This window comes from Dreissena polymorpha, chromosome 5 (genome assembly GCF_020536995.1).
Source record: "Dreissena polymorpha isolate Duluth1 chromosome 5, UMN_Dpol_1.0, whole genome shotgun sequence".
In the NCBI taxonomy this organism is placed as follows: Eukaryota; Metazoa; Mollusca; class Bivalvia; order Myida; family Dreissenidae; genus Dreissena; species Dreissena polymorpha.
Window position 1 is genome coordinate 41,823,853 of NC_068359.1, and position 144,179 is coordinate 41,968,031.

At 36.5% G+C, this 144,179-nt stretch overlaps 3 protein-coding genes and 1 long non-coding RNA gene across 6 annotated transcripts in view; 2 read left to right on the plus strand and 2 right to left on the minus strand.

The window, feature by feature from the left end:
- The window catches only part of LOC127832578 (uncharacterized), a 30,773-nt gene extending 24,837 nt beyond the window's left edge, over window positions 1–5,936 (plus strand). For both annotated transcript variants that reach the window (XR_008026968.1, XR_008026967.1), the window contains exon 3: window positions 5,736–5,936. This is a non-coding gene — a long non-coding RNA (uncharacterized LOC127832578). The remainder of the gene's footprint in view (window positions 1–5,735) is intronic.
- LOC127832562 (inositol-pentakisphosphate 2-kinase-like) overlaps window positions 1–10,675 on the minus strand; it is a 50,565-nt gene extending 39,890 nt beyond the window's left edge. Inside the window, exons 1-6 of the mRNA XM_052358086.1 lie at window positions 10,548–10,675; window positions 9,252–9,320; window positions 8,828–8,929; window positions 7,848–7,911; window positions 5,266–5,399; window positions 53–142 (exon numbers count right to left, since the gene is read on the minus strand). Coding sequence (XP_052214046.1) covers window positions 53–142; window positions 5,266–5,399; window positions 7,848–7,911; window positions 8,828–8,929; window positions 9,252–9,320; window positions 10,548–10,613 — 525 coding nt within the window. The 5' untranslated portion in view covers window positions 10,614–10,675. The remainder of the gene's footprint in view (window positions 1–52; window positions 143–5,265; window positions 5,400–7,847; window positions 7,912–8,827; window positions 8,930–9,251; window positions 9,321–10,547) is intronic.
- A 6,842-nt stretch (window positions 10,676–17,517) lies between these two features.
- On the minus strand, window positions 17,518–44,581 carry LOC127832559 (uncharacterized). The gene is made up of 14 exons (XM_052358081.1): window positions 44,403–44,581; window positions 43,553–43,715; window positions 42,912–43,133; window positions 42,389–42,506; window positions 40,757–40,897; window positions 39,928–40,140; window positions 39,165–39,364; window positions 37,534–37,720; window positions 36,365–36,470; window positions 35,770–35,907; window positions 34,733–34,831; window positions 19,080–19,171; window positions 18,038–18,151; window positions 17,518–17,806 (listed from the first exon to the last, which is right to left on the minus strand). Exons 1-14 carry the CDS (start codon window positions 44,569–44,571, stop codon window positions 17,798–17,800), a joined length of 1,971 nt encoding a protein of 656 aa, XP_052214041.1. The 5' UTR covers window positions 44,572–44,581; the 3' UTR covers window positions 17,518–17,797.
- Window positions 44,582–52,314: 7,733 nt separating this feature from the next.
- On the plus strand, window positions 52,315–73,176 carry LOC127832560 (zinc finger and BTB domain-containing protein 16-A-like). 2 transcript variants are annotated; one of them, XM_052358082.1, is made up of 7 exons: window positions 52,315–52,384; window positions 59,964–60,073; window positions 62,320–62,441; window positions 62,855–63,083; window positions 64,608–64,725; window positions 65,546–65,707; window positions 71,426–73,176. In XM_052358082.1, exons 2-7 carry the CDS (start codon window positions 59,969–59,971, stop codon window positions 72,472–72,474), a joined length of 1,785 nt encoding a protein of 594 aa, XP_052214042.1. In that variant the 5' UTR covers window positions 52,315–52,384; window positions 59,964–59,968; the 3' UTR covers window positions 72,475–73,176. The 2 variants fall into 2 exon arrangements, with proteins under 2 accessions (XP_052214042.1, XP_052214043.1); XM_052358083.1 differs by having other exon boundaries at window positions 65,546–65,695.
- The last annotated feature ends 71,003 nt before the right edge of the window (window positions 73,177–144,179 follow it).

Here is a 144,179-nt window from a genome sequence, read left to right on the forward strand (position 1 = left end):
GGGTAAAGGGTTATTTTATTTTTCACAAAACTTTAGCCTACCACTGTCTAACCTTCAATCGCTGGTGCATACAGAACTTGCAGACCAGGGACTTCTCTTCTGGCGTGTCCGTACTGTGTACGTGCATGAACGCCTTTTTGGGCTGAAAACATAAGGCATTCTTGAGAACATTGTGTGATGAAATAAGAACAATGTAGAAATCAACTGATGTTTTCTTTGCAAATACAACATACAGCATTTTTGACAACATTGTTTGTTGAAATAAAGAATGATGTAAAAAGTGAACCGATGTTTTCTTTGCAAATACAAGTCTTTAACATTAAGTCCACTGCATATTTTGTGTAAATCGTGCGGAATTAAAGTCATCTTTTTTACCGATGTCTTTGTACTTGCACCACAGTTAACCTCATTGGTTCATGGACAAAATTAGAAAGTTTTCATTTCAATTGTAAATTATCCCATACAAAAACTAAAACTTATGTAATACAAGAGCCACAAATTGAAGAAGAACTTTGTCAAGAATGTTTGTTTGGAGTCAGTACAATTAAATAAAGAAGTGATTTACTATTTCTTAAAAGAAGTTTATTAAGCTAATAAAAAAATACTTTCCATTAAATCTACAAATAAGCATATAGTAACAAGGGCTGTTTGTAAAACATGCATGCCCCCTATATGAGCTGTCCGTTGTAGTGGCAGCCATTGTGTGAATACGTTTTTTGTCACTGTGACCTTGACCTTTGACCTAGTGACCTGAAAATCAATAGGGTCATCTGCGAGTCATGATCAATGTACCTATGAAGTGTCATGATCCTAGGCAAAAGCGTTCTTGAGTTATCATCCGGAAACCATTTTACAGTTTCGGGTCACCGTGACCTTGACCTTTGACCTAGTGACCTGAAAATCAATATGGGTCATCTGCGAGTCATGATCAATGTACCTATGAAGTTTCATGATCCTAGGCGTAAGCGTTCTTGAGTTATCATCCGGAAACCATTTAACTAATTCGGGTCACCGTGACCTTGACCTTTGACCTAGTGACCTCAAAATCAATAGGAGTCATCTGCGAGTCATGATCAATCTACCCATGAAGTTTCATGATCCTAGGCATATGTGTTCTTGAGTTATCATCCGGAAACCATTTTACTATTTCGGGTCACCGTGACCTTGACCTTTGATCTACTGACCTCAAAATCAATAGGGGTCATCTGCGAGTCAGGATCTATCTACCTATGAAGTTTCATGATCCTAGGCGTATGCGTTCTTGAGTTATCATCCGGAAGCCATTTAACTACTTCGGGTCACCGTGACCTTGACCTTTGACCTAGTGACCTCAAAATAAATAGGGGTCATCTGCAAGTCATGATCAATCTACCTATGAAGTTTCATGATCCTAGGCATATGCGTTCTTGAGTTATCATCCGGAAACCATTTTACTATTTTGGGTCACCATGACCTTGACCTTTGACCTAGTGACCTCAAAATCTATAAGGGTCATCTGCGAGTCATGATCTATCTTCCTATGAAGTTTCATGATCCTAGGCCTAAGCGTTCTTGAGTTATCATCCGGAAACCACCTGGTGGACGGACCGACAGACCGACCTACCGACCGACATGTGCAAAGCAATATACCCCCTCTTCTTCGAAAGGGGGCATAATTATACATATATCAGGCCATTCAGTATCTCATGAATTAATCAACAGATGGACAGCTTAAGGTCATTTTAAGCAGAAAAGATCATAAGATCCCAAGTTGCTTCATTGTTTTGGGAAATTTAATGTCATTTTTCCAAAGGATCTCAGGCTATTAAGCACTAGTAGAGCAAACCAATGATGTTTCAACTAAGAGTCAATACTTGAGTGGTTTTAATATTAATTCTCATGAACTTCAAGCTTAATTATTTGGTAGATAAATATGTTAACTTGGCCATTCTAAACAAATTGATTGTTTGCAATGACATGACCCTAAATAGGGCATAAGTGTGGTAGGTTAATGTACTTTTTAGGTATTCATTTAAATGTAGATCTATTGATCAGTATCTGTGATGATGACAGTAAAAGGACAGTGTACAATGGAATCAATTATTATAGTAAAAACCTTCATCATTTTTTAAAGAATTAAAATGAGAGGAAAAAAAACTTGCTTTCATACCTGGATGAAGAGAAAATATGAAATGGTGAGTTGTCGAAAAGACTGATAATTAGTGTTTACATGATAACTTTTCTCTTGTGAAGTTGGAATTATTTTTTAAATCCAAGCCTCGATTACAAATTTGGGTTGGGGCAATATATTTGATAGGGTTAGTTGGGTTATCCCAAACAAATTTGATCGCCCTGTAACATGCTCTCTGATGAATGACAATTTCCTTAATTAACATGCACTGGTTATGCACATCAAGCTTATAATCTAGTAGCCTAGATATGAGCTGAAAATACACAACCATTATGCAGGCCTTGCATATAAATACTTTAATGTATTAATTAGTTTCTTGATTAATGGCTAACAAGCTGCCTTGAGCTGACAGGCCCAGACAAGATGGCTCCAGTGCCCAGGCTTACAGCATGTAGGCATAGACATGTGTCAGAGGACAGGCTAGGTAACGGGGGGGGGGGGGGGGGGGGGGGGGGGGGGAACATATGAGCACATCAAGGAAACTGTCAAGTGTTTATCTGTCAACCGCAGTCATGAAGTTATCAACGCAAATAAGCCACCAATAACAATAAATGTTGAAGGATAGGCATGAAGCAAATGTTAATTGCCTTCAATTAGGCCACATTTATGATAGAGTATGATATGCATTTCCAATATTTATTATACATCTATAGTAAATCATCAGAGATGGATAGTCCGAAATACACATTACACTAATTTATACAAAACTGTACACAAGGAAAAAGTATTTAAATAAGTTCCTAGACAACTTTATTTGCATGAAAACGGAAAAGTCTGGAATGTAAATGGTTATTAGATGCATATAACAAGAGCTATCCAAAGCTAATGCGCTCAAGTTGTCTTGCTTTTTTTTAAACAAAATTAAAGGTTAAAGTCATTTTAGCATAATTAAGTTTGTTTTTTCTAATTTGAAAAATATTTAATTATAAACATAAACCTGAATTTTAAGTTGAGACCATAATTATATATTTACTAACAGTGACCTTGACTATCGACCTTAACCCAATATTTTCAGTTATTGAACCCACACAATTTTTATTTATTTATTTAACATGACTTGAACCTTGCTTCATCCCACCATCATATACGAAATCCAAACAAAGGTCCTTCAAGCCATTTATGAGAAACTAGCTTAATGAAAAAACTTTAACCTGTCTAAATAGTGTACATCTTAATGAGTGTAAAATTGCCCATAATTTTAACAAAAGTTCAAACGAGAGTTACCAAACTTTGCAGAAGAAGTCAAAGAAATATGGGGAATAAATGTTTTAAATTTAAATGAAATCCCTCCAGCCATTCCTGAGAAACTAATATACCAGAAAACTTTAACCTAGCTTGATTGCCAATGCCAACACTGAAGTACCTAGAAAAGCTTGCCTTTTTTCCAAAAGTCAACCTAAAAACACATGTTGTCAGAATATGATTAAATATTGTAATTATATCAATCAATATTTGCACCTTACTGAAATGACACAAAATAACAAAAGTACACACTTGTAAGAAACTACCACAGTATAAATGTTTTGGTTACATTGACTGGTGAAGGATGTATTAATTTGTGGTAAAAATGTTAAAATGACAATTGCAATGACACTGCATTTGTATGTGAAAGCAAGTCCAAACTTGAAGGGCCCCTTCAGACAGAGAATTATATAACAAAAGGGGATTTATTTTTTATCAGATTAGCATGATGATTATACTTGTTTATAGTCTACTTTGTTATAGACATCAATCAAATGCTTTGCTACTAATGCTAAGTAAGATTATGCTCAAAAATGGTTTTATGATGCGATTATTTACACACACAAAATGCTTTTAGCTTTGTCAATTTCTGCTCAAATTTATCTCTTTTTTAAATAAAGCCTACATTGAGAGGGAAATTTTTAAGTAATTATAGAGGAAAAATATATTTCCTTTGAGAAGGTGAATGAGGTAAAATTTTGGCTTTAATGATCTCTATAAAATGATTGTTCTGAGTGTTTTGGGGTACAATTTGGAGCAAAAATTCAGCCCCATTCCAAATCTCAAGTGCACATTTTTCCCAAATGACTGCCACTAAGTGAGTCGCGTTCTGAGAAAACTGGGCATAATGCATGTGCGTAAAGTGTTGTCCCAGATTAGCCTGTGCAGTGTGCACAGGCTAATCCGGGACGACACTTTCTGCTTAAATTGGATTTTTGCTAAAAAGAGACTTCATTTAAATGAAAAATGTCATAAAAGCGGAAAGTGTTGTCCCTGATTAGCCTGTGCAGACTGCACAGGCTAATCTGGGATGACACTTTACGCACATGCATTATGCACAGTTTTCCAAAAGGACTGCCTTAACGTTAAAACAAGATGTTGTATTCAATAAATGCATATGACCACAGTGGTAGCCATGTCATTAATAATTAATTGAATCATCTGAATAAGTCAAGTCCAAAAGAAGGTGAATTTCAAAGTAAACATGAAAGTGTTCAAAGACACCATCCATGCAAGTATTCAAGTTAATGTTTGACGAAATGTGTCATATATAGATAAGCATAGTGTGGACAGAAGGATGGTTAGACATATGGGCAGAAAAACTGACAGGCCATTCGCTTTAAACCTCATGTCATCTGTAAATGTTAGGGGCAGTTGTTTTTTTCCATAAACTACAACATTCAGTTCATCTCCTAATCCATCTCTATGAGTTGAATCTTTGAAAATATCATCTTAAAAATATTCCTATTTCCATTTCTATATCATCTGCAAGTTCTGTCAAAACAACGCCCCAGCCTCATTTCAGGGCTTACTCTGCCATTCGCCAAATTAGCCAATGGCTACAAAAAAGCAAATTTGGCTACAAAAAAATCGATTTGGCTACAAGGTTTTCTACATTATCACCCATAAAATATCCAAAATAATATGAATGAAGACATAAAAAGATAAATTTGGCTGCAAAAAATTTTGAGCCAGAGGGAGCCCTGCATGATTTCCAAAATGGTTATGAACAAAATTGCTGTGACTTTAAATAAAGTGCATTTATTGCATTGTCATGTTCATATGTTCATATACTCATAGATTCATTGCTGATTGGGTGATCATTATTTTACATCAACACTAACCAAGCTTACTTTAATCTCCACACTGATTGTGGGTGATGTGAAGGCAGGGCCTCCCCTCACAAAGCACAGGTCTGGCATGACTAGAGCTGACAGCGTGGCTGGGTGAATGGTGCATGGCTTCACATGCTGGCCCTTCCTCTGGGCTGCAACAATGTTACATAATAGCAATTGAGTTGTAATTTTAGCTTTATTGCATCGAAAGCCAAAACCTTATTATAACGATCTAAAATCTGTTCTAAAGAAAATGTCAAGCGGGCACCATATTGGCTTCCATTATTGACCGATAGATTCCCAAAAAGATTCATAAAATTATCAATCCTTGGCTGCTTTTAAATGGTTATTAAGGGTGCTGTAGAGTAGTTGATATTGTGTCGGCTAACAGACCCATCATTCCTATCGTATGAACTAAACTAGACTCACAAAGGTTGGGACAAATTGTGACCACACAATTTTCACTTATTTTAACTTTTTACTTTCAGGCACTCAATTTTGATGTAGTCTTGTTCTGTTGGAAAAAAGGAGTACCAGGAGAAAACCGCACCTGTTGTGTATCGTTACCACCAATCACACAAGCGCGAAGAACAGGGATTGATCCTGGGTTGCATAATGGTAATAAACTGAAATAATGGTAGTTTACTCAACAAATTTAAAATCTCTATTTTCAAATATTTTATATAACAGTTAACTCGACAATTTTGAAATCTTCACTTCAGGTGTACAAATATAAAGAGAACTTTTGTGAAAATTGTGAAAAATTATTATAAATTTTTACATTCTGAATAAAAATACAATTGGTTAGGAAAAATATGGAAAATGTTTGGCTCATTCCCAGGAATAGAACACTCCAATGACAGTTTCCCATTAACAGTTCCACCTTTCTGTCAATAACAGTTAGCACTACCAGTTTCTGGCAGGAAATGACGATACACATGACATGTGCACACAGCAAAAATCTTTGGTAAAAGGGGCATTTTCACTACTGGTATCCCAATAGTTGACAATAATATTAATGCACTAAATGCAGCATATTTGTAAAACTGCTACAGTAATTGTAAAATATTTACCTGGGGTATATAATGAGTAAACAATAATACATTTAATACAATATTTGCACCTGTATTTTTTATTACAGTTCAGCTGACACATTCTTTGACTAAAATAACAATGTTCTGGTGATAAATCATGTAACATAATAGCATTGTCAATGATGTAACAATTTAACAGTTTTATGTATGTGCTCCATTATGCAATTAAAATGGCCCAAGTTTTACCACATAATTACCGTAAAACGTTGTGTATAAGGCGTACATTTTTACCCCCAAATTTAATTTTAAAAACTTGATGCGCGTTATGCACAACTACAGCTATGCCAAGACATATTTTCCCTGTCAGTTACCCAGTTACGGTAACTGGAATCATTCTGTTCCCCGTTGTTTTAACTGTAACTATGTTAATAATTGTGTTATATTTACGATTTGAATATAGATGGACAAACGTTATAAAGTTAACATTAATATTTTCTATCTTTTTTAGGTACAAACAGAGCATTGAAATCAAATAAATTTGAAGAAGAAATGAAAAACAAGGAAGCCATGTTTATTTAAACTTTATTGTTTTTTCCCACAATATTATACCCTACTGTACTAGGGTTACACAATTTATTTGGGGGCACTTGTCGATTTACAATAGTATGTCGGCAAGGTCTTTCCCGATATATTTATTATTATTTTTCTTGCTTTTCAAATGTGTTAATAAAATTGATGTTGTGTTTGTTTACACGTTTTCATACGTCTTGTCAAGATTGGGGTTGTGATTATTGAGCAATTTGCGTCACCTGTCAAGTTTTGTGTAGCTGGGCAATTATCAAAACATGCAAACCGGCAAACGACTTCACACCTCCATTGTTTGTTTAACGCCGGTTATGTCAGTAATGGTGTTGAGAAGTTTGAGTCGTTAAAGTCTCCTGTCAATTATAGACGCTCGAAAAGAACGCGTGAGATGGGAAATGTAAATAAAATGCGCGGTTGTGAATTAGTCATGTGTGAATAACCTCGTGCCAATACCAATAAACAATTTCAGTGTCTCAATTATACCAAGCACACTAATCGGTCTGCAATGTGTACTCCTCCACGATAAAATCGTGGACAGTTACTTCGGAGACTTATGATGAAAACCTCGATGGTATCCTCGTGGAAATTGTGCATTTCATGCATAATTAATTTAAATTGAAACATTTACGCGTAATATTATAATAAAAAAAAAAACACACAAACAAGTTGTATCTTTATCGTTATCGTCTTTAAGATAATTAATTATTGAAAAATAAAATAACACGTGAGATCGGCAATATAAATAAAACGATTTTCAGTGAGCATACGGTACGGAAATTTTGCCTTAATTTTTTTTTTCCTTCAAAAACTTTTTTTCCGATTTTTTTGCTTCAAAAAGTAGATGCGCGTTATACATAAATGCGCGTTATACACAGCGTTTTACGGTATAGATTTTATACATGTTCAAACCAGGTACTTTCAATATACAATCTACGTCATTTGCTTTACAGGAATGTAGTATAAACCTTTCAAATAACTGACCTGGTCTAAAGCCTTTTATCTCTGATTCACTGAATGGAAGCCCTCCTGCTATATCCTTCAATACCTGTGAGATACAACAAACGTAAATATAATGTACAATTGTCTTGCACAAAGTTAAAGGAAGTTGCAATAATTTTAACAACAGAACTGTAGAGCTCCATTATGATGTCAAGACTAGATGAGAATGTCAGAAATTGTGTTGTCCCTAGCTTGACTATACTCAGTGTCATGTTAATAAAAAGACCATTGCGAAAGCCACTTAGCCATCAGTACTGTTGTATATTTACAGTAATTTTATACTTTACATACATGATCCCGGTGTTTCAACAAAATTGTACAAAACAAAAGATTAACTCCAAATTATTCAATCATAATTTGTGTTCTTAACGCTTAATAATTTCATCAATTTCAAAATTATGATTATTATTTATATATGAAGCTGTGTTTTCAGTATAAGTCTACTTAAGAGTTATCATAATATCTTGCTCTTAAATTAAAATATACTTTTATTTTTCAATATGTGACAAAAAGTTGGATAGTGTCCTTTTGACAATCTCTGAAAAAGGCCATTTAATATTTAACAAATTGACACATGAAGAACAGAATAATGTTTGATACTGTGAATTAGTTTAGATTCATTGTTGAAAACTTAATAGAACAAGCAATGTGTTTGTGAAACACTATGTCCCGAAATATATGACCTTTGACCTTGAAGGATGACCTTGACCTTTCACCACTCAAAATGTGCAGCTCCATGAGATACACATGCATGCCAATTTTATATGAAGTTGCTACCTTCAATATTGCAAAAGTTATGGCAGATGTTAAAGTTTGCACAAACAAATAAACAAACAAACCAATAGACAGGGCAAAAACAATATGCCCCCCACTACAGTGGTGGGAGACATAAAAAGGCAATAAATGAATGATGACACAGTATTTGATAATAGCTGAACATCAATTCCAAACTTTGTACTTACTGGTAATTCAACAAATGCACACCCAAGCAGTGGTCGCATGACATTTTTCATGTAGTCAACTACTAATTTCATTTCTTCATGGATAACTTCATTTTTTTCATTCTGCAAAGCAATCCAAATCAACATTAACAGACTTCACAGACCTATATTATTGCTACAACAGAAAACAGACATTTTTTTGTTTTTTAAAACTAATGACGAAAAATATTATTTCCCAAATGATTAAAATTCCATTGAAAGTCAACCCCCCCCCCTAAAAAAAAAATTAATTACAAGTAGAAACAATAGTAAATTTAATACTGAAAGCACATTTTTATTCATCTAAGTGTTTATATGCAAAAAATAATATAAACATTTAGTCAAAACAATCCAAAGGGCCCTGTCCCATGCAGTCGTAAAATAATGACTATCAAACAAACAATACCTTGTTGCATTTTGAAAGAAGACCCTTTCTCCAGTGTTTTGTTTTGGCAAACCTGTACACCATTCCATCCTAAAATAAAATATGTAAATGCAAGATGTATTGTTTCTTCCTCATCACCTATAAAAGGTATTGCACTCTCAAAGAAGAAGATATATCACTTCTCAGTCAATTTTCCTTTCTTGGTCTTTAGGCCTTTTTTCACCTTTGTTTGGGGATGGTACCTTTGCCTCATTATGGGGAATGGGGAAGCATAATTCTTAACTTTTTTTTTGTAAATTCATTATCATAGCTTGAAATATAAAATCCTGCCTAGAACAATTACTTGAAATAATTTTTATAAGAGGACCTAGTCAATATAATTAGAAATAAATTAACAAAACTTTTCAAAACATCAAAACTATTATTTCACATTGTCGATAATAAGATATTAAACAAATATTATAATTGAAATACTTTTTAAATGTAACAAATGATTGTTGATTTTTCATATATAATGTGTATCTGTTTAAAATTATGGTAGCCAGAACCACAGGCAGCAGTATCATAATATTGCCCCCCCCCCCCCCCCCCCGGGACCCCCCCCCCCCCCTAATGTGTTTTGCTGTCATATTTTGTCGATCGAATGCTCGGATGCTCGGTTCTAAAACACCATATCATTGGCCAACACAATGAGAACAACCAACCAGAGGACGCGTTATAAAATTAAAATGGTGTACATGTGTAGATGAAACACCGAGTGACATATAGCGAGAAAGTCAAATTTAATTTAATATTAAAGTTATAAGCCGAGCAGGAGATCGGTTAGTTGTGTAATCATGTTGCTTTAACTGTCTTTTAACGAATCCAGTTGCATTTTGTCGGCAACTGCATGGGATCATGTGTGTTTTCGATGAAAAAGGTCACGTCCAGTGTTCCACAATCTTTCAGCAATAGGCATAAAGTGCGTTTCATACCTTGTGTATATATAATACCTATACGAGGGTTATTTTTTCAAACTATGAATTTTTGTCAATATTCGTTGTTGAAAAGTTAAATCATACTCATTAGGTGTACATTTAACAATTTGGAACCCCTGGGGTAAGCTCGGGGGGGGGGGGGGTAGGGTTCCGGGGGGGGGGGCAAATTTATGATACTGCTGCCTGTGCCGTGGCCAGAACTACATGTGCAGCTGTCACTAGGAAGTTCATTACATTTTATTGAGACTTTACATTATTTAACAAACAAGAAAATAATTAAGCCTGCATTAAAATCTTAAACGACGTGATATGTATAAGTTTGCAGGCACCAACAACTTACCCTTGTGTTTGTTAGCACCAGAAATGCATTTCCTTCTCCTCGAAATTTCCATTCATCAGCCTCCATGTTTATTCCAAATTACCTCCTTTAGGTGAGTATTTTAATAAAAACAGAGTTGCGGTTCCTACCATACTACATGGATAGATATACTTTTGGCTTTGTCAGTATAGTTCATTGATTTTCTTAAAAATAAACACACCATCTTGCATTTTAAATGCGTTGAACTTCGTTAAGTATTTTGAAACTGATGAGCACTGCTTTGAACACAGAAGAAAGTTCATACATATCCATGGTTACAGTAGATCTACTACATCTATTAACCCGGAGATGGGCAAATTCGTTTGTTTTCCATCATTTTTTTCGGATGATGCAGACCATAGAATTATATTCTGATTAACGAAATAACTGAATACCGAAATAACCTTCAAAACCATGCTTGTTTTCAAACTAAAATATGTATGTGTATTGACGATCTTCTCTGTTATTTTTCACATGTTCTCGACACTTACCCGAATGTGTCGGGACGGGTTCCATCTTTCGACATTTTCTCATCAACAGTTATAAGTGAATGAGTTCATGCTTAATAAAAAGTCATTACTAGATGACTCGTAAATAAGCTTTATTTAGAGCAGAAATGAGGTCGATAAGCATTCGTTCATACGCTTATAAGGTGCTCCTGGATTCGTGGACTTGTCACCATAAGGAAACTAAAGTTGAATAAGAAATACTGCCTTCCCCTTGAGACGAACCCGTGACCACTGGAAGCAAAACTATGCCATTTCGCTGCCTTTTCGCAACAGAGGCTTTATTAATTATTAACGAATTATAAAAGCTATGTAAATACTACCCGTAATTTCCGAATTATCGAGGAATGGCGTCACAAACGCTTTGTAATTTCATCGATTTCGAATGGTTTTTATCCATTAATGAGCCAATATATTTAAATATATGTTCTTTCTCACGAGTGTTATTTCGTTTGTTCAAACATAATCTTTTTTTAACTCTATAGTATGTCAATTATTTTGAAAATCATCTTTTTTCCAAACATGAACAAGACCGTTGAATATGTTTCGATTTTTTTTTTATAAATTTGCAAACGATTTCTGTGAAGAACTTGGAAAATAATAAACGAGCTGCGCTCAGGCAAAACGGTCCTTACTGATTGTGTGATAAGTGTCGTCCCAGATAAGTCTGTGCAGTCCGCACAGGCTAATCATGGACGACACTTTCCGTATTAAATGTTTTTTTAATCTCTTCTCAGCGAAAATCCAATTAAGACGGAAAGTGTCGTTCCTGATCAGCCTGTGCAGACTTCACCGATTAATCTGAGACGACACTTTAAGCACGTGATTTTAGCCCCATTTTCCCAAAGCGAGACTTAAATGAATATATGAGCCGTTATCTCATATCGTTATAGTTTATATAATAATTTATACAATTATGCTATAAAAACAACATTTTTTATGACTTCCGAATTTCTCCAAGTGCTTGGTGCAATATTGTACTAACCATAGAACATTCAAAAGTTAAAGAACTATATCTTAAGCGAAATGAAACTAAATAAAGCCGCCAGTAACTATACAGACTATTTCAGGAGATAATCTTCCGAGTGCAAACATGACACGACAGACTTAATCACCACACTGGCACCTCGTGTCTTCCTTTATTAAATGCCCATTTTGAGAAGCAGACAAAACGACCAAACACGTCCTCAAGGAATGTAAAGACAATTAATAGAGGAAAATGTATTGCCCGAATCTCTGAGCCTGCAGGAGAAGCTGTATGGACAGGAGGTGGCTCTAAAGAAGAACACCCGTTCCATCCTTCCCTCTAGACTAAAATGTGTTTGCAGTTTTAACAATATATACAATGGACCATAATTTTAACATAAAATCCGCATTATGCTTATAAACGTGGTGATTGCTGAAAACTAATGGTTTTTCCATTCAACCCTTGATCTTTTGAATTTCCTTTTTATGGCTGTATATCAATTAGTTATATTACTCCTGCAGTTGTATCACGAACCCCCGATTACGGAATTGCATAAGTTCGGTCCATTGCTTTTCACGTACCAATCAATCTTAATTTCGAGTATCTATGTGACAAAACTCGGTTAATTACCATAGCTTTTATTGCAAGTCACTTTCCTCAACAAATCACGTCGAAATTCGGTCTAAACGTGTTGCATTATTTTATTATACGCGCTGTTTTGACATGGCTATGTCGAAATGATGCCATTGAAAAACATTCCAACCACTAGTTGAAGTCTTCCTAGACCCCTTCCTCACCACCATACGTGAGCATTTAGAACAACGGACATCGGCTCCGAATAATTGGCACCATTCTGCGGTCATAATATTTCCGTCTATATATAAGTCGCGTTCTGAGAAAACTGGGTATAATGCATGTGCGTAAAGCGTCGTCCCAGATTAGCCTGTGCAGTCCGCACAGGATAATCAGGGACGACACTTTACGCCTAAATTGGATTTTTGCTAAGAAGATACTTCATTTCAACGAAAAATGTCATAAAAGCGGAAATTGTCGTCCCTGATTAGCCTGTGCGGATCGCACAGGCTAATCTGGGACGACACTTTACGCACATGCAGTATGCCCAGTTTTCTCAGAACAAGGCTCATATAATAAAAACACATATTGAGTTCAATCACATCTAGGTTGGCAGATATTAAGTAGGGATGTTACGGTTTTAATATTAATACCGTCGCACAATTATTAGAAATACCTTGTGTTACCACCTTCTTTTTAGACTAGTTCATTTGGTCAGGAAATAAATGCCCAATATGAATAACAACCACGTGAGAAAAAAACTTCCAAACTGAATCATTCTTGGTTTTCCAGTGGTGTCTTTTATCTTCATTCTTGGTTTTCCAGTGGTGTGTTTTATCTTCACAATGTGTTCCTATTGATAGTACAGGGTGCAGGATCACATGACTTTGTGAGGTGCACAATTGAACATTATTCGATGTAAACACACCGTTATCAGGTGCTTTTCTTCAAATAACTTGTTAAAACAATTTTCTTAAGAATTTCAACTAGTGCATAAAAAGACAGTGTTTTTTTGTGTGCTGCATATCAATATGGCAATGTGAAATACACCGGTTGTCAATGATGTATTCTTAAATGTCTTATATCTTACGATATCGGCACAAAATGCAATAAAACTGTCTTTTATGCACTTAAGATTTTTGCTAATGTATTTCAATAACTTCTAAATGGTATGTTTACATTCTGTTCAACCCGTGTGTACACCCTTGTGAACCTGCACCATGAGTACGTGCAGAACAACACGCTCCATAGCCATAGGCGAATTGCGCAACACGTCGTTATACTAACTTCTTGTACTAATTTATTATCAAGTGCACTAGCATCACAAATGATCTCCAAAATTAAACGCAGTCATATATTATATGCTTCCCATGTCATGCTTTCTACCACCAGTCGCATATTATCAAGTGCACTAGCATCTCAAAACAACCTCAAAGATTATACAACGCGCATTTAGAATATCTGACAACGGTTCCGAATGTTTTGCACCCTACTCATGCTACTGCGGTCGTAAAATAATGCCGTCTATGTAAATACGGATATTTAGTTCAATCACATCTCGGTTGGCAGATTTTAGGTAGTGATATAACGGTATATTTATAATTAATAACCATATACAAATTATTATAATTACCTTGCGTAACCATTTACTTATTAAGCGAATTCATTTGGCCAGGTAAATGCCCAATACAAATAATAAACACATGCGAAAAAAACTGCCAAGCTGCCTAGCCACTCTTGGTTTTCCAGTGGTTTGTTTTATCTTCCCATTGATAGTACGTGCAGAACAAAACGCTCCATAGGCGAATTGCGCAACACGCCGTTATAACTACTTGTACTCATTTATTATCAAGTGCACTAGCAATCTCAAATGATCTCCAAAGTAAAACGCAGTATATAGTTTATGCTTAAGGTGTCATGCCATCTAGCCGAACTCCCATATTATCAAGTGCACATGTCAAAAGATCGCTAAAATAACACAGTCACTATAAAATATATGCATCTAAAGGCAATGTCATGATATCTACTACCGGTAGTATTCAGCTATTCGCATATTATCTAGTGCACTAGTGTCTTAAACGACAGTCACAATTTAAGGCAGTATATATATATTAAATATTGTCAAGTAACATTAAATACATGTAGGTCATCAGCAGTGAAACTATAAACTTTAACATACTATTTGTATTGTACTATAGTAATGTTACTGCTGATTACATTACTGCTCGCGCATGCTTGTACCATTGAAATAAACAATCGTAGTATATTGTTATAACGCGTCCTGAAATAAATTTGGCCACTGCGTGCGCACAAATATTTTGCAGAATGGTGAATAAAATTCAGCTTATTTTGGAGTTCTTTCATCTGGCAAGTTCAGCTTGTCAACCTTAAATCATGACAAAGTCATAAAGCACATGTGTCAATCATAAACGGTTTACCCATTCGTTTAGTGAACTAAATGTCTCCTAATATAATATTACATATGCATCTATTCAAGGCAAACCAAGTAGGACACAGTGTGATATGAACCGACCAATGTTTAAGTATGTACGATAACTGCTGGGGTGAAACCACACACAAACCAGTGTTAAACATTCATTTTTTAATATTTTTAATCTTTATATTTTTGCACATATTTTATATTAAAATAAGTCATATTTGCACCTTGACAGGGATTTTGCACAGTATCCCGAAACTTTGGTCAAATACACATTGCAATCCAATATTATATACTATTAAATACTAATTCCTAGTCGAGATCAGGATGCGTAAATTGTACATGAAAGACATATAAATGCACTTTGTGCAATGAAATATTACACAGTAAAATACATGATACATCTAGCCCATCCTGAGTATCAACTGGTAATGTTTTAAAATGTAAGAATTGTGCCAGATCATGTCTATACATGGTAGGGAATCACAATGGTATCTATAAAGACTAAAAACATCTCACAGCACAATGACATAAAACCACAATAATCATGTATTATTTAAACTGTCATTCCTGGAATTATCGATATCACACGTTATTACAATAGCACTACACAAATCCATCTGGAGATTGCTAAAATCACAATAATACATGATTAAGTCTATAAAATTTAATATACAAATGACAATATCATAGTCCATATACATGAGCGATTTGTAAATCCAATAAGTGAAATGCCCTGAATAACAAATTGTTCATTAAAAGAAGCTAGCTCGCAATGAAGCCAGCGAATTGCTGATAATGAACTGATTCTCGCAAGTTACTTGGCAAAACATTCATGAACTGTTCCTTGCAGGACATGAAAGTACTGCTGAAGGATCTGTGGTTTGACTGGCTTGCCAAGAGATCACACTTTTCCTGTTGTTTCGCCTGAGTTTGTTGGACATACTGCTCGGACGGATCATTTTCCGACTGGTAAAGGATGCCCACACTTCCGTTTTCACCTATACGAAACGAAACGTCTCTGGGATCCACCCATATCGTAAGCTCCGGTGGAAATGTTGACTCGAGAATTGAATGATTCAGTCCACATATTTTGCCAGCTTGTAAGATCAAAGGGTCCACATTATGATTTAGTCGAATGCACCTGAAGCCGCTCCCTTTGAACGGTTTCTCTGGAAACCAATGGTCCTGGTAACGAGCACTTAAGATATTCTGTAATACAGCATTGAACTGAGAACTCTTGTCGTGGTTAATCTCATTTTTTGAGCGCAGAATGTTCGTGAGAAAGTCCACAGCACTTTTAATTTCTTCCTTCATAATTTCGTTGGTTTTCTTATTTTCCTTTTTCGATTTTTTACACACAGAATTTCTCGTTCTAAAAGCGAGTCTTAACAGCTAGTAGCTAACGTGTAATGTTCTCACAAGAAGGAAGAGTTCAACATTACCGGTAATTAAATTTTCTTTTTCTTGTCAAGCTGTGGCGACGGCCGCCTATTTTGTGTCTAAAATATGTTGACTTTCTTTGTTCGTCGCTTCTTGTAAAATGGCGTCGTTTGTTTAGGAACATTGATATTTGTGTACGTCACTAAGTCACGCTCTCTGATTCGACCAATGAAAACACCGCTTTTATCGAACGTCACAATAAATTATTCCTTTTATGGTGTTACTAAATATAGATGATGACTTGTAAACAAAAATACGTGCAGTTTAATAGGTCAAGTCTTGTGCGTCATTACCGTACAAACATAGCTAAGAGCGCTAATCAAATTCAACACGACTATTGTTTCGTGTATTCAAGCCTCACAACCCATTAACTTAAACTAAAATGTTACGAAGAAGATAAATAATTGTTCATTACATTTGATTAAGACAACTATATAAACTGATGATCCTTACGAATATTTTGGTTGTAACCATCGCGTTATTAGAAGAAATATGGTACACAAGAGGGGTTCTCAAAGGGTATAAATGAGTTTTCGTTCGTTGTAACTTGTTTTGAACTTTTAAAATAATTTATTGTCTTGCACGGATTGAAATAAATCGTTATAATAAAACAATAAATGCAAGAAAACTCAAACAGAGATTAATATTTGATAAGGAAGAATTTCAATTGTGGTACATCATAAATGTTGTACCGTTAGAGTTGCACGAGTGCTCTCCCTTGTACTACAAGTCATAAGCCTAAAGGGAACTAAATACAATTAAAAATGATCAAAATTATTACGTCGTTGCATCCCTTGTTGAAGGTGTGCTTCAACAGGATTTCAATTGTTCAATGAAAACTGTTCCAACGGACTGTAACAATTGTCCAGTATTTTACTTTATAAGGAGAGTTGTGCAAGTAAATATGTGTCAACTTCATAAAACCACTTGCATAATGAGTATTATTTGAAAGACGAAACACAAGTGATTTCATCACAATATTTATTCTTCCAAACGCAAAGAACAACATAACTAAAACGCGTATAATTATATTCACAAAATGTTTGTTTGAAATATAAGAAAACGAAATTATCTGGGTTAAGCCTCGAACAAGTTCATGAGCATTAAATAATAATAATATTTAAATTAATTAGGTATACCGCTTTAATATTATAACAACAGAAACGCAATCATCCATAACTATAGAATTACAAAATGTAACTCAATGAAGCAATGAAGACCCGATCAGGCTCATAACAATCGTTGACACACGTTATTCATCTGGACTAGCGCCCTTTTCATGAGGATCCACTTCACACGCTTCTGTTTAGGGACTCTGAAACACAATACAAAGTAATAACAGTAACGACACGTATGTTCCAATAATTAATTAATATTGTTCTGTTTCAAATTAAACACTAAAAATAGGGTATTTTTGTTCCGGATAAAGACAACTTCTGTAAATATTTTATCAAACAAGAAAAAAAAACATCAGAGTGTTGAAACGAAAAAGAAATATTTTTAAATAAATATATCTCTATGTATACATTTATAACATGCGTCTCACCTTGTCCCCATTTTCGTTGGAGTACTCGGGGTCGACAGGGGCGAATCCCTCCTTACTGACCAGCCAGAACGTGCGCACTTTCCCCTTGAACGCCAACATCAGGTCGTGGTCAGTCTGCGTATAAAGTACATAACCCCTTTTTGCCTAGCGTTAAGAAAAAAAGGCATTGGCAAACAGCGTAGACCCAGATGAGACGCCGCATGATGCATGATGCGGCGTCTCATCAGGATCTGCGCTGTTTGCTTAAAGGAATCTCTGTAAGAAATATTCTAAATATAGAAATAAATATACTAGACATCCCTAATTTTGGAAATAAATTGATCCAATTTAGAAGGATGGGAAAGTCCACTAGGCATAAATGGGTTAAGTTGATGCATGAGTTTCAGGACGCGCGACCCCCGTATATAATGTTAATGTTCACCTCGCTGTGTGTTTCTCGTCGGGTATCAAGTTGGTGACTTGGACCAAATATTTACACCTTAGTGAGTTAAACAACTGGAACAACTTACATGTATATACATGTAGAAAATCAATATGATAGTTACATTTATTCGTTTCTGAGTGCACGATGGAGGCGTGTAACCAGTAGCGTCTTCGGCAAAATTGCAACCAAATACTAGAAGTACACTGACTGTCACATGAAATGTGTTCATTTCAGATCTTTCTATTCACAGGGTTTATGTGTGTATTTCGAAGTTAAAAATGCCCTGTCGTGCCTCATGCATTCTTGACGACCCGGAGTGTGTCCCCACACTCCTACCTTATAAGCTTTTTGACTTCCGAAAGTTTAGACGAATTTTGAATTATAGCTGCGATTTACATTCTTTGGTTGTTTTTTTTACTGAAAGATAATTGTTTGTGGTCTTGTGTTGTGTGGAAAGCCGGAATACTCGGGGGAAACCCCACATGTCCGGTATGGGGCCCACCAACCTAACTCATATGCTTCCGGGAGCGGGGATTGAGCCCGGGTCGCATAGATGTGAAGCGCGTGTACCAACCACTTCGCCTACCGGACTGCCAGTTTTCCCTTCATAGCTCCTACCTTTTCCACAAAGTTCTCCCGCTCTCTGAGTATGAAGCCCCCAAGCTCGGTGAGAATGTTGGCCGTCGTCTCGCTCAGGTGAATCTTGCACGCTGGAGCAGAATTAGTGCACTTGAGCACTTGAGTATATGAATGTCTCTATTATTAAAACAACAAAACATGTATTAGCAAACAAGCAAGATATTAAAAACGTATTTCCACAAGATGTACGTGTATAATATGAACACAGTGTAATCCTCATTAATTGTATTTGAGTCCTGGAGATTTATTTGTAGTTTTTGTGCATTTACGTCCGGTTAAAAAATTGTCATAATTGAATATGATTAGGATTTCAACGTTGTTTTATTTACGGAAACCATCTTTATTTTTTGGCAGAAACAGAAAGAATGATTTTTTTTCTCCGTACAGGTAACATTTATTACGTTTTACACTTTACACAATACCATGCTCCATATAACTCTTAGATTAATACAAGTTTTATTTTGCTTTTTCATTTACCGGATACATTTACGTTTACATACATGTATACAATAGCAAACATGTAAATTAAATTAAAATCTTCACAAAGGTATAGCTGTTGAGTTTTTCGGAAACAAAGCTACCGGGTAGTGTCAAGGTGACAATTGTTCCTAAATATAAAGCTATGCTGGTGATGGAAAAAGTTTATTTATTGGTTCGAAATGTTGTTGTTTTTTATCTTTCCAGTAACTTGTATAGACCAATTCATTGTTATTGTTTTGATTCCGAATTTTCGCGCATGCGCGCTGCGCTGGTAGGCAAAAGCACTGGGTACAGTTACGATAAACACTATGTCATATAAATAACGGCACGTGTTTAGTCAATATATCGAAAACATTAACAACAACACCATAACACCTAAATACTATTAAAGATATTGCATTTTTAATGTCAATATTGTTTAATTAATACATGTATTCTTATCTATAAAAAAATATATACTCGTTAGTCATTAGCATCAAGGTAAAGGTGGTCTGAAGACTAAACACCGACAATTTCACAAAACAAAGCTATGCATTAGCCGTTGTATTTCTTGCAGAAGGACTTCAAAAATTACAAAAAATAATAAAGCATCCCATTATATAATTATAATTATCAATTGTATGAGTATGAAAGTGTGGTAAAAAAAAATGAGTGAAAGAAAAGGGATGCATTAAAATCTGACATACCGGTACAACAAAGCCCTATTAAAAGCGAAGTGCATGACAGTATTTAAATGTTATGATCATTTTCTTTTAAATTGGATGATTTGTTTTTAAGGTGAATAACACTATAGATGAATCGAAACATACAACTGAAAAACACAACTTCACATGATGCAAATTAACCTGTGAATTCATGTATATTGAAATTCCTTTACAAGTGTATATGAGTGACAAATATCTCACATGTTATAATATATATCTACATTGTTTTTTATTTTTCGTAAATATTATTTACCCCGGTAGTCATACGTAATTTCTTGTTTTCATGATGTCGTTTGTGCATGGCCGTAACATTCAATCTTCAAACGGAATGACGTAGTTTTCATTAACCGGTACCCGCTAAATACGTTTAATGATTATATGTACATTTACCATTTATTAAATACGTTTTGTTATAAATTACCGGCAAACAGGCTAGTATCTTCAAAGCGTACATTTTCTGTTAATATATACTGGACAAATTATTTTATTATTTTTTTACGATATGTAGCATATCTAATTGAACAGTTGAACTTTGGCGGTATATTACTCAACCCCAAATAACTGCTCAATACTACTAGAAAGAGAAGACATGGTGGTATCATCAATTGTGTTTAATGACCAGACTTTCATATACCACCTGTGGTCAGGGACCTATTGTTTGTATAGGTCCCTGCTGTAGTTTATGACACTTTGCTGTTAGTTAAGTAGGGACAATATCTGATCAAAACGAGATAATCGGCTTGTGCCGAACAAAGGGGGCAATTAAACACCGGAATACAAAGGCTAACACGATTTTAAGATTGATGCAAACAATCAAATCAAACCAATTAAATTAAATTAATTTAATGTGTCAAAGTGTTAGTTTTCCTAGACAGACAGACAATACTTTTTTTAGTAATTTCCTTTTTACTCCCATCGTCAACATAATATATTTTGTATATAACAATAAAATACATATATGTTGCTTTAAGGTAGGTGAAACTATGTCACAAAGTATATTTACTTTTTTTTTAGGGTAGGTGTACCCATTGAGCACAAAAAGCGCACAACGAATATACAATATAAAATTATGTAATTTATTTTGTAAAGTCGCGATTAATTCTTTTTGTTAAATTATATTATTTAAAGGACACAAGAAAATCTATTTATGGTGTTGTTTTTTTCCGGTTTGCCTGTTTGCATTTAAAAATAAAATATTTTGCCAATAATACTACCGAGTTTATAATGTGTGCATTGATGTAATCAGCTATAGTCAGATTACAGAATGATATAATTGTAAAATTTAGTTCAATGTTTTGGAAGACTTTTTTTAGTTGACTTGCACAATGTACCTCGTCAACATCACAGTCATGTGGTTGATATTGATACGCGCCAGAAAACATATTTCAACAAACACGAGTATGAATAAATCAAATGTATATTGGGGTACATAAGATGAACAAAGGGTAAATTACGTTATACGATTTAACAAATTTGATCTGATACTCAAAGATTCCTTAACACATAAACAAATTGTTATTAGTTCAGACCCTGTTCTTTAGTTGCAGCAATTGTACATACTTAATAACAGATGGATTATGGATTATCATAGTGGTAGGTTAATATATGCTGTGTGCATGGAATCGATCTATTTATTGTTTGTTTTATTCTTATTTGTTTGAGTACAGTACAACAACTTTTGGGATGTTTAAATCTAAAATCTAAAAATGATCGTATACATGTCAAAATATATTAAATAATGTATTTAATATAGATGAAGAGCGTGACAATAAATATCGTGCTCGATATCTCCCATTTGATCGTGTCTTTCTTTTGCCTACCAGAGTAGCACGGATAAAGATACGCAGGTGCGCGTGACGTCACGCGTGAATTGGTCTATTAAAGAAATTCGCGAGATACCAACGTATCATAGCATCAAAACAACGCTTCAATTAACTCTTTCAGTGCTGTTACCGAATTTGTAAGGCCTTTGCAAACAGTTTGGATCCAGATGAGACGCCACAGACCGTGGCGTCTCAACAGGATCCAAACTGTTTGCTATTCTGATAGTATTCTTTGGAAAAAAATCGAAGAAAATGCTAATTTTAGAAATTCAGCAGACGACATTTTAGCAGACGACAAATTTTCCCAGCATGCAAAGGGTTAACGCCGCGGGGTACACAGATGCGATCTCACCAAAGGACCTGTCTAGCTCAAGGACTGCATTCTGCGTTTTTGACATCCTTTGTTGGACACCGCATTAATTGAGGTGCTAAATGGCGTACACAATCGTCAATACATAGGCAAATTTTGCTAATATTGAACGCTGATTGGTCCAAGCAGATCAAAGGTGATAACACGGCATTAGCAAATACTTAGTCGTCGCGTCGGTAGTAGAATAATCGAGAATGTGAGATTTCTTTAAAAGAAAATGTAAGAATAGACAAATACAGTTTTACAATCTGATGATAATCGCTGTATTACAAAGGGTGGACATGAAAACTGCTAATTCGCGATTACAAAAAATACCCATATTTCAATGTGTTTTGTTTTCTGATGTCTTTTTATCTCACTTTGTGTTTGCGCTTGTCAATTTACAAGATTGTGATTACAGAAAACCCACCAGACTTAACACTTATAACAGCTGGTATTTTCTGTAATCCCAATCTTGTAAATTTCATATATTATCATACCGTCTTTGGTGACATATGTAACTATTTCAACAAATAAAGCCATTTTGTCCATGTAATCCTTGTGATGCGATTTTTTTTATCACGACCATTTTTAAACTACCTTTTTTCTTTATTTTCACACAAATAGGCATTTATTTCACAAGAGGATTGTACAAGTATAAGCGCGTAGCTCAAGAACATTATTGCAAAGTATGACTTTTCGGATATGTTATAAGTGGATTATGTATTGATCGCGTGAAAATTTATATGAACTCAACATACAATAGCAATAAAAAGAAACTGACAGTAATGATTTATATCCTAACTGAAAATAAATTGCTAACCCTTATAATTATACCCTTTTAATATATTATAATCATCATATATATATGATATGGGGCACTATTTACAAAATACAAACCCATTGTGGTCTTTAAAACAAAAAGCTTTCTTAAACTGAAGGAAAATCTACGTTTGCTTATAAACTGGGTTCCAATTATGGGCGTCCCAGGCGAGGTATAAAACCCGGAAATATCCGGAAAACCCGGAAATCTTTTAGGTAAAACCCGGAACCGATATAAATGGTTATAACTTCATTATTATTCGTCCGATATTAATTATAATGGTACCGTTGTAAAGAAGATCCTCTACAGATTCTAACCATATCAAAATATTTTATGGCAGGGTCGTAGTCGGCCTGTAAATCGCGGACAAAGTCGGCCTGTTTTAACAAATTTTTTTACACACGCAAATGCCGTAAAGAAAACCCGGAACCGATATAAATGGTTATAACTTCATTATTATTCGTCCGATATTAATTATAATGGTACCGTTGTAAAGAAGATCCTCTACAGATTCTAACCATATCAAAATATTTTATGGCAGGGTCGTAGTCGGCCTGTAAATTGCGGACAAAGTCGGCCTGTTTTAACGTTTTTTTTACACACGCAAATGCTGTAAAGAAAACCCGGAACCGATATAAATGGTTATAACTTCATTATTATTCGTCCGATATTAATTATAATGGTACCGTTGTAAAGAAGATCCTCTACAGATTCTAACCATATCAAAATATTTTATGGCAGGGTCGTAGTCGGCCTGTAAATTGCGGACAAAGTCCGCCTGTTTTAACGTTTTTTTTACACACGCAAATGCCGTAAAGAAAACCCGGAACCGATATAAATGGTTATAAATGCATTATTATTCGTCCGATATTAATTATAATGGTACCGTTGTAAAGAAGATCCTCTACAGTTTCTAACCATATCAAAATATTTTATGGCAGGGTCGTAGTCGGCTTGTAAATCGCGGACAAAGTCGGCCTGTTTTAACGAGTTTTTTTACACACGCAAATGCCGTAAAGAAAACCCGGAGCCGATATAAATGGTTATAAATGCATTATTAATAGTCCGATATTAATTGTAATGGTACCGTTGTAAAGAAGATCCTCTACAGTTTCTAATAATATATAAAATAGTTTATGGCAGGGTCAGAGTCGGCCTGTAAATCGCGGACAAAGTCGGCCTGTTTTAACGGGTTTTTTTACACACGCAAATGCCGTAAAGAAAACCCGGAACCGATATAAATGGTTATAAATGCATTATTTTTCGTCCGATATTAATTATAATGGTACCGTTGCAAAGAAGGACCTCCACAGTTTCTAATGATGTTAAAATATTTTATGGCAGGGACAGTGTCAACCTGTAAATCGCTGTGCGGTAAAAGTTGACCGAAAAATACCGTGTTTTTTTACACAGAACAATGTCTTGATGAAAACATGGAAAAGCTAAAAGCTAAAAGCATCCTTTTCCCAACCGACCATACATTTTTGGTACCGTTGTTACGGTATTCTTCCACTGTTTCTAAATATGTAAAAAAATATTGTGAGAAAGCATAATATGAATTAAGGCGAAGCATCAAAGCGAAAATGGTTATAAATGCATTATTATTCGTCCGATATTAATTATAATGGTACCGTTGTAAAGAAGATACTCCACAGTTATTAACCATGTCAAAATAATTTATGGCAGGGTCAGAGTCCGCCTGTAAATCCCGGTCAAAGTCAGCCTGTTTTAACGTTTTTTTTTGCTTTAGATTCACATGTTTGTTTTTTTAAGATATGAAAGATGCAAATGTGTCTAACTTATATTGTTTTCTGGCCTTTAAGCTATCTTATATATGTGACTACGTGCTATTTTGTTGGAGAAATGAAAGATTCAAATGTGTCTTATTTATATTTTATCCATGTATCGTGTGTATTCAGTGTCATGCGAAAATATATCTTATTTCCACCTTCACACTTTATTAGCGCCGTCTTTAATTAGTTCATTAAATTAATTAATTTAATATAATGTGCAACGGTGAGGTGGATCAATGCTCGTTGTTAATTTAAATTACACACCACTTCAGCAATAAATGAAATCAGTTATTTTGGCTGTAAATCCATTTTTTTCCGTACAGTAGCCATGTTCCTGTGTATTGAGCTGATAAGATCACCACAGCAAGTTGCTAATACACAGTGTAGACTTAAACGAAATTGGTTATTTTGACTGTAAATCCAATTTTTCCAGTACAGTAGCCATTATGGCCATGTTCCTGTGTATTGAGCTGATACGATAACCACAGCAGGTTGCTAATACACAGTGTAGACTTCCCCTGTTTTATTATAGTATTTGTTATTTACCTGCTTGGAATAAATGACGTGTATTCATTCGGGTCTGATGGCGTTTTGTTAAAGGTCATTTAATGCAGAAAAGCTGGTTTTCTGACATAATTTTTCAATCATTTAAATTTAAAAAAAAAATGAAACAATGAATGTGTAATTTAATTCTCAACTCTCGCTTAACTCAACGTTCAATGGGACGCGCATAGTTCTTTTTATAAATTATGTACAAATATAATATGCTATACATTGTTGTTTATTTACTCAAGAAGTACCAGAAAGAAGCATTGTTATGTATAAAGCGCTTTACTTTTTCAAAATTCTACATTAAGTAAAGAAATATCGTATTTTTTGTTAAGTGTACGTGCTTGATATATATTCATAAAATAGCAGTTTTATTAAACAATCGGTCTTTAACCTTTAATTTGATGCAAATGAAAAGAAGAACTGCCTTTTTCATGTTTAAACTTAAATCAATATTTTACGAAGTCATTATTGACTAAATAAATATGTACATTTTTTCACTCCATTAAAATCGGCCCATATAATTACTTTCATGTATATATAGAATAATTGAGTGCTTTTCGGTGATTCTATGCTGGCGCGATAGTGCTTATCGGTTGCAAATAAAAATACTATTGTGCGTAATCTTTAAACTTAAATCAATATTTAACGAAGTCATTAATGACTTAATTAATACGTACATGTTTTCAATCCATTATAAACGGCACTTATGGCTTACTTTCATGTAAATATGAAGAAATTGAGTGCTTTTCGGTGATTCTGTGCTGTCGCGGGAGTGCTTTACGGTCTTCACATGAAGTGCTTTTCGGTCGGTATATTGCCGATATTTATCCAATTTTGGGCATTAATACATCATAATAAACACAAGGTAGTATAAATATGCATGAAATAGAACCATTTGTAACTAATTTAGTCCGTTTACACACAATAAAAACGCAAGTTTTCATATCTATAGCGAGAAATTGAGTGCTTTTCGGTCGTCACATGAAGTGCTTTTCGGGCGGTATATTGCCGATATTTATCCAATTTTGGGCATTAATACATCATAATAAACAAAAGGTAGTATAAGTATGCATAAAATATAACCATTTATAACTCATTCAATCCGTTACACACAATAGAAACGCAATTTTTCATTTATATAGCGAGAAATTGATTGCTTTTCGGTCTTCACATGAATTGCTATTCGGTCGGTATATTGCCGATATTTATCCAATTTTGGGCAAAATGTAGTATAGACATACATTCATATAACCATTAATAACTAATTAAACCCGTTAACACACGCTAGAAACGATATATTGCAAATAGAGAGAGAGAAATTGAGTGCTTTTCGGTGCTTTTCGGTGATTGTATGGACCGACTTAAATACCAATAGAGCGTGACACAAACACAGCACAATTGTTTATTTCGGCAAACATTTTGATATTATTTGCTTTTAAACATAGCTTTTAATGACCATTGATAGTTGAATAATGTTATACTATTATTTGTAATTTCAAAACATGTTACTTGGTGATGTTATTCACGTTCAATAATACATCAGTTATTCTTATTAACCTGACGCCTGTTGTCTGCTACTGTTACAATACGACGCTTAAAAATGTGGATTGCATAAATTTAAAGGTCAAATTCCGTTTGCACTATAATACTTGTAATAATGCATTATAAATATGTCAAGCATGTTCACTTTAACAAATACGATACTTCTTTATGTAATGTAGAATTTTGCAAAGGTAAAGCGCTATATATATGACAATGTTTTATTTTTTCTTGTTGATTAAAAACAAAAACAAAATATACCAATACATATAATATGTGTACATACTTTTTTAAACAAATATAATGAATCACGTGATGTTTTTATAATTTTGTTAAGCGTGCGTGACATTGAACGTTGATTTAGGCGAGTTATGCGATTTTAAAACTGATACCACTCAGCTTGATTTATAATTCATGTTCCAACGCGCCAATGTATTTAATTAAATGGTTTCATGAAATTGTGTTTAAAAGCATTGAAAGTATGTAAGAAACACAGTTTTGCACATAAAATGATCGCCAACAGACCCGAATTAATACACTTCATAAATGCCAATCAGATAAAAAACAATTCCAATAATAAAACAGGGGAAGTCTACACTGTGTATTAGCCACCCGCTGTGGTTATCCCTATTTATCAGCTCTATCTCAGGCACCTGGCTACTGTTATGAACAAATTGGATTTACTGAAAATAACTGATGTCATTTATTGCCAAATTGTTATGTACATTTAAAATAAACAACGAGAGTGGACCCACATCATTGTTGCACATTAGTATAAACTTCACTGTAATCTAGGCGCCCCGTAATCTGTTCTTTAAATAGACATAGCCTTAATAAAGACGGCGCTAATTAAGTTGGATATTTAGAAATAAGATCCATTTTCGCATGACCCTGGCAGTATAGCATGTAGTATTATATCAATAAGACACATTTGAATCTTTCATTTCTTCGAAAAAATAAGCACGTAGTCACAGGTAAAGAAGCTACATTAAGCGCACTGACAAAGATGAATTGGACACATTTGCATCTTTCATTTATTACAAAGCATGTGAATATGTACAATACTTTTATTACTGACACATTATTCTTAAAGTCGACGGACAACATAAGAGGGAACCACAATTAAATAAGATCCATTTTCGCAGGATAGTGGTTTTTTAGAAAGCATTCACATATTAATTTTAGCTTGCATTAGTTACAATAATAAGTGCGCGTGCCATTGAACGTTGAGTTAAGCGAAAGGTGCGAATTAAAATCTGAAACTATTATGTCATCTGTACTAACAGCATTAACTCAATGGTGTCAAATCCTCTATAGTCAATTAAAGGGACATTTTCATTTTTTGAAGTAGTTAAAAACCAACTTGTAGTGAGTGATATTTTGATGCAACCAATTGAAACTTTTGACTTTAAATGACGAAAAATCGGATATGGGTGCATTGTGTGTGCTATGTATAAAACATGACAGTCACTACAAAATCGTATATATAATATACTCTGTAAGAGACGTTACATATTATGACATTTCAAATTTAAACCACAAAATTGACAACTATCCAAAGATATATCATTCATTTTAGTGAAGGAATGATATATAATAATAACCATGAAAAGTTTTTCCGTTTGACTATGCCTTTTACGGAATAATTTTTCATAATAATATATATAAAATAAACGAGATTAATGATACCTTCATGTATAGTGTACATGTAAGACAAACAGATTCTTTCAATTCATCGCTGTCATTACATCAGTCTATTAGCATCTCATTCGCAATGAAATAATTTGCATTTCACGTGTGCAGAAAATGATTCATATTTTGGTATTGATGGAATCTGTGATAAACGCACGGTTAAAAATCTCACGCTTCTTCGAAAAAATAGCAAACCGCGTGTTGCCAAAAAAAACGGGACAAAAGAAACCGAAAAAAGCCGACTTCGAAATTAACCCAGCACCCGATTCAATACTCATGACACCAACTGGAAAATCTTGCGACACATCGCTGAAACAAAAGCTCGCCAATTTAATAGCATCAACCCCCAAAACACCAACGTCTAAAAAAAGAAGCCGGAACACCAACAATTCATTCACTTCTTGTAAACAAATAAAGTTTGACAACAATTTAAGTTCAATTGCAGAAGACGTTCTCGAAGAAGAAAACCATTTAAATATAAGCAGCGATTATTCATTTACCAGTGAACAGACGTGTTTTAATCAAATGACCATTGATGACGCGGAAGACGATAATGTAGAAATTGCAAATATATCTACAATAGATTTAGAGCTAGTTAAAAATCCATCTGGGTGGCTGAACGACCCAATAATAAACAAATGTCAGCAAATGCTAAAAGAACAATTCGCGCTTGACAGTGGGATGCAAAACACACTTCTTGCTCCGTACTTTAATCATGATTTAGGTACCTGGGATATAAATAAAAGTTTAACGAAACAAAATCCCCCGTCCGTCCAAATACATTACAACGCCAGTAATCACTGGGTATTATCATACCAATCACAGAAAGATCGACATGTTATTGTGGTGGACAGTTTGAATCTCCAAGAACTCTAAACAGTAGTATTTCAATTCAAATCGCTCAAATCTATGAAAATGGAGAGCGCAGTGTACAAGTACAAATACCCGACGTACAACGTCAACCTAATTACACAGATTGTGGTGTTTTTGCTATTGCAAATCTTACTGAGGTGTTACACAAATGTAGATTTTTCAATTATCAGATATGATATACCAAGAATGAGAGCACATTTATTAGAATGTATTACTAAACAACATTTTACAACATTTCCAAAAATAGAAAAAATGCCAAAAATGCCGTGTAAAGTAGCAAAAAGTTGTTCTATTAAGATTTTTTGCGCTTGTAAGTTGCCTGATATAGTTGGCGATATGGTGGAATGTGACAATAAAAGATGCAAATTGAATAGATGGTGTCACAAAAGATGTGTTGGGTACACAATGACAAACCAAGATGAAAAATGGTTGTGTCCATACTGCACATGGTAATTTGAGATGAACAAGCACTGAGATAAAGGTATGTGATTATGGTACAACAATTATATCTTAATGTTTAGATATATGATATCTATTTAGATATAATGTAATGATATCCGCCAGTACAGTTACTTTTGAAGTGTCATTTCCATTATAACAAATTAATCTATCTCGTCCAATAAAATGCAATTTATGCCTTCGACATCCAGCCCCGGAAAAAGGGGGGGGGGATAACTTCCTATATACGGGTATATAGGGATGTGCCGAAAATACGGGGTGAGTTTTTCGACTAAAATTACTGATATGGGTATGGTTTTGAGAATCTAAGTATAGATATGTGTATTGAAATCCGAACTTTGCTTGTATTTAAATGCATATATATTTGAAAGTATTTTAAGTATCAAAATGGGTTTGATAAATTTCATACTGGATTTACAAATAGACAGATAATTCAATAAGTATACTGGACAAATCGTCATTGATTGCATTGGACTCCGAATATACAACGAAAAAAAGTCTAAAGGTATATTTACAATGATATGCACAACCATTTTTGTACTTCCGTCACTTTTTCGCAATTTAATTTAAACCACACCATTATTGATAACGTTTGTTTCGAACGCTAACCATTCTGACCATTTTTTTACAAACCCGCGATCACGTAGAAGCGAGTTATTTTATGCCTATGGAAGTTTTTTAGTATGCATGACAAACACAAGATCCAAAATGCGTTTTGGGCTCGTTCGATGTTTTAACAAATATTTTACTGTTAACTAAAATGCCACGTCCGACTTGTCATTAAAATCCAGAGAGTCAAACGAAATGCACATCCACATTATGCTCTCTTTCAATTTATCTTAATTTTTTTTTACCACATACACATGTATGCTCTTTTTTAATCTTATCGAAGTTTACAATAATGCATGACAAACAAAAAAATCCTAAATACGTTTTGCATTTGATGATGCTTTGAATAAATAATTAACTGTTAAAAACAAACCACGTTCATATGTCGTCGCTAATTCTATCGAAAATGCGTTTAAACTATGTGTCGTATTCTGAGAAAACTGGGCATAATGCGTGTGCGTACAGTGTCGTCCGAGATTAGCCTGTGCAGTTCGCACAGGCTTATGAGGGACGACACTTTCCGCCTTAATTGTATTTTTGCTAAGAAGAGACTTCATTTAAACGAAAAATGTCATAACAGCGAAGAGTGTCGACCCTGTTTAGCCTGTGTGGGCTGTATGTTAAATATTTTGAGGTTAAACTAGTTTTTTTTTCGTCACTGAAATGACCACACACGATATACGTCACAAATCTCATAATTTAAATTTAAAGCCACAAGGCAATGCAAAATTAATAAAACATTATCTTATGAAAATGAATGAAGATGTTTCGATTTAAGATTTATAAATTTACGGAAAAAGATTTTATGTTAGTCAATTGTGTTTTGCTATGAGCAGGGATGTGCGAATAACTGTAAACTTTTGCTGAGCAAGTCATTCATGCTATTATACAGAATTGCAGTTTACCTACATATTTTTCAAAAGGTCAGATAGCTTAATTGGTAGAGCAACCCAGGCCGGTATCATTAGATGGCTCATGGGTGGGTTCGGGTTCGAATCCCGATCTGAACTTCGTAGGTAAACTTGTGGTTGCAAGGCTGGAAACGGATAGTGTGACAATTTGTTTTCGGCGGGGTTTTGGGCTAACCGTTCAGTTCATCAGTTCGTCCGGTCACATGAAACCGTTTAATATGGCCTGTTTGTTGTTTAATTGCTGATTAACATATTATAACAAACAGCAGCTTTTGTGCGATTTTAAAACAAAAAAGTTACTTAGTTACAAGGACTGTTATGTTGCTCTTATCTGCAGTTGGTTTTCGATCCATATATGTTTCTTCCAGATTTGTGCAAAATAAGGGTTTATATGAACTACACAGTCGGCAAATTATCACCATTTTACAAACGGAAGCTTTTGTTAGCTTTTCAAACATTGCCTCGTGTGGCCTTTTGAACTGACAATATATCGTTCTAAATCATAAAACAATTTCAATGAAATGTACATGTAATTCTTTGGAAACGTTTTTCTAAGCAAGTTAATCATGCTATTCAACAGAATTGCAGTTTACCCATATATTTTCAAACGGTCAGAATAGCTTAATTGGTAGAGCAACCCAGGCCGGAATCATATCTTATTTAGATGGCTAATGGGTGGTTTCGGGTTCGAATCCCGATCTGACCTTCGTAGGTAAATTGTGGTTGCAAGGCTGGCAACGGATAGTATGACAATCTGTTTTGGGCGGGGTTTTGGGCTAACAGTTCAGTTCATTAGGTCACATGAAACCCTTTAATATGGCCCGTTTGTTGTTGAATTGCTGATTAAAGTAATAATTGAAAGTTCATTTCCTTACTTTTTAATAACAGTCTTTACGAACTCCAGGTTCTTCTGCTAGGAAGTGCCTTTAATGATTTAATTCAAATATTATCTGTATATAAGTTGTGTGTTAGTTTCTTCACGGTGCGTATATTGTATATTGTCATCTAGAGTCCGTGGTTTCTTCTATTACAGATTAATTGAGTCGCTTTGATGCATCGCCTTATTTCATATTATGCTTTCTCACAATTTTTTTTACATATTTAGAAACAGTGGAAGAAAACCATAACAACGGTACCAAAAATGTATGGTCGGTTAGAAAAAGGATGCTTTTATAGCCCCTTTTAGCTTTTACGTGTTTTCCTCAAGACATTGTTTTGTGTACAAAAACAAAACGGTATTTTTCGGTCAATTTTGACCGCGATTTACAGGTTGGCACTGACCCTGCCATAAAATATTTTAACATGGTTAGAAACTGTGGAGGTTCTTCTTTGCAACGGTACCATTATAATTAATATCGAATCAATAATAATGTTTTTATAACCCCTTTTTCCTTTTCAGGGTTTTCTTTACGGCATTTGCGTGTGTAAAAAAAACCCGTTAAAACAGGCCGACTTTGTCCGCGATTTACAGGCCGACTCTGACCCTGCCATAAACTATTTTATATATTATTAGAAACTGTAAAGGATCTTCTTTACAGCGGTACCATTACAATTAATATCGGACGAATAATAATGCATTTATAACCATTTATATCGGTTCCGGGTTTTTTTTTTACGGCATTTGCATGTGTAAAAAAACAGTTAAAACAGGCCGACTTTGTCCGCAATTTACAGGCCGACTACGATCCTGCCATAAAATATTTTCATATGGTTAGAAAATGTAGAGGATCTTCTTTACAACGGTACCATTATAATTAATATCGGACGAATAATAATGCATTTATAACCATTTATATCGGTTCCGGGTTTTCTTTACGGCATTTGCGTGTGTAAACAAACCCGTTAAAACAGGCCGACTTTGTCCGCGATTTACAGGCCGACTACGACCCTGCCATAAAATATTTTGATATGGTTAGAATCTGTAGAGGATCTTCTTTACAGCGGTACCATTATAATTAATATCGGACGAATAATAATGAAGTTATAACCATTTATATCGGTTCCGGGTTTTCTTTACGGCATTTGCGTGTGTACAAAAACCCGTTAAAACAGGCCGACTTTGTCCGCGATTTACAGGCCGACTACGACCCTGCCATAAAATATTTTGATATGGTTAGAATCTGTAGAGGATTTTCTTTACAACGGTACCATTATAATTAATATCGGACGAATAATAATGAAGTTATAACCATTTATATCGGTTCCGGGTTTTCTTTTCGGCATTTGCGTGTGTAAAAAAAACCGTTAAAACAGGCCGACTTTGTCCGCGATTTACAGGCCGACTACGATCTTGCCATAAAATATTTTGATATGGTTAGAATCTGTAGAGGATCTTCTTTACAACGGTACCATTATAATTAATATCGGACGAATAATAATGAAGTTATAACCATTTATATCGGTTCCGGGTTTTCTTTACGGCATTTGCGTGTGTAAAAAAAAACGTTAAAACAGGCCGACTTTGTCCGCGATTTACAGGCCGACTACGACCCAGCCATAAAATATTTTGATATGGTTAGAATCTGTAGAGGATCTTCTTTACAACGGTACCATTATAATTAATATCGGACTAATAATAATGAAGTTATAACCATTTATATCGGTTCCGGGTTTTACCTTAAAGATTTCCGGGTTTTCCGGATATTTCCGGGTTTTATACCTGCCCCCAATTATGTTGCTGATGTCATCCACAAAACATTCTTGAAAGTTTTATTCTCCACGCTGAAAAGATATACAATCGACCCAATATTCAAGCACCGTTAGAACAATACAGTCTCTAAAATATTCAGAGTACTAGTCTTACGTCTTTAAATTTTGTCTCGTTTTGGGAAAACTGTGCTTAATGCATTTGCGTAAAGTTCCCTCCCAGATTATCATGTGCAATCCGCACACGCTAATCGGAGAAGACGCTTACCATTTTTATGGATTTTCTTTTTAACGAAAACCCGGTTTAGACAGAAAGTGTCATCCCTGATGAGCGTGTGCGGCCCAGTTTTCCCAGACCGACGCCTAATAGAAACCGTACGTTTTCCGAGTGACTCCATCTTGGACGCCACGTTGACTGCCTCCCCGAACACACAGTAGTGCGGCATCTTGGTACCCACCACGCCGGCAACCACCGAACCTGAAACACGCACACGCGTATTACTTCCGGTACATTCATCGGTATTCGTAGGCCGGGAACCATCTGACAACATCATACGCATATCTGGCTCAATCTTGTGGATATCCGTGTGTCACATTATTGCTATGTTTGAGACTCACCGTGACTATTCGTGAGATGCATCGTTCTTATTCTCGAGACACATCATGACCGTTTGCGGAACACATCATGTCTATTCACGTGACACACCGTGGCTAGTTGGGGAAGGGGGTTACACCATGGCTTTTCACGGGGGGGGGGGGGGGGGGGCACGCCGGCTATTCACGCTGGCTTATATAACTACCGTTGCAATTCATCAGTATTCGTATGATAGGAACCATCTGACAATATCAAACCCATATATGGTTAACGTTCGCAAATATTGCTGTGTCACATCATGTTTTTTTTTTGGAGAGACACATCGTTGCTATTCGCGTGACACATACCATGGCTGTTTTCGAGGAAGGGGATTACACAACGCTATTCGGGGGGGGGGGCAGCAATTCGTGGGTGGGACGACTATCACGACTATTCAAATGGTACGCCATATATCACACTATGGCTATATCTAGGAGTGGGGTTAGACCATGGCTAATCAGGTGATGGGTGGGTAACATCATGGCTGTTCCGGTTTGGGGGCGGGGGGAGTAATATCATTGTTATTCTGAAGGGGATATCACCATGGCTATTCGCATGACATCACATATTAATGGATATTGGTAAGATAGGACTCTTACAGTTGACTTCGTTTTGCGCGCTCCTGGCTTAGGTTCCGTACATATGGCCACACTATATATTCACAACTAGAGACGGATGAACGGTCAGACAGATGCGGCAAAATAGAAACCCATGTTAATCATAGTTCGAAACCAAAAGGGCATATAATGTACCATACGACGCGCGTCAACCTGGGAACGTACCACTGTGACAGCCGATCCGGAGCTGTACGTAGGTTCCGGGAATGTGCGGGATCTCCATCCGGTTCACGTGCTCCATGATGTCCAGCGACAGGGAGGCGATCTCCGAGGCGTGGCGCTTGCCGTTTGGGTTGGGGACCCCTGCATCACATAAGTAATCTCATTAACTCTTTCAGTGCTGGAACCGAATTTTGAAGGCCTTTGCAAACAGTTTGGATCCAGATGAGACGCCACAGAACGTGGCGTCTCATCAGGATCCAAACTGTTTGCTATACTAATAGTATTCTTTGAAAAAAACGAAGAAAATGCTAATTTTAGAAATTCAGCAGACGACATTTTAGCAGACGACAAATTTCCCAGCATGCAAAGGGTTAATTAAAGGGTTAAAACAGTATAACAACATACCGGGGGATCGTTACACTCTGTATTGTTATATAATACAGCTGAACCACATTCTCTCGAACAAGCTCAAGTCAAAGTTCTGGACTTTAAATAATTACAACCAGTTCGTTCTCATATGTTTTTATATTAATGTTACCCCGGAGAGCTTTTTAAAACCAAAATCGAGTCAACGTCAATATGGAAATTATGACTTCACCTGACACGACGAGGTAGGCGTCGCCTATCGTCTCCACCTTGTATACGTCATACATCTCTATCCGGTCGTCCAGGCACGAGTAGATCGTGTTCAGCATCTCAACGATCTGAAAGCCGTTTAGTTAAATGTGTAAGAAGCGCGCACTGGCCAAACCGGGCTTCGTGCTTGAGGGTAAAGTAAAGACTAGCCCCTTTGACGTCCGCAGAGGCTATTCCGGGAAGATAAGCTTTTAAAGGAAGTCTTTTTTAAACAAAGATCCAGTCTAGGTGGACAGTTTCGCCCAAGATTTTTTTTTTTTAGTCCGGTTTTTCCTGAGAGCGGCTAAGCTATAATAACTACTGAAACGAATATGGTAAATTTTACTTTTAGTACTAATACATTAGACGTGGAATGAATATCATGCTACTCTTGATATGGAGAAAAGTTTGTTGTTAACAATTATCCCCTCAAAATAGCAGCACAATGGTTGCGACCATATAAAAGCATGTCAAAAGTATATTCTTACAATTTTTAAAAGTTGTTTGACTCTGAATTTACCAAATCTAATCAATAGCCTTCGTTGGTTAGAACAATTTATTAAAGACATAAACACCATGGTTTTAGTAGCCTGTATACTTTGAAAACCAGAACATTTTGATTTTTATAATTCTTTTCTTTAGTCTTATTCAAATTATAGAATGTGTTTTCCGAGTATGGCGGCGGGTCAGCAATGTTTACAAATACTTCAATCATAAATATCATCATTAACATGAACAACATGTTATGTGCCATACATAGCATTGGAAGACTGTATAATTTGAAAACCTGAGCGTTATTTGCTTCTTATTCTATCCTTTGCTTCCTACTGAAAGCTTACAATGTGTTTATGTTTAAGTATGGACCAAGATCCCAACAATACCGCTCGATTGGTAATCGTCGGCTCAGATATTACTTAAAAGTACTCTCAAGTATACTACAAAGTACCCCGGGTACTCTCAAGTATACGACAAAGTACCCGGAGTAAAGAGCCTATGCCAGAAAGTTCCATGGATAATGTCCGGGGGCCTTTAAGCGTATTTTCCGTACCCGGCGTACATTGTTGTAGTCTTATAAGTATCCGGGGTACTTTTAAATAGCAACTAAGCCGACAACGACCAATTGAGACATAGTACCATAACATATAGACGGACCTGCAGCGGCGAGCTCCGCGAGGAGATCTGCGTGAAGCCGACGATATCGGAGAACATGATGGTGGCGTTCATGAACTCTTCGGTGTTCACCTCCTTGTTCTGCTTAAGCTGATCCGCCACTTGCTTCGGCAGCATCTGGTACAGCAGCGTGTCCGTGCGCTTCTTCTCCTTACTCAGCGCCTTCGTCCTTGTTGGAAAAAAACGGGGCTTAATGCATGTGCGTCTAGTGTCCTCCCAGATTAGCCTTTGCAGTCCGCACAGGCTAAACAGGGACGACACTTTCCGCTATTACGCTAATTTTCGCTGAATTGAAGTATCTTCTAGCGGAAGCATATCCAGTCTATGTAGAAAGTTTCGTGTGAAAGATTGATGACAATCTGTGGTGACACTTTACGCACATTCATAAAGCCCCGTTATCACAGGGGAGAATCTGGTTTAGCAGAGTGTCCGTGCGCTTCTTCACCTTACTCAGAGTCTTCGTCCTGTAGACATGATCCACGCTTTGGGAAAACCGGGCTTAATGCATGTGCTAAAGTGTCGTTCGAACAGGCTAATCAGGTAGCATGTGCACTCCACACAGGTTAATCAGGGACGACATTTTCCACGCAAACTGGATTTTCAATTGGACTAGACTTCCTTAAAACGAAAAATTCCATAAAAGCGGAAAGTATCGTCCCTGATTAGCTTGTGCGAAGGCTAATCTGGGATGAAATTTAACGCGCATACACAAAGCCCGTTTTTCACAGAACGCTGCTCATACAGAACACGTTCCTGTAGCGACATATAGAGCACGTTTAAGAAGCAACATAAAGAACACCTGCTTGGCTTTCCGCTTGTATGGAAATTGTTGTTCAAAGAAAGTATCTTCGTAGCTAAAATCCAGTGTACGCGGAAAGTGTCGTCCCTGATAAGCCTGTGTTAACTGTAAAGGCTAATCTAATTCGATACTTTACGCACATGCATTAAGGCCTGTTTTCCCAGATATATATATAATGTAATAAGGACTTAAACCTCGAAAAAACAAACAACAAATCGACTAAAGGCCGCGTGGTTGTGACCTGTCGGCGATATGGTAACCAAGAAACACGGAGCAAAAAAAGAGACCAGCCCGGTTGTGACCTATCGGCAATTTGGATGGATCATATCACGGTATAAGGACTTTAAAGCATGGAACACCTAACAACAAAGAGAGGAGCGCGGTGTTGACCTGTCGGCGATATGGATAGACAAATACACACATCATTTAATATATAAAGGACTGAAAACCACGAAACATTGAACAACACAGAGAGCAGCACGGATGTGACCTGTCGGCGATGTGGATGGAACAATACACATGGATATCTTTATAATGTAAAATTACTTTAAACTACGAAACACCAAAGAGATCAGCATATGTGACCGACCTGTCGGCGATGTTAATATTGCATGTCGGCGAATGCGGATGGAGCTATATACACCTCACATAATATATAACGGACTTAAAACCACGAAACAATTAACACCAAAGAGATAGGAGCGCGTTGGTGACCTGTCGGCGATTTGGATGGAGCAATACCCACCTCATATAATGTGGACAGCGCTCAAAACTGAGAAACACAAAATAACAAAACCAGCAGCGCGGTTGGTACCTGTCGGCGATATGGATGGAGCATCTCTGGATCTCCACGGTGAGGCTGTAGACGGCGTACACGATGACGGGACACAGGATCAGCACGGCGCTGAAGATGACGCAGATCACGATGATGTTCGTGAGGTCCGTCGTCTGCTGCTCTTTCAATAGGGAGTCTATCCGCAGCGCCAGCGACGTCTGAGCGTCATTTACTATGTCCTGTGATGAACGCAGACTACCATGGTGCATCTTATTTTGAGCCTCGCTCTGGGTGTACGCAGTTTTAAGCATGTGCTTTAAGTGTCGTCCTCGATTAGCCTGTGCAGTCAGCATAGGATAATCAGTGACAAAATTTCGCGTAGAGGAGACTGTCTTTACACGAACAGTACCATAAAAGCTGAAAGTGTCGTCACCGATAAGCCTGTGCGGACTGCACAGGCTGATCTAGGATGACACTTTACGCATATGAATTTAACTTCGATTTACCCGAGCGAGGCTCATATCAAACTAATAAGTTGTAAATTCTAGATAGTGGATAAGGATTGTGTTATTCACGGTGATTTGATTGTCAAAAAGAACATGATGATAATGAAGAATCTGATTATTATAACTATGAACGTAATCATGATGATCATGGTCGTTATGATGAGGATAATTTAGAAGAAATGGATGATGATCAAGATTATAAGGACTGAAAACTGAAATACAAAGAGGTAATTAATATGATGGCTTTGATGGTTGTTCTTATCTTTATGTTCTTACTTTGTGACTCTTCAATTTACCTGGAAGAAAGTCATGTTTTCGAACCAGAAGGTCGCCTCCGGGAGAGAGCCGGTCGTGTTATTGTCCTCCCCGGTATATCGGGCCCGTATTTCCAGCCGCTTGCCGTGGATGACCGACATAATACCCGGATTGTCGCTGATGGTGTCGTCATAAACATCCCGCGCGATTTCCGAATATTGGCGCGCAGTGGCAAACGACGTGTTCGCCGTGTCCTTGCAATGTTCATAAATAACAGATATGAGTCTCGCTTTGGGATAACGGGGCTTAATGCACGTGCGTTAAGGGTCTTCCCAGATTAGCATATGCAGTTCTTACCGACTAATCGGGAAAGACACTTTTCACCTTAACTAGATTTTTGCTAGAGGCTGCCTTCAAACAAAAAAACCCACACACACCATAAAAGCTTAAAGTGTCGTCCCTGATTAGTATGTGTTGACTGCATATACTTATTTGGGACGACTTACCGGACCTGCATTAAACCCCGTATTCCAAGAGCAAGGTTCGTATGCATTTTAATAATCTAGGAGGCGGTAATTGGAAAGCAAGGAATAATATAGACTTATAATAGAAAAAATAAAATGTGTATTGTTAAGGAGTTAAATAGCATGTACTTCATTCAATGCGAGCTGTTATTTAATTACCTAGTAATTTCCTGTCGTCCAGCCTGATACAAAGTTTTTTGCGCGAGTAACGCACAGCATTTCTTATTGTTATACAAGCAAACCAAAAAAAAGTTGTATAAGAATTGCCATTAAAATAATTACGGTTTATGTTCTAGAAAAGACTGTAACATTATATTCCAGACCGCGCTACATCGCAGCATGTTACCTGGCTCTCGACAAAGTAGAGGTACTCCTCCCTGGTGGGAAACTTCCCGAGGGCAAAGAAGATGAGCCCCATGGCGCGCTCCCGGCCCAGGTACTCCCTGGCCACCAACAGCTCCTGATAAGCCACAAACGCCTTCCACACCTGGGGGAGCGACAGTGGAGACATTGTGTGATACACAATTACTTTTAATGAGTCTTAAATGTCTTATGTGTAAATGGTACAGCGGCAGTGGAGACAGTTTGTGATACACCTTTACATTTAATGAGTATTATAGTTCTAATATGTGAATCGGACAGCGACAGTGGATACATTATGGGATAAACCTTTACTTTTAATGATTCTTAGACGTCTATGTATATGTGAATGAGAGAGCGACAGTGGAGACATGGTGGGATAGACATTTTCTTTTAATTAGTCTAATACGTCTAATATGGGAAACGCACAGTTTAAATAGATATGGGATATCCTTTGTCGATATTTTACATCTAACCGAATGTTTGTATTGCTTTTTTCATATTACCAGTGTATAACGAATCTTAGCGAACACGGGCCAATTATGAACATGTGCATAAGAACGCATATAAACTGACCATACAAAATCACCACAGTTGTTTCTCCTACCACACTGTATACATAGCGAGGGATTTCACTGCGACGATTTTGGCTATCGTTTAATTTGTTTATTCGATAAGGCGAGTTTGGTTAGAAGTTATTGGCATAAATTAATCAATACATATTAACAATATATCATATTGAAAACATGAAAACAAATAAACACCGATATTTTAAATCAATCAAAATAATATTTATCAAAGAATTCCCGCCCCCTCACCCAACCACGTAAACCCCCGGTAATCTTACTGATAGACCCCGACCCCAACGCGACCCACGCTCTGCCCGGGCCTCTGATATTGTCTGATAGAACCCCAACCGATCCTTACCTACTCGCTGTGCATTTACCTCTGATATAGTCGGAACGACTCCAACCCTCAAGTGCCCGCTGTACCCAGACCTCTGAAATGGTCATAGACCCCTCGACCCTCACTTACCCGCTCTGCCCGGGCCTCCGATACCGTCATAGACCCATCGACCCCTCACTTACCAACTCTGCACGGGCCTCCGATACGACCATAGACCCCTCGACCCCTCACTTACCCACTCTGCCCGGGCCTCCGATACGGTCATAGACCCCTCGACCCATCACTTACCCGCTCTGCCCGGGCCTCCGATACGGTCACAGACCCCTCGACCCCTCACTTACCCGCTCCGCCCGGGCCTCCGAAACAGTCATATACCCCTCGACCCCTCACTTACCCGCTCTGCCCGGGCCTCCGATACAGTCATATACCCCTCGACCCCTCACTTACCCGATCTGACCGGGCCTCCGATACGGTCATAGACCCCACGACCCCTCACTTACCCGCTCTGCCCGGGCCTCCGATACGGTCACAGACCCCTCGACCCCTCACTTACCCGCTCTGCCCGGGCCTTCGATACAGTCATATACCCCTCGACCCCTCACTTACCCGCTCTGACCGGGCCTCCAATACGGTCATATACCCCTCGACCCCTCACTTACCCGCTCTGACCGGGCCTCCGATACGGTCATATACCCCTCGACCCCTCACTTACCCGCTCTGCCCGGGCCTCCGATATGGCGCGATAGAACCACTTGATGAAGACCTCAATCCAGGCCGTGTATGTGTTCAGCTCGTCGCGGAACGTCACCTGCAGCGTGTCCAATTCATACCTGCCGGAAGTAGACATTCAATAATCGTCACAATGGTAACATAACTCATTAAGTGCTTATATGTTACGCTACATGTATTGAAGAGTCGCGCTCTGGTAAAACGGAGCTTAATGCATGTGCAGTCCGCACTGGCTAATCAGGTAAGACACTTACCGCCTGCACTGAAATTTCGCTAACTTTACAAGAAAAATCCCATACAAGCGAAGAGTGTCGTCACTGATTAGCCTTTGCGGACTGGACATGCATTAAGCCCCGTTTCCCCGGGCGCCGCTCAAATGCATTTAACAACAATCTACGAAATGGCATTGCATACTGTAGTAATCTTTTGTGAAATATATGTACGCGGCAGTTCCGGAAATTGAAGTCACCCAAATGAAAAAAGCCACATAAATCTCCTATTCTTACCTGTGCCTGTTGAGTAGTTTGATGAAGGACTCGCTGGAGTCGAAGTCAGAGAGCGCGCCGCCCAGGGTGTTCGGCCAGTAAGGAAGCGTCTGTGTCGCCTCATCCGTTTCCTGGTAGCGCTGCAACAGGAAGTTTTTCGTTTCCGGTCGGATTGCGCTCAAGTAGAGGGCGCTCGCATCGCGTTCCCGCTGCAGCGCACGGATCAGAATTCCCATGTCGAGACTAAGAAAAACACACCAACACATGAAAGTTATGATTGTATATCGTCTTACAACGAATATTTCGTCTTTAAAAACTTCAGAACTCTATACGGGTCAGTGAGGGGTGCAAAATACAAATGTTTCTGATATATTTTTTTGGATTTCAACTGATGACTTTTGAAACACACATTCACGGAAAAAAACGATAACGTGTTAGTTTGCCGTTGGTCAAACAAAAATAATGTTAATTTGTAACATAAAATACCCGGTATATGTGTTAATGAAAGGAGTCAATATGTTCTAGATTGCACGTTTTCTATTTCGTTACTTACGGGAAATTTTCTTACGATTTAATTCGAAAATTACAAAGGTCGTGAAAAGTCGAAATCCTGGGTAAGGCAGCTATGTCGAAAAAAACACGAAACGTAGTGGAATGTTAACCTGAATAAGAGGGTTGATCGGATGTGGCGAGAGGACACGTAGCTGCTGAGGGAGCTCCCGAACGAGTTTCCGGTGAGACCCATCAGGATGAGCACCGGAACGAGGATGATCGCCAGCATCTTGATCATCTGGTTCCGCTGGCCCGCCGTCGTGATCGGGTCGCCTGCCATAATAATCGGAAGGTGTGGTTATATACGGATTTTTTCATTACGGTTTAATTAAGGGAAAGTGTGGTTATGTACGAAAATCTTTGATCGACGCGGTAACGGGTAAAGGGGGGGGGGGGAGGTTATACCGGAATCTTTATGTAGGATGGTTCCTTTGCCGGGTAAGTGGCGATCAGATACGGAAATCTGTGTGTAGGACGGTGAATTGCCGGGAAAGTGGTGATCTTATACAAAGATAAGCTTCCCAACATCAAATTATAAAGTATACATATGTGTCTCGTAGTTTAAACAACTATAGCTATTTTGACATAGAATACCAAAGACGATCTTTAAACTTTTAAATTGTTAATAAAATTACGACTAGCTCTAGTTCTCAGTATCATATTATTATTTTTTCCCAGTTTTTAAAACGCTTGTTTAACTCTGGTAAATTAATATTTTTTGTGTTGTTTGAGCTCAAAGTGGTCCCGCGTTCGAGTGCAGATAAGTTTTTCTATTGATTTTTTTCTCTTGCCATTCTAATCATTATAAACTATCTATAATAGTTAAGCAGTTTTGTTAGTATACTCAGTATTTTTTTTTTAAATTGTAAAAAATACGAAAATCTGTGAACACGTTTCCTTTTAGACTTACAATAAAACAAAATGATTACACTATGATTATATATATATATATGTGCACACCTCTACAGGCAGTCTGGCACCTGTTTCCGGTGTTGTTCGTATGCAGCATGTCCATGATGGCAGCGTTCAGTTGTGATGGAGACAGTGACGTCATCGAACCGGAAATGGGGTCATGCATCCCGGCCTTTGCAGGGTGGATGGTGCCCTTCTCTTTTTGCCACCACGGCATCTTAAGCAGTCTCTGAGAGTTTAAATTATTATATTTAAGTGATCGAGAAATCTATATATGCAGTTAAACTGTGTTGCATATTTAACGGTAATTGTAGAATATATAGAGGATATTTATTGGGTTCGATGAAATATCGATTTTATTTCACGAGTGATCATATAAAATAATATTTTCACGCGTGGCGCAGCCACGCGTGAAAAGATGTATTTTTTATGATCACGAGTGAATTAAAATCGATATTCCATCGAATCCAACATTTTTTTTCACCGTTTATTTACATTGTAAAAGAGTTTAACTGGATAATTTCGCTGGATTTATGACGTCATTTCGTCGAAAAATGAAGTCATTTCACAGTAAAACAGTGAAAAAGGTCGTTATTTTTCACTGTTATTTTTCGCTGTTTAAAACAGTGAAATACCAGTTTTATTTCACTGATATTTCTGTATAAACCACTGGAAAGCATATAATAAAATAAAATATAATGTTGTACTATAGAATTGTAATTATATTTTTATTCAATGTTGCGATCTTCCGGCACTTTTTGTATATGCTACAGTATCTTTACTCATGTTTTTAAACGTGTTTATAGTTTTAGATTAGTATTTTTAGACTATATAGTATTTATTGCTTATAAATGATCTTATGTTCATGCTGGTGACAAACAATAAACATGCGTACCGTGTCTTATTTTAATAAAAATTCCTTCTAGAGCAAATCCTTAAACCGTGTCAAAATGTATATCTCAGCATGAGGACGGCGTTCCTGAAAATGTGACTATCGCAGAAGGACAATGCCCAGTCGTGTGTTTTTCTTAGACGGTGGTGACAATATCGCTATGGCATCGGCATTGTCTCCTTATTTCCGCATCATTATCAACTTTGGAAACTAAGCGAAACGGCGTTCGCAACTACCACATGTGCTAATCGAAAACGGGTGCGATATGCCAGCACTGATACAAACTTTAGCGTTTGATGATAGCTAAAACGGACTGCAAAAAACTAAGATACATGTATAACACCGTGCTTATAAAATATGATTTGTTAAATGTTATGTCGAAGATATACCTGACTTTAAGATTACTATTGTGATTGTTTATATAGACAGCGATATTTTTTGTATAAACATGCAACAACAAAGAAGCTATGCTACCTTGACCATGTACTTATATAATTAATTCAAATACATTCAAGATGTCCGATGTTTTTAAAACGCGCGACATCAATATTTTTATATGACTTAATACGCCGAAACGTACGTTTTATAGTTAATGATTGTTTGAATTACGTGCATATTTTAACAAGTTTTTTAACGCGAATATATGGAATAATTTAGAAGGTGTCTGTTATTTTTGTTGTTTTCGTTAAAAGTATAGCCTTCTAATCCCGTCTACACTGGTTCCAGGAAGATTTATTTTCTGTATTTTTGCACGTACTATACTTTAACAATTCAGTTCCTAAGCCTGTATATGGTGGCATTTCGATATGTATAGTCCCTAGGTAAAAAATTTCACTGACACCAGGATTTCAGTTATTAAGTTATCCGAAATAAGGCCGAATTTTAATGGAGGTGGGGTGGGGTGGATTGGGATGGGTGGGGGATACAAAAACGTCCTAAAGTGATTTAAGTGTGTTTTTGCGTATATTCAGAACGACTAAATTCAGTCAAAATATGTGATAAACTATGAAAAACTGTGAATGGCAGTGTATATATGTGCAGCACGTCATAACAATTACATGTAATGTATAGCCATTCCCCATCATCGGGTTCACATTTTATTATTTCGATGAAATATGATTGATAATAATACACGTTTAATGTTTAATATTATCAACTAAGAGAATGTTGCTAGTTGTTTTATAATTAAGGTACAAATACAGTACGGCTATATATACATATATATGTGTGTATATATATATATGTGTGTAGAAAATGTCTTTCGCAAATTTAAACATTAAACGCAATCTTTATTTACGGGGCATTTTATTACAAACAAAGTCATGCTGCCATTGATCGGCCGCAGAAGTTCTTGGGAGAAAGAGAAGGAAGAACAAGAAATGGGTGACAGACGCGATCATGGACCTAAGCGACAAAAAAAGGAAGTAGAGGCATACGAAGTCCACCACCCTGTACTCTAGGACAGTATACCAGAAAGCACACACATGGTTAGGCAGAAGATGCAAGGGGCAAGGGAGGAGTTGATTGAGGAGCAATATATACAGTATCAACATTGACAAATAGATGACCACAGGCAGCAGTAAGAAGTTCTTCAACGCTCTCAAGATTCCCAACAAACACCAGTTAGCCAAGGCCAGTGTTATAGCATACGCTGACAGAAACCTCCTGACCGAGAGTGCTTCTGTCTGAATAGATAAACCAAATACTGCAGCGACCTATATAATTATCCGCTTCAACAAGATCCCAATATCCTTCAGAACGATACAAGACCATACGCGGACGACGAAAGTAAGACCATACTAAAGGCCGTGGTGAATGAGGCCATGGGCAGTCGGAAGGCAAGAAAATCTATGGGAAAGGCAACGATTGCAGCAATGACGGCACTAGGCAAGAAGATCGGGAAGGAAAAGAAATTTATAAAGGAGAAGACCCAGTCTATTGTCGTTTCCATACCGAAAAATGCAATCTCGAGCTATGAGAGAATTACCGCACCATCAGCCTCATCAGCAATCCAAACAAATCCATGCTACAAATCATCAACCGACTGAAAAGTAAAGCCGAGTAAATGTCTTCATGAACTTTAAGAAAGCTTTCGACCGCGTGTGGTATGATGGCCTTTGGCATTTTCTGAGAGGATTCCAATTAACAGAAAAGAACAGACTAAAGTTTACGACTAAAGCATATACAGCTCATCATCAAATTAACAATAAACGGAGGTTTGGTGAAAATCATCAAAAACATTATAGAAACGCCAGAAGCGCAGTACTTCTCAATGGACCGATGGCTGACTTCTTCAAGACATAAGTGAGCTTTCGTCAGGGATTTCTGTTCTTTCCAGTCCTGTTTGACCTTTCCCTTGAGAAGATCATGCAGTGAACCTCCAAGAACACCACACCTTCATCTCCATCGGTGGCAGACCCATCTTCTCTCAAGTTCGCTGAAAACATTTGCCGTGTGGGTGGTACCAGCAATAAACTCCAGGATCTCAACAACAAACTCTATAAAAGAGCAAGGGTATATGGGATGGAGGTCAGCACGATCTCAGATCATGGTGAACAGCACGAACAACACAAGTGCAGACATCACCTTGAACAGCAATTGATCAGCTTCAAGTACTTGAAGGATGATACCAGCACTGTCGAGGTCCGAATAAGAAATACTATGGCGACCGCATTGATGGCCAGACTGAGTATGTTGTGGACAAAAAGCTCCAACAGCTTCCCCAGAAGCACAGGCTCTACAAATCCCTCGCAATCTCCATCCTAATGTTTGGCTGCGAGACCTGGAAGCTTCCCATGGACACACAACTCAGGATACACAAGTGTCTCCGAAGACTGCTCCACATCTACTACACATAGCACAGGACCTACGAGTACGTCCGGAATATGGAAGAAGCACCTGTTTTGCAAATAGAGCCCCTCCTGGCGACTGTCAAACGACGAAAGCTGGCTTGGTTTTAACACGCCACCAGGCACGACTCTCTGTGCAATACTTTGTTTCAGGGCACGCTTAGATGGAGGTCGTCGTCGGTCGAGGTCGTCAGGAGAAAAGCTGGATGAACAATGTGAGAGAGTTTACGTTCCTCACCATGGGTTAGCTACTCTCAGCAGCCCAAAACACACCTGATTGGCGGAGGATGTCTGTGTCGTCGTCCCACATTGCCCCCTAATGGACAGACCGTCCAAGTGAATGATGATGATGATGATGATTATGATGATGATGATTATGAAACCCCCGACTCGTGGAAAAGTCGTCCTGTGACCTTGACCTCAGATCTCCTGTGTCAAGATTACCCAGCATGCTAATTTGTATGCTCCTTAGAATTATGGAGATATTGTATGGAAACCACTTTTATAATACGGGCACCCTTGACCATGACCTTTGCCCCGATCAACACACTTTTAATTGGCGTCCATCTTTACACCCATGCAACCACTACACAAAGTTGCATGACGTAGTTAACTTGCTGTTACATTGGCTTCAAAATCAAAAGGTTTCAATCTTTCCTCCAAGTAACCAGCATATTTTAATTAAGATGATGGTTTGTCAGTGCATCCTTTAGATACCTTGAATAAACCAATTCTTGATACAAGCTCATGCGACCCGATGAACTCAAAATATCAAAATGAATCTTATTTTCTTCCCACGTAACCACTATGCACAATTACCATGATCGTATGTTCAAGCGTCTTAAAAATAGTTCCGAAACAAATGCCCTGTACTAAAACCATGTTACTTAGATCTTTGGCCTGTTGTGCTCAAAATCAATTGGCATATTTTCTTTCTATGAAGTAATCATTATGCCAATGTCTATGATCCTAGGTCAAGCATTATCTAAATATTTTGCAGAAAATACTCTGTCAAACATCTGCGACCTTGATCTTTGACACGTCGATAGGCATTTTCTTATTTCCCAACGTAACCATCATACCAATTTACACGGTTGTTAGTAAAAGTGTTATGTATTTATCGCACGGAAACAAAAGGTATATACCGGTTACCCGAAATACCTACCGGCCGGCCAACAGACCTACCGAGCGACGGACAAATGCAAAGCAAGACACCCCAGCTTTTTTGAAGGGAAATACACGGATAATGTTAAATGTTTAAAGCTAAATATTTCAAAATTTTACAGATAGTTCGCCAACACTGAAAACAACCACAAAAACGCAGTGTGTAAGAACATTCATCTCAACGTTCTGCTGGTGGGGTTGAGGGTATAAAGCGCACGGAGAATAGGACATGCATATCAAATTCCTGCTGATGGGTTAAGAGAATTCGGCTCAGCGTCTTAACCACTTTCCGTTGGTGTTATTAGCAGTGTATCAGACGCAGTGTGGGAAGACATTCTTCCTCATGTTGAATCGGTTTAGGGTATTAAGCGCAATGTGAGAGTACATGCATTTCAACCTTCGGCTGATAGGCTAAAGGGTATTAGACGCAGTGGCAGAGGAAATGCAGCTCAACCTCCTGCTGATGGTGGTGATATAAGTCGCATTATCGGAGGACATTCACCTCAACCTGCTGATTAGTGGTATAAGGCGCAGAGCGGGAGGACATGCATCTAAACCTCCTGCTGATATATGGGCAAATGGTACCAGTTGCATTGTGGTAGGACATGCATCTTAACCTGCTGCTGATGTGGTTATGGTGGTAGGCGTTGCATGCTATGACATGCATCTGAACATCCTGCTGATACGGTTAATTAAATGGTATTAGGTGCAGTGTGAGATGACATGCATCTAAACCTCCTGCCGAAATGTGGGCAAAGTGTATTAGACGCAGTGTAGGAAGACATGCATGTCAACCTCCTGCTGATGGGGTTAATGGTATAAGGCATAGTTCGAGATGACATGCATCTTAACCTCTTAACCTCATGCTGACATGTGGGCAAAGGGTATTAAAAGCGGTGTAGGAGGACATGAGTATCAAACTCCTGCTGATGGGGTTAATGGCTTTAGGCGCACGCAGTGTAGGAGGACATGCATATCAAACTCCTGCTATTAGTGGGATTAGAAGTTTTAAAGGCAGAACAGGAGGACATTCATCTCAACCACATGCTTATGGAGTTAAGAGTACTCGGTGAAATATGGAAGAATATTCATCTGAACCGCCTGCCGATGGGGTTAGTGTATTAGGCGCAGTTTTGGGATGACATGTGCATCAATCTCATGCTGATGGTGGATTTAAAGGTATAAGGCGCAGTGTATGAGGAATTTGTTTGTTCGTTTTGTTTGGTTTTCCCTGTTTTCAAAAGTATTTCAGTAATATTACGAAGGTCAGTTATTTTACGCACTCTATTTTTGCGAAGCATGTTTACAAGTACTAAGTGCGCATAGTTATGCTGATAACTCACAACTGTCCTACTTGATTCAGAGGTACGAGAAGAATGGTATAAGAAAGGATTTAGTAACCAATCCCCACACAAGTTATGTGGTCGGGCCGAGGTTCAAACCAACGATCCTCTTGATTTGTGGGAGGACATAAATCTCCACCTCTTTCTGATCAGACACATTTTGGGAGGACATTCATCTCAACCTCATCTTAGAGGGGTTGATGGTGTTACCGGTAGTTGCAATGTGAGAGTACATGCATCTCAACGACCTGCTGGTACTGGGGTTTAAGCAGCTGGGCATAATGTTGGCGGAAATGCAAGTAAACCTCTCTATTTTGGGGTTAAATTTTATAAGGCGCAAAGTGGGAGAACGTGCTTCTCAATTGCTTGCCGTCGGTGGGGCTAATGGTGTTTATTATGAATCAGTATCATGAAATGTGACTAGCAGATAAATCTAGCCCTTTCAGAAATCATTTTCTAAAATGGGAACATGCTTGAAGGTCACAGAGACAGCCGAATATTTATTCGCAGTTAAATCGTTGATCCCAGATGTGTCATCGTTGTTGAGGATCAGCTTTCTTCACATCAACACAAGATTGAGGCTGCTGGTTGCGGGAATGCTGAAAGCAGATAAAAGAATAGTAATGGTTGTCAGTTTTGGATTGTTTTTGCCTCGTTCAAATTGTAATACTGAGCAACAGAGGTAGTAATCTGATTCATTCAAAATTGTCTCATAGTATCGGCCCTTCTGGTTGGTTGCTAAGATTTGTTACTATGTTCTCAAAAAGTGACTTAAAGGAAAAACGAAACTCTTGCTCATGTTTTTCTTAAAATATTTTTTACATTTTATTAAAAAATTGCGGCATATTAAACAGTTGATGAAGCTATTATGAATCCATAAACAAACTAACATAATTTTGTGTTACGTAATTTAAAATCCTAGCATCACCATGGAATAAAATGACCTACTTTCCAACGAACACCGGAAATCATGAGAATGATCGTCGTAATATTCATGGTAGCCATCAAATAAATTTCAACTTTTAAAATTTGATAAGCATTTACTTTCCAGCACTTCTTCGTTAAAGGCACGATACTATGAGGAACACCGATACTATGAGAGTAAGGGATAAAGTAGAAGGGTTTACATTAACTTACATAAGAGTAGAATAAGTATATTGTGACATAAATTTATGAATCTTGATGCATTGATTATCTGCGCAATGCTGTCAACAACTGGCGATTCATTCACGATTGGTGATTTGTTTGTATTAAATCAATGTATCTTGCAAAGTATTCCGGAGATAGTCGATGAATATCGATTTGGCAAGTATTTCAACCAAAATAACCAGCAAGAAAATAGGTTGCAACAACCACATAACAAGGGAGTCATAAATTCCACAAAAAGAGGAGGCTGAATCTTTAGGAATTGATTAAACTAAAGGAAAGAAGGATCTCAACTTACCAGATATAACAGGATAACAGTCCCACATAAAGTATATTTCTGGGAACTATTAACAATCAAATACGTGCATTTGTCTCAAAGTTATTTCTGAAATTAGACTACAAACAATAAAAACACTATATGGCATTTTTATTTGTTATATTCTTGTATAAAAACAAAAAAATGTATTGTCATCTGCTGACATCAACGTAATGTATAAGTTTTTAGTTGAATTTAACCAAAAATCTTTACTTATGCTTTAGGTTAAATCTTATCTTTGAGGTTATAAAAACAGCTCCCAGATAATTTCCGGGGAAAATGAGAATTTCCTGATTTTGCGGAAAAGACGTTACAAAATGGTAAAGAGCAAATGTCAATCAAGCAACCTACATTCGTTTCAGTGTTTAAATATGTTTCAACACATCCGCATCACCACAAATTTGATAAACGGACTGTTTTTGAAGTTTAACGACTTCTTTTACGTGCAGTTTTGCTTCCCTGAAATGACGGTTGACACAACTTGCTTGCAGACTACTCTAAACGATTGTTTACAGTACTCCAGCTAGCAATAAATAGAGGGGTGCTGCACCCCTCTAAAATTTGCCCACTTAGAAAGCGCCCCTCTATTTTTCTGTCAAATGCCCTTTTGATCTCTAATTTCATGCTTTTAGGCCGTATAAATCGCCAGAAACATCGACATGAATACACAGATAACACCCTTACATGACTGCCTGGAGTGTATTAAGTCAACACATTGTGAACAAACAAGCCCCAAGGGCATGGTTTGCTATCAGATCACTAATTAGCCTTTTGTTGTAGACGATAGTAACATGCTGTGAAAGATTATCTCTGAGGTCACGCTTGGTTAGGCACAATCACACTCGAATGAAATCAAACTCAGCACTATTGATTTTTTTAAACTTCTGAATTCTTTGGCTATAATTTTTTGTTTGCAAAAATAGTGATTTTAAATTCAAAATACCTATTAACATTTGAAAATTAATCATCTTTTAAAATGCGAATATGCGGTTAATTTTTAGTCCGAAATTACGGCATGAAAAACATATTTGTGTTTGGATTTTATTTCTGAACTTTAAAACACTGTCTGTCCTCAATCATGATGAAATTTAACATGAGTAGGGGCAGACAGTTGTTATTTCAACAAATAAAGAACTTGTTTTGAAGGAGGTTTAATCACTCTACAAGTAAAATGTAATGTTGATATTGTCATATATTTTCGCGACCTAACAAAATTGTCAACGTTGTAAACATTAGTTGAAATAACATGTTGTGAAATAAATATATCCTATTATTAACAATAACAATGTTTCATTTTAATCTCCAGACTGGATGCTACTTCATGGTGACATTGATCATTGTTTAGACTTTAAATTTGTCAATATAGATTTTTGTTTTAATTAATATTATTATTATTATTGTGGACAAACATTGGCTCAAAGTTATTTAAAGCAACAAATTTAAGTAGTGACAGTCACAACGTTTTTTTGACCCAGTGAAGCCCCGGAATTTATTTAATGTTTTCTTTATTTCATTTTCTTCTAAAAGGCCACTGATGTTGAAACTGGTACCTAAAATATTAACATGCAGTTCAATGATGATAGGTGATAAAAAAACATCAAAATACCCCCCCCCACACACACACACACACACACACACCGGAAAGAAATATTATACACTGTAACTCCAAAATAGCGCGGTCAATGGGGTCCAAGCCGCGAAACAGCGTTATAACGGATCCACGTTATAGGTTTTGAGCTCATTTACTGCAGGGCGCTATAAAAAAACAGGTATAGAATAGCCTATAATATAGGTCATGTATATTGCCATGCTGTGTTGACGCAAATACATGCATATAAACCGAATCGTATCGATAACAGTGTACATACCGCTTTTCTTATGTGCACATTTATCCGATAATCCAATAAAATTGCAACATCACTTAAAAAATAATAATCTTGAACATTAATGACGATACATGTTTAAGAAATTCGTAAACACAACCGTACGCATATATGCCATTTTCAGAAGTGTTAAGAGTACAGTGCATTATGGGGCAGAGCTTTCATTGGACGAGCGACTTTAAATTTAGATTGAATGCAATACGACTCATGTACAAAAAATTGTTTTATTGCGTCATACGCATGCAAAAAACGTGTTTCCCGGGGACTTTTCTGATACCGCGCGAAAATGAAAGTGAAACTCTGTTAACAATTGCTGGTACACTGCGTTCGCATGTAAATAAATCGTCTGCATTATTTAATTTCTTATACACGAACTGAAAGATTAAATGACATAATACTAGAATGATAATGAAATGACAGAAAAAGTTGTTTTATACAGTAGGCAGTATATTTCACAGCCGCTCATTTAATATAGTCAAACTGCAACCATATCAAAGTAAGCATGTTTCAATTGTTTTGAATTACTTGAATTGTATAACTATCCCGCTTGCACTTAACTTATGGAAATTATCGCACTGAACCGCTCTGATGAGGAATACATGTAATAAACACTGACACGCGAGTTTTTCACACCTTTATTGACATTACACAACAGATTAACACCAATTAGCTGTCGGTGTTGTTTAACCTCGAGGCGATTATAATCGGTTCAACGGACGGTTGAATAAAGCAATCAACATGACTGTGATTGCCGCCATCTTTGAATTGTCTGAAAATACATGAAGTTGCATAATACGGATTTGAATCAGAAATCAAATGGAAGGTTGGAGAAAAAATGGGATCCAAGCACCCTCCGCGTTATATTGGATTCAGCGTTATAACGGAGCGCTTTATATTGGAGTTACAGTGTATCTACATATCTCTAATGCGTGTAGTCGGATGCTAGCCCAAGTCGGTTAGGAAATTGGCTACTAAGTAGTTTTCCTTAGTGCCAATGTAGATAGTAATATATTTATTGTAATTTCATTACACAAAATGAGGAACAGCATACAATTGGTGAAGTCATCCAATGCACTAGTGTTTACAATTAATAAGTATATAGTATAACCAAAGTATATACTTAAGTATATTTATAACCAAAAGCCCTATTTTCCAAAATTACGCGTGAAATGTGCCCTTTTTGGGGAAGCTCCCCTCTATTTTGAAAAGCTGGCTGGAGCACTGGAACTTTATTATCCCCACGCTTTTTGAAAAAAAGGTGGGGATATTGTGGTTATCTCCGCCGTCCGTCCGTCTGTCTGTCTGTCCGTCCGTCCTGGCCACTATCTCCTCCTACACTAAAAGCACTAGAACCTTGAAACTTACACACATGGTAGCTATGAGCATATGTGCGACCCTGCACTATTTGGAATTTTGATCTGACCCCTGGGTCAAAAGTTATAGCGGTTGGGGTGGGGCCGCGTCAGAAATTATCACTCATTTTTTTAGGTTATTTTACATTTACTTCTTTATTTCTACACCGATTCACTTCAAAGTGATACTGGACCTCTCTTATGACAATACGGTCAATCTCAATCATGCATGATCCCATTCCCAACCCTGGGGCGCCCCGCCCACATAGGCCACACCCACCAAAAATTTCCATTTACTATAATTTTTTCATTTCTACACGGATTCACTTCAAATTGATACTGAACTTTTGTTATGACATTAGGGTCAATCTCAACTATGCATGGCCCCAATCCCAACCCTGGGGCGCCCGCCCACATAGGCCACACCCACCAAAAAATTCCATTTACTTTAATTTTTTCATTTCTACACGGATTCACTTCAAATTGATACTGAACTTCTCTTATGACATTAGGGTCAATCTCAACTATGCATGGCCCCATAACCAACCTTGGGGCCCCGCCCACATCGACCACACCCACCCAAAATTGCCTTTACTATAATTTCTTCATTTCTACACCGATTCACTTCAAATTGATATTGAACTTCTCTTATGACAATACAGTCAATCTCAACTATGCATGGCCCCATTACCAACCCTGGGGCACCCCGCCCACATAGACCACACCCACCCAAAATTGCCTTTTATTATAATTTCTTCATTTCTACACCGATTCACTTCAAATTGATACTGAACCTCTCTTATGACAATACGGTCAATCTCAACAATGCATGGCCCCATTACCAACCCTGGGGCCCCGCCCACATAGACCACACCCGCCCAAAATTGCCTTTTACTATAATTTCTTCATTTCTACACCGATTCACTTCAAATTGATACTGAACTTCTCTTATGACAATACGGTCAATCTCAACTATGCATGGCACAATTACCAACCCTGGGGCGCCCTGCCCACATATGCCACACCCACCCAAAATTGCCTTTTACTATAACTTCTTCATTTCTACACCAATTCACTTCTAATGGATGATGAACTTCTCTTATGACAATACGGTCAATCTCAGCTATACATGGCCCCATTACCAACCCTGGGGCACACCTAGGTCAAACATTCGGCGTGGGGATACGCGTCGGCCTCTGCCGCGCCATTTCTAGTCTATGTGTATTTTTGGTTAAACCATTAACACATATTGTAGCAATAATTGCAGTGTCTTGGCAATTTCGCTCTTGTATTAATTTTTTTCGTTTAATAGTTAAGTGAATATTCATATTGCTGAATAGTAAGAATAATGAGTTTCAGGTTGTGTAAGACTCTAAGGTGTTGCTAGTATCCACATGTAGGTTTCTGATAACAATTATTCTTATGCTATTTTTGACACAGTTGGACTTTTGTTTTTACTTTATGTTGACGATGCAGACAATAGTACTTCCATTGTTTCAACAGCCATGACATTTGTTCTTAGAAAAATCTTAGAAAACCTTGGTACAACTCCAGATGATAAATTTAGCTATAGTGATTATCATTATGAAACAGTGTCATGTGCCAGACTTATGCCCCTATGTCAATGATATATTAAAGGTCAAAGGTCAAAACATCCTATAAAGCTTACCCAGGGTGCTCTTTACATGGCAGAATTTGTAAGTCTACTGAGATACATTTGCACATCTCGCCTGGACTATGATCACTCCGCCCACTTAATAATGCTTCTCTGTAATAACTGTTCCGGACATTTTCTTATGCAAGACTTTCAGATATTGAGCTGATTTTTGGTATGCAGGTTTACATACATGCTTTACAGATAAAGAGCAGTGTTCGACACTAACGGGAGTCTGAGACTCCTAGAAATGGGGCACGGACTCCTTGTTTTTGTGTCAAGGCAGTCCGTCGGACTCCTTGAAAATCATTTTTTTATCTACTTTTTCGTATCTCGAGATCGGAATGTCCGAACCTCGTACATCCGAAAACATATGTCACTCATCATTTTGCTTGAATACATCGACAAAAAAAAACATTCCGAATTCCGAATTTATTTTGTTTCCCTGTCGCAGTCCTTGCAAAAGGGGAACTCTAGAACTTCGAATTTTCTCGATCGTGGACGTTTTTTTCTCTGCCATTTTTTATAAATTTCGCCAAACAGTCTCTTATCACTTTAAAAATCATAATACCCGAAATTGTTTACACAATGCACGTTTCATAGACCCAAGTAACTGAAGACAGAAAATGCATGAATAACTACGTGTCGCTATCAATCGATGAGTTCAGAGGTTTATTGCAGTTCGTTGACTTTGTTAAACCGACCACACTTATCTATCCCTATGTTGTATCCCTCCACGATAAAATCGTTGCCAGTTACTTAAAAGACTGATGATGGCAACCGGGTGAAATCCTCGTGGAAATTGTGCTTTTCATGCATAATACTAAAACAACATTTTTCGACACGTAAAGCGTTTTAACAAATTATCATTGAAATAATTACACAACTATGAATGTTTTGTTGAATTATCCAATGAGCATAATACCAAATTTTTCCGAAACACACTTCTGAATTTTAATGTTAACAAATACTATCTTCAAATCAACAGTGCTCATGTATTTCATGTTGATCCTTTGTTCCGATAAAAAGCGAACGAACATTATGCAGCATGTACAACGCCACGTCATCCGCATGAAAAGCAAGGACGTATTGATTTTTGTATGTGTACACACCTTGTTATAAGTGCAGAGAACATGACGATATTTCAATTTTGGATAAAAGTTTCGTAATTAATTTAATAAAATTATATGGCGAATATTTTTTTAATTGACATTTCACCTAAATTAATTTCAAATCAAACACGCTGTATCTTTATCGTTACGGTCTTTAAGATACCGGTAAGTAGAAATCTAATTATTTAAACAGTTATTCTACTTTATACATATTAAACAGAAAAACCGGACAAAACTGGCATTGTGTTAGGCGTTTAGAAAACACGCTTAGACTGCCTGTAGACCTCGATGTTTTGACAAAAGTGATTAAAATTTGGGAATGCAGTTCTGCCGGTGTGGTCAGTAATGACCGGTAATACTTTGTTCTGAATCGCATTATTGTTTAAATTAATACTTTCTTAGAAATATTATTGAGCAAAAATATATAAAGCAATGAAACCCGTAAGATGTAAGATTAACAAAATTATCCGATTATAGTTTTTAACCCTAATCCCAATTTTAACAAGCAAGCTTACATATACATGCATAATTAACAAATGTATATTGTTTAAACCTTACAATAATTAACTTACATTGTATTGGAATGGGTTAAATAATGCTGCAATGATAGATGACATATGAAAATAATTATTGAACTTCGATCTGAAACCAAACATGACAGGGAATTAAACAAATCATGGATTAACATGTGTAATAACCCGAAAAATAATGTATATAGCATCTGATTGTTGGACTCCCTGAAGTCTGTTCGGACTCCTAAATTTTTAAAATAGGGAGTCCAAAGGACTCCTTACTCAGATTAATTAGTTTCGAACACTGTAAAGAGTGAAATTCGTTCTGGTTCAATTATTTGTGGTTAAGTTATGGGCCTTGTACTTACAAATGTTCTTTATAATAACCCATTTCTGGAGGTTTTTTACACAACATTTTCAGATATTGAGCTGATTTTTTGTGTACATGAGTATACCTATATGACTTACAGATGAAGTGTAAAATTCATTCTGGTCCATCCATTTTTGGCGAAGTTATTAGCCTCGGAAATAGATTTTTTTTTCTATAATAATTGTTTTACGTATGTTTTTAAGCAACGCTTTCAGATATTCTGATAGGCTAATCTTAGTGATTATGGCACTCTTTTTATGTACCCAACCCACTATAGTTGGGGACATATTGTTTTTGCCCTGTCTGTTGGTCTGTACATTGGTCTGTTGGTCTGTTTGCTCCAACTTTAACATTTGAAATAACTTATTCAATATTCAAGATAGCAAATTGATATTTGGCATGCATGTGTATCTCATGGAGCTGCACATTTTGAGTGGTGAAAGGTCAAGGTCAAGCTCATCCTTCAAGGTCAGAGGTCAAATATATGTGGCCAAAATTGCTCATTTTATGAATACTTTTGCAATATTGAAGATAGCAACCTGATATTTGGCATGCATGTGTATCTCATGGAGCCGCACATTTTGAGAGGTGAAAGGTCAAGGTCATCCTTCAAGGTCAGAGGTCAAATATATGTGGCCAAAATCGCTCATTTTATGAATACTTTGGCAATATTGAAGATGCCAACTTGATATTTGGCATGCATGTGTATCTCATGGAGCCGCACATTTTGAGTGGTGAAAGGTCAAGGTCATCTTTCAAGGTCAGAGGTCAAGTATATGTGGCCAAAATCGCACATTTTATGAATAGTTTGGCAATATTGAAGATACCAACTTGATATTTGGCATGCATGTGTATCTCATGGAGCGGCACATTTTGAGTGGTGAAAGGTCAATGTCATCCTTCAAGGTTAAAGGTCAAACAACAACAAAAAAATCAAAGCGGCACAGAAGGGGACATAGCGTTTGCGACAAACACATTTCTCGTTTAATTTATATTTTTAATAAATGTGGTTGCAGGATGAATGTTTTGGTGGCTGAAAGGAGCAGTAGCAGTAACAGCAGCAGCAACAATGGCTACCAGTGCTCCTCTGTCTCTGCGTTACCATAGTGACCAACTGAACAACAAGGTTAGCATAATTGTTGAACCCTATTTATTTAAGTATATATAATTGTTATGAAATACTACATATAATTATTTGTTGCATGAATAGTAATATATTGTAATATCAGACTAAAAGACACAAATACTGTAGCTGTTTGTTATTTGTTCGTCAGTCCATTATTCACAGTGTTGGAGAGTTAATGATTATGAAATATAAGGAAATGAAACATATTTACATAACAGCGTAATATTCCAATCATAGTGGATACCGTAATTACCCTTAAGTTTTCTGACACTTAACAATAATATTTTTTTTTCGTGTCCACAAATTTAGAGACGAAAAATATTCAAACAATACTGTACATGTGTCTGAAAATTTAGAGACATGAATGGTAGGTTTGTTTGTCCTTTATTGTATTAAATTAAAAGCAATAAAACAATGTGCACAAATAGTATTGTGTTGTACTGCTATGAAATGAATACAACTTCAAATCTTTTCTATCTCTTACTTGAAATGTTATAAAACAAAAAAGTTAATAACATTTAACATACTGAAGCCTTAAACAATATCATTTCAAATGCTGTTGGATGAAACCATTGCTATTACAGATATACATGATAATTTACCCATTATTGCAAATGTAATTGTCCATTCCACTCAGGCGTTCATCTTCCAGGTTTTATTATGCTCCCCCCAAATTTTTTTTGGGGGGAGCATATAGTCGCCGCTTCGTCTGTCCGTCCGTCCGTGTGTCCGTCCGTGCACAATTTTGTCCGGGCTATTTCTCAGCAACTAATGACCGGAATTTAATGAAACTTTATGGGAAGCTTCACTACCAAGAGGAGATGTGCATATTATCAGCGGGTTCTGGTCGGATGATTTTTCACAGAGTTGTGGCCCTTTGAAATTTTCCATTAACTGTACATATAGTGCAATTCTTGTCCGAGCTATTTCTCAGCAACTAATGACCGGAATTCAATGAAACTTTATGGGAAGCTTCACTATCAAGGGGAGATGTGCATATTATCAGCGGGTTCTGGTCGGATGATTTGTCACAGAGTTATGGCTTTTTGAAATTTTCCATTAACTGTACATACAGTGCAATTGTTGTCCGGGCTATTTCTCGGCAACTAATGACCGGAATTCAATGAAACTTTATGGGAAGCTTCACTACCAAGAGGAGATGTGCATATTATCAGCGGGTTCTGGTCGGATGATTTTTCTCAGAGTTATGGCCCTTTGAAATTTTCTATAAAAAAATTATTGTCCCCCCAACTACTGTGCCCTCAAGACGTTTCCTTTTGTCTGAATATATAGTGCAATATTGTGACAAAAAAAACTTTGGGGAGCATCATCCTTCTCCGACGGTTTCTTGTTACCTTTATTCGGTGTATGAATGCATAATTGAAGTGTAAGTGACAACAAGATAGACATCTGGTAAAATAGCGCTGTAAAATATACTGTTTGAAAATTAAGAGTCATTAATTTTTGACGAAAAACCTGCATGTCCGAAAATTTAGAGTCACAAAAAATTTTTTTTTTGGCTAAAAAGGGATTTGTTCGAAAATTTAGTGTCCGAAAACTTGAGTAATTACTGTAGTTGTCGTGTACAATCTATCCGATATGTGTTTGCATGTTGTGTCAGTAATGTGTGGTAAGTTTTTAACTCCCCTGAGCATAACGTGCTATTAATGGTGAGCTTTTGTTATCTTTCGTCTGTTGTGCATCATCAACATGTACCTTGTGAACACTCTAGAGGCCACATTTTTTTACAGAATCTTCATGAAATCTGGTCAGAACATTTACCCCAATTACATCTTTCATGCCTTGAAAATATGCATAGACACACTTGCCATGCACAGTGAGTAGGTCTAAAAAACCACTCACCCTGTGGTATAATCCCCTTGGCCTGCATTTTTGGAATACAAAACCCTTTTACAGAAGACAAACTTAAATAGTTTTGGCAAAGACAGGCCTGGAAAACAAACCTGAGAGATCACTCAGCAGACTGTTTGTGTTGCAGGTTGTGTCAATGCTACGCGAGTTCTACCTAACAAGGGGAGTTCTGTGTTGCTATTAAAACTGACCGGACTGTTTGTGTTACAGGTTGTGTCAATGCTACGCAAGTTTTACCTTACAGGGGAGTTCTGTGTTGCTATGAAAACTGACCGGACTGTTTGTGTTGCAGGTCGTGTCAATGCTATGAGAGTTCTACCTGACAGGGGAGTTCTTTGTTGCTATGAAAACTGTCTAGACTATGTATGTTGCAGGTCGTGTCAATGCTGCGCGAGTTCTACCTGACAGGGGAGTTCTGTGACGTGGTGCTGCACGTAGGAAGTCTTGCCATACACGCTCACAGGACTGTCCTAGCAGCATTCAGCCCATACTTCAGGTGAGCACCTTAAGGAACCAGGCCTCTTTCAGTCATATCAACGGGCCCATTAAACAGATCCATTCCCAAAGCAAAAATGTTTAAAAATGATCCATGCATTCAAGAAATGTATGAATTTAGCCGTCAGCATGGCAGAATTGTACAAGTAAATTTGTGTGTGAACTTCTTCCTTATTTATCAATGCTTACTTTCAAACTTGAGATATGTCATCACCATGAAGGTATATGTGCAAGACAATTTCAGCCTCATCAATACAAACATTGCAGTGTTGTTTGTCCATGAACCTTACAAATTATATCTCCGTGATACGGGGTGGGGTTTATGTTAAAGTTGGCTGAGATATACAGATATATAAAGATATACAATCATCAATATCAGACTACAAACCTAAAAAAAATTTTTGGGGCCTACAGAGACCTTTTCCATCAGCCATCCAACAAGCACAAGACAGACATCACCCTCGGCAACCATCTCCGTGACGAGTCCGTACGCCAGCTCGTTGACTTCTGCTACTCTAGCAACATCACCGTGGATACACAGTCCGCAGACAAGATCCTCATGGCGGCCAACTTCCTGCAGATCAAGGAGATAGAGAAGCTCTGCATTACGTTCCTTGCTGCACAACAGGCTCTCAGATCTGAGGTAGTGGGGCTACTTTATATTGTTTGTTTTTATGCCCCGCGGATCGAAAGATCAGGGGCATATTGTTTTTGGCCTGTCTGTCTGTCATTCATTCATTCATTGTGTGTGTCCAAAAACTTTAACCTTGCGATAACTTTTGCAATATTGAAGATAGCAACTTGATATTTCTCTCATGGAGCTGCACATTTTGAGTGGTGAAAGGTCAAGGTCATCTTTCAAGGTCAAAGGTCAAATATATGGCTTCAAAGCGGCGCAATAGGTGGCATTGTGTTTCTGACAAACACAGCACTTGTTTGCTGTTTAAGGTTCATTTTAATTTTGTGATTCGTTTTGTGCTTATCTCTGGGAAAATGGGGTTTAGTGCATGTGCACACAGGCTTATCAGGGACAACACTTTCTGTCTAAAATGAATTTATGAGAAGAGGAGACTTGCAAATTACAATAAAAGCTGAAAGTGACGTCTCTGATTAGCCTGTGGGGAATGCACAGGCTAATTTGGGACAACAATTTATGTACATTCATTTCCCAAAGCAAGTCTTATTTATATAAAAACATGGTATAATTGAAATAAATTAAGACTACAATAAAAAAACATTATAACAACCTGAACTTTGTTATGATTCACTGTTATGTCAGTTTCATCGACATTTTGTTGGCTTGTAAAATCAGGCCTATTTGTTGGATTTTAAAGTTGAGGAATTGTATAATTTCATTGTTTCAAAGCTTATGCCGATTAATTACAATAATAATAAATAATTAACAAATAATTGAGACTGAACATCCGCGAATCAAGTATTCAATATCAGCGCATCGGGTAGAGCACTAAACCGTTAACTCCACCTTCGTTCTCAGTAAAACATTCTATAAGGCGGAGCTATGAACATGCTTTTACATTTAGCATATTGAGTAAGACAAAGGAAGCCAATTTTATCGGAGAGAAAATGTTGTTTTATGGCTTCTTGACAGGAAGCAGCTTTCCATTGATTACGTCAAACTGACGATAAATTGGCAATCAAGTTTGTCCCTAAATAATCAACAGATTTTCATATTTTACCACAATGTTATTGCTAAATCCAATATTGTGACATCAAAATACTTGAAAATCAGCAGTTGCTGGTCGTCTAAGGCAAAAGTCACTTAATATAATATCTAAATAGAGTGAAAACGCTCGGTGGGAATTCAAAGTGGTCGCATAGGACAAAGATTGCTTAATTCAAGTGGTTGATTCCACAAGATTGACTGTCATTAAGTGACAAAAAGTTTAAAGGAAATTATCAGGTTAAATTTTCTTTCAACTATGTAACAAATACAGATATTTATCATCAAATTAGTCTTAACAATCATTTTAACAGGTAACTGATAGAAAATGTACAGAAAATGTACATTACAGTGTCAAATCGGAAGAATAGTCATGAGCGCTGTCTTAGGGGACTTTTTTTAAATTTGCCATTGAAAAATTATTACTTTGCGCTGATAATGTGACATAATTCATGGTAGATTCCTTACACATTCAATTGTTGCCAGGCAATTCAACAGCAGATGCCACAGACAGTGTTTGTCCCCACGACAACCAGCACCCTGTCTCCCACGCAAAACAAGCCTCGTAGTGACAGTCGAGAGCTGGTGTGTGCTGACACTTCAGGTATTGGCAGCAAAAAGACCATTAAGTTACATATATTAGTCACCAAGTAGTCTGCGTTGCTTTCCCCTTAAAGGGCCCTTTTCACAGATTTTGGATTGTATTGAAGTTAGGTGTCATTAAATGCTTTAAATTGATAAATGTTAATATTGGAACTAAAAAGCTCCAATAAAAAACAAGAATAAATTAAAGAAAGAAAAAAAGTAATATTAAACCATGCTTGAACCACTGACTCTTTGAGTAAAAGTCTAGAGCTTAAATCACTGGGCCATTCGTGCATATATAGTGAGTGGTGTATTTATACTTAATATAAGCAATCCTCATAATGTCATAAAATATAACGATAATAATAGAACTCTCCAAATTATTCAATTGTTTTGCGTTTGTAACGCTTTATACTTGTCAGGATGGTAAATTGACAAAAGATGCATATAAGGGATATTTGAGAGCGTAGTTAGTGTTCAGTATTACTGTTTCAATGCAAATATCTTAACTTAAAGGAAAATTTGCAAATCTGGAACAATTTTTTTCAATTTTGTCATTTCACCAAATCGTGAAAAGGTCACCTTTTTGCTTTTTTAGGTAAACATGTAAAACCTCGGTGTAACATTTTTTACTTCAAACATGTGTTTGGGGTAATTCTATGAGGACACTGCCTAAGTAATATTACTCTGACCTGCAATTTAGCAGATAAGTGGTATAGCAATTTGTCTGTCCATTGGTTCTTTTGTGTGTGTTTGGTCTTTCTTCTGTTGGTACATGGTACATGGTTAACCTGTAATAACACATTTTGTATAATATCCCTAATGCTATGACACCTCAGGTATCGGCAGCAGTAACAACAGCCCTCGCCAGTCTTCCCGGCCCAGTTCTGTGCCCAGCGGGAATGGATCTGTCATAGTGCAGCCCCTAGAGGACCAGGAGATGGAAGTTATCAATGTAAAGAAGGAACACCAAGAGGATTCTCCTAATGGTATGATTTTTTGTGAGTGAGAATTTACGTTGTTATCTTTTAAATCTCCAGTTGCAGCGGGTGGGCAGGTAAGGGAATGCCCTTGGTTGGTCTGTCATCCAGTTTGACACTTTTGTGTTAGCTCCATATTTCCTATATCCTTTGACGAATTGTCATGAGCCCTGCCACAATTTTCAAAGATAATGTGTAGAAGGATTTTCATAAAAAATACTTGCCTCAAATATTAAACACATTGAGATTATGTGCAGGAGGCATGAATCAGTCACGCTTGCTCAAAGTCAAGGTCGTGCTAAAGGTAAAAAGTTTGAGCCTCTGTATTCGTGGCCTATACCCATTGTAGGATTTTCATGAAACTTGCAAACAGTGTTAAGGTCATTGAGTTGAATAGCCCATTTCACCAGGAGATCGGCAATATTCGCAGAAACTCGGAATTCTACTCTCTATCAGCTGACCACGCTAACCAATCAAATTCTGGGGTATTATGTGTACATTAAATCAGCATGGCGTTTGCCTAAACAGTTTCTTTTGTTGAAATAAAAAATGCCTTTTCAATCGGTAGTATGCCGCAGTCACTTAAAAAATTTAATATAACATCATTATTTACTTTCTCAACATACATTCGGACTTTTGTTCAATCAGAGAAGTTTTATACGAGCTGTTCACAACGATCGTATGAACTTGAGGTTTATATTATCGCTATTTGTAGATCAGAATTGGGGTTTTCTAAAAAATTGGAGAATCTGTTTTTGTCAACTACGGAAACTCAATATCAGCCAAATATGCGATATTTGATAATTATTACTGGAAATAAGGAGGAAATAATAGGATAAATAGAATATTATGTGAGTTTTGGATAAAGATCAAGTTTATCATGCTCGACTCGAACCATGTTAGCCCTTGGCAAGCCTCGTGCTGGTACATCGGTTCTAAGCCTTGCATGATAAACTTGATCTTTATCCGAAATTCACATAATATTCTCTATTAACATCGTTTCCACCACCGCCCATACAACTTTTCACATGGCACACGTGCCGCATTTTCTTCGATGCATTCTCTATTTATCAGTAAAATATACGCAATGAATTTACAAACATTGCTACTATTAATAGGTTAATTGTACATGTTTACCCCAGCATTTCATTGGTCAGCCAGTTACCTGTTGGGAATCTTATCGGCTGAAATCGTAAATATTTGTGACTACTCGGAGTGAAATCGTCTATTGCAAAAGGCATAAGTCAATCATGCCAGCTCAAGGTAAAGGTCATGATTGAAGGTCAAATTGTAATCCTCAATTTTCAGGTCCACTTAATATCTGCTAAACATTTGAATGATTTTCATGAGGTCATTGTGATGATGTTTGGAAGTTATTAGTAAGTCACATAGACTCAAGCACAAAGTCACACTTCAAGGTCAAAAGCTAAGCCTTGATTGTTTTTATGCCCCCCCCCCCCCCCCCCCCCCCCCCGGTAGGGGTTGCATATAGCAGTCTGTCCGTCATTCCGTCTGTCTGGCATTCCGTTTCCGGAGGTTTTTTATGTAAGGCTTTCAGATACTGAGCTCATTTTTAGCTCATCTATTTTTTTAAAAAAAAATTATGAGCTATTGTCATCACCTTGGCGTCGGCGTCTGCGTCGGCGTCCGGTTAAGTTTTGTGTTTAGGTCCACTTTTCTCATAAAGTATCAAGTTATTGCATTCAAACTTGGTACACTTACTTACTATTATGAGGGGACTGGGCAGGCAAAGTTAGATAACTCTGGCGTGCATTTTGACAGAATTATGTGCCCTTTTTATACTTAGAAAATTGAAAATTTGGTTAAGTTTTGTGTTTAGGTCCACTTTTCTCATAAAGGATCAAAGCTATTGCATTCAAACTTGGTACACTAACTATCATGAGGGGACTGGGCAGGCAAAGTTAGATAACTCTGGCGTGCATTTTGACAGAATTATGTGCCCTTTTTATACTTAGAAAATTGAAAATTTGGTTAAGTTTTGTGTTAAGGTCCACTTTATTCCTAAAGTATCAAAGCTATTTCTTTTATACTTGCAACACTTACTTACTATCATAAGGGGACTGTGCAGGCAAAGTTCTGTACCCGGTAACTCTGACTGGCATTTTGACAGAATTATGGCCCTTTTATACTGAGAAGATTTTAAATTTCGTTAAGTTTTGTGTTTTGGGCCGCTTTACTCCTAAAGTATCATAGCTATTGTTTTTAGACTTGGAACACTCACAAACTATCATAAGGGGAGTGTACGGAACAAGTTGCATAAATCTGGTTGTTATTTTGACGGAATTATGGCCCTTTTTTGACTTAGTAACTTTGAATATATGGTTAAATTTTGTGTTTACATCCACTTTACTTCTAAAGTATCAAGGCTATTGCTTTCAAACTTCAAATACTTTCATACTATCATGAGGGTACTGTACCTGGCAAGTTGAATTTTACCTTGACCTTTGAATGACCTTGACTCTCAAGGTCAAATAATTAAATTTTGCAAAAATTGCCATGACTTCGTTATTATACCCCCACAAACGAAGTTTAGGGGGGTATATAGGAGTGAACTGGTCGGTCGGTCGGTCTGTCTGTCGGTCCGTATTAAGTGTCCGCTCTCTAATTTTTAGTAGTTTTCATCTGATCTTCACCAAACTTGTTCAGAAGTTGTATCTACATGATGTCTAGGCCAAGTTCGAACATGGGCCTTGCGGGGTCAAAATTAGGTCACAGGATCACTTAGTGCGTTTTAAACATTCAGCATGTTGTCCGCTCTCTAATTCAAGTAGTTTTCATCAGATCTTCACCAAACTTGGTCAGAAGTTGTATCTAGATGATCTTAAGGCCAAGTTCGAACATGGGCCTAGCCGGGTCAAAAACTAGGTCACGGGGTCACTTAGTGCGCTTTAAGCTTTCAGCATGTTGTCCGCTCTCTAATTCAAGTAGTTTTAATCCGATCTTCACCAAACTTGGTCAGAAGTTGTATCTAGATGATCTTAAGGCCAAGGTCGAACATGGGCCTTGCCGTGTCAAAAACTAGGTCACGGGGTCACTTGGTGTGTTTTTTAACATTCAGCATGGTGTCCTCTCTCATATTCAAGTAGTTTTCATCCGATCTTCACCACACTTGGTCAGAAGTTGTAACTAGATGATGTGTAGGTCAAGTTCGAACATGGGCCATGCCGGGTCAAAAACTATGTCTCAGGGTCACTTAGTGTGTTTTAAACCTCACCATGTTGTCCGCTCTCTAATTCAAGTAGTTTTTATCCAATCTTCACCAAAATTGGTCAGGAGTTGTATCTTGATAATGTCTAGTGCAAGTTTGAATTTGGGTCATGCCGGGTCAAAAACAAGGTCATAGGGTCACTTAGTGCGTTTTCAACATCACAATGTTGTCCGCTCTCTAATTCAAGTAGTTTTCATCCAATCTTCACCAAACTTGGTCAGAAGTTGTATCTAGATGATGTCTAGGTCAAGTTTGAATATGGGTCATGCCGGGTCAAAAACTAGGACATGGGGTATCTTAGTGCGTTTTAAACCTCACCATGTTGTCAGCTCTCTAATTCAAGTAGTTTTTTATCCAATCCCCACCAAACTTGGTCACAAGTTTTATCTAAATGATCTCTAGGACAAGTTTGAACATGGGCCATTCCGGGCCTAAAACTAGGTCACGGGGTCACTGAGTGCGTTTTTTAACATTTAGCATGGTTTCCGCTCTCTAATTCAAGTAGTTTACATCCGATCTTCACCAAACTTGGTCAGAAGTTTTATGGAGATGATCTTAAGGCCAAGTTAGAACATGGGCCTTTCTGGGTCAAAAACTAGGTCAAGGGGTCACTTAGTGCGTTTTAAAAATTGAGCATGGTGTCCGCTGTTTTTTGTGAAGACAACATGCAAAATATTATGTGTCAATGCGGCATGTGGGGGTATTCGTCACGTCTGTGACAAAGCTCTAGTTTATGATCAGATTTGATTGATACTTTGACAAAACAACACTTACATGACATACTACAATAGACTCCACCAAAACTTTCCCCCATGCCCCTCCCCCCCCCCCCTCCGAATCCCCCCCCCAAAAAAAACACACAATTTTTTCCATTTTTTTTTTGAAAGATCATCTTAAAAATGACCACACCCTCACACTATACCCCCCCCCGACCCCACCCAACCCCACCCCAATTTTGTTTTTGGAAACATGGTTAAAAAACAAAAATATTTATTTTTATTATTTTATTTTTGACAGACTGTCCAACTATCCCACCCAAGAATCCCCCCCCCCCCCAAAAAAAATAAATATATTTTTATTTTGTTTTTGCATTTTTATTTCTTATTTTTGGAAGATAATGTTATAAATGACCACACCTCCACACTATACATCCCTCTCCACCCCGCCCATCCATCTTTTTGGATTGAAGTATTGAGATAGTTCCCTTCACCTTTAAAAAGAAAAATAGATGAGCGGTCTGCACTCGCAACGCGTTGCTCTTGTTGGTATGTGAGTCTACCGTGATGAAGTGTGAGTTTTTTTCTGGTCCATTGATTTTTGGCAAAGTTATGGTCCTTTGACTTCGAGATTTTCTGTTTCCTGGAGGTTTTTCACAAAAAGCTTTCAGATATGTACCTTATGTTTGGTATGCGAGTCAATCTACATAACTTACAGACAAAGTGTGAGTTTCGTTTCAGTCCATTTATTTTTTGCAAAGTTATGGGCCTTGGACTTAATTTTATTTCTCTATAATAACCATTTTCCAGATTTTTTTTAAGAAACACTTTTACATATTTAGGTGCTTTTTGGTATGTGAGTCAACCGACATGACTTACAGATGAAGTGTAAGTATGTTTGGGTCCATTGATTTTTATGCCCCTGGTAGGGTGGCATAAACTTGAACATTGGCCATAACTTTTGCAATATTGAAGATAGCAACTTGATATTTGGCATGCATGTGTATCTCATGGAGCTGCACATTTTGAGTGGTGAAAGGTCAAGGTCAATGTCATCCTTCAAGGTCAAAGGTCAAAAAACAAATCCAAGGGAAGTAATAAGCTTTAGAGGGAGATAATTATCTGTACTTGCCAAATGATAAAAAAAATAAAAATAAAAGCGGAGCAGTAGGGGGCATTGTGTTTCTGACAAACACATCTCTTGTTTACTAAGTTTTTCACTATGGACCTTGGACTTAATTTTTTTTTCTAAAATAGCTGCTGTGTGGCTTCGAATTGCAGTGGTGGCATAGTGTTTCACAAACGTACGTCTTGATGTATATGCTTCAGATCATCTATACCCATTGAAAGATTTTCATGAAAATGAATCTCATAGAGTTCTGTCCAGAAATCTTGAGACTATATATATATCACGCTGGCTGAAAATCAAGGTCACCACTTCAAGGTCAAAAAGCATATAACTATCTGATGGACTGTCTTGTTTTAAATGAAATCATCATTTTAAAACTGTTAATTGATTTTTGTTGAGCTATTTGATTCAAAATCATCTTAAGATGAAATGAGAGACAAAAGTTCTCTGCAATTACTTGAACTTTGATCACATGATATGATCGTTCTCTAAAATGTTCCTTATATTTTAACTGCATCTATTACACATAAGTTTTTTCCACTAATACATTTTTATCATTCAAAATTAATTTGTATTATCCTTAAACACTTCAATTTAACTAGTGTTTTCAGTTAAGACATCTGGGAAACAACTACAAATTTTGATTGTGAGTTTATAATTTTCAGATCATCCAGTGTTTCCCCTGAGCAGCAGTTACACCTGGGGTCGCTCGGGTACACCTTATGACACATTTCGATCTGGCATGCCAGCGTTCCCAGGTTTTTTGTTTCCACCCCTGCCCAGTGCCTTCCCCCTGCCTGTAACATCAGCAGTCCAGCATCAACTGCTAATGAAAGCCTTGGCCAATCAAACCCCAACCCTACATCACGCTGGGGATTCACTTCTCGAGACAGGGGAAATCTCTTCAGGTAAATACGCAATTGCCGCTCAGGTGAAAGATTCAGACAATACGGGCAACCTGTCAGACCCAGAAGATAACAGCCAGCCAATTGCCCTCCAATGTCACGTCTGCCTTAAACAGTTTGAGACGAGCACCGGCTTGAAGGATCACGTCCTCTTGGAACACAAAGACTTAACGTCGCCGATTCTCTCACCACCGTACAAGATGTTGTCTCCGGGACAAAAGCTGGAGAATCCTCATAGTCAGGCCAGTTCCCAACAAGATAGGCCGCGGGAGCGCAAAGATAGCGGCGAAACTTACGGCGGAAATAACATGTGCGGAACTTGCGGGAAGTCTTTCCGGGATCCTCAGTCACTGAAGTTCCATCGCTACAATCACGTGTTGCGTTACCAGTGTAACTTCTGTGGAAAGCGTTTCTCTCGCAGTTGGAACCTGCACCGGCATCGCAAGACGCACTATCGCCAGCTGCACGACTCTGCTGGAGCGGGTGGAGACGAGGTGAATGTGATCGATGTCGACTCAGACCACGGGAACGGAAATAATGGAAATCAAACCACGCCTACCTATGAAATTGATAAAGATCTGATTGTACCTTCGCCGTACGTTGATTACAGGAACCACAGACACAATATTATGCCTTTCGCCTTTGATTTGAGCAAATCTGGCCCTTCCAGTACGTACGTCATGGCGGAGCATAAGCAAGGAAGTGCTAGAGAAGACAATAAAGAGGAAGGGGAACGAAGTATTGAGATTGAACAAAACAGGAGAAATAACCCTCGTCCTATGGATGATGATTCTGATAAAAGTGATTAATTGCATCTTGGCCCTAGAGTAGAAGTATTTGTTACAAAATTAGAGATGGTAGTTTAAAGTTAACCAAATTTTTCAAAGAAATATTTTGGTAATTATGAGCTTTTTACTGTGTTAGTAAGAACAGTATTAATAGTTAGTTGATAGTCCATTGAATCGATAGAAGCAAGTATGGAGAAGATAACAATTACATGAAAACTAGGGCACCATGGCAGAGGCAGATACCAATGTATGGAAAACCGTTCACCCTCATTCTTGTGATCTGTGAGCAAGTTAGTTTGGTAAATGGAAGGAACATGACTATATAGTGCTACTATTTTACTTTATCAGTAAGTATAGGGCATTATTGATAGGAGATTGATTATAATGTGCTACTCTTTTACTTTATCAGTTAAAAGTGCTACTATTTTACTTTATCAGTTAATATAGATCATTTATTTAGTTATCATTATGTTTAGAGCTTTCGTTGGAAATGAAGTTAAATAAGTTGTTTCACATTTAGAAAATAATGGCTTACATTAGAAAATAAGTCCATAAGCAAGTAAACCAAGAAAGAAACCACAATGGTGTGATCAAGGCATATTCAGGCAAATTTCACCCAGAAATTATTGGTTACCAATATCAGATTACATCCCTAAATGTGGATATATATACTTATATATATGAGTCTTGTTCTGTGAAAATTGGGCATAATGCATGTACGTAAAGTGTCGTCCCAAATTAGCCTGTGCAGTCCGCACAGGCTAATCAGGGACGACACTTTCCGCTTGAATGGTATTTTTCGTTTAAAGGAAGTCCCTTTTTACCAAAAATCTAGTTTAAGCGGAAAGTGTCGTCCCTGATTAGCCTGTGCGGACTGCATAGGCAAATCTGCGACGACACTTTACGCACATGCATTAAGCCCAGTTTTCTCAGAACAAGGCTCATATAAGGTCAAAGTATGCTGTAAAATCATTTATATTCATTGGCATGAAATTTAGTGTGTTTTTTTTAAATATAAAAATGACTTTTTCATGGACAACAACATTGATGGATATTTGATTTTCGAAAAAAATAATTGTGTTTCATATTTTCCTATGTGTTTGTGTTATGGATCTGTTACCCAACTAAAGCAACAAAAATGTATGACCCACGTACATGTATATAATATTGATTTTACAGTAACTTAAATGATGCAGACATATGGAGTGATCTGGTTCAAGGAAGTTGATGATATCAATTTTAAGTGGAAAGTGCAATATTGTGATGACTTGCTGATAAGCAAATGGGCCTTGCTCTTTGAAAATGGGGTTTAATGTTTGTGCGTAAATTGTGATCCCAGATTAGCCTTTGCAGTCTGCACAGGCTAATCCTGGATCACACTTTCTGCTTGTATGATATTTTTCGTTTTGAAGAAAGTCTCTTCTTAGCAAAAATCCAGTTTAGGCGGAAAATGTTGTCCCTGATTAGCCTGTGGGGACTGCACAGGCTAATCTGGAATTACACTTTACGCACATGCATTTAACCCCCTTTTTTACAGAGCACAACCCAAATAGATGTGTAATGAAGTATTTAGATACTTGAGAACTGTTATATTGTTGTTATTATTGATGAATTGTTAAAGATATAACCAATTTGTTAATTGTTAATATAATGAGTCAGTATATATTATATAATGACCGTATTGTTTGTGATATATTTATTCTGCTTATCTGATATGTTGAGATTTACTTTTGTTGAATGTTTTCTACATCAATTTGATTCTTTGTTTTTCTTGTTTGAAACCAGTTCATATCACTTTTTTTTCTGTTGATTTTTTTTTTCTTCAAATGGTTCAAGCTGTATTTACCACCAAATTTTCTGCTTTATGTTTTGGTTAAGAGTTGAATGCAACAATTCAATATCTATGTAACTATTACGTATATTCATTTGTAGCTTCGCACAAGTCTATGGGCCAACAACTGAGGTAACTAACCAACGCCGATAAATTTGACCTGCAATTTAGAAGAATCATGCCACTTGTTAAAACTACAATTATCGGCTTAAAGTTTGCATGGGACAATTCCATATCTTTATGTCTACTAAAGATAGTCAATTAAAACTTAATATATGCAACCAGGGCCATTATATATGATTTCCTACCGCCTTAACTATGGTCTGCATTCTAGGAGAAAAATTACCTTTTTTCTACTTAGAAAAAATCGTGTTAAGGCTTACGTACAGCAAATCTGCTACATACATGTATATTCAATTAAAAGTGCTCACATGTCTTTACGGTCATAAGATAAGGTCTCTGGCCTGGGCCGATAACTGTGATTGGCATTTTACTTGCATGTGACACCCTTCTTTGTATTTATAAATGTTAAGGTTTAAGTGAACATTAATTGAAGCTATTCAGAGATGTAACATATACCTCAAATATGTCTGCAGAATCAGAAAATGTTCATTATAATATCAAAGCGTACACATTTTTGGCTGCACTGTTTTGTTACAGGTGTTGATGCAACCTTTAACTTAAAATCTACATTAAATAATTTTCCTTTACTAAACATATTAAAGTGATACTGAAAAGATGATGTCATTTGTTTTTGGAATGATAATTTACAATTTGTGATGATCTTGATCTTTGTTTAAACTTCAGATGAAATTATTAACTAAAACTGGTATAAAATCTTTAATGATGTCAATGATTTTTGTTTAAAAAATGCAGATGAATGAAGAAAACTGGAAAAGGGTTTCAGAAATGTTACATATTTTGTGTCACTGTTAAGTTGAGCATATTGCATATTAAGTGTGATGATCAAAATGTTATAGTTCATGTTATACAAGTTGTTGATGAGTTTGATTGTTATATGTTGATGCAGTATTCTTGTTTGGTTTATATTCTACAGCCCATGCCTTTTTGATTGGGAAATATAGCGTGAAAAAGTATGAAATTTGGAAAAAGTGCATATTTAACTGCATTATTAAATTAATAGTTTTAAGTGCTATGGTATTATATTTCTGTATTATAAACTCAATAAACTTATTTTTGAGTTTATTGAAAAAGTTTGGAACTTTTTGCGGGAAATTCTTTAAAGATTTTTTTGGGGGAAAGTTGTTTTTGCAATTGGGAAACAGCCTGTAAGAGACTGTTATTATGAACAAAAAAATCACTGGTATGTATGATGTTGATATTTGATTGTTAGAATTCACTCCTTAGTATTATTCACACTAGAAGGGAATAGTAAAATAGTTAATGGTCATAGTAAGTGTCATGTTAATAATCTCAGTACGTATTGAGAAAGGTGAACATGTTCGTACAAATGAATGTCATGAAGCCAGGTTTTTAACATGTACGAGACAACTATGAATACCATGCTCCATTAATAAATGTTTTTGTTTTTCTATATAGCTTATTGTGTTATTCACTCATATCAACACTTCTGTATTAATAATTTTGATTTCCAATGAAGTTATTCAAGTATTGAAGTGCAGTGTACCTCTTGCTTGCAGAAGTTTCTGTGGATGCATACAACAATCTTCATTAAATTATCTTTATTATCAAACACTTAATACTGGTACAATGTCAAATTGTGAATAAGTTAGATTTTTGATAACCAATCGATGGTTATCATTGAAAGTGTATTTTATTCGCTTTAGATGCTTTAAAAGAAAACATGACCTTTGCTCTGAGAAAATTGGGTTTATCATTGATTAATGTTATTTTTTGTTTAAGGGAAGTCTCTTCTTAGTGAAAATGCAGCTGAGGCCGAAAGTGTCATCCCTGATAAGCCTTTGCAGTTAACCCATTGCATGCTGGGTAATTTGTCATCTGCTAAAATGTCGTCTGCTGAATTTCTAAAATTAGCATTTTCTTCGATTTTTTTTCAAAGAATACTATCAGAATAGCAAACAGTTTGGATCCAGATGAGGCCCAACGTTCTGTGGCGTCTCATCTGGATCCAAACTGTTTGCAAAGGCCTTCAAAATTCGGTTCCAGCACTGTTAAGGGTTAAGCTAATCTGACACTTTTCGCACATGCCTTAAGTCCTGTTTTCCCAGAGCAAGGTTCATACATATATGGGTTGTGCTCTGTGAAAAGAGGATTGAATTCATGTGCGTAAAGTGTCTTCCCAGAGCATGCACAGGCTTATCAGGGATGACACTTTCCGCTTTTATGATATTTTCTGTTTAAAGAAAGTCTCTTCTTAGTAAAAATCTAGTTTAGGCGGAAAGTGTCGTCCCTGATTAGCCTGTGCGGACTGCACAGGCTAATCTGGTATGACACTTTACGCAAATGCATTAAACCCCTTTTTCACAGAGCACGGCTCATATATATTACTTGTTTACATGGGAAAATGTGTATTATCAAACATTTCAATGTTTCTTTAAAAGATCAGTGTACAGAAAATTAGCTTAAATTACAACATCAATTTGCAGACATTTACATTCTTAGTTGAATTATTATTGAACAGTCTGTGAATTGTGTGTCAAGTTTATAAAGAAATTAGTATTATATATTTTATTTTAGTTTCACTACTATTTCTATTATTGTTATCATTTATGTGTCATGCATGACTACGACATAAGATATTACCCATACATGTCTTTCATTTGTTGACAAATGTGTAAAATCATTTTAACATGTGTTACTGACGTGAAATTATATTTATACCTGTAGATGTGTACATAGTCATTATATATAATGTTATAGATCTTGCAAAAGAGCCCTCCTTGAAGGAACTTGTTAAAGTTTGTTATTTATTGATTCTCTTGTTGACTTGGTCAGAACGGGTAGTGATCTGTGAATATTCAAATGTGATAGTTTGATGTTTTACTCGTAGGGGGGATGAGGAGTTTTGTATGACGATTGTTTTATTTTTATGGTACGGGTTCATTTTGTGCATGAAACGTTTGGTAGAATCATCATTAGTATTCGGCTATCATGCCTAGTTCAGTAAGCAAACAAATAATTCTTTAAGTTAATGATCTTAAAAGATGTCATACTGACAAATATTTCGTCTTTTTGATGCAAAAGATTTAACAAATATGACAATTTAAACAATAATAGAGAAAGTTATTTGTGCCACTCATGTACCAATGTGTTTAAGTTTTTTTTAGATCAAAAAGGTTTAAAATTACTATAATTATGCACTGTTAATTTAATTTTACAATTAATTCAAATTAGAATTGTTATAATAGATCAGAATTGTAACAGGAAATTCTTCTATTTTCTACTCGATGCCACTGATATTTGTTGCTATATCAAACTAGAGGTGTTTCAGATTCTATGCTGTCAATGTTAATGTTTATCTGAAGCTTGGGATAGTGCATTATACTGTTGTTATTTTATACACCTGTTAAAATATTCGTCTGAAAGTGCTTTTTGTTTTGTAACAATCAAATTCCATGCTATTAAAATATTATTTTTCTAAATTATGTATATTTAAATGAATATGAACAGTGAAGGTTCACTATTTAAAAATGCCCCAGAAATCTATATCTGCATACCAAAAATTAACGACTTTATTTTAACATTTATAAGGAACTTTTTTTTTGTGAAAATAGTGTTTTGGTTTATTTCTTTATCAAAATGTTTGTACACTCAGGATAAATATGTCATAATAAAAAATTGTGTGTCTCCCATCCTTGCAAATGGCTTTCTTTGGGCATCATACACCTGTATTTTAAACTTTATTTTAACATGTACAAAGATTGAAAAATGTAATAAAATGAGAACTTCCATTGAATTGGAGACGTTGACAGTGTTAGTGCTTGTTGGGATTAGAACAAGATTACAAGCAACCAAATGCCACACATAATGTTTATACAAATATCACTATCAAAGATAGCGGTGTACCACATTAATGGTGAGATAGAATCTAAGAAGTGGAATCATCAGACGTTTATTAAAAGTAAAAAAGATACAGTTTGTAAATCACAATTTACTTACATTTTAAATGTTAAAAGCTGTTTTGACGAGCTGTTTTATTTGTTTTGTTGCAAGATGATGTTATTTTAGTTTCTTTGTGAATACAAATGCAATAATTGTTATTCTTTATTTTAGCTTGTTAATTTATTTTAATCTATTCTAGAAGTCTTTCATTTGTAGGCGAGTTTGAGGCTGTTTAGAAGTGATATATCAATATCTTAACCCTTTGCATGCTGGGAAATTTGTTGTCTGCTAAAATGTTGTCTGCTGAATTTGTAAAATTAGCATTTTCTTTGATTTTTTTCAAGAATATCAGAATAGCAAACAGTTTGGATCCTGATGAGATGCCAATTTCTGTGGTGTCTCATCTGGATCCAAACTGTTTGCAAAGGCTTTCAAAATTCGGTTCCAGCACTGAAAGAGTTAAGATGTTTTAAGTTTGCAGTCCTGTAAAGAAGCGGGGGTAAATTACTTACACCTTACCTGTTACTTGCACCAGGTTTTAATAGTAATCATTTATAATTAAACAACGCTTAATGTGTATAAGGATGCGGATAACAAAATAATTTCAGATGATTTTTAGCTCGGCTGTTTTCGGAGGTATTGTCATAGCCAGCTCGTCGTGTCCATGTCCGCCGTCGTGTCGTCTGCGTCGTGCTAAAACCTTAACATTTTGTTAAGGTTTTTAACATTGGCTCTAAAATCAAAGTGCTTCTACCTACAACTTTGAAACTTCACATGTAGCTGCACCTTGAGGAGTTCTATACGCCACACCCATTTTTAGGTCTCTAGGTCAAAGGACAAGGTGAACTCTAAAAAAATTAAATTCTGACAAGCTTTCGCAGCCGAGCGTGGCACCCGTTATGCGGTGCTCTTGTTGTTATTTTACTTTTCTTTTACAGGGCCTATTTGGGAACACCTGCAAATGTTTATATTGTTGTTATTCTTGTTAATTTTCTTTGCAACATGCAAAGCAAAAGAATTATTAGCCTATCATGCGTGTTTCTTCAACTGGAATGCAATGCACATTGATGTGACAGTTTGTTATAATTTTGCATCTATTTTTAGCCAAACTTACCACTAACCAAGTGTTTAAAGTGTTTGAACATGATAAAAAGCACTGGTGTTGGAAAACCTTGCTTGGTATGTTGTTATCATAACTCAGCTCTTTTGTTGGAATATCATAAAGTCTATATGGTGTTAAATCAATAAAAAGCTACATGGTGTTTCAGGCAAACATCACCGTAGACATCTGTTCTTGTTGATCTTTTTGCTCCTTTATGACTCTTCAGCTTCTACACCTATGACCTTTCATTATCAAGTTTTAGAGTAAAAAACACACACTTGACTATGTTATAATGTGTTATAAAATATTAAAAACATATTTTTTCATGCTTCACATATTGTTCATGATGAGGTGAATCAACCTCCTTTGGATGTTACCATTTCCAACAATCAGGGTAGAGCAAATGAGAATGTCTTCTTAAAAAAGAAAGCACTTTAAGAACTAAATAAGAAAGAATCACTTGTCTGTAAACATGAACAAGAGGGCCATGATGGCCCCTTAGCACTCATCTGAGTTAATTGACACCAATTGTTGAAGGCTTGACCTGGTGATCTACTATTTGACTCCAATTGACCCATATTCAATCATTGTCTTCTTATAGTTAAAATTAACATTTTACCAAGTTTCATCAATACTTCGAGAGTGTTTACAAGTGTTTTAAGCTTTGACATTGTGACCTAGATTTTAGACATATTGACCCAGGTTCAAACATGACTTAGATATTTTCAAGATAAATATTCTGACCAAGTTTCATCAATATTTGCTGAAAAATGTGGCCTCTATGCTGAAAAATGTGGCCTCTAAAGTGGTAAAGACCTAATTGTAGACAACGCACAACAATTGCCACCAGATATACAGTGATCACAAAAGCTCACCTTGAGCAGTTAGTGCCCAAGTGGGCTATAAAGCATGTGATCACTCTAGGACTCTCAATTTGTCATGAAACTTGCTCAGGACATTTGCTCTTATCATATTTCAGCAGGGCTTTTTTAATTGTCCAAGCCATTGAAAAACATGGCAACAATCGGGTGGTGCAGTTTTCCTTAAATGGCTAGCATAAAACTCTTTCAAAACATTTGTCAAATGAACTCTGCCTAGTTGAAAAACAGCTCTGGGTACAAGGCAAGGTCAATGCCACATTTATTAAATTAACAAGCTGCTTAGAACAGTTTAGTTTCTTTGGTTCTCAAGTGAGCAACTTAGAGCCTTTTGCTCTCTTGTTTCAAGATTTGATCTGGTGACCATACGGGTAGATGCACTTGAACAAGAGTCGAACATGACCTAGATATTGTAAAGAAAGACATTTTGACTGTTTTATCAAGATTGTGTAATAAATGATGCTTCTAGAGTGGGTAGCAAGTAAGATTTGTTAACAATTTGACCTAGTGACCTAGTTTTTTATGCATGTGACCCAGATTAGAACTCGTCCTAAATATTGTCAAGATAAACATTCTGACAAGGTTTCATCAAGTCATACTTGTTGTCTTTAGAGTGGTTCCAAAGTTTTTATTAGATTTTACAGAGTGACCATGTTTTTTTGACACACATGACCCATATTTGAACTTGGCCAAGATAAACATTCTTACCATGCCTACTACAGATTGAGTCATGAATGTCACTACTAGAGTGGTTACAAGGATTTATCTTAGATATGATCTGGTAACGTTGTTTTTGGATTCATGTGACCCAATATTGAACACGGCATAGATATTGCCACGATATATATTCTGACCAAGTCTCATTGGATTAAAAATGTTGCCTCTCTAGAGTTGACAAGAAGGTTGACAACACGCAAAGCCGGACATAGACTGACCACAGAAGCTCACCATGAGCAATTTATGCTCAATCGAGCTAAACAGACAAAACAATCAACACCATTGTGTTTCATAATGTTATTCTGAACAATAAACATGAACGTTAACATAACAAATATTTATGAACACCGTATAAAAGATACATTTGTACATGGTTACATTAAAAATATTAATTTGCACTGTTTAAATGCATTCAAATGTATATACAGAACACAAATGCACATTAAACTGAATAAAATATGTGAAATAATAACAATTGAACTTTGCAAAATAAATCAAACTGCATAATGAACATCAGTGCGGACAAATAAAGATAGAACAAAACATGTAAATGCCTTACATAAGACACTATAATATAATATAACATTATTTTTTCAGATCATAGAGCTATCAAAAGAAAAAAAGCATGTAGACAAAGAGTTTAAACAGGCAGATCCAGAACACCCTAGCCACAAAAATTCACATACTGCTGGTTGTATTTAATGTAATCAATTAAAATCAGTTCAGCAGTAATGGATAACAAGTCATACAAAATTAACCCTTTACCACTTACCCTTAACCACTTGCTATTTTGACGCAGTTCTGGTCCCTTAGAAAGTTCCTTTTAATTAAAGATCTTTCTTAATAGATTCAAGTTTTAAAGGCATTATTTCAAACCCTTAGATACTAATGAGCAGCAAACAGCATAAAACCTGAACAGACTGCGAGTTACTCGCAGGCTGTTCTGGTTTTATGATCTTTGCACATAGCCATATTTTGACTTTGCTTCTGAGTTGGAAAGGGTTAATGTAATCAAGTTAAATCAGTTAAGCAGTTATGGAGTATAAGTGACACAAAATTAATATTTTCAGACTGGAAGGACAAGATTAAACCTATATGCCCCTCCCATTCTTGAAACTGGCAGTATGAATATGTGCAGTATAAAATTGTGCATGTTTATCAATGACAATAAATAGCATCTGGGTGAGAGCTGTATTATGTTCCTTTTATGTAATGTATGGTCCACTTGAAATATTTAATTTATCAACTTAACATGCGGAAATAAGTAATACATTTCAGTAAATAAGGATTGCAGATTTAAGTTTTTTGAAAATTGCATATAACTACCAGGCACACAATCAAGCCAATGGTTTCCACATCAACATAAAAATTACCTTCGCACAGGAGCATTATAGTAGAGATATTTAAACGGCAATAACAATGACAATCCTTAAAATGATGGGAATACACCATATTGGAATGGCGGATGTTTTCGTTAACATAATAAACCATGAAATGATAGTAACAGAACATAATGAATCTCCGTTAACAAAAAGCAACATTCAAGATGGATTTCAAGAAAAAGAGAATAAAGAAAATAGAAACGTATCCGAAGAACCATGATGCCTCCACTGTATTTAATGCTCTTCTGCTCTTTTATAAGGAAATATCATGGATTTAAAAAAGATAATTACTGCTTCAAACAGTGAAAAATATCAGTGAAAGTTATCAATAAATTTCAGTGTCACTGTTAAATTACATTGTTTTTGACATTGTGATGTCATTATTCCATGCGAATTCTCCAGCTTAACTCGTTTAAATTGTAAATTAACAGTGAAAAAGGCCTTGAATAAATAAAAATGTGTTGTTATTTCAAAACATCAATGATTTGTATCAACTTTTAATCATAGAAAATAAATAATTGCACTTGTCACTAGAAAATATTAAATTTGAGCATATAACCATAGTTGATGCATACAAGTTGTCATATTAAAATAATGAAAAATTGTGCTTTAATGAACAATACAGAAACAGAACTGAAAGCTACATAAATATCTACAATCAAAAAAACAAATAAAGACTATGAATACATTTCAAGTGTCCACTGTGATATAAAAGCCTAGTATCACGAACATTCTTAAGTTGATATTTTGACTCTACTTAAAGTTTTTGCTCAATTTTTAAAATGAGTGTAAACGCATTGCTCAAGTTGGTGATCACGAAACGTTTTTGAGTATTGAGTTGGACTCAACTTTGAGTTTGAGCCAAATATTTGAGCAAGCATTCAACCTGTCTCAAGTTATGAAGCAGAGCTCAACCATGGCCTCCTTTATTGAACGCATTCATCGTTCACGAATGTGTCAGCCGACTGAACGCGTTTTTGGCTGACCGAAGAAACCCTCTATCAATTTATCGGTTGAAGAAGTCAGAGAGAGGTATAGATTTAACCCAGAAACCATTTATTTCATCGTTTAATTGGTGTTTAATGATTTGGACACACCGACTTCAGAGAGACCAACATGAATGCTTCATGTGACAAATACTCCAGATATTATGATTATGCAAATTTAAACTGAAATCCCATAATACATAAAAATGACATTGGCAATATAAGAAAAACTGGTATGCACAAGTGTCTCTCTGCTGTGACCTTGATTTTAAAGTAAGAGGCTGTGACCTTGATTTTAAAGTAAGAGGCATTGTTTGTGGGAGCAACACATGGTCTTGTTATGATCATCATTGTGCAAGTTTAATTAAGAATCACATCATGCACAAGAATGTTATTGCTAGAACAGGACATGACAAAACCATTCAGGACAGCAACAAGGGATGCGAGTGCTTGTTTAATATAGATTCGCATCATGCACAAGAATGTTATTGTGGCAATTTTTACCCTTACACCATTTTTACTTCTGTTTATTTTTATTTGTATATTGTTTCTTTTAATTTATGTAGTAATTGTGTCCTTAGAGTTCTGGCAGGTTGGCCAAGGTTTTATTCATTGTTGAGAAATACACTTAGAGAAGTATCGTTGTATGTTGTTGTTATACCCATTTGTAGAATATTTGCTCATTGTGTTAATAAAGATCAGAACCTCTTTTTTAGTCACATAATTTTGTCAAATCACTATAACGAAGATATCTACAATATGAATATAAAAAATATCCGATTAACGCCATATGAGTATAAAAGCGTGCGTTTTCTCTCTGGACAGTCAGTTCTGCTCCCAACTTTGTCGAGTACACATTTAAAGGTAATTAAATTTCATTTCAACCTGACCCAAAGTCTTGTCTTGAGGTCTTTTCTAAGTGACGCGGAGTCATTTTATTGAATACAATAGTTTGAGGTCCATATACATACAGTTTGAGGTCCATATACATACAGTTTTGTGAAACTGACACACCAGAACAAGGCTCTGCAGAAAGTATGCTGTCTGAGAATACAAAACAACCTTCATAAAGTATGCTGTCTGAGAATACAAAACAACCTTCATAAAGCATGCTGTCTGAGAATACAAGACAACCTTCATAAAGTATGCTGTCTGAGAATACAAAACAACCTTCATAAAGTATGCTGTCTGAGAATACAAAACAACCTTCATAAAGCATGCTGTCTGAGAATACAAAACAACGTTCATAAAGTATGCTGTCTGAGAATACAAAATAACGTTCATAAAGTATACTGTCTGAGAATAAAAAACAACCTTCATAAAGTATGCTGTCTGAGAATACAAAACAACGTTCATAAAGTATACTGTCTGAGAATACAAAACAACGTTCATAAAGTATACTGTCTGAGAATACAAAACAACCTTCATAAAGTATGCTGTCTAAGAATACAAAACAACGTTCATAAAGTATGCTGTCTGAGAATACAAAATAACGTTCATAAGGTATGCTGTCTGAGAATACAAAATAACGTTCATAAAGTATACTGTCTGAGAATACAAAACAATGATCATAAAGTATACTGTTTGAGAATACAAAACAACGATCATAAAGTATTCTGTCTGAGAATAAAAACAACGTTCATAAAGTATAATGTCTGAGAATACAAAACAGCGTTCATAAAGTATACTGTCTGAGAATACAAAACAACGTTCATAAAGTATACTGTCTGAGAATACAAAACAACGTTCATAAAGTATACTGTCTGAGAATACAAAACAACGTTCATTAAGTATACTGTCTGAGAATACAAAACAACGTTCATAAAGTATACTGTCTGAGAATACAAAACAACGTTCATAAAGTATACTGTCTGAGAATACAAAACAACGTTCATAAAGTATTCTGTCTGAGAATACAAAACAACGTTCATAAAGTATGCTGTCTGAGAATACAAAACAACGTTCATAAGATTTTGCCAGCGTATCAAGCAACCAAGAGGTCAGCTTTACCTAAACAGGTAGACAAAAGATAAAGCCTGCCTGGCATAACAATAATGTATTTTCTATTTTTAGGAGAACCATGGCAAAAACAAAAACTACCCTAAGGACATGAACTTGGTGTCCGTAATGTAAAAAAAATGTCTCGGTGACAATGAGTTTCCAAGACCATATGATTACATGTGCTTCGAAGAGAATATCATTCAAGGTGTGCGAGGTGGCATTCAAAAAGACCATTTACCTGAAAAGACATTATGCTAGAACAGGACATGACAAAATCACTCAGGACAGTGACAAGGCATGTTGTGCGGAGACTGCCAGTGCTTGTGTGGGTGCAGTGGGTGATAAGGCAGAGGATGGTGAAAGTAGGGAAAAAGGTTATCTCTAAAGTGGATGCAGGTTTTCTCTAAAGAACATTCCCACATCTTCATCTGTTGTTTTAAAGAATACTGTTATGCATCCCATCAATGACATAATTTATTGTTAACTGTTCTTTTAAAATAAATAAAACAACTTTTAATTAATACTAAAAGTATAAACTTTATTAAAGAAAATGATGTTTAAAAAAATACGAAAGGGAAAATGTATTTTTGTTCATTCAAATTGTTGTATAATGTTACATAATTGAATGTCATTTGTATCTGATTTTGAAATAGTAACCTTTGTTTTTGAAATTGAATGAATCTTTATGATAAATATTTATACTGTCAACTTAGGTCAGTTTAAACACTGACAACATCTTTATTGGCATTTTAATTACATTAGTATGTTTTCATTGTTTTAATTATTCAAAGGCACATTAAAGAAGCCATTCATCCTCTGCTGTCGTCAAAATTTCCTTTGGCAAACATGTCTATTGTGACAATAGTGTTTGTTCAATAATAATTATTGCATCTTATCTAAATTGATTTTTATCTAATATGTTTCCTGTAATCTGTTTTTATGACAACTGTTTGAAAAAGTTGGTATAAAAGTGAAGAACATAGAGTATGAAAAAGATATAGGAGATAGAATTTTGCCTTACTTTGTGAAACTTGACTTGTGAGTGATTTGCTGTGTGATATACTTCATAACAAGATGTGTTTGTGAAACACAATGTCCCCCTATATGACGTTTGACCTTGAAGGATGACCTTGACCTTGACCCTTCACCACTCAAAATGTGCAGCTCCATGAGATACACATGCATGTCAAATATAAAATTGCTAGCTTCAATATTGCAGAAGTTACATTACATGAGCAATTTTGACCCATATATTTGACCTAGAAGGATGACCTTGACCTTTCACCACTCAAAATGTGCATCTCCATGAGATACACATGCATGCCAAATATCAAGTTGCTATCTTCAATATTGCAAAAGTATTCATAAAATAAGCGATTTGGGCCACATATATTTGACCTCTGACCTTGAAGGATGACCTTGACCTTGACTTTTTACCACTCAAAATGTGCAGCTCCATAAGTTACACATGCATGCCAAATATCAAGGTGCTATCTTCAATATTGCAAAAGTATTCATAAAATAGGCGATTTGGGCCACATATATTTGACCTCTGACCTTGAAAGATGACCTTGACCTTGACCTTTCACCACTCAAAATGTGCAGCTCCATGAGATACACATGCATGCCAAATATCAAGTTGCTATCTTCAATATTGCAAAAGTATTCATAAAATGAGCGATTTTGGCCACATATATTTGACCTCTGACCTTGAAGGATGACCTTGACCTTTCACCACTCAAAATGTGCAGCTCCATGAGATACACATGCACGCCAAATATCAAGTTGCTATATTCAATATAGCAAAAGTTATTGCAAAATGTTAAAGTTGGCGCAAACCAACCAACAGACCAACCAACCAACAGACCAACCAACCAACAGACAGGGCAAAAACAATATGTCCCCCACTACTATAGTGGGGGACATAAAAAGTTATAGGAAAACATTATTATAATAAAACAATAATTTAGCTGTGTCAGAACGGTGTTATGGACTATTCTTATTATTACTGTTGAACTTAATACTTCGTGAATATAAACACTTAAATTATCAACACTTAGTGAGTTGCTTCTGGTGTCTTCCAAACAACGAACTGCGTCTCAAAACACTAAATCTCCGGCTCCGGCATAATAATACTAATGAAATAGCAACTTATAAATCCCCACTAGATGATCTTTCAGCCTAAGCTCCATCTGAGTCAAGAAATATGAGTAAAATTATAGTTTACTATCACCTATGATAAGGTATTCAGGACGTAGACTTGTTGACTGACAAAGAACCTCTCATGCTCAAGTATTAATTTTGTTCGGTACTTGTTGGCTTATTCAGAAAAAATTCTTCCCATTCTGGATGTCACATGTATGTTTGTAAATTAAAATTGTATCTTTTTTTTTCGTCCTCTGGATTAGACATGACAAGATTATGGACAGACTTGAAGAAAAGAGTTCCTGTAACAACTCACTTAGCCCTTTGTGGGTAGGGGAATAATAAATGTAAGTTTATGTATTTATTTGGTTAAAAAGAACTGTACTGTATTATTTTTCAGTTTCAGTTAACCTAACAAATGCATTCCATATATAACTAATAAATGCATTCCATATATAAATAATAAACAATTAATCCACCTGAAGATCGCTTACTACATTTCAAGTTTTCATATCGTTTTAATTCAAAATATTCGAACCCATTAAACTGTAAATCGGTTAGATAACGGGCCCATGTTTCAGTTGAAAGTCCTTTCATATTAAGTTTATTCACTATACGGCTTGAAATACCCTGAATATTTAATGACGCACACCGCAGATTGGCCTTCTCAACCCCGTCCTATTGTTATACACCGCATGACACTGGTTGAATTTTCAGCAATATGTATTATTGTATATGAAGTTATTATTGCGTTATTTTCTATTATGTTCATACATAACTAATACGAACTGGTAACAATATTGTATAACTTATTTATTAAAGTTCTTTTTAAAAAGTTTTATTTCGTATATGACTGTCTGTCCGAACATTTCCATAAATGAGTTTTGAACTACAAAATTTTACGCAAAAGGGTTAAATAAAAGGCCTATGTGGTATAGAGATAGAGCGTTGATTTTGATCATCCGAGGTCCCTGGTTCGAATCCCGAAATCGAAACAGATTGGAAAAATGTGGAAAGTCATTTTTTTTACGTTGTTTTACGTCATGAAAAAACCCATTGCAAATTACACTTTTTGTGTTACTTATTTCATCCTGATTTGTGTAGGTAAACATATTGTTAACTTGGCTGTTGAAGAAATAATTTGTAGCATTACCATACTGAGTGTACGTTGAGATCAAAATGGTATTATCTCAATCACAGAGCTAAATAAGCAATTAAGTAAACGAAAACGGCGCAATTTAAATGCTGCACATACCCACGAACATGGGATACCAAGCGCAAAATCCTGTGCGTGTAACCTATGTATATTTATCGTTTTATTGTAAATTTTGAAAATTGTTAAATATAAACATTCGATTATTATTTTAGATGATATCAAACTTAGTGGCAAAATGGAATAAAAATATAATAGGGTTTATATTATATAATATTGTCATTGTGGTAAAAAGTTTACTTCAACGTGTTACTGACTATACAACCAATGACTTAAGGTTAGCTGTGTCTGTGTCTGTGTTTCTAAAAAGTTAGTGTTTACAGTAAAGACGACTAATGTTATGTTATATATATTATAAAAAATATATGTTTTTTGTGATCAATAACTAATTATCTTCGCTTATGTGTTTTATTTGTTTAAAGCACTATTTGTATCAGCATTGTTGCCGTTAATAATTTAAGTAACAAGAGGGCCTGAAAGGCTCAAGGTATCCCCCGCAACATTTGCTTTGTTTGAGGATGGGTGCAAATTGAACGGATGAACATAATGATAGATGGACGGACGGAGGACAATAACACAAAACTAAGACAAAGGAAGGTTCTTAAGCCTTCACAATTTATTTCATACCAAGTTTCAAAGAAATCCGCCAAAGCGCTTCCAAGATATGGCTCCGGACACAAAAATGCCTATAGTAAAAAGCATTTTTTCAAGATACAAAGGGCCATAAGTCTGTTTTTAACAGATGGTGTACAATGCCATTTGGCGTGCATCATCCTCTTATGCATATATACACTCATACCAAGTTTCAATGAAATCCGCCAAAGAATTTCCAAGATATGGCTCCGGACACTAAAAAGCATTTTTTCAAGATACAAAGGGCCATAAGTCTGTTTTTAACAGATGGTGTACAATGCCATTTGGCGTGCATCATCCTCTTATGCATATATATACTCATACCAAGTTTAAATGAAATCCACCAAAGAACTTCCAAGATATGGCTCCGGACACAAAAGTGCCGGACGGACGGACGGACAGCCGGACAACGCCAAAACAATATCCCTCCGCCTCTGGCGGGGGATAATAAACAGCAAACAATATTCAAACAAAATAGCGCTTCTTTTTAATAAATATAATAAGACAAAACTTAAGGTTAAATCTGAATTAATTGTAAACGGTTTGAATATGTACTGTTAGGTGAGTAGTAGTATAAGGGCAGCTATTTAGTTGTTGTAGCGTTTAACGCAATTGTGCTGTCGTTGATACAGAACTAATATTTATAGTTAATTTTATAAATTGGTGCTTAGTTAAATGTGATTTGTATGCGAACAAATCATGTCCTCGCCAAATTTGATGGGATGGTGCTTCGTATATTGCTCAGATGATGATGATGATAATAATGATGATGATTTATAAGGGTGTATTGTATGGAAGAACTGTCTCTGATGTGTGCCGTTGTCTTATGTGTGTCATTTGTTAAAGTGTGCTGGTTGATGTTGGAACGTGTAATTTGAATATAGCCTTTCCTGCTTAGAGGCATAAGCAGATGCACATTAACAATTTATTAGCTTATTTGAAATATATGATTATTTGTTTCGCATTAGAATATTATTATTATTACTACAGTTAACTTTGTTTTTATTCCAGGGAGTTATACAGCAACAGGATCGCATCCCTTCCTGCGGATGCATTTCAAGGACTGTCGAACCTACAGGCGCTGTAAGTAGTTTTCAGAATTCAAACACAGTACATATAATGTATGTGGAATTTTAATTTCATATTTGTTTCCTAGTTGCTTCAGATTGATGCATAACTTCAGATCGTTCTCAAAAACAAGATACAGTATTTAAAGAAAAGATCGTTCTCAAATACAAGATACAGTATTTAAAGAAATGTTTAGGTGCTATTTAATTATTTTGAATACAATTTCATTTATTCCAGGGAGTTATACAGCAACAGGATCGCATCCCTTCCTGCGGATGCATTTGAAGGACTGACGAACCTACAGGCGCTGTAAGTTGTTTTCAGAATTCAAACACAGTACATATAATGTATGTGGAATTTTAATTTCATATTTGTTTCCTAGTTGCTTCAGATTGATGCATAACTTCAGATCGTGCTCAAAAACAAGATACAGTATTTAAAGAAAAGATCGTTCTCAAATACAAGATACAGTATTTAAAGAAATGTTTAGGTGCTATTTAATTATTTTGAATACAATTTCATTTATTCCAGGGAGTTATACAGCAACAGGATCGCATCCCTTCCTGCGGATGCATTTCAAGGACTGACGAACCTACAGGCGCTGTAAGTTGTTTTCAGAATTCAAACACAGTACATATAATGTATGTGGAATTTTAATTTCATATTTGTTTCCTAGTTGCTTCAGATTGATGCATAACTTCAGATCGTTCTCAAAAACAAGATACAGTATTTAAAGAAAAGATCGTTCTCAAATACAAGATACAGTATTTAAAGAAATGTTTAGGTGCTATTTAATTATTTTGAATACAATTTCATTTTTAAACCGGTCAACGGAAACCTTTGCTAAACCGAAATTTTGCTTAATTAATTACTCTTTATCATTTTAATATGCCTATATACGAAACAATTATTGGATATGTGCTGTATGTGATCAATAACTGATTATCATCGCGTTAAAATATCTGTATTGTTTCATTATGGACGTTGTAGGCAAACAAATAGCCTTTCGATTAGCCATAAGATTGTTACCTTTTATCATCGGATTTCTTTGTTCATTGTGATTTTATTATTGTCCTATGGTAAATTTATCCACTGTATGCATGGAATAAATCTCTTTATATGTTTACTCGATTTAAGAATTATTTTTATTTATAGTTATTAGTTAGTTAATTTAACCAGTATTGTTACACATGTGTCAATTTTCGTTTGAAATATATTAATAAAAAATTATTTGTGTAATGGGTAAAAACATTCTAATGAGAAACAAATTTATTTTATATCATACATGCAGCAATAAACTTTATTTAGTTTTATACATATTATTCATATTATTGCTCAATAGTTGTTTTTTAAATATATTTTTATAACTATTGAAATAACATAATTCAAGATATTATTTCTCCCCTTACAAATGGGGACTACACAGGATGGTAAAGTAACCCGCCTTTTAAAACAGTTAACAATCCTATACTTAAGAGTCGTGAAACGAATTATGAGCAAGTGAACCTGTGAACCTTGATAGTTTGAATAATTTGTTCACATACTCGGAGATTTTAAACCTTTAAATAAGTTTTTTATTTTACACTTGTGCCGCAATTAACTTAAACGTATGCCCGCTAGAGCCCTGCACATTTACTACTCATATCACTTATACTTTCGCACCTGAATATTTGGGAACATGTTTAGTGAGTACAACAGTGGAATGGAGTGTATGTGTGACATAAGAACTCAATTCATTGTTTAAGATATATCTGTATTTAATTATTACAGTACATTGTTTCCCTCTTAAATCAGTTGGCTTATGAGAAATAACAACCAAACTGTGTTACAGTGTGAAAAAAAATATCAATAATAAATTGGTATCAATAAAATACTCTCCTGCAATATTTTATTTAACAAAATAAGAACATTTCGTCCATGCATCATAAAAACGTGATTGTTGAAGCTTCCTGATGAAAATACATTCAGTTTATGTAATACGATTGTATCAAAATCATTAAATATGTATATTATGTTATTCTAATGTGTTTAATGATGTAAAAACACATTTTGTCTGATTGTGTTAACGGTTGATTATTTATAACTTAACATCAAACAATATTTAAACTAAATGGCGCTTCTTTTTAATGAAGGTCATTTGTTTTAGTGTAAAGGCTAATCTGAATAAACTGTAAGCAGTTTTGCAATGTACTGTTATGTTAATAGCAGAAGAACTTTAGCTAGATTAGTAACCGTCCTAGTATTTTACTTGTGTTGTTATTGATATAATACTTGAATGTATAGTTTATAAAGCGTAGCTAAGTTTAATGCTAATAGTGTGCAAAATAATCAAAATCTCGTAAAATTTGATAGTGTGATGCTGCGTAAAAAACATAGATGATGACGATGGTGATGATGATGATATAGTTGTTGTTGTGTTTAATGTCTGCCTTGTTATTCAAACACACCTTCGCCGATCTTTGGTGACGGACTATCAGACATTTCACTGGGCAACAACGGCTCTTTATGATTCATTTTACTAGTGTTCAGTGCACAATTTTTAGTTTTCTCTACTTTATCCTCTACGTCTCTCATCAATAAGAACCAGAAGATTAATTCGCATGCTCTCTTGTGTCATGCTACTTAGCATTGATGTGTTCGATGCACAATGTGCAACATTTCACGTTGTAGCCGTTTTGGGATTATAACATATAACGCTTTGTTTACTATTCCATCAACATATTCGTGAGTTTGTGTCTAAGAGTTTGATGGAGTCTGGTACTTATTTTCTGGTCATCCTTTTTCAATCAAGGGTTTGATACATCGCATGTCCACATCTTCTTCAGAAGCTTTATGTCAACACCCTATATTTCAACTCAGATATAGGTAAATTAGCACGCAACTGTATTTGATTGATATCAATATCCGGTATTTTGTCCTGAGTATCTGGTTATTTATTTCTTGACGCAAACATAGTTTTACCAGATTTATAGTTCACCTTGAAAATACTCTTAATAGGTTTGTGATCCCCCTCTACTTTAATCTCGCCTCCATACAACTCATGGGATTTTTTTTTTTCAACCAAACATAATTGCAAGTCACTTTTTCAATTTGAAATGATCTCTACTGTGTTGGATTCAATACGCGGGATTAATATGCAGTTAATTTTTCGTTTTGCTGAAAGACTGCTGCAAGTCCAAATGAACTAGAATCTACGTTTAACGTTAGACTCTAACTTGGATTCTAAAAAACTAAAACAAGTGTTGTCCATGTCATTTTCTTATTTTTTTTTTAAGTTTTCGTCTTGTATTTCCCACTGTCAGTCTGCATGTCCTTTTCCAACAATTTTCGAATTGGCGCACTTATCTCTGGCATATTTGGCAAACATTTCTGCAGGTATGTGATGAAGCTTAGACATGCGGGTGCTTCTTTCTTATTTTGAGGTCTAACCATGTATTGATCAGTTCTGACCTTTTCATGGTCTGCCTCAAGACCCTTTTGGCTGATTTTATGACCCACATAATGGACTTACTTTATTGCGGAACAAGCATTTTCTTAAAATCAGTTTTAAGTTGTTTGTTGCATTATCGTCTAATACTTGCTTTAGTCTTTTGTTCATGTTCTTGGATGTTTTTTTCCAAAGAATATGATGTCAAGTACTATCACCTGCGTTCCATCTAGATCCTGTATCATCGCTGTCATGACAAGCTGATATATTTCATGAATGGAATATTCGCAGTCTTCATGTAACATTATGCAATAAGCTAGACCTATTTATTATATAGCTAGATTGCACATAAGTTCAGAATACCTTTGCATGCCTTTACAGACAAAATTTCCTGAAATTCACAAGAAATAATTTGCATCATAAAGACAAAATTTTTAGTTTTGTCGGGAATAAAAAAGTGTTTCATAGTGGTTTATAAATAGATTGTGTCACTTTAAAAATGATTGATACATATGGATTTAAACAATAACTGGATGAAAAACATATATAATGTTGAGTCCAGTGATTTTGATATAAGGGTATTTACGTAGCTTCCATAGAAGTATGGTATACCTATACAAACGTCCAGATGCCGTGATGCAAAAAAACAAACTATGTTTACCTGGGAAAAGAATGATGCAGGAGAAAAAACAAAGGACAAAAACAACCAATCTTATATGCTGTATCTATGTATTAAGTTGAATTACAAATTTAATTTTAGTTAAAGCGACTTGGCAACCTTTGTGCCTACTGGAAACACTGCAAACCCAGCCAGCTCACAGGCTATAACAACCTTTGTGCCTACTGGAAACACTTCAAACCCAGCGAGGTCACAGGCTATAACAACCTTCGGGCGTACTGGAAACAAGTGCAAACCCAGCCTGCTAACAGGCTATAACAACCTTCGGGCGTACTGGAAACAATGCAAACTCAGCAAACTAACAGGCTATAACAACCTTTGGGTGTACTAGAAACACTGCAAACCCAGCCAGCTAACAGGCTATAACAACCTTCGGGCGTACTGGAAACACTGCAAACCCAGCCAGCTAACAGGCTACAACAACCTTCGGGCATACTGGAAACACTGCAAACCCAGCCAGCTAACAGGCATTAACAACCTTTGGGTGTACTAGAAACACTGCAAACCCAGCCAGCTAACAGGCTATAACAACCTTTGGGCGTACTAGAAACACTGCAAACCCAGCCAGCTAACAGGCTCTAACAACCTTCAGGCGTACTAGAAACACTGCAAACCCAGCCAGCTAACAGGCTATAACAACCTTCGGGCGTACTGGAAACACTGCAAACCCAGCGAGCTCACAGGCTATAACAACCTTTGGGCGTACTAGAAACAGTGCAAACCCAGCCAGCTAACAGGCTATAACAACCTTTGGGTGTACTAGAAACACTGCAAACCCAGCCAGCTAACAGGCTATAACAACCTTCGTGCGTACTGGAAACACTGCAAACCCAGCCAGCTAACAGGCTATAACAACCTTCGTGCGTACTGGAAACACTGCAAACCCAGTGAGCTCACAGGCTATAACAACCTTTGGGCGTACTAGAAACACTGCAAAGCCAGCCAGCTAACTGGCTATAACAACCTTTGGGCGTACTAGAAACACTGCAAACCCAGCCAGCTAACAGGATATAACAACCTTCGGGCGTACTGGAAACACTGCAAACCCAGCCAGCTAACAGGCTATAACAACCTTCGGGCGTACTGGAAACACTGCAAACCAAGCCAGCTCACAGGCTATAACAACCTTTGGGCCTAATGGAAACAATGCAAACCCAGCCAGATAACAGGCTATAACAACCTTTGGGCGTACTGGAGAAACTGTAAACCTAGTTCTGAGGAACCTTGTAATGTCTCTGATGATGTTTGAACCTTACTTTTGCTTGTTACGGCAAATCCCTTTTTTATGATAAAGTATTCAGGACGTAGACTTTTTTTATTGGCAAAGAACCTCTCATGCTTAAGTATTGATTTTGTTCGGTACTTGTTGGCTTATTCAGACAAAATTCTTCCCATTTCAGGATGTCACAAGTATGTTTGTAAATTAAAATTGTATCTTTTTTTTAAGGATTAGACATGACAAGATTATGGACAGACTTGAAGAAGAGTTCCTGTAACAGCTCACTTAGCCTTTTGTGGGTAGGGGAATAATAAATGTAAATTTATGTATTTATTTGGTTAAAAAGAACTGTACAGTATTATTTTTCAGTTTCAGATAACAGGATCGCATCCCTTCCTGCGGATGCATTTCAAGGACTGACGAACCTACAGGCGCTGTAAGTTGTTTTCAGAATTCAAACACAGTACATATAATGTATGTGGAATTATAATTTCGTATTTGTTTCCTAGTTGCTTCAGATTGATGCATCACTTCAGATCGTTCTCAAAAACAAGATACAGTTTTTAAAGAAAAGATCGTTCGCAAATACAAGATACAGTATTTAAAGAAATGTTTAGGTGCTATTTAATTATTTTGAATACAATTTCATTTTTAAACCGGTCAACGGAAACCTTTGCTAAACCGAAATTTTGCTTAATTAATTACTCTTTATCATTTTAATATGCCTATATACGAAACAATTATTGGATATGTGCTGTATGTGATCAATAACTGATTATCATGGCGTTAAAATATCTGTATTGTTTCATTATGGACGTTGTAGGCAAACAAATAGCCTTTCGATTAGCCATAAGATTGTTACCTTTATCATCGGATTTCTTTATTCATTGTGATTTTATTATTGTCCTATGGTAAATTTATCCACTGTATGCATGGAATAAATCTCTTTATATGTTTACTCGTTTTAAGAATTATTTTTATTTATAGTTATTAGTTAGTTAATTTAACCAGTATTGTTACACATGTGTCAATTTTCGTTTGAAATATATTAATAAAAATTTATTTTTGTAATGGATAAAAACATTCTAATGAGAAACAATTTTATTTTATATCATACATGCAGCAATAAACTTTATTTAGTTTTATACATATTATTGCTCAATAGTTGTTTTTTAAATATATTTTCATAACTATTGAAATAACATAATTCAAGATATTATTTCCCCCCTTACAAATGGGGAATACACAGGATGGTAAAGTAACCCGCCTTTTAAAACAGTTAACAATCCTATACTTAAGAGTCGTGAAACGAATTAGGAGCAAGTGAACCTGTGAACCTTGATAGTTTGAATAATTTGTTCACATACTCGGAGATTTTAAGCCTTTAAATAAGTTTTTTATTTTACACTTGTGCCGCAATTAACTTAAACGTATGCCCGCTAGAGCCTTGCACATTATCTACTCATATCACTTATACTTTCGCACCTGAATATTTGGGAACATGTTTAGTGAGTACAACAGTGGAATGGAGTGTATGTGTGACATAAGAACTCAATTCATTGTTTAAGATATATCTGTATTTAATTATTACAGTACATTGTTTCCCTCTTAAATCAGTTGGCTTATGAGAAATAACAACCAAACTGTGTTACAGTGTGAAAAAAAAAATATCAATAATAAATTGGTATCAATAAAATACTCTCCTGCAATATTTTATTTAACAAAATAAGAACATTTCGTCCATGCATCATAAAAAAGTGATTGTTGAAGCTTCCTGATGAAAATACATTCAGTTTATGTAATACGATTGTATCAAAATCATTAAATATGTATATTATGTTATTCTAATGTGTTTAATGATGTATAAACACATTTTGTCTGATTGTGTTAACGGTTGATTATTTATAACTTAACATCAAACAATATTTAAACTAAATGGCGCTTCTTTTTAATGAAGGTCATTTGTTTTAGTGTAAAGGCTAATCTGAATAAACTGTAAGCAGTTTTGCAATGTACTGTTATGTTAATAGCAGAAGGACTTTAGCTAGATTAGTAACCGTCCTGGTATTTTACTTGTGTTGTTATTGATATAATACTTGAATGTATAGTTTATAAAGTGTAGCTAAGTTTAATGTTAATAGTGTGCAAAATAATCAATATCTCGTAAAATTTGATAGTGTGATGCTGCGTAAAAAACATAGATGATGGTGATGATGATGATATAGTTGTTGTGTTTAATGTCTGCCTTGTTATTCAAACACACCTTCGCCGATCTTTGATGACGGACTATCAGACATTTCACTGGGCAACAAGGGCTCTTTATGATTCATTTTACTAGTGTTCTGTGCACAATTTTTAGTTTTCTCTACTTTATCCTCTACGTCTCTCATCAATACGAACCAGAACATTAATTCGCATGCTCTCTTGTGTCATGCTACTTAGCATTGATGTGTTCGATGCACAATGTGCAACATTACACGTTGTAGCCGTTTTGGGATTATAACATATAACGCGTTGTTTACAATTCCATCAACATATTCGTGAGTTTGTGTCCAAGCGTTTAATGGAGTCTGGTACTTATTTTCAGGTCATCCTTTTTCAATCAAGGGTTTGATACATCGCATGTCCACATCTTCTTCAGAAGCTTTATGTCAACACCCTATATTTCAACTCAGACATAGGTAAATTAGCACGCAACTGTATTTGATTGATATCAATATCCGGTATTTTGTCCTGAGTATCTGGTTATTTATTTCTTGACGCAAACATAGTTTTACCAGATTTATAGTTCACCTTGAAAATACTCTTAATAGGTTTGTGATCCGCCTCTACTTTAATCTCGCCTCCATACAACTCATGGGATTTTTTTTTTCAACCAAACATAATTGCAAGTCACTTTTTCAATTTGAAATGATCTCTACTGTGTTGGATTCAATACACGGGATTAATATGCAGTTAATTTTTTGTTTTGCTGAAAGACTGCTGCAAGTCCAAATGAACTAGAATCTACGTTCAACGTTAGACTCTAACTTGGATTCTAAAAAACTAAAACAAGTGTTGTCGATGTCATTTTCTTATTTTTGTTTAAAGTTTTCGTCTTGTATTTCCCACTGCCAGTCTGCATGTCCTTTTCCAACAATTTTCGAATTGGCGCACTTATCTCTGACATATTTGGCAAACATTTCTGCAGGTATGTGATGAAGCTTAGACATGCGGGTGCTTCTTTCTTATTTTGAGGTCTAACCATGTATTGATCAGTTCTGACCTTTTCATGGTCTGCCTCAAGACCCTTTTGGCTGATTTTATGACCCACATAATGGGCTTCTTTATTCCGGAAAAAGCATTTTCTTAAAATCAGTTTTAAGTTGTTTGTTGCATTTTGTCTAATACTTGCTTTAGTCTTTTGTTCATGTTCTTGGATGTTTTTTTCCAAAGAATATGATGTCAAGTACTATCACCTGCGTTCCATCTAGATCCTGTATCATCACTGTCATGACACGCTGATATATTTCATGAATGGAATATTCGCAGTCTTCATGTAACATTATGCAATAAGCTAGACCTATTTATTATATAGCTAGATTGCACATAAGTTCACAATACCTTTGCATGCCTTTACAGACAAAATTTCCTGAAATTCACAAGAAATAATTTGCATCATAAAGACAAATTTTTTAGTTTTGACGGGAATAAAAAAAGTGTTTCATGGTGGTTTATAAATAGATTGTGTCACTTTAAAAATGATTGATACATATGGATTTAAACAATAACTGGATGAAAAACATATATAATGTTGAGTCCAGTGATTTTGATATAAGGGTATTTACGTAGCTTCCATAGAAGTATGGTATACCTATACAAACGTCCAGATGCCGTGATGCAAGAAAACAAACTATGTTTACCTGGGAAAAGAATGATGCAGGAGAAAAAACAAAGGACAAAAACAACCAATCTTATATGCTGTATCTATGTATTAAGTTGAATAACAAATTTAATTTTAGTTAAAGCGACTTGGCAACCTTTGTGCCTACTGGAAACACTGCAAATCCAGCCAGCTCACAGGCTATAACAACCTTTGTGCCTACTGGAAACACTTCAAACCCAGCGAGGTCACAGGCTATAACAACCTTCGGGCATACTGGAAACAAGTGCAAACCCAGCCAGCTAACAGGCTATAACAACCTTCGGGCGTACTGGAAACACTGCAAACTCAGTCAGCTAACAGGCTATAACAACCTTCGGGCGTACTGGAAACACTGCAAACCCAGCCAGCTAACAGGCTATAACAACCTTCGGGCGTACTGGAAACACTGCAAACCCAGCCAGCTAACAGGCTATAACAACCTTTGGGTGTACTAGAAACACTGCAAACCCAGCCAGCTAACAGGCTACAACAACCTTCGGGCGTACTGGAAACACTGCAAACCCAGCCAGCTAACAGGCACCAACAACCTTCGGGCGTACTGGAAACACTGCAAACCCAGCCAGCTAACAGGCATTAACAACCTTTGGGTGTACTAGAAACACTGCAAACCCAGCCAGCTAACAGGCTATAACAACCTATGGGCGTACTAGAAACACTGCAAACCCAGCCAGCTAACAGGCTATAACAACCTTCAGGCATACTAGAAACACTGCAAACCCAGCCAGCTAACAGGCTATAACAACCTTCTGGCGTACTGGAAACACTGCAAACCCAGCGAGCTCACAGGCTATAACAACCTTTGGGCGTACTAGAAACAGTGCAAACCCAGCCAGCTAACAGGCTATAACAACCTTTGGGTGTACTAGAAACACTGCAAACCCAGCCAGCTAACAGGCTATAACAACCTTCGTGCGTACTGGAAACACTGCAAACCCAGCCAGCTAACAGGCTATAACAACCTTCGTGCTTACTGGAAACACTGCAAATCCAGCGAGCTCACAGGCTATAACAACCTTTGGGCGTACTAGAAACACTGCAAACCCAGCCAGCTAACAGGATATAACAACCTTCGGGCGTACTGGAAACACTCCAAACCCAGCCAGCTAACAGGCTATAACAACCTTCGGGCGTACTGGAAACACTGCAAACCAAGCCAGCTCACAGGCTATAACAACCTTCGGGTGTACTGGAAACACTGCAAACCCAGCCAGCTAACAGGCATTAACAACCTTTGGGCGTACTAGAAACACTGAAAACCCAGCCAGCTAACAGGATATAACAACCTTCGGGCATACTGGAAACACTGCAAACCCAGCCAGCTAACAGGATATAACAACCTTCGGGCGTACTGGAAACACTGCAAACCCAGCGAGCTCACAGGCTATAACAACCTTCGGGTGTACTGGAAACACTGCAAACCCAGCGAGCTCACAGGCTATAACAACCTTCGGGCATACTGGAAACACTGCAACCCCTGCCAGATAACAGGCTATAACAACCTTCGGGTGTACTAGAAACACTGCAAACCCAGCAAGCTAACAGGCTATAACAACCTTTGGGCCTATTGGAAACACTGCCAACCCAGCCAGATAACAGGCTATAACAACCTTTGGGCGTACTGGAGAAACTGTAAACCTAGTTCTGAGGAACCTTGTAATGTCTCTGATGATGTTTGAACCTTACTTTTGCTTGTTACGGCAAATCCCTTTTTAATGATAATGTATTCAGGATGTAGACTTTTTTTACTGGCAAAGAACCTCTCATGCTTTAGTATTGATTTTGTTCGGTACTTGTTGGCTTATTCAGACAAAATTCTTCCCATTTCTTGATGTCACAAGTATGTTTGTAAATTAAAATTGTATCTTTTTTTTAAGGATTAGACATGACAAGATTATGGACAGACTTGAAGAAGAGTTCCTGTAACAACTCACTTAGCCTTTTGTGGGTAGGGGAATAATAAACAAAATTTATGTATTTATTTGGTTTTAAAGAACTGTACAGTATTATTTTTCAGTTTCAGATAACCAAACATAAGTTCAGAATACCTTTGCATGCCTTTACAGACAAAATTTCCTGAAACTCACAAGAAATAATTTGCATCTTAAAGACAAATTTTTTAGTTTCTTCAGAATAAAAGTGTTTCATAATGGTTTATAAATAGATTGTGTCACTTTAAAAATGATTGATACATGGATGTAAACAATAACTGGATGAACAAGCAAATTCGTTGAATTGATATCCCCCGCGTATATGCTTCTGGACACAAAAGTATTATATTTGACACTCAAAAAAGCATTTTTTCAAGATACAAAGGGCCATAACTCTGTTTTTAACAGATGGTGTACAATGCCATTTGCGTGCATCATCCTTTCATCCATATATATACTCATACCAAGTTTCAATGAAATCCGCCAAAGCACTTCCAAGATATCGCTCCGGACGAAAAAGGGACGGACAGACAGCCAGACAACGCCAAAACAATATCCCTCTGCCTCTGGCGGGGATAAAATACTCATACCAAGTTTCAATTAAATCCGCCAAAGCACTTTCAAGATATGGCTCTGGACACAAAAGTGCCTATAAGAAAAAGGATTTTTTCAAGATACAAAGGGCCATAACTCTGGTTTTAACAGATGGTGTACAATGCCATTTGGCATGAATCATCCTCTTATGCATATATATATACTCTGAGAAGTTTCAATGAAATACGCCAAAGCACTTCCAAGATATGGCTCCGGACACAAAAGTGACGGACGGACGGACAGCCGGACGGACAGCCGGACAACGCCAAAACAATATCCCCCGCCAGAGGTATATATTCATACCAAGTTTCAATGAAATCCGCCAAAGCACTTCCAAGATATGGCTCCGGACACAAAAGTGCTTATAGTAAAACGCAATTGTTCAAGATACAAAGGGCCATAACTCTGTTTTCAACAGATGGTATACAATGCCATTTGGCGTGCATCATCCTCTTCTGCATATATATATTCATACCAAGTTTCAATGAAATCCGCCAAAGCACTTCCAAGATATGGCTCCGGACACAAAAGTGCCTATAGTAAAAATCATTTTTTCAAGATACAAAGGGCCATAACTCTGTTTTTAACAAATGGTGTACAATGCCATTTGGCGTGCATCATCCTCTTATGCATATATATACTCATACCAAGTTTCAATGAAATCCGCCAAAGCACTTCCAAGATATGGCTCCGGACACAAAAGTGCCTATAGTACAAAGCATTTTTTCAAGATACAAAGAACAATAACTCTGTTTTTAACAGATGGTGTACAATGCCATTTGGCGTGCATCATCCTCTTATGCATATATATACTCATACCAAGTTTCAATGAAATCCGCCAAAGCACTTCCAAGATATGGCTCCGGACACAAAAGTGCCGGATGGATGGACGGACGGACAGTCGGACGGACGGACAACGCCAAAACAATATCCCTCCGCCTCTGGCGGGGGATAATAAAAACATATATAATGTTGAGTCCAGTGATTTTGATATAAGGGTAATTTATTTAGCTTTCATAGACAAGCTTAGCTTTCAACCTTTGTGCCAACTGGAAACACTGCAAAGCCCGTTCTGAGGAACCTTGTAATGTCTCTGATGATGGTTGCACACTTACTTTTGCTTGTTACGGCAAATCCCCTTTTTTCGAGTATTGAGTTGGAATCAACTTTGAGTTTGAGCAAAATATTTGAGCAAGCTTTCAACCTGTCTCAAGTTATTAAGCAGAGCTCAAACATGGCCTCTTTTATTGAACGCATTCATCGTTCACGAAGATGTCAGCCGATTTAACGCGTTTTTTGCAGACCGAAGAAACCCTCTATTAATTAATCTGGTGAAGAAGTCAGAGAGAGATATAAACTTCACCCGGAAACGATTTATTTCATCATTGAATTGGTGTTCAATGCATTGGACACACCGACTTCAGAGAGACCAACATGAATGCTTCATGTGACAAATACTCCAGATATTATGATTTATGCAAATTTAAACTGAAATCCCATAATACATAAAAATGACATTGGCAATATAAGAAAAACGGGTATGCACTATTGTCTGCTGTGACCTTGATTTTAAAGTAAGACGCATTGTTTGTGGGAGCAACACATGGTCTTGCTATGATTATCATTGTGCAAGTTTAATTAAGAATCACATCATGCACAAGAATGTTATTGCTAGAACAGGACATGACAAAACCATTCAGGACAGCAACAAGGGATGCGAGTGCTTGTGGGGGTGCATTGGGTGATAATGCTTAGGACAGTAATAGTGACTGGGATTCAGATCCCGAAGTCAGTGTAGAAGAGGAGGGGTGTTCCACAGACAATGCCTCAAGTGCATTCGAGCTAGGTAGAATAATCCAGAAGAGGACAGCTCCAATTCTTGTTAAGGCGCCTGTGAAGCAGGCAAAAGTTTCAGAGTCCAAAGCCCCCAAACCAGTGGGTTTTGACAAAGTAGAGGCTGTGAAAGGTTACGCTCTTTTGGCGTTCAGGTGGATGACATACCAAAGACAGATGTGCAAGAGTATGCTGTGAAGGTCGACAGGAGGAAGTTGTCGTTGATAAAAAGGGAACACAAATATTGGACACAGCCCCTGTTGTGAACGATTGCAAGTGCAATAATTGCACAAGTGCAACCACTGTGGGATCTACTTTGAAGACATGGCAATGTTCTTTGTTCACAAGGGATGCTATACATAAGTGACCCGCAGTTGTTTTATTAAATATAATAGTTTGAGGTCTATGTACATATAAGAGCAGATCCCAGATCATAACAGTTACTTTAGTATATAGTATTCGAGGTCAGAGATTTGTAGCATTTTTATTATTATTTATTTATTGTTTCAAACCAATCATTTTATTAATGGCAAATCATAAAGCAATGTAGCTGAAGGAAAATTGTATTATATTTTATTGTGTTTTCAATTTATTGTCTGAGCCATACTAAAGATTATTTAGATATCAAAGTGTATGCAGTGTGGATCAAACAAAGGAAGTTTCTTCAATCTAACTTATATTATACAAATTTAATTCCAACTGTAAGGAACCTGAGCGTATTTTTTTTTAACCTGTACCTGCGAGGATGGACCAGGTAGATGCGAAGATCGTAAGACTGGATGGTGGAGCGAACAAGCTGAATTGCTTTTTGAGAGCGATTGAAGAACTGAAAACAATGTACATATAGGAGCAGACCCCAGATCATAACAGTTACTTTAGTATATAGTATTCGAGGTCAGAAATTTGTAGCATTTTTATTATTATTTATTTATTGTTTCAAACCAATCATTTTATTAATGGCAAATCATAAAGCAATGTAGCTGAAGGAAAATTGTATTATATTTTATTGTGTTTTCAATTTATTGTCTGAGCCATACTAAAGACCATTTAGATATCAAAGTGTATGCAGTGTGGATCAAACAAAGGAAGTTTCTTCAATCTAACTTATATTATACAAATTCAATTCCAGCTGTAAGGAACCTGAATGTATTTTTTTAACCTGTACCTACGAAGATGGACCAGGTAGATACGAAGATCGTAAGACTGGATGGTGGAACGAACAAGCTGAATTGCTTTTTGAGAGCGATTGAAGAACTGAAAACAATGTACATATAGGAGCAGACCCCAGATCATAACAGTTACTTTAGTATATAGTATTCGAGGTCAGAGATTTGTAGCATTTTTATTATTATTTATTTACTGTTTCAAACCAATCATTTTATTAATAGCAAATCATAAAGCAATGTAGCTAAAGGAAAATTGTATTATATTTTATTGTGTTTTCAATTTATTGTCTGAGCCATACTTAAGACCATTTAGATATCAAAGTGTTTGCAGTGTGGATCAAACAAAGGAAGTTTCTTCTATCTAACTTATATTATACAAATTTAATTCCAACTGTAAGGAACCTGAATGTATTGTTTTTAACCTGTACCTGCGAGGATTGACCAGGCAGATGCGAAGATCGTAAGACTGGATGGTGGAGCGAACAAGCTGAATGGCTTTTTGAGAGCAATTGAAAAACTGAAAACAATGTACATATAGGAGCAGACCCAAGATCATAACAGTTACTTTAGTATATAGTATTCGAGGTCAGAGATTTGTAGCATTTTTATTATTATTTATTTACTGTTTCAAACCAATCGTTTTATTAATAGCAAATCATAAAGCAATGTAGCTGAAGGAAAATTGTATTATATTTTATTGTGTTTTCAATTTATTGTCTGAGCCATACTAAAGACCATTTAGATATCAAAGTGTTTGCAGTGTGGATCAAACAAAGGAAGTTTCTTCTATCTAACTTATATTATACAAATTTAATTCCAACTGTAAGGAACCTGAATGTATTTTTTTTTAACCTGTACCTGCGAGGATGGACCAGGTAGATGCGAAGATCGTAAGACTGGATGGTGGAGCGAACAAGCTGAATTGCTTTTTGAGAGCGATTGAAGAACTGAAAACAATGTACATATAGGAGCAGACCCCAGATCATAACAGTTACTTTAGTATATAGTATTCAAGGTCAGAGATTTGTAGCATTTTTATTATTATTTATTTACTGTTTCAAACCAATCATTTTATTAATAGCAAATCATAAAGCAATGTAGCTAAAGGAAAATTGTATTATATTTTATTGTGTTTTCAATTTATTGTCTGAGCCATACTAAAGACCATTTAGATATCAAAGTGTTTGCAGTGTGGATCAAACAAAGGAAGTTTCTTCTATCTAACTTATACAAATTCAATTCCAACTGTAAGGAACCTGAATGTATGTTTTTAACCTGTACCTGCGAGGATGGACCAGGTAGATGCAAAGAGCATAAGACTGGATGGTGGAGCGAACAAGCTGAATGGCTTTTTGAGAGCGATTGAAGAACTGAAAACAAAGACTGACAAGTGCTGCATAGGTAAGTGGGGTTATTCTGAACTGTTTACCAGCCTTCATATACTTACAAAAATATAACTGTAGACATTTGCCCACACATATAAACATTCTTCCACATTGAAGAAATTATTTTTTTATGTCCATATCACCTCGAGGCTTGGTAAAACATATCATGTATAATTATTATATGTGGCACTATTTGATATATCTTTAAATACCACAACAATATTCTCTATATAATATATCATTCTGTCAAATCATAGCTCCTGTTATAAAGTGTCAGTGGTGTGATAATCGGTTGATGAGAGGAGATTAAAGGGGTGTTCTCACACGTGGTTAACTTAAAGTTATGATCGTATTAATACATGACTGATTGATATGATTACTGTATATGAAATTACCCATGATCACAGAAAACACACATTGGCTTCCCCACTTTGAGTACTGGCAGCGTTATTTACTTCTTACTTTATATCCTGTATGATGATCAATTCTGATGTTTCTATTTTCTGTATGATGTTTTTGAGCCTGTTAATGGTTTTCATTTTCAGCTGCTGTTGAGTTTGAGGTACTTGGCTAAAGGAGCCTTTTACAGTGAAGTTGCTGACATAGTGTTAGCAGGAGCTCCGTATCCAGAGTCATTGGCGCATTTGTCAATGGCATAAATGCACACATCGACAATATAAGGATTTCAGTTTATTAGGTGATATATCACTGTCAATAATAGTCTTTTCATTTGTGGAAGACATTTTAATGCATTTTTTTTCAAACATAGTTTTGTTAGTACTTTTTATTTACAAAAACTAATTTAATTTGTAATATGTGAACATTTTACACTTTTTCCAGATTTCCCACACATCCTCAAAGTTTGTTAAAGGTAAAATGGGAATTCTTCAGAAAGTGCTCCTTGCTGAACATTGTGGGTGCCATTGATGGCACATTGGTGCCAATTGTGGCACCATCAGACCAAGAGGAAGCTTTGCTTGTAGAAAAGGTTTCCACGCCCTGCATTGCCGGGCAGTTTAATCACCAGACTTGATGCAAGATTTATTTTGTTATATCAAATACTTGGTTTCATTTCGTTATGCTGTGTTTTACATGTAACATCACAATCATGTTGACTGTGTAATAACCAATGGCAGCTAATGTAGGGTCAGTAATATCTGGTTTTGCATGAGCTGCAATTAAAGATAAAACGGCTCCCTGTTGTATTAAAGAATACTAATGAAAGCAACTTATAAGTCCCCACTAAATGATCTTTCAGCCTTCCTTCTGAGTCAAGTAATGTGAGTAAAATTGTAGTTTACTATCACATATGATTTTGTATTCAGGACGTAGACTTTTTTACTGGCAAAGAACCTCTCATGCTTAAGTATTGATTTTGTACAGTACTTGTTGGCTAATTGGGACAAAATTCTTCCTAGTTCTGGATGTCACAAGTATTTGTAAATTTAAGTTGTATCTGTTTTTTTCGTCCTAAGAATAAGACATGACAAGATTATGGATAGACATGAAGACCAGAATTCCTGTAACAACTCACTTAGCCTTTTGTGGGTAGGGGAATTATAAAAAAATGTACAATTTTTTATACGTAAGTTTATGTATTTATTTGTTGAAAAAACAAGAGCTGTCTCCATTGGAAGACATATACCCCCCAAAAATGCTTTTTCGAAACCTAAACAAAGATTTCGAAACCTAAACGCGGAACCTAAGTTCAAGGTCACGGTCAAAGGGGTCAAATTTGTGTGGGTATGAAAAGGCCTTGTCCATATACACATGCATACCAAATATGAAGGTTACATCTGAAGCCACATAGAAGTTATGAGCATGTTTCGAGCGGAAACGCAATTTTTTGATGATTCAAGAGCCGTAACTCAGAAGTGCCTGAGTAAATTTGGCTGATATAATCAAACTTAACCTAGATTGTATTACCTTACACATTTTATGAAGTTTGGTGAAGATCCAATGACAATTGGTGGAATTATTGAGCGGAAACAAGAAAAAAATTAATTTTTTTATGATTCAAGGGCTGTAACTCAGAAGTGTCTGGGTCAAATTGGCCAATTATCGAACTTGACCTAGATGTTATTGTCTTACACATTTTATGAAGTTTGGTGAAGATCTGATGACAATGGCTCAAGTTATTCAGCGGAAACGAGGAAAAACCCAATTTTACGATGAATCAAGGTCCGTAACTCAGGAGTGTGTGGGTCAATTTGGCCGATTATCGAATTTGACCCAGATGTTATTGCCTTACACATTTTCATGAAGTTTGGTGAAGATCTGATGACAATTGCTTGACTTATTGAGGGGAAACTAATCAGGACGGACTAATTAACTAATTAACTGACAGACGGACGGTGCGATTTTAATATGCCCCCAGAACCTATGTTCTGGGGCATAAAAAATTACTGTATTACTTTTAAGTTTCAGATAACCAAACATAAGTTCAGAATACCTTTGCATGTCTTCGCAGACACAAATTCCTGAAATTTACAAGAAATAATTTGCATCATAAAGACAAAAAGTTTAGTTTTGTCTTGAATAAAAAAAAGTGTTTCATATGGTTTATAAATGGATTGTGTCATTTTAAGAATGATTGATACACATGGATTCAAACAATAACTGGATAAAAAACATATATAACCTTGAGTCCAGTGATTTTGATATAAGGGCAATTTATTTAGCTTTCATAGAAGTATGCCATGATGCAAAAAAAAATTATTATGTTTACCTGGAAAAAGAATGATGTAGGAAAAAACAACAACAAAGGACAAAAACAACCCATCTTATATACTGTTTCTATGTATTAAGTTGAATTACAAATTTAATTTTAGTTAAAGCGACTTGTTCACAGATTTTGGCATATTTTGCATTTTGTCATTAAACGCTTTAAATTGTTAAATATAAATAATGAAACTAAAGAGCTCAAGTTTAAAACACGAATAAAATTTAAGAAAGAAAAACAAGTAATCTGCACCTGGGCAGGAACAACTGACCCTAAGGGAAAAAGTCAGCACTCAAACCACTTTGCCATCCGTGCTGCTATTGTACATTGTGTATTGTTTAATTTTATAAAAGCAATCTTAGTATTGTCACAATATATGCCAATAACAACAGAACTCTCCAAATTATTCAATTGTTTTGCGTTTGTAACCCTTTATAATTTTCAGATTTTTAAATCGATAAAAAAGATTTCCTTGCAAATAACACAGCTACAACCAAAATGTGCAAATCTGAAACCATTTTTATCAATTTGTCAATTTATCAAACTGTGAACAAGTCCCTTTAACGCAGGGACAATACTGCACGAGAATTTAAAAAGTGCCACATGACCAAAAGAATAGACATTTAAAGATCCATTGGTCTTCTTAATAGCAAATTTAGAAGACTAAAGAACTTCGATATGTTTAAGGAATTGGTGATGCATATTATGATTTCCTCGTGCAATGTTCTCCACAACTTATTTCATAAAAAATTATCTCCAGTAAATCTGTGGAGTGCAAAAATTACAATATTTTAAAAGGTTTTAAAACCCAGTGTGGGCCTATTTTATATTAGAAATGATTTGTGATACAGTTTAAATGGAATACTTGACATAAAACAAATTATTCATATCTATAAGGAATAATTTCCATTTATTTTTTGATACATAACGGGTAAGGTTGTTTACTTCCTCGTATCAAGGGTTGCTAACAGGTTGCCAACGCCGAGGTTCTCGGAATTTGCACACGTGACATTTCCTGGAATGCTACTTCCTTTTCTGTCAAGACGACATTCAGATCAGACAAACTTTTAAGCTTTTCATAAAATCACATTAAATCTTAGTCAGCATGAGAGGTAGAGGCGCGCAACAAATCGTAGGGATGCAAAAGAGGTCAAGGTAGGTAAGCCCAGACAGCAACAGGCTTAACAAAGGGGTAAAAGGTAATAATGTAATCGATTTTGAGCAACTGCTAAGAGGCCGAGATCGTGTCAAAAATAGATCAAGCACCATTATGGTTCCAAGTGAACCCCTTCAACCAAGCCAGCCAACAATGCCCACCGCGTTGAACATCACAACAGAGAGCACGGCCATGCCAACCATCCGGACAGTTTCTGATGACATAGCGGCCCATATCCCCTATCATTTGAAACAACAGATCTGGCGAGGCTTTAAATTGTTAAATATAAACCAGATGCCATCTTTGAATTTTCTGAAAATACATGAAGTTGAATAACATGGATTTGAATCAGAAATGGAAGGTAGGAAAAAAAGGGGATCTAAGCACCCCTGCGTTATATTGGACACAGCGTTATAACGGAGCGTGTTATATTGGAGTTACAGTGTAATTTGTTGATTTTGGGATCCGCTAGCACAGGGAAATCGTTTGTTGTCTCCGATGTAGCAAATGTATTACAATCCAAAGGGCAATGTGTTCACGTGACATGCTCCACCAGGATTGCCTGTGCAGAATATGGTTATATTTCCTTCATTAACATAATTTGCTTTGAAAATTAATGAACCATAGTTTCATCATCGCATTTCTGAATTTATGTTTGTTTTTTTACCTCATTCAATTTCATTTGGTATTGTATCAATGTCGCTGACAATAACTGGATATTTCCTACTATAAACTACCAATCATTAAAAATACATAACCAAAACACGTATTTTCTATTCTTTAAATGAAAGGCTTGTACAATCATCAGGGATTGTAAAACATGTTCATCAACCCTTTAATACTAATGACATGTATCATATATAGACATAAAGTTATTATTTTACAATAAAATATATTAACTTTAATAAATTGAGCGCTTATTTGAATGGACTCAAACAATAATATTACACACATATTTAAAGTAATACATATTTTATGAATAACATAGCATTCTGCATTTGTAATTGAAACACCATTATATGTGTATTTATACAATGTTTATTTTCATGTAGTGGAAGGCCACATGAAGTAAACACTGTTCACAAGTTCTTCAGTCTTTTAGATGATCAACATGATCATGAAGACATTGAAAATATTGTACACTTTAATCCAAGATATCAGAGCGTTGTTGAATATTTGAAACATTCTGATTCTGTAATAATTGACATGTTGGTAAACAAGTATGCAAAATATGAAAGCAATATGTCAAGGGACAAAGAAAATATTTGGGGTAGTACGAACACTTTAACATTTGCACGCTAACGCTAATGCAGACGCTGACGCCGGGGTGAGTAGGATAGCTCCACTATATATATTTCATATATAATAGTCTGAGTAGGGGCGTGGGGTATTGTTTGGGTGGAATTCATTGTGGTATTCAGGTAAGTGTTGTTTTGTCAAAGTAATAATAAAATGTGATCATAAATAAAGAAGTGATGGCAATTTAAGCAAAATGTTCAATTATCTAAGTGTAAAAGGGGCCATAATTATGTCAAAATGCTTGATACAGTGGTCTGCTCTTATTTATAGGTTGGGGTCATGTTGGTAAACAAGTATGCAACATATAAAAGCAATATGTCAAAGGATATAGGAAATATTTGGGGTAGTACGCAAACTTTAACATAGATTTATCAATAATATGCATATTCTAAGTATCAAAGGGGCAATAATTATGACAAAATGCTTGATAGAGTTGTCTACTCTTGTTTATAGGTTGGGGTGATGTTGGTAAACAAGTATAGCATTCTGCATTTGTAATTGAAACACCATTATATGTGTATTTATACAATGTTTATTTTCATGTAGTGGAAGGCCACATGAAGTAAACACTGTTCACAAGTTCTTCAGTCTTTTAGATGATCAACATGATCATGAAGACATTGAAAATATTGTACACTTTAATCCAAGATATCAGAGCGTTGTTGAATATTTGAAACATTCTGATTCTGTAATAATTGACATGTTGGTAAACAAGTATGCAAAATATGAAAGCAATATGTCAAGGGACAAAGAAAATATTTGGGGTAGTACGAACACGTTAACATTTGCACGCTAACGCTAATGCAGACGCTTACGCCGGGGTGAGTAGGATAGCTCCACTATATATATTTCATATATAATAGTCTGGGTAGGGGCGTGGGGTATTGTTTGGGTGGAATTCATTGTGGTATTCAGGTAAGTGTTGTTTTGTCAAAGTAATAATAAAATGTGATCATAAATAAAGAAGTGATGGCAATTTAAGCAAAATGTTCAATTATCTAAGTGTAAAAGGGGCCATAATTATGTCAAAATGCTTGATACAGTGGTCTGCTCTTATTTATAGGTTGGGGTCATGTTGGTAAACAAGTATGCAACATATAAAAGCAATATGTCAAAGGATATAGGAAATATTTGGGGTAGTACGCAAACTTTAACATAGATATATCAATAATATGCATATTCTAAGTATCAAAGGGGCAATAATTATGACAAAATGCTTGATAGAGTTGTCTACTCTTGTTTATAGGTTGGGGTGATGTTGGTAAACAAGTATGAAAACAAGGGCTGTTTGTAAAACATGCATGCCCCCCCATATGGGCTGTCTGTTGTAGTGGCAGCCATTGTGTGAATACGATTTTTGTCACTGTGACGTTGACCTTTGACCTAGTGACCTGAAAATCAATAGGGGTCATCTGCGAGTCACGATCAATGTACCTATGAAGTGTCATGATCCTAGGCAAAAGCGTTCTTGAGTTATCATCCGAAAATCATTTTACTATTTTGGGTCACCGTGACCTTGACCTTGTGACCTCAAAATCAATAGGGGTCATCTGCAAGTCATGATCAATCTACCTATGAAGTTTCATGATCCTAGGGGTATGCATTCTCGAGTTATCATCCGAAAACCATTTTACTATTTCGGGTCACCATGACCTTGACCTTTGACCTAGTGACCTCAAAATCAATAGGGGTCATCTGCGAGTTATGATCAATCTACTCATGAAGTTTCATGATCCTAGGCGTATGCATTCTTGAGTTATCATCCGGAAACCATTTTACTATTTCGGGTCACCGTGACCTTGACCTTTAACCTAGTGACCTCAAAATCAATAGGGGTCATCTGCAAGTCATGATCAATCTACCCATGAAGTTTCATGATCCTAGGCGTATGCGTTCTTGAGTTATCATTCAAAAACCATTTTACTATTTCGGGTCACCGTGACCTTGACCTTTGACCTAGTGACCTCAAAATCAATAGGGGTCATCTGCGAGTCATGATCAATGTACCTATGAAGTTTCATGATCCTAGGCCCAAGCGTTCTTGAGTTATCGTCTAACAACCACCTGGTGGACGGACCGACAGACCGACCGACAGACCGACCGACAGACCGACATGAGCAAAGCAATATACCCCCTCTTCTTCGAAGGGGGGCATAAATATAAGAGCAATATGTCAAGGGACAATGAAAATAAATGGGGTAGTACGAAAACTTTAACATTTGCTGCATATTCTAAGTGGAAAAGGGGCCATAATTATAACAAAATGCTTGATAGAGTTGTCTGCTCTTGTTTATAGGTTGGGGTCATGTTGGTAAACAAGTATGCAAAATATGAAAGCAATATGTCAAGGGACAAAGAAAATATTTGGGGTAGTACGAAAACTTTAACATTTGCACGCTAACACAAACGCAGACGCCGGGGTGGGTAGGATAGCTCCACTATATATATTTCATAATATAATAGTCGAGCTAAAAATGGTTGCTTACCAATAATCTTTATGTGCATTATCAAAACACATTTCTGTTAGTAACATTTTTTTGACATATCTCCACTCCATGTCTCACCTTTTGAAGATTTCAATACGCAAAACAGGCTTTTAGCATAAAGCATAAGTAAGTTAAACATTGTTATTTTGTATAGGGGACAAAGTCTCTATCCATATTTGCCAGTTAGGCTCATAAAAGCATTCTTCGAGATGTTGGACCAGGTTCACCTGCTCCAGATGAGCTGTTTTTCTTTTCAATAAAAGGAAAGGGTAAGGCTCAAAAAAGAGCAAGCATACCAACCAAATGGCGAGGAGAGGAGAGAGAAGGGCAAAGCACAGTATGCGATGCATCCTTCAGTCAAAACAAGATCAGGAAATAAATACAAGAGAAGAAGAAACTAAAACCTGCTAAACAAGATGAAAAGTCTGTTTCAAGTAATACAGCACTGGAAACTGGAAAGAAAATATTGAAAACAAGGGCTGTATGTAAAACATGCATGCCCCCCATATGGGCTCTCCGTTGTAGTGACAGCCATTGTGGGAATATGTTTTTTGTCACTGTGACCTTGACCTTTGACCTAGTGACCTGGAAATCAATAGGGGTCATCTGCCAGTCATGATCAATGAACCTATGAAGTTTCATGATCCTAGCCATAAGCGTTCTTGAGTTATCATCCGGAAACCATTTTACTATTTCGGGTCACCGTGATCTTTTACCTAGTGACCTGAAAATCAATAGGGGTCATCTGCGAGTCATGATCAATCTACCTATCAAGTTTCATGATCCTAGGAATAAGCGTTCTTCAGTTATCATCCGGAAACCATTTTACTATTTCGGGTCACCGTGAACTTGACCTTTGACCTAGTGACCTCAAAATCGATAGGGGTCATCTGCGAGTCATGATCAATGTACCTATGAAGTTTCATGATCCTAGACATAAGCGTTCTTGAGTTATCATCCTGAAACCATTTTACTATTTCGGGTCACCATGACCTTGACCTTTGACCTAGTGACCTCAAAATCAATAGGGGTCATCTACGAGTCATGATCAATGTACCTATGAAGTTTAATGATCGCAGCCATAAGCATTCTTGAGTTATCATCCGGAAACCATTTTACTATTTCAGGTCACTGTGACCTTGACCTTTGATATAGTGACCTGAAAATCAATAGGGGTCAACTGCGAGTCATGATCAATCTACCTATCAAGTTTCATGATCCTAGGCATAAGCGTTCTTGAGTTATCATCCGGAAACCATTTTACTATTTCGGGTCACCGTGACCTTGGACCTAGTGACCTGAAAATCAATAGGGGTCATCTGCGAGTCATGATCAATGTACCTACGAAGTTTCATGATCCTAGGCATAAGCGTTCTTGAGTTATCATCCGGAAACCATTTTACTATTTCGGGTCACCGTGACCTTGACCTTTGACCTAGTGACCTGAAAATCAATAGGGGTCATCTGCCAGCCATTATCAATCTACCTACGAAGTTTCATGATCCTAGGCATAAGCGTTCTTGAGTTATCATCCGGAAACCATTTTATTATTTCGGGTCACCGTGACTTTGACCTATGACCTAGTGACCTGAAAATCAATAGGGGTCATCTGCGAGTCATGATCAATCTACCTATCAAGTTTCATGATCCTAGGCCTAAGCGTTCTTGAGTTATCATCCGGAAACCATTTTACTATTTCGGATCACCGTGACCTTGACCTTTGACCTAGTGACCTCAAAATCAATAGGGGTCATCTGCGAGTCATGATCAATGTACCTATGAAGTTTCATGATCCTAGGCCCAAGCGTTCTTGAGTTATCATCCGGAAACCACCTGGTGGACGGACCAACAGACCGACCGACAGACCGACATGTGCAAAGCAATATACCCCCTCTTCTTCGAAGGGGGGCATAATAATGAAGCACTTTTTTTAACAATCAGAAGAAACCTGGCGACCACCAAAAACACTGACTGATACATGACATACATGTCATGGTGCTCTTCGTTTATTAGATATTGAAGAAGTTATCAGGTGTGTAATATTCATTTAATAATTATGTTTGTAATATGTTTACAGTATGATAAACCAGTACGCCCAAGAAAAAATCCAAATGAACAGATTGTGATATATTGAACACAATGTTCAATATTCAATATTGTGTAGAGTATAGAATTTAAGTATAAAAAAAATAAAAAAAAATAAAAATTATTGTTTAAAGGCTCATAAAAGGTGATGATCCGTAATTATTACCGATTTTAAAATATTTTTTGCATATTTTATTTATAAAGGTTGTCAAAAAACAATATATATATGTTATTGGACATTACCATAGAAAATGAGCAATACAACTTGTTTTTAGCTCAAAATACAGTGTCCTCATAGTCAATTTTGTTAACAAACAATCAGTTTATTTACATACAGTGTAGCTGTTTATGAGCCTTAGGTGGTTTAGAACTGCTATCATTGCTGATGAAATTACCGTTGTGGCAAGTCGAACCTGGACAATCCTAAAATATTCAGAATTTACTTACATCTACATTTGTAGGACAGATCCAAGTAGGAACAACCTCAGAGACAAAATTCTTACCAATAACAGATCTGCAACAACAATCTTTGGCGAAGTTGATAAGCTGACATTTGTGAGGTAACAAGAAACATGTAAACATGTAGAATTAGCATTACTTGCAAATGTTTGCATTGCAAAAAAAACATGCAAATTGACAGTACTCAATCAGAATTAATCATATGCATACACTGCAAAAGTAAACAGAAGAGAACTAATATACTCTAGAGTACTGAATTTTCAACTAAGCAATGATTAAGGCCTTGTAAAAAAATGTGTAGAGTTCGAAGATGCATTAAACATTTTTGCTGAGAAAAGACTTTGCAGGAAGTACAATGTCTGAACTGGAGGACACACTGTTGTCAGCTAAAAGGGTAACTATTGCCCATTGCGTAGGGAGTGACGTGGTGAAGGAACTTAATGTCAACAATGAACAAGGGCTGTTTGTAAAACATGCATGCCCCCATATGGGCTGTCAGTTGTAGTGGCAGCCATTGTGTGAATACGTTTTGTGTCACTTTGACCTTGACCTTTGACCTAGTGACCTGAAAATCAATAGGGGTCATCTGCCAGTCATGATCAATGTACCTATGAAGTTTCATGATCCTAGGCCTAATTATTCTTGAGTTATCATCGGGAAACAATTTTACTGTTTCGAGTCACTGTGAACTTGACCTTTGACCTAGTGACCTGAAAATCAATAGGGGTCATCTGTCAGTCATGATCAATGTACCTATGAATTTTCATGATCCTAGCCGTAAGCATTCTTTAGTTATCATCCAGAAACCATTTTACTAGTTCGAGTCACTGTGACCTTGACCTTTGACCTAGTGACCTGAAAATCAATAAGGGTCATCTGCCAGTCATTATCAATGTACCTATGAAGTTTAATGATCCTAGGCGTAAGCATTCTTGAGTTATCATCCAAAAACCATTTTACTGTTTCGAGTCACTGTGACCTTGACCTTTGACCTAGTGACCTGACAATCAAAAGGGGTCATCTGCCAGTCATGATCAATGTTCCTATGAAGTTTCATGATCCTAGGCGTAAGCATTCTTGAGTTATCATCCGGAAACCATTTTACTTTTTGAGTCACTGTGACCTTGACCTTTGACCTAGTGACCTGAAAATCAATGGGGATCATCTGCCAGTCATGATCAATGTACCTATGAAGTTTCATGATCTTAAGCCTAAGCATTCTTGAGTTATCATCCGGAAACCATTTTACTGTTTTGAGTCACTGTGACCTTGACCTTTGACCTTTGACCTAGTGACCTGAAAATCAATAGGGGTCATTTGCCATTCATGATCAATGTACCTATGAAGTTTGATGATCCTAGGCATAAGCATTGTTGAGTTATCCGGAAACCATTTTAGTATTTTGAGTCACTGTGACCTTTGACCTAGTGACCCGAAAATCAATAGGGGTCATCTGCCATTCGTGATCAATGTACCTATGAAGTTTCATGATCCTAGGCCTAAACGTTCATGAGTTATCATCTGGAAACCATCTGGTGGACAGACCGACCGACTGACGGACCGACCGACATGTGCAAAACAATATACCCCCTCTTCTTCGAAGGGGGGCATAATAACAAAATACACATGCCATTCCATACTTTCAACCTAACTTAACACATAAATGACTTTTTAGGATGAACAGTTGTATGTCTTGTTTGATCAGGTGACCAAAGTGTGTTTCTCTTGAATGATAATTAAAATGTTCACATTTATAATCATGAAAATGACCTACTGACAATAAAATTGTACTGGGTATGTCTACCAGGTAACTACCATTTAACTATAAATAACGCAAGTAGATTGATCATCATCGTCACATGGTAAACCCAGGAATGCAAATTGTGCATGCGTAGTGAATAGTATATATTTTATATATAAAATTATCAATCTACTTGCGTTATTTATAGTGTGTATATCGCTATGTCACCTATTTCCGCGATGTACTTTCGATTTTACATCGCAAAATTTTATTACCAAGTATACTGAAAATATGTAAACTTAACAACTTTTTTCAAGTAATGTAACATTCCAGTCATGATATTTTAATCTATGTAAACTAATGATTGTACAAAAATACTGTATTTTAGAACTTTTCTTTTTTCGTCAATCTGTTTGACAGTCCCTTTAAGATCAAGGTTTATGTCTAGGATTAAGGTCAATGTCACACAATATACTTCATTTAAGGTCATACGATTCACATCAAGGGTCAAGGTTACACAAATGATTCATGTCAGGTCGTATTAAATGATGGATGATTAACCTTAAAAACTTATTTATGTTATTTCCCCGTTTGTCACGGCGAATGTTGTGTTCACTCTGCAAAACTCTTAAAATTTAGTGTAGATCTATATTATGAATGTTTTCGTGGAAAAGGAATGACTTTTTAATTCACCTTAATAAATATTGAACCCTCAAGAACCCTCCTCTGAGTTATTATCCTTTGTTATTTTTGTATCTTGTTACTTTTCGGGGCAATAACTCAGTATGTAAGATTTCTATTTAAGAAAATGCTCATAACAAGCAATTTCTCCTTTTGTCATGATACCATTAATGTTAATTGATTCATGACAAATATACTATCTGCATTTTATTGTCTGCAAACCCATCACAGTTACTAATGAGTTAAACAAAATAATTGACAAAAGGCACAACCCTTCACTTATACCTTTTCTTTTAGTTCTACACCAATCCATAAACAAAATTTATTTGGCGGGGGATATCAATTCAACGAATTTGCTTGTTTAATATGTGTTTAACAATTGGATGTTGCCAAAGGATCCTTTTGATAAATAGGCTACTGTAACTGAACGTTCATGAGCCATAGACAAATGTTAAAAGATGGCGAAAGCAGTTCAGACAGTTCTAATCTCTTGCATGACGGTTACATAACATTCACTTCTGTGATGGGCTCAGAACAGACTTTTTTATGAGGGCGTCTCATTCATAGCATGATCATTCCAAGCGTTCATCATTACATATCGCCCCCTCAGGAGCAAAAAGGTACTACGTGACATTGAAATTAGAAGGCGCATGGCACCTTTTTGCTCCAATGGCGCGTGTCGTGTGTTGACAACACTTTACACTGTTCAGTATGTTGAAATACTTGTGTGTGCATTAGAAAACATATAGTTCATACATGTAATTACTGCATTGTTTAGTTTTAATTATATTAATGCAGTTTTTAAATAAAGGCGAGTATTTTGGTAAGTTTAAAATAATATAATCTGAATTGTGACAATATCATTATACATAAACAATGATAAACAAAAAGGCAGCAACTTCTTAAAAGTGGTGAAATTTAGTGGAAACAACTTTTCTTGCCAGCGGAAACCCTGAAAAGGCTTGACATATCTTCAACATGGAGACACATACGCCCGTTTAAATAATATTAGATTGCTTTGTGTGTTTTGTGGCGAGAGCTAGATGTATAAAATTACATGGACGCAAATCAGAAGAGGAAATTTTTTGGAAAATTGAAAATAATTTTAAACAAAGATAGTCTGTTTTCAAGCATTATAAATTCAGATTCAGAAACTGTTACAGGAAGAGAGAACTAACGCACAAGTTTATAATTCAGCTGAAGACATCAGTAACTAATTATGGCACTGAATGTGGTGTACGAGTGAAAAGATGTGTAGCTTCACCTGCAACACCCAAAACTGTGAATCAAGGACCCCTGAATGCACAGCAGAACAGATCCCGGAAGAAAAATTAAATTGCTGTCACCTGCTAAACAGGTTCCAAATCCAAACCCTTCTGATAAGGTTATAAATATTAGCAATTATTTTTAAATAAAAATAATGCAAGATTATTTTCGTAGAAATAGTTTTCAGTATTGCGTAATTTAAGAAATTGTACAATTTTGTGAACAAAATAATATCAACTAGAAATGGCGCGGCAGAGGCCGACGCGTATCCCCACGCCGAATGTTTGACCTAGGTGTGCCCCAGGGTTGGTAATGGGGCCATGCATAGCTGAGATTGACCGTATTGTCATAAGAGAAGTTCATCATCAATTAGAAGTGAATTGGTGTAGAAATGAAGAAGTTATAGTAAAAGGCAATTTTGGGTGGGTGTGACATATGTGGGCAGGGCGCCCCAGGGTTGGTAATTGTGCCATGCATAGTTGAGATTGACCGTATTGTCATAAGAGAAGTTCAGTATCAATTTGAAGTGAATCAGTGTAGAAATGAAGAAATTATAGTAAAAGGCAATTTTGGGCGGGTGTGGTCTATGTGGGTGGGGCCCCAGGGTTGGTAATGGGGCCATGCATAGTTGAGATTGACCGTATTGTCATAAGAGAGGTTCAGTATCAATTTGAAGTGAATCGGTGTAGAAATGAAGAAATTATAGTAAAAGGCAATTTTGGGTGGGTGTGGTCTATGTGGGCGGGGCGCCCCAGGGTTGGCAATGGGGCCATGCATAGTTGAGATTGACTGTATTGTCATAAGAGAAGTTCAATATCAATTTGAAGTGAATCGGTGTAGAAATGAAGAAATTATAGTAAAGGCAATTTTGGGTGGGTGTGGTCTATGTAGGCGGGGCCCCAGGGTTGGTTATGGGGCCATGCATAGTTGAGATTGACCCTAATGTCATAAGAGAAGTTCAGTATCAATTTGAAGTGAATCCGTGTAGAAATGAAAAAATTATAGTTAATGGAATTTTTTGGTGGGTGTGGCCTATGTGGGCGGGCGCCCCAGGGTTGGGATTGGGGCCATGCATAGTTGAGATTGACCCTAATGTCATAACAAAAGTTCAGTATCAATTTGAAGTGAATCCGTGTAGAAATGAAAAAATTATAGTAAATGGAAATTTTTGGTGGGTGTGGCCTATGTGGGCGGGGCGCCCCAGGGTTGGGAATGGGGCCATGCATGGTTGAGATTGACCGTATTGTCATAAGAGAGGTCCAGTATCAATTTGAAGTGAATCGGTGTAGAAATAAAGAAGTAAATGTAAAATAACCTAAAAAAATGAGTGATAATTTCTGACGCGGCCCCACCCCAACCGCTATAACTTTTGACCCAGGGGTCAGATCAAAATTCCAAATAGTGCAGGGTCGCACATATGCTCATAGCTACCATGTGTGTAAGTTTCAAGGTTCTAGTGCTTTTAGTGTAGGAGGAGATAGTGGCCAGGACGGACGGACAGACAGACAGACAGACGGACGGACGGACGGACGGACGGACGGACGGACGGACGGACGGACGGACGGCGGAGATAACCACAATATCCCCACCTTTTTTTCAAAAAGCGTGGGGATAATAATCCTGTGGACATTTTACGGTTATATCAGAAAAAGTAGTTACAGGAAGAAAATCAGATACTGACGATGAAACAAGCATGCATGTTGGCTCAACAAACTTCATACTAGTAAACAGATACGAATGCTTGAGAAGCAGTATGGAAATAATACGTAATATTGATGACCCAAAGCTTTGATTGGCAGTACAGTTTTATGGAGAGTCAGCGATTTACCTTGGTGGTCCGAGAAAGGAATTTTTCTGCCTGGTTCTTCAAAATATTTGAAAGTGGCTGCCAACATACCCTTGAAACGACGCAAATCAAAGAAATATAAAAAGTAAAACATGAAACCACAACCTTCACTAATTGCCAATCCGATGCAGCAAAGTCTACGAAAACTGGGGAAAAACTAACACAACCTGAGAGATATGTCCATATTAATGACACTCACAGTGCTACAGGATTGAAAGCAAGAATTCGTCACACGAAAAAACGAGTTGATAATTTACAAGTTAATGAGCAAGACTTAACTCGGCCTTTGGACACACACTTGCAAATGCACATAGACATAAGTTCCACAACTAAAAGACATGATTTTCACCCATGATTTGCCACACAACTGGTGAGCCATGTCACAATGAAAATGAGATTATCAGACGAAACCTCAAAGGTGACAATAGGATTAAAATTGGTATGAAAATAGAAACGTCTTCTGCTTACAATGTCTTCAAAAGAATGTATTAAACGCCAACAGTAAGCAACTGTCCAAAGGAAACTTAACGACTGTCCCAACCATTGAAGTTCTTCGAATTTATACGAAAAACAAGGACACGAATACATAAAAAAATTGGCATGGATCCGTTTTGTATTATATATTTCAACCAAGATTAAATTGATCTTTTGAATACATATGCCTCAAATATTCACTTATTCACTTATATCTTCACGCAACTGAATCTGTTATCAACAACATTCCGGAGCAGAAGCGACCCTACCTATATTCACTGGTCATACGTCCTGATCCAAAGCTTCTTAAGGATATAAACTGTTTAACAGTATTTTTATATATTAATGTTTCGACCCTTGATTTTATGATTTGGATTATGTGGATACATTTTCCATGTTTGATAACTTCTTTTGATTGGGAAAAATACAAAAACATAACCAAGAAGCAGTTTTGCGCTGAAATGTTATTACAAAACAACCTAATTGTATAAGTGGAAAACTGTTCTTACTTGAGTTGCAACAGTGTTGCACCAAACCAAAATTCCACATTGCTACAATTTTTAGTGGGAAAACTGTTTTAATTCCAATACTGTTTAATATATCTTTTTTAATTTTTTTTAATAAAATTTCATTTATGTTTAATTACATATTGAAATGAAATTATGTAGTTATATAACCCAAAATATGTGTTAGATTTTAAAGAGTATACATAAAATAAAAAAAAATCTAATTCCTCAACAGTTTTGCAAAATAGAGTTGGAACGGTATTGTGCTGTGCAGGGGATATGGACTGATATCAGACGACAGAAGAAAATGTAGCAGGCTATTAAAATAGGGAAGCAAACATATAATGATCTGTTTTGGTAAAACATAAATGAGAAATTAACTATAATGAAAAATTCATTTCTTTGTTGAATGAAATATCCAAAACAAAAATCTTCAAATAAGTACCACAATCTATCAACAATTAGAATTCAGTGCTTTATGATTTAATGATGTTTAATCACAATTTCAATACTTTTTCATTGATGAATTTGTGGTTTTAATGATTTTGTGGTATTAACTATACTTGAATGACTTTTGCACCTATTTAATTTCATGTTACAAGACCCTGTGACCTAAACATTTAAACTCTGTGCTGCTAACAGCTCCTGGACCTGATCTACTACTTGTGTGCGCCATGAGTTTATAAATAGTTCTTTATATTAAAAATCAATTGAGACAAGATTTCCGCAAATGGAGACATATGCCCCCCAAACAGGGCTTTGAACTAGTGACCCCAATTTCAATAGGGGTCATCTACTGTCTAAGGTCAATGCACATGTGAAGTATCAAGCCAATCGTTCAATTTGTTGATCAGTTATTGATCAGAAACAATTTTCACACTTATTGTGACAGTGACTTAGACCTTTGACTTCAATTTTGACTGTGATAGTGACCTTGACATTTGACCTTATGAACCCACTTTCAATAGGGGTCATCTACTGTCTAAGGCCAATGCACATATGAAGTATCAAGCAAATTGGTCAATTTGTTGACAAGTTATCAATCAGAAACAAACTGGTCTACCGACAGACCGACCAACATCCAGCATAACAATATACCCCCTCTTCTTCGAAGGGGGGCATACAAATCAGAGATGAAGCTTTTAAAGAAGGTTATTCTTGCAGAATGCAATTTTTAGCGAATGTCGGAAATGGAAGTGTGAGTGCTCATGGACCACTAATCACTGGGATTGACACAGTAATAGTTTTTTATAGCGATGGTTTCCTAAAGCAGAGAAACAAATTCCTCATGTGTGCTGCTAACGGCTCCTGGATCGGATCTCCAACTTGCATGCGCCGTGAGTTGATAAATAGTTCTTTATATTAAAAATCCATTGAGACAAGAGTTCTGCCAACAGAGACATTTACCCCCCAAACACGGCTTTGAACTAGTGACCCCAATTTCAATAGGGGTCATCTACTGTCTAAGGTCAATGCACATGTGAAGTATCAAGCCAATCGTTCAATTTGTTGATCAGTTATTGATCAGAAACAATTTTCACACTTATTGTGACAGTGACTTAGACCTTTGACTTCAATTTCAAAAGGGTCATCTACTGTCCAAGGCCAATGCACATGTGAAGTATCAAGCAAATCAGTCGATACTTTGATTAGTTATTGATCAGAAACGATTTTCCAACTTATTGTGACAGTAACCTTGACCTTTGACCTAGTGCCCCAATTTCAGTAGCCGTCATCTACTTTACAAGGTAAATGCACATGTGAAGTATCAAGCCAATCTGTCAATCCCTTGAAGAGTTATTGATCGGAAATGATTTTCACACTTATTGTGACAATGACTTGACCTTTGACCTAGTGACCCCATTTTCAATAGGGGTATCTACTGTCCAAGGCGAATGCACATGTGAAGTATAAAACTTATCAGTCAATTCGTTGAGGAGTTATTGCTTGGAAATTATTTTCCCTTTAAGTGTGATAGTGACCTTGATCTTTGACCTAATGACACCACTTTTGATAGGGGTCATCTACTGTCCAAGGCGAATGCACATGTGAAGTATCAAGCCAAGCAGTCAATTTGTTGACAAGTTATTGATCAGAAACGAACTGGTCTTCCTACAGACCCACCGACACACATCCAGCATAACAATATACTCCCTCGTCTTCAAAGGGGGGCATAAAAATCAGAGATGAAGCTTTTAAAGAGGGTTTTTCTTGCAGTATGTGAGGTTTTAGCGAATGTCGGATATGGACATGTGAGTGCTCATGGACCTCTAATCCTTGGGATTGACACAGCAAAAGTTTCTTGTAGCGATGGTTTCATACCGCATAGAAACAAATTCCTCATATGTGCTGCTAACAGATCCTGGATCGGATCTCCTACTTGCGTGCGCCATGTGCGCCGTGAGTTTATAAATAGTTCTTTATATAAAAAAAACAATTGAGACAAGAGTTCCGTGATCGGAGACATGTGCCCCCCAAACATGGCTTTGAACTTGTGACCCCTATTTCAATAGGGCTCATCTACTGTCCAAGGCCAATGCACAAATGTGAAGTATCAAGCCAATCGTTCAATTCGTTGACGAGTTATTGATAGGAAACAATTTTCACACTTATTGTGACAGTGACCTTGTCCTTTGACTTCAATTTCAACAGGGGTCATCTACTGTCCAAGGCAAATGCACATGGGAAGTATCAAGCCAATCGGTCGATACTGTGATGAGTTATTGATCGGAAATGAACTGGTCTACAGACAGACAGACCGACCCACATCCAGCAAAACAATACACCCCCTCTTCTTCAAAGGGGGTCATAAAAATAGAAGATGAAGCTTTTAAAGAGGGTTATTCTTGCAGAATGCGACGTTTTAGCGAATGTCGGATATGGACATGTGAGTGCTCATGGACCTCTAATCCTTGGGATTGACACAGCAATAGTTTCTTGTAGCGATGGTTACATACCGCAGAGAAACAAATTCCTCATATGTGCTGCTGACGGATCCTGGATCGGGTCTCCTACTTGCGTGCGCCGTGAGTTTATAAATAGTTCTTTATATAAAAAAAACAATTGAGACAAGAGTTCCGCGATCGGAGACATGTGCCCCCCAAACATGGCTTTGAACTTGTGACCCCTATTTCAATAGGGCTCATCTACTGTCCAAGGCCAATGCACAAATGTGAAGTATCAAGCCAATCGTTCAATTCGTTGACGAGTTATTGATCGGAAACAATTTTCACACTTATTGTAACAGAGACCTTGTCCTTTGACTTCAATTTCAACAGGGGTCATCTACTGTCCAAGGCAAATGCACATGGTTAGTATCAAGCCAATCGGTCGATACTGTGATGAGTTATTGATCGGAAATGAACTGGTATACAGACAGACAGACCGACCCACATCCAGCAAAACAATATACCCCCTCTTCTTCAAAGGGGGGCATAAAAATAAGAGATGAAGCTTTTAAAGAGGGTTATTCTTGCAGAATGCGACGTTTTAGCGAATGTCGGATATGGACATGTGAGTGCTCATGGACCTCTAATCCTTGGGATTGACACAGCAATAGTTTCTTGTAGCGATGGTTTCCTACCGCAGAGAAACAAATTCCTCATATGTGCTGGTAACGGATCCTGGATCGGATCTCCTACTTGCGTGCACCGTGAGTTTATAAATAGTTCTTTATATAAAAAAAACAATTGAGACAAGAGTTCCGCGATCGGAGACATGTGCCCCCCAAACATGGCTTTGAACTTGAGACCTCTATTTCAATAGGGCTCATCTACTGTCCAAGGCCAATGCACAAATGTGAAGTATCAAGCCAATTGTTCAATTCGTTGACGAGTTATTGATCGGAAACAATTTTCACACTTATTGTGACAGTGACCTTGTCCTTTGACTTCAATTTCAACAGGGGTCATCTACTGTCCGAGGAAAATGCACATGGGAAGTATCAAGCCAATCGGTCGATACTGTGATGAGTTATTGATCAGAAATGAACTGGTCTACAGACAGACAGACCGACCCACATCCAGCAAAACAATATACCCCCTCTTCTTCAAAGGGGGGCATAAAAATAAGAGATGAAGCTTTTAAAGAGGGTTATTCTTGCAGAATGCGACGTTTTAGCGAATGTCGGATATGGACATGTGAGTGCTCATGGACCTCTAATCCTTGGGATTGACACAGCAATAGTTTCTTGTAGCGATGGTTTCCTACCGCAGAGAAACAAATTCCTCATATGTGCTGCTAACGGATCCTGGATCGGATCTCCTACTTGCGTGCGCCATGTGCGCCGTGAGTTTATAAATAGTTCTTTATATAAAAAAACAATTGAAACAAGAGTTCCGCGATCGGAGACATGTGCCCCCCAAACATGGCTTTGAACTTGTGACCCCTATTTCAATAGGGCTCATCTACTGTCCAAGGCCAATGCACAAATGTGAAGTATCAAGCCAATCGTTCAATTTGTTGACGAGTTATTGATCGGAAACAATTTTCACATTATTGTGACAGTGACCTTGTCCTTTGACTTCAATTTCAACAGGGGTCATCTACTGTTCGAGGCAAATGCACATGGTTAGTATCAAGCCAATCGGTCGATACTGTGATGAGTTATTGATCGGAAATGAACTGGTCTACAGACAGACAGACCGACCCACATCCAGCAAAAACAATATAACCCCTCTTCTTCAAAGGGTCGCATAAAAATAAGAGATGAAGCTTTTAAAGAGGGTTATTCTTGCAGAATGCGACGTTTGAGCGAATGTCGGATATGGACATGTGAGTGCTCATTGACCTCTAATCCTTGGGATTGACACAGCAATAGTTTCTTGTAGAGATGGTTTCCTACCGCAGAGAAACAAATTCCTCATATGTGCTGCTGACGGATCCTGGATCGGATCTCCTACTTGCGTGCACCGTGAGTTTATAAATAGTTCTTAATATAAAAAAACAATTGAGACAAGAGTTCCGCGATCGGAGACATGTGCCCCCCAAACATGGCTTTGAACTTGAGACCCCTATTTCAATAGGGCTCATCTACTGTCCAATGCCAATGCACAAATGTGAAGTATCAAGCCAATCGTTCAAGTTGTTGACGAGTTATTGATCGGAAACAATTTTAACACTTTTTGTGACAGTGACCTTGACCTTCGACTTCAATTTCATTAGGGGTCATCTACTGTCCAAGGCCAATGCACATGGGAAGTTTCAAGCAAATCTGTCGATACTTTGAGGAGTTATTGATCAGAAACGATTTTCCCACTTATTGTGACAGTGACCATGACCTTTGACAGGTGAACCTAATTTCAATAGCGGTCTTCTACTGTCCAAGGCCAATGCAGATGGGAAGTATCAAGCCAATCGGTCAATTTGTTGACAAGTTATTGATCTAAACGATTTTTACACTTATTGTGACAGTGAACTTGACCTTTGATCTAGTGACCCCAAATTCAACAGGGGTCATCAACTGTCCAAGGCCAATGCACATGTGACATATCAAGCTAATAGGTCAATTTGTTGACGGGTTATTGATCAGAAACGATTTTCACACTTATTGTAACACAGACCTTAACCTTTGACCAGGTGACTCCAATTTTGATAGAGGTCGTCTACTGTCCAAGGCAAATGCACATGTGAAGTATCAACCCAATTGGTCAATTTGTTGATGAGTTATTGATTTGAAACGATTTTCACACTTAGTGTGACAGTGACCTTGACCTTTGACCTAGTGACCCCAGTTTCAAAAGGGGTCATCTATTGTCCAAGGCCAATGCACATGTGAAGTATAAAGCCAATTGGTCATTCGTTGAAAAGTTATTGATCGGAAACAATTTTCTGACCATGACCTTTAACCTAGTGACCCTCATTTGAAGAGGGGTCATCTAATGTCGAAGGCCAATGCACATTTTAAGTATCAAGCCAATCAGTCAAATCGTTGACGAGTTATAACAAAAAAAACTGGTCTACCGACAGACCATACATCGAGCAAAACAATATACCCACTCTTCTTCGAAGGGGGCATAATTACAGCAAAGTAAGTAATATGGAATTGGCTTTGCAAATTGTTTGCACAAAGGCAAACTTAAAAAAAATATTTAATTTTTTTTTTTTTTTTTAAATAAAACTCTATTTACATTTACATAAAATGGAATAATGCAAGCACTCTTTGAAATGTTTCAATCCGTTTTTTCCCCAAAAACATTAATTTCGAAATTGCAAACAAGTACACGTACAATATGAATTTTAACAATAATGATTTGCAACCGGAAACAACCAAAAAAACAACAAGCATGTGATGCAACCAACTCATATCCATTATTTATTTTTTTTAATATAAACTTTGAAGACTAATGAGCATCAGCGGAAACAGTTAAAACATGTTTGTGTAATCGCAGATAAATGCATTAATGTACAATTATTCTTGTTTTATTATGCAATGTGAACTGTTTCTTTGAACATCAGAACTAAATCTTACAATGTAATAAGGCAATTTATTCCAATAAGAATAAATTATATAATTTATGCAATTCAGCTGTTTCGTCTATTTGTTTACATATCATATTCGGAACCCTTGGTTTTCATTGTCAAAATGGTGGAGAAGTGAAAGTGTCTGCAGAAGATTTGAAGATATTGAAAGCGTTTCATGCTTTATCAACAAAACCTCCCAAGATTGAGAAGCCTGAAGACTTGATGTCATTTATGAAACACAAAGGAGGTGAATATGTGAAGGTTACCAGCACAGCATCTGGCAATACAGCATCTGTCAATATAAAACCAAGCGCAATGGATTTAGGATCTAAACCAAAGACTACCAGCCACCATTATCCTAAATTACCGACATTTTATGGCGACAATAAGAGAGGTGAAGTTAACTGGTAGACATTCAAATTTGAACTGGAATCATCATTAGAAGAGAAAGTATTTAGCCAAGAGCAGATTTTATTAGGACTTAAGAGAGCTGTGAAAAGAGAACCTAGTGATATAGTTAGAAGATTGGATACTGGAGTTACTATTAAGCAAGTGATGACAAAGTAAGAAGGGACTTTTCGAAATTTTGAAACACAAAAAAGTATATTAGAAAAGTTCTACTCATCACATCAGAAAGTGAATGAAACAGTTACTACTTATGCTTCTAGATTAGAAGACAATTTTTCACAAGCAGTTACATTAGGAGGTTTGGAAAAGATTCCAGATTGAAGAGCGTCCTATATAGAGGTTTACGACCAGAACTTAAACAACAAGCTGGATACAAATATGATACAATAGAAGATTATGATCGTTTCAAGATTGAATTACAGAAAATAGAGTCAACTATAAAGAGTGAACAAGCAGATACTTAGAAAAGCAATGCTGCAGTAAATGTCTAATCCAGCGTATTACAAGTTTTGTTGAGGATAATTTGTTAAAGCGGTACGGAAAAATCACTCATCACAGAGTAAGTATAGACTCCGACGAGGAAATGACCCCTTCACTTGAAAACATTATCGTTTTAATGTGGTTGTGTGCTATCAACCCTGGCCTTCCTGCTTTGCTTAAACAGCAATATGAAACTATTTTATCTTGCTTGCGTAAAAATGCAGTAATTTTCATTTATTGAAATCTCACGTTAAATTATTTGGAATGTAATATTGCTATTAATATCATTTATGTTTTATCATTACAGATGACTAGTATTGATGCGGCATTCGCTGAACAGAGCACTGGGCCATACAGTATGGCCTTAAAGGTGAAGATTGTAGCAGTGAAGCCAGCAGACATATACTGGAAGGATGAGGAGGAGAAAAGGGTGATGCACTTCGCCATGAGGGATGGCAACACCACTACGAAAGGGCTTTGCTATGACGCAGCAAAGTTTTGCAAAGTGCAGGTAATTTGTAGTGAAAATCTTATGTTCAAAAATCTGTGTTGTGTTCAAACTAAAAACAATGTTGTAACCTAAGTTTTATGTTTTGGAACTATGGATTGTTACAATTTCAAGTTTTATAGATACATTATTTTTATTATATGATATGTTATTGTCAAATTTCAAAACAACATAGTTTTATGCTACAAAATAACAATAGACTCAAAAAATTGTATACATGGTATTGAAATTCAAGTTTTTAAGACCAGCAGCTTAATGAACACTGATGTTAACTTTTAATGGGTCATTCTTAACTTACATAAAAATGCACGGTTTGTTGATTAAAATATCATTTTAACATCATTTATAGGTGGGCAACGCTTTGATTCTGCGCAACACTATTCGCACAACCGAGGATGAGGGAAGAGTCCTTATATTGACTAGCGCGTTAAAGGTGCTCATGTCGGTACCCCTACAGGTTCCTCCACAACATGAGCAGGATGGTGAGAGGCTCCTCAATCCACGGCCGGCTGAGTTTGTCCAAATTAAGACAGCGCTGACCTCACCAGCCAAGAAACGTGTCTGTATCAGTGGGAAAGTCACGCTGGTGTGCATAAAAAAACTTCATGACAATTGATATCTTTAAATTTATCTCATAAATTTCTGTCAGACTAAAATAGTTGTACGTAAATTATCTGAATATCATGGTAGATAAAATAGCTGCATTTCCCATAAATTGCTAAAATCTACATTACTGATGTCATTTGAATTGACAAATTATACATGCATATACATGTCTGTACAAATAGTGACTAAGTTTTTTGCACTGATAATTTTTTAACCTCCATTATCACAATATTGTTTCTGACCTTTTTTCATTGCATTCAACATAAGATACATGGTTGCCCACCAAAATCAAAAGCTGTTCATAAGTTATTAACCCTTTTACAGAAATCTGCCTTGTTTGACACTTACTACTTACACTTTGCAGTTGAATGTCCGATGCATGTGTGTTGTACAGGTTGCTAATATAAGCATTGCACCATTAAGTACATTTGCATAGGATCATATTTTCTAGGACTGTTGTTGACTTTTCATAATATAAAATATGCATGCATTGTTAAAATAAACTACAAAACAGGATGGTGTGGAAATAATGTTTTAACAATATTTAATCTAAGTTTGAAGAGATTATAAATTTGTTTCTGGTTTAAGGTGTTTTGTTAGTGAGTAGCAACCAAAAACTTTTAATGAGGGGACAATGCATGTTTGACAATTTCAGAAACCTTGTATGGCGTACACATGTATACGCTGAAGTTTTGTTTTACAGTAAGTGTATCTTTGTATGAGTGTTAAATTTACTATATATCACCTCATAAAAATACATATTTTCAGACTGGGCCAGAGAAGATTCCTCCCTGTGGATTTGCCATGAAACTTTTCGCTGACTGAAGTTAATGTTCCGAGAATAAGCCTATTTTATAGATGGAAAAGGGGAAGTCACTTTCCAGACTTGGATGTATAAAGTCAGATGATTACTTAAAAAAAAATCGTACAGTATCGAGACCATTTTACTGGGAATTCGTAGGTCATGCAAAGTTGAAGGGGAAAATATCCTTCGAAGACCGCAAGCAAACATTTTTGAAATATTAGACAAATTTGAAAACACGTACCACGACATTCAAACCAATGAATCAATATTACGTAAATTCTATGCCTGCAAGCAGTAACAGGGAGAACCTGACACAATACTGCGCAAAACTCGAAAACATATTTGCACAGGCTGTTGAAATGAAAGCCGTATCCAGACAAAATGATAAATTGCGGCGTGTATTGCACCAAGGCCTGTCGTCTAGACTCAAGCACTTATCTAGTTTTAAGTTTGATAATATAAAGGACTATGATAAATTGAGAAAAGAAGTCAGAGCGATAGAAAGTGATCTTGAGAATGAATTAACAAACAACTCAGTAACATGTAATGCTTATGTAAAAACAGACAAACAGAAGGACAAGATTGAGAAACAACTTGATAAAATGTCTTCTGTCCTAGATTGAGAAATTTAAAAAAGAAAAATCTTCAATACCATGTCAACAACAATCTTCTCAAAATGGAGTAGAAACACAGCAGGCTCAACCCAGGTCCACAAATACATTATAATTATGGCCAAGGGCACCAGCAGAGAGGATAAAGCAGGCTAGGACTCAGCCATTTCAGAGGCCGTGCGCCTTTCAATGGGAGAGAGATCCATGCCACTCCATTGTGTGAATCTGATCAGTGAGGGGTGGGGGACAATTATCAGCCACATAGTACTAGGGCTGCAGCAACATCAAAAGCCCATCAGAAGGGTATTCCATTGCAAACCATCATGGACACAGCAGGCTGGTCTAATGCCAAAACATTTGCTAAATTCTATAATAAATGTATTGAAGAGCCAAACACCTTTCAATCATCCATTCTGGATTAAATCAGTAATTTTCATCTAACATGGCATATGTATTTAGTGATATTTTATGTGGATGTATTTTGTGTATATATTCCACATATTCATTGTTTCTTAGTAATTTTGTAATACATATAGAAAGTGATTGTCAACTAATTAGTTCTTTTTCTAATACACCTTAAACAACATAATCTTTGAGGAATTCTCTAAAATCTCGTGTGGGGCCCATTCAGGGAGTTATGCAGGAGATGAAATTGAGAGATTAACCGAGACTTACCTAAGTTAAAGGTTGATCACAATTTCATCGACTGCAAACTCCTTAAGGGCTCACACACCCACCCTTTCCTCCCATGTTAAATATTCCTAAAAGATTCTGTACCCTCACAACGCTCTGTTATCTCTAAAAACTGATCATTCGGCTGCGGAAGCTGCGTCATCTCTCGTGTGTGAGCCTTTAAGGAGTTTGCAGTCGATGAAATTGTGATCAACCTTCAACTTAGGTAAGTCTCTGTTAATCTCTCAATTGTTTGAATATTTGTTCATACTTCACTGGCGCAATTTTTTTTACCAAACTAAATGAGTGTTATAAACTGCAACATTTCAGGAATCTGCTATGGATTCGAGGTGATGGAGTGTGCAGAATTCCCAAACAGGCCTTTTACTTTCCTTAAAACAAGATGTTAAAGTAAGAATCTGTATATTCGGAGCATTTATTTTATTGACTAAATATAACTGTCAACCTGTGTTGATTTCGGAGATAGATATTATGTATGTATATATGTATAATTTTATATACTAATTGAGTCAAAGTCAAAGTATTTATGTATTTTCAAGTTAACACATTAACACAGAAGACCATATAAAGGCAAGGTGGAGGTATCTACAAATACCGACCACAACGCCACATAGCTGGAACAACTTTCCAACCTACATGCTATCACTGCAATAGTAGAGGCCACAGCATTTGAATGTCAGGAAAACTAGGCAGTGCCGTGTTGAGGGGTCAAAATATGGGCACTCAATAAAAAAAAAAAACGACACACAATTAATTGGAGAAACTTCTGAGGTTAACATCATTATCGAAGGAATGCCAACAGCAGCTTTATGTGACACTGGATCGTGTGTCTCGGCATGTGTAAATCATTCCTTTGAAACCAATCTCAAACATAAACAACTGAAGCCATTGAAAAATATTTTGAATATTGAATGTGCTGAAGGATCAAAACTCCCATGTCATGGCTTCATAACTTCATCAAGACTAGAACATAATCTTGACAAAAATGCATCCAATGTTCAGTCCTGTGATTCTGGTTTTGCGTATTTATTTTATTTAAAAAAAAGAGTGACAATTTCTGTGTCCTGAAATAAGACTTATTATTTTCTGAATATAAATTCATAATATTTATTTTTGTGGAAATGAATGTTGTTTACTGGTTTCTATAGTTATGATTACGGAATACTTTTGTTTGTTTTGTTATGTAACGTTATGTACGGAATGCCTGTTAGAACAATAGAATTACTCATTTTCCATACCATGTGATATTACGTCATTCCTCCTTAAGCAAACTGTCTCTGCTTGTGTTCAGAACACCAAAATACTTGTACAATTTTTATCTCTTGTAATCTTCGTAAATGCCTCGCGGCATTAAAAGAAAGCAAGCAGAAACTCTTGAGGAAACATTGGAGGACAATACCAGATTCCTGCAACCCGATCAAGATATATGGGTAATAGGGGACTCGCTCCCGTAATGGGCCCGCGTCTTACAGACACGCAAGAGCGACCGGAGAACTCCAGACGGCAAACAAATCTGTTGGTGGGGCATGCACGGTATGACATGGGCGCAGTTCTCGAATTATTTGATTATCCGATATTCAATTAAGTGGAATCTACTGTACTTTAATATATTGTTTTATGATTTTAAAACATTAATTTGAGTAATGTTTTTTATTGGTTAAGTTGTAAACCCATTCAATTTTGCAGATATACCATCAATTAACTTAAATTACATTGACTTTAGAAATATTAATTAAACTTCGCTCCTTGTTTGCACCCAGCTGAAATGAAGCATGTCCCAGGGAGCCTTATTTTAGTCTAAGACCTGTTTTAACTTTTCCATCAATCCTTTTGAATATGCAAAACTCCATGACATTGATTTCCCCAGAGGTCCAATGTATCTATTGCCAAGCGGTCAACAGACGGAACATAAAGCATCGGGGAGAGGACACTTGCAAGTGGAAGGAAGCCCTAAACAAAACTCAGGGGCAACACTTTCAGTTTCAGCGGACGGCCGCCTGGTGGCGTATCAGAAAGAATGCAGAGACACGATTGGTTCGATTGAGAAATGGTCAGACACATTCATTATCTTCATGCCTGTGTATTTATCGTTTGATCATAATGGACCAAAAACACAAGAATTGCTTAAATATATTGGACCATAAGAGAGGCAGCGTATTGCCAGGGTGGATTTGCTTGGCGCACCTATGGCTATGACAATACCTTGGGTTTTCTCCGAAAACAACCAAGCTAATAGTTCAAAGAAATAGTGCTGGTTTCCCTATTTGGCTCTGAGTTGCTTGTTAACTTCAAAAGTCATCTTTTTTTATGATGTCGCATTGAAACATATAGTGTTCTAAAAATAGAGATCGGAAATCCATGGTCTCAAAAAGGTTGATAGCATAGAGCTCATATTTATACGATCGCTTGTTATTATATCGGTTTTCTTCTGGGTCTGAACTGAGTCATTTTTAACTTCACTGATGTATGAAGGTACTTTTGTGCATATAAATTGTTCAAATCATCATTGGCATAAATCAGTTGCAAAAACATACATGTAAACATGGATGAAATGAAGAAAGTTTTTCAATTTCAACACATTTAAATAATTATGTCACTGTATAGTTAACTTCCAGAATCTGTGAGGAAGAGGAAGAGATACTATGAAGAAGGCTGTCTAGAGATGGAAAAAAGCCATGCACAGGCTGAATTGGACCTTCTGTTGCAGAGGCAACAGCAGGAAAAACAGTTGCATGAAATTAGAGTGAAGCTGATCACAGAGGCTGCAGATCAAGAAAGACAACTTTTTACTTTAAAAAAAACAGTTGTTCAACTCCAATATCGAATCTACACTAGATCAAGACCTTCTTTTGTTTGAATCGTGATTAAACATGTTTCAAGGAGCATATCGATGGCTAATGGACAAGTTAAATAGGTCTGATTTGTAGCAACAGCTACATAGGACTGATTCATCATAATTGTTTATTCAACTCAATTCTACAAAATTAATGTAAAAATCTTAAATATTCTCAATAATTTATTTTTCGAGTACAGCAAACTTAGAATATAATTTGCATGAATAATAATGAATAATAACAATTATATGAATTTTAAATGCCTTATATAAAATACATTTTCCTCATTTGTTTGCAAATGTCATACTTGTTTGCATGTGGAACAAATATATTTAAACAAGTGCTATTAGGCCTGTATTCATCAACATTTTAAGTCTTACAATACTTATATTTTTCAAGCTTAACAATCCGTTTTCTTGAGGTACAGTATATCATTAAATTAATGAAAAGTGATCTTTGTGTAGTTCTCTTCAAATTGAATGTGAAAGTTTTATGATCAGACTCATAGGTAAAATGTTTTTTGATTCCTTTCTTAAGTTTGAGTCTTATAATTTAGACTTGAAACATTGGCGAATACAGACCTTGATTTTTTCATTAATGATTTTTATGAAATAATTTTATGTTCTTAAAGAACACTTCTGCTATGTGGTCTCTGTAACTGTTTCCTGTGTAACTGTGAACATGCTGTGAAAACAGTGGCAACAAAATCACTTGCACCAGCAAGTCAGCAACTTGGGTTGTACCAAAAGGGAAACAGTTGATGAATTCAGCAAAAGCAAAAGATGTCGCATGGAAAAAAAGCCATTATCCAAAATCTTCCACAGATTGTCAAGCTGAGGTTATGGCAAGGAAAATGAAACAGGCATTCACACCACTTACGAAAAAACAAAGTGAAGATGTTTAAGATGGTGCCAATATGCGCTTAGATCTTTACACCTTTCCTGCACCTGATATTCCACTCCCTTGCTTTAGTTTAACAATGGAGGGAAGAGGACACAAGAATAAATCCATTGAACTCCCAAAAAAAATCATTGAGCTAAGCAAAGAAACATTAACATCAGATGAACTCATATCAAAATTGACCTTGACTGACACCAAAATTTAAAATTTAAAAATTGAAACGGTCAATCAATCAGAATTGCTAATTTGGCATGCGCAACGTAGGGGAAGAATTACAGAAAGTATCTTCAAACGAGTTTGCACATGTGTTGATACCATTATAAAAGACAAAACTACTAATGTGACGAAATTGAAAGAGGCCATTTTAGGTGAGAAACCCCTTATACAAACATGATGAAACGGCTCCTTGGAGTCAATCGAGGCCTTTGCAGTATCTGTTTCTGGAATATTCCAAGTCCATCTTGCTCAGAACATCTTCACTGACCGCCAGGCATGGATAATGTGAAGAGACATGAATCCCTGGTAACGGATGCCATAGAACCAACAGACCAGTAGTCAACATTCCAAAACACTACTCACGTGTTAGAATAATTTGCTTCACTCCTTGGTATTAGACAATCCTACATCAATTCAATGAGAAAGAAGGACAACATTATTTTCAAGGCATTTTGCATGGCCAAGGATAAAGACTCCAGTTCACCTTCCCCAATTTTTCTTCACCCACAGACGCTGCAAGCTACAGTAAAATCTTTATTAAATTACAGCAAGTTTAGTAATATGGATTAAGCTTCGCACATCGTTTGCACAGGGACAAACTAATTTAATATATTTATTTTATTTAATTACTAATTCTTTAATCAAAACACATCGCAAATTTTACAAGAAGAGACGGTATGTCAACTGAATGTTCAAGATACTGTTGGGGGAAAAAAGTTTTAAAATGTTAGTATTATTTCAGATACTTGCATAAATGAACAAAACAAATTATTCATATCTATAAGGAACAAGAGATGTGTTTGTCAGAAACACAATGCCCCCTATTGCGCCGCTTTGAAGCCATAAGTTTGACCTTTGACCTTGAAGGATGACCTTGACCTTTCACCACTCAAAATTTGCAGCTCCATGAGATACACATGCATGCCAAATATCAAGTTGCTATCTTCAATATTGCAAAAGTTATGAAGAAGGTTAAAGTTTTGGTTCAAGTTTTTGAACTTGTTATTTTTACCTTTGACCTTAAAGGATGACCTTGACCTTTCACCAATCAAAATGTGCAGCTCCATGAGATACACATGCATACCAAATATCAAGTTGCTATCTTGAATATTGCAAAAGTTATGACCAAGGTTAAAGTTTTGGGACACACACACACATACAATGACAGACAGGCCAAAAACAATATACCCCCGATCTTTTGATCCCGGGGCATAAAAATTTCCATATATTTTTGGATACATAACGGGTTAGGTTGTTTACTTCCGCATATCTAGAGATGCTAACAGGTTGCCAACGCCCAGGTTCTCCAAATTTGCACATGTGACATTTTCTGGAATTCTACTTCCTTTTCTGTCAAGACGACATTCAGATCAGACAAACTTTTTAAGCTTTTCATAAAATTGCATTAAATCTTAGTCAGCATGAAAGGTAGAGGCGCATGACAAAAGGCAGGGATGAAGAAGAGGCCGAGGTCGGTAAGCCCAGACGACAACAGGCTTAACAAAGCGGAAAAAGGTAATAATGTATTTGATTTTGCGCAACTGCTTAGAGAGGCGCCGATCGTGCCAAATACAGTCAATCTTGTGGATGCGACCACTTGTATTAAGCGACCTTTGTCTTATGCGACCATTTTGAAATCCCACGGAGCTTTTTCGCTATATAATGATATTGTATTAAGCGACTTTTGTCTTACGCGACCAGCGACCGCTGATTTGTGTATTTTGATGTCCGAATCTTGAATTAAGCGACCACAAGGAGGTAAAAATGGTTAATCTAATGATCTTTCAGGGACAAATCCGTGTTAATTGTTTATCAGAGCCGATAAGATGTACTGTTACACCTCTGCTTTGTTTTCACACCAACCATTATGATTATGCTTTATCTCGTTGACTGGTTCTGACCGGTATTGTTGTAGACTGCGTATCAATTTATTGAGTTGAATAATAGAGGAACGTATTACGCACAATCTACAGCTTAAATAGTTTACTATGTTGAACTTTAAGAGACAACGCCGATTTTTCTCGAGTATAGATAACAGATGCAAAAACAATGCACTGTACGCGACAAACATTTCCTGAGAAGTGCGGAAAATAATCTATTAATCTGCAACATGTGTCAAAATCCGTACATTACCAATTTGTAATTATGCTAATTAGTAGATATTTGTTAGCCAATCACATTGTTATTTTCTAAATAAATTTTCCAATCAGGTCTGTTTGTTTGTTTTCAATTGACGTGTTTTAATTGTTTCAGCTCATTATGTATCATAATCGAGTCAGATTTCCTTATTAATGTCTTCCCATCACTTAGAGTTCCTAGCATAACATTGAACTCAAACACCAAATTACACCTATCTTTAGGTTTATCATGTATGTAGATATATAGTGGCAATGTTGAACCACTTTGTGATCTGAAAAAACTTAAAATATTAATAATTTTTGCATATATTATACATATCACACTTACTGTATTCCTTTTTTCTCCCTAGAAACATAGAATTAAAAGTATTATTATGTTAATTTTAACAATAAAATCACAGATCACAAAGTCTTAAGACTCCAACAAACCCATTGCAGTATATACTGAACAGTGGGTCTAGTAATGATGATTCCACATACAACAGTATGTGTTTTCACCATCTTTACTTATAAAAAATTGGGCTATTCTCTCTCTCTCTCTCTCTTTCCTTTAAAAAAACATCCAATAACAATATCATATTAATAATAATAATTGATAAGAAGTATAGCAACATAGCATAGACATAGTAGTTTATTACTATAGAACAAGTCATGAATTTCTTTAAAATCCAAGTTCTTTTGGATGTAATTATCCTTTTTCTTTCATTTCTATATTTTCTGCATAGAAATTGTTATTGTTTGCAATCTGTAAAGTGCAACGTCAAGGTTGTCCGCCGTGGGAAAATTTCTATTTTTAAACGGATTGACCTATTTGTAATTTTTAATAAGAAATTTCGGCCAATCAGCGCCATCATCATAAAAGCCAATTAACCAATACAAACGCCGCTTTTTAACAGCGTTAATCTCAGCCAATGTGCAGTTTTAAATGAGTTTAATATGTTAAGCAGTGTGCTCGGGCAATGGTTTATTAACCGAAGTCCCGAGGTGTAAACAACCCCATTTGTCAGTCGATTTCCTTAAGCGTACATGCAGAAATTAAAACGTCAAAACAAAAAGTGTTAACGTTAAACGAGAAAATTCGGGTTTTGGAATTGTCAAAGAGTAAAAGTGCACGTAAAATCGCAGATGAGTTTGGAGTCGGTAAAACTCAAATTCATAACATTCTTAAGCATAAAGCCGAGGTGCTTGAAGACGTGGAAAATAATGTGTCAGGTGAAAAAAAACGCGCGAGGTGCATGAGGAACAAGGACATTAATGATCTTGTGTTAACGTGGTTTAAGGATGCAACAACAAGGAGAATGCCTGTGTCAGGCCCTCTCATTTGTGCTCAGGCCCTTAGATTTGCGACCGACTTAGGAATTGTGACGTTTCAAGGCTTCCACTGGCTGGTTAGCTTCGTTTCTAAGCACATTTTTAGCCAAATTCTTTGTTATTTTTGCAAATAAATATGTACACACAATTCATTTATAATAAATGATAATTTATAATAAGTGAAAAAATAAAACAAATTATAAGTTAAATATTGTTTATGTATTGTGTTTATATTCATTTTATTATAAAAGTTAAAATAATTGTTGACAAGAGAGATTATCCTTCATATAGATTAAAATTGAGGGTGAGCATTCTTCCAGAATGGCCTTTTTTATTTAATGACCATTTTATTAAGAGACCACTTTTGATCACTCCCTTGAGTGGTCTCTTAATACAAGATTGACAGTAGTTCAAGTCCCAGTATGGTTCCAAGTGAACCCCTTCAACCAAGCCAACCAACAATGCCTGACGTGTTTAACATCACAAAAGCGAGCGCGGCCATGCCAACCATCTGAACAGTTTCGGATGATGTAGCGACCCACATTACGGATCAGTTGAAACATCAAATCGGGCAGGGTAAATACGTCAATTTTTCATTATTGTTAAAAGGGTCCATAGAGCTCCAAAGTCATCTGTCAGGGGCAACACTTTCAGTTTCAGCGGACGGTCGTCTGGTGGCGCAGCAGAAAGAATGCAGAGACACTATTGGTTTGATTGAGAAATGGTCAGACCCATTAATTATCTTCATGTCTGTGTATTTATCGTTTGATCAGAACAGATCCAAAACACAAGAATTGCTATAACATTTTTGGACCACCAGGGTGGGTCAGCTTGGCACACCTATGACGAGCAGTTTAGGCTCTGTCAGGGCATCTCCCCCTCACCCTGGTCAAAATAAACAAGAGATTGCCAGGCAATATTGTCCCCTTCTGGTGAAACTCCACCATTGTCAGTAAAAAACAAAAAATTGAATTTGTTGCCAAAGCAACCAGAATTCTTGAGGTTGGAACAAAATGAAATGACGTGCATAACCCCCATATTGCCATCTATCCATGTTTCATGAAAAATATCAAGAACTTTTTAAGTTATCGCAGGATTCAGAAAAGTGTGACGGACAGACAGACAGAGCGCAAACCATAAGTCCCCTCTGGTTTCACCGGTAGGGGACAATAATGACCTTTGGTGGCGCTGTATGCTTGTACATCCCGAAAACGCATGCCAAAGCGACTTGCATGTTTTGTCTTTGTCAACGGGGTTTATTTGACTGCATTGCAGCAGTTCAGTAAAAAGATCGTCAAAGCAACCAACGAAGTTCATACAACACCATTATTACTAGGTAAACAGTAGATTCACACCCTGACAAGGTTCAGCATCCTGACTAGGAATCTAACCGAAAAGGGTGAGGAATTATATAGGACTTCTTGCCAAAACCACCACTACAAACTAGCAACTGCTTGGAAGAGACTTGCGAATATCCTCAGCAGTGCTTCTGACTGTCCTACTGACATTAACTCTTTTAAATCATACGAAGAAAATCTGATACACTGCCAAAATGAGTACCTTATATGTTGTGACAACTTTGAGACATTTCTTTACAAAAGATTAGTAATGATGAAATGAGACGCCATCTTGACACGCATATTACGAGAAAGGAAATTGTCCATAAAGTAATAGAGCAAATAAGGACATTGTAAAAAGAAGCTTTAGACATGTGCAAAAACAATATACCCCCTCTTCTTCGAAGGGGGGCATAAAAACTGTAAGTTATATCTTCTTGGAACTTCCTAGACTGAAAAATATCCTTGAGGAGAAGTGCAATTCAAAGGAACCATACCCTACCTCGTATAGATTTTGAGCTATCGCCTTTTGCAAGTTTTAATACTTTTATTTGCCTGGAGCATAACTTGAAAAATTACTGATATTAACTTGTCAGATCATAGGCTATAAGAATTTATTAAAGAGAAGTGTTGTGCAAAAGAAACATTAGTTAACTCTACATTGCATTCTTTGAGTTAGTGCCCTTTTGAAATTTAAATACATGCACTTAGATTTTGTCTAGAGCGTATCTAGAAAGTGTAATCTATTTCTGTGACCAGTGGCAGTCAGCAGGTCATCCGTGTCCTATGGACGCATTTCTAGTTTTAAATATGATTTTCTATTTATTTCGTATTTTTATGTTATCGTTTATTTTCTTACAGTTTCTTTTCTTTTCTTTAGGAAGATATGAAGACCATGTCAAGGGAGCAGCTGGAGGATGTAATAATGGGTGTCTTTGATGAGAACCCTGGGCTTATATTGGACTTGCATAAGCCAGTAGCCAGGATTGAAGTGGATACCATCCATCTGAGGGTGTCGAGTCACCAAACTGGCGTGTGTGTGTCGGAAATGCAGAGAAATGCCAACCCAGGCAGAGCAAATATGCTGCGAAAAGGAGCCTAGACACTGCATTTCTCTACTGCCTGCAAGTGACAAATGTGATCTAAAGACTTTAATGATTAAAACATAACCTCTTTGTAATGTGTGACAAGAGCACCGCCAAGCCGGTGTAGACCACTCATCTATTTTTCTTTTTAAAGGTGAAGGGACCTATCTCTTCAATCAAAAAGGAGGGAGGGGTGGGGTGGAGAGGGTGTATAGTGTGGGGGTGTGGTCATTGATTAAACTATCTTCCAAAAATAAGAAAAAAAGAAAAACAACAGAATTTATTTTTATTTTATTTTAATTTTTTTTTTTTTTGGGGGGGGGAGGTAGGACGGTCTTTCAAAGATAAAATAATAAAAATAAATATTTTTGTGTTTTTTTAACCATGTTTAAAAAATTGTTGGAGGGGAGGGGGGAGGTTGAGAGGGGGGTATAGTGTGAGGGTGTGGTCATTTA

Bases quoted from the DNA above. Each gene is read 5' to 3' on its own strand.
- LOC127832559 (XM_052358081.1), bottom strand. From the start codon at position 44,571: ATGCCGTGGTGGCAAAAAGAGAAGGGCACCATCCACCCTGCAAAGGCC. The intron at 40,898-42,388 runs GTAAGTGAGGGG...TCGCTCCCCCAG, and splicing joins CGGAGGCCCGGGCAGAGCGG to GTGTGGAAGGCGTTTGTGGC. The intron at 19,172-34,732 runs GTACGGTTTCTA...ATTCTGCTCCAG, and splicing joins GATGGAGTCACTCGGAAAAC to CGTGCAAGATTCACCTGAGC.
- LOC127832560 (XM_052358082.1), top strand. From the start codon at position 59,969: ATGTTTTGGTGGCTGAAAGGAGCAGTAGCAGTAACAGCAGCAGCAACA. The intron at 64,726-65,545 runs GTATTGGCAGCA...ATGACACCTCAG, and splicing joins GGTGTGTGCTGACACTTCAG to GTATCGGCAGCAGTAACAAC. The intron at 65,708-71,425 runs GTGAGTGAGAAT...TATAATTTTCAG, and splicing joins TCCTAATGGTATGATTTTTT to ATCATCCAGTGTTTCCCCTG.